At 34.1% G+C, this 116,238-nt stretch overlaps 10 protein-coding genes, 1 long non-coding RNA gene and 1 pseudogene across 14 annotated transcripts; 8 read left to right on the top strand and 4 right to left on the bottom strand.

Annotated features, from left to right (window-relative positions):
- Positions 1-11,986: 11,986 nt before the first annotated feature.
- On the bottom strand, positions 11,987-27,768 carry LOC110720708 (subtilisin-like protease SBT5.4). The gene is made up of 8 exons (XM_021899757.1): positions 27,450-27,768; positions 21,514-21,618; positions 21,046-21,142; positions 14,230-14,400; positions 13,790-13,898; positions 12,972-13,530; positions 12,418-12,518; positions 11,987-12,317 (listed from the first exon to the last, which is right to left on the bottom strand). The coding sequence occupies exons 1-8, from the start codon at positions 27,531-27,533 to the stop codon at positions 11,987-11,989; spliced, it is 1,557 nt and encodes a 518-aa protein (XP_021755449.1). The 5' UTR covers positions 27,534-27,768.
- A 3,317-nt stretch (positions 27,769-31,085) lies between these two features.
- On the bottom strand, positions 31,086-32,048 carry LOC110720937. The gene is made up of 3 exons (XR_002511374.1): positions 32,025-32,048; positions 31,700-31,815; positions 31,086-31,379 (listed from the first exon to the last, which is right to left on the bottom strand). It is a non-coding gene; the product is annotated as an uncharacterized LOC110720937 (long non-coding RNA).
- A 560-nt stretch (positions 32,049-32,608) lies between these two features.
- LOC110720707 lies at positions 32,609-37,386 on the bottom strand (annotated as a pseudogene).
- Positions 37,387-51,768: 14,382 nt separating this feature from the next.
- LOC110720935 lies at positions 51,769-59,266 on the top strand. The gene is made up of 14 exons (XM_021900033.1): positions 51,769-52,178; positions 52,376-52,455; positions 53,415-53,615; positions 54,280-54,368; positions 54,723-54,910; positions 55,034-55,215; positions 55,682-56,026; positions 56,099-56,163; positions 56,806-56,854; positions 56,969-57,125; positions 57,963-58,047; positions 58,127-58,196; positions 58,284-58,424; positions 58,790-59,266. Exons 1-14 carry the CDS (start codon positions 52,079-52,081, stop codon positions 59,114-59,116), a joined length of 2,079 nt encoding a protein of 692 aa, XP_021755725.1. The 5' UTR covers positions 51,769-52,078; the 3' UTR covers positions 59,117-59,266.
- A 59-nt stretch (positions 59,267-59,325) lies between these two features.
- Positions 59,326-60,334, bottom strand: LOC110720936. The gene is made up of 2 exons (XM_021900034.1): positions 60,020-60,334; positions 59,326-59,608 (listed from the first exon to the last, which is right to left on the bottom strand). The coding sequence occupies exons 1-2, from the start codon at positions 60,241-60,243 to the stop codon at positions 59,434-59,436; spliced, it is 399 nt and encodes a 132-aa protein (XP_021755726.1). The 5' UTR covers positions 60,244-60,334; the 3' UTR covers positions 59,326-59,433.
- Positions 60,335-67,290: 6,956 nt separating this feature from the next.
- On the top strand, positions 67,291-68,170 carry LOC110720754 (glycine-rich protein 23-like). The gene has a single exon (XM_021899797.1). It carries the CDS (start codon positions 67,486-67,488, stop codon positions 67,930-67,932), a length of 447 nt encoding a protein of 148 aa, XP_021755489.1. The 5' UTR covers positions 67,291-67,485; the 3' UTR covers positions 67,933-68,170.
- A 2,922-nt stretch (positions 68,171-71,092) lies between these two features.
- Positions 71,093-71,949, top strand: LOC110720753 (glycine-rich cell wall structural protein 1-like). The gene has a single exon (XM_021899796.1). It carries the CDS (start codon positions 71,163-71,165, stop codon positions 71,670-71,672), a length of 510 nt encoding a protein of 169 aa, XP_021755488.1. The 5' UTR covers positions 71,093-71,162; the 3' UTR covers positions 71,673-71,949.
- Positions 71,950-79,268: 7,319 nt separating this feature from the next.
- LOC110720933 lies at positions 79,269-91,763 on the top strand. 4 transcript variants are annotated; one of them, XM_021900030.1, is made up of 13 exons: positions 79,269-79,696; positions 79,859-79,882; positions 82,029-82,099; positions 86,508-86,573; positions 86,694-86,792; positions 86,866-86,994; positions 87,140-87,880; positions 88,762-89,003; positions 89,123-89,338; positions 89,450-89,542; positions 89,662-89,766; positions 89,856-90,296; positions 91,480-91,763. In XM_021900030.1, exons 6-13 carry the CDS (start codon positions 86,982-86,984, stop codon positions 91,528-91,530), a joined length of 1,902 nt encoding a protein of 633 aa, XP_021755722.1. In that variant the 5' UTR covers positions 79,269-79,696; positions 79,859-79,882; positions 82,029-82,099; positions 86,508-86,573; positions 86,694-86,792; positions 86,866-86,981; the 3' UTR covers positions 91,531-91,763. The 4 variants fall into 4 exon arrangements, with proteins under 4 accessions (XP_021755722.1, XP_021755720.1, XP_021755719.1 ...); XM_021900028.1 differs by lacking the exon at positions 79,269-79,696 and having other exon boundaries at positions 79,732-79,882; positions 86,921-86,994; XM_021900027.1 differs by lacking the exon at positions 79,269-79,696 and having other exon boundaries at positions 79,732-79,882.
- On the top strand, positions 82,609-84,654 carry LOC110720705. The gene is made up of 3 exons (XM_021899756.1): positions 82,609-82,732; positions 82,838-84,313; positions 84,419-84,654. The coding sequence occupies exons 1-3, from the start codon at positions 82,609-82,611 to the stop codon at positions 84,652-84,654; spliced, it is 1,836 nt and encodes a 611-aa protein (XP_021755448.1).
- LOC110720934 lies at positions 83,719-86,501 on the top strand. The gene is made up of 3 exons (XM_021900032.1): positions 83,719-84,982; positions 85,084-85,383; positions 85,460-86,501. The coding sequence occupies exons 1-3, from the start codon at positions 84,702-84,704 to the stop codon at positions 85,623-85,625; spliced, it is 747 nt and encodes a 248-aa protein (XP_021755724.1). The 5' UTR covers positions 83,719-84,701; the 3' UTR covers positions 85,626-86,501.
- A 3,928-nt stretch (positions 91,764-95,691) lies between the features above and the next one.
- Positions 95,692-96,821, top strand: LOC110720932 (glycine-rich protein 5-like). The gene has a single exon (XM_021900026.1). The coding sequence runs from the start codon at positions 95,900-95,902 to the stop codon at positions 96,608-96,610; it is 711 nt and encodes a 236-aa protein (XP_021755718.1). The 5' UTR covers positions 95,692-95,899; the 3' UTR covers positions 96,611-96,821.
- Positions 96,822-109,972: 13,151 nt separating this feature from the next.
- On the top strand, positions 109,973-110,584 carry LOC110720704 (glycine-rich cell wall structural protein-like). Its single transcript, XM_021899755.1, has one exon. The coding sequence runs from the start codon at positions 109,973-109,975 to the stop codon at positions 110,582-110,584; it is 612 nt and encodes a 203-aa protein (XP_021755447.1).
- Positions 110,585-116,238: the final 5,654 nt, after the last annotated feature.

Genomic DNA, 116,238 nt, shown 5'->3' with positions numbered 1-116,238 from the left:
GTTCCTAATTTGGGGAACTTGTTAACGGGTTTGAATCTTCACTTGTACAGAGTTTGATTACATAGTGGAAATTTAGAAAAGCCTATATCTTCTCTCGTCATTATTTCATTTAGTTAAATTCCGCAAAAAGTTTTTAGATTTCACCTCAAATACAATTCACCCCCCCTCTTGTATTAGCCAGTTAGACTTTCAGTTGGTATCAGAGCGGGAACTCAGAACACGCAGGCAACCCTGTTGAGTAAGTTCCTGGAAAATGGCTTACACAGAGGAAAAGGAATTCGGGAGTACATCCATTCAAAGGCCTCCATACTTCAATGGCAAATTTTATCCTTATTGGAAGGATAAGATGGAAATCTTTATCCAAGCAGAGAATTATCAGGTATGGCGGATTTTACAAGTAGGAGATTACGAAATTACGAAAACAAATGCTAACAATGAGGTAATCCCTAAACCTATGGATGAATATGAAAAAACTGATTTCGAAAAATTAGAAATGAATGCTACTGCCAAAAAGTTTCTAATTTGGGGACTTGGACCCGATGAACATACTCGTGTCAAAGGGTGCAAATCCGCAAAGGAAATTTGGGATCTTCTGGAAGTTACACATGAAGGAACGTCAGATGTTAAACGTTCCAAAATAGATATTCTTTTATCTCAGTATGAGCGCTTTGAAATGGGAAACAAAGAATCCATTAAAGACATGTTTACTCGATTTAAAAGTATTACTAACGAACTAACGTGTCTTGGTAAGATAATTCCTATAGATGAGCAGGTCAGAAAAGTCTTAAGAAGTCTTCCAGACAATGACAGATGGAGAGCAAAGGTTGCAGCAGTGCAGGAATCAAAAGACTTCACCAAGTTCAATCTGGAACAGCTTGCGGGTTCCCTCATTACTCACGAGATCCAGTCGAACAATCGGACTCAGGAGACTGTCAAAAGTCAAGGGCTAGCATTAAGAGCTAATGAAGAATCCGAAGAGAAGTCTGACATCGATGAAGAAGAAGCTGCAATGTTGGTGAGAAGGCTGAAAAAATTCTACCGTAACAACAAGTTTTTAGACAAGAAGAAAGGATACAGTAAAAGAAATCAGGAACCCAAAGCCAAGTCTTCTTGTCACAAATGTGGAAGCACCAACCACTTCATCAAAGAGTGTCCATTATGGGAATCTGAGAAAGGCAAGGGAAAAGAAGCTGATCAAAGCAGAAATTCCAAGCCTAACTTTTCTAAAACAAATTTCAGGAAAGCAATGATTTCCACGTGGGGAGAATCAAGTTCCGAAGAAGAGGAACAGGAACACACAGACGATGAAGTAGCCAATCTCTGTCTAATGGCAAAGCATGATGATGAGGTAGTCATTCAACCTAGTTATTTGAAATCTCTCTCAAAGGATAAATTAATCTCTTTATTGTTAGAAACCTTAGATGAATATAAAGAATTATGTGCAAAACTAAGGCAAGCCGAAAAGACAACTGGAATTTGTAGAGATCATGTTAAGTATCTGAATAGCTTAAGAAATGATGTTCAAGGCAGATTCTTTGAATTGTTAGATAAAAATATTATGCTAAAAGAATCCCTTGAAAGAGTCAAGAGTGAGAATATCATGCTGAATATTGAATTGACTCAATATAAAATGTTGTGTACTAACATTGATTCTTGCAGGTCTACTGAAGTTCCTTTAATCATGTTTAATAATGAACTAGAGCATGTTAAGAAAGAGATAAAGGAAACCAATGATAAAAATGAGAAACTAGAAAAGGACCTAGAAATTGCAAGAAAAAGTAAAAATACAGCAAGCACGGGTGTTCCCAAGTGGGTAAAGGAAGCTCAGACAAAAAGAACAGAAGGTCTAGGCTATGTTCATAAGAAGAAGTCCACTGGAAAGAAAAAGAAATATGTGAACTTACCTAGTGAGACCGTTTGTTCTTTTTGTGGTAAAAAGGAACATCGCAGTGAAGAATGTACTAAGAAAGCAAATCTGTACAATAAGAATGTGAACTATGTTTGGCAGAAGAAATCTGATTTAAATGTGTCAACACAGGAACCCATGAATGAAAGGGTTCCTGCTACTAACCCTTAATTTCTTTTGCAGGTCGCAGTGAGGGGGAACAACCAGTGGTACCTCGATAGCGGTTGTTCTAAGCACATGACAGGAGATGAATCCAGATTTCTCTCACTGACGGCCTATACAGGGGGAACAGTGACCTTTGGAGACAATAAGAAAGGCAACATTGTTGCTGTTGGCAAAGTAGGAAGGTCAAGTTCCCATGCAATTGACAATGTATTTTTTCGAGGGTTTGAAGCATAATCTACTCAGTATATCTCAGCTTTGTGATAAAGGAAACTCTGTAAGCTTTTCTTCTGAAAAATGCAAAATCATCAACAATAACACTGGAAAAATCGTTTTGGAAGGAACTCGTAAAGGGAACACGTATACCGTGGATCTTAACAAAGTTCCAAAATACAATCTATCCTGTTTAAGTGTTATTGAGGATGATCCACTTCTATGGCATAGACGTTTTGGACATGTTAGTCTTTCATTGCTTGACAAATTAAGGTCAAAGGACTTGGTAATCGGATTACCTTCTATCAAATTCCTAAATGACAAAATTTGTGAAGCTTGCATCAAAGGAAAGCATGTTCGATCATCATTTAAATCAAAGAAAATGGTAAGCACCACAAAACCATTGGAACTCATTCATATGGATTTGTGTGGCCCCGTTAGAATTCAAAGTAGAAGTGGAAAAATATATGTCTTAGTTCTTGTGGATGATTATTCTAGATTTACATGGGTCATATTCTTACATAGTAAAGATGAAACTTTTGATATGTTTATGACTTTCTTGAAAAAGGGCTTAATTAGGCTAGATTTTATTTCTACTGAATGTCAAATTGCTGATATATTAACTAAGCCTTTAAGCAGAGACAAGTTTGAAAAGATGCGTGTGGAATTGGGGATGCTACGGCTAAAGTGATTTTTGTTTGGAACCCCTAAGGTAAAATCGGATGTAACTAACAATGCTATGCTCAATCTTGTGTGCATAACACAGCTGAAATTACCCAGGGAAAAGATTTGTGAAGTATTGAAAAGTCACTTATACATACTTTTAATATGTTAAAAATATTGAGCCATGTTGTTTCAAGTTCCCTTTTCATCATTCTTTATTCTCTGTATTATGATCACGTAAATTATCATCATAATTTACAATCCATTTGCACTTACCATTTTTTTATATTGTTAATTTGTTTTCCTTCCTATTATTATCTTTTTTGCCTTCCTTATTTTTTTTATCTTTTATTCTTATCTTTTATTCATATTTTTATCTTTTTTTTCCTCCTTATTTTCCTTTGTTCAGTTCTGCTTTTATTTGTTACGTAAGATAAGAAGCATGTATATCAACTCCTTAACTTACGATTTTATTTTATCAACATTGAATTAGATGAGTGCAATTATTTCACCAAATTAAATCCTACTACCTCTAAAACTACTCCACTACCTCACCTTTTAAACCGTCATTTTTCTTTCTCACTCCTCCCAATTAAACTCTTCTTCTTCTTTTCACTCCACCTTCACCTATCAAATCAATTAAACTCCCCATAAACTCCCATAACCAGCCTCACTCTCTCTCCTCCCTATTCGCACTATTCATCTTCTCCTTCCTTTCAATTCATCCTCATAACCATGAAAACCAACCTAACCTCAACCCCGAAACAACCAAAAACCCGGAAGCCTTCCTCTGTTGGCGGCTCCCCTGAACCAGTCCCACTTGCCGTTGTTCACCCTCAAGCTTCGACAAAGAGAAAGGCTACAACCGTGAAAGGAGGTGACAGAAAGAGGCAAAGCTCTCAAAAGTCTCCATCTTGGAATTACACTCACGGTTATCACATCAATTATGACTGGTGTACGGCAAGTAAGTTCTCAGAATTCATCTCCTTAATTGATTATCAAGAATGGGTGCATTTGTTCCAAAATTGTTCTCACTATCCAATTTACCCTAAGCTTTTGTTTGAATTCAAAAATACTTTCAAACACAACAATGGTGTTTGCACGGCTACGGTCAAAGATACTCACATTCATTTTGATATTGCATATTTAGGGAACTTGTTTCAAGTCCCCACCTCTGGCTATAGTTCATACCTAAAACACAAGCAAATTGTGCAAATTGGGCATTATGATGAGAATAGGGTTATTAAATTTATCGGTGGAAACCCGAAAAGCAAGACTTCGCATCATAACATACTCACCCCTCTTCACAAATTATTGTTCAATTTCACATGGAGAGGCATTGTTCCTCGTTTGCAAAAACGTAGCACAGTATCCCTACTAGATGCAACCATCATCTTTTGTCTTGCTCGGAAAATAAAAATAAACTTTCCAAAGTTGATGATTGAACATTTGGCTTTCTATGCAAATAAATCTACTATTCCATATGGATCTCTCCTCACTGTGTTGTTTAAGTCTTTTGGGATTGATGTTGAAAGTGAGTCACCCACTTATATTAAACCTGAGAACATTCTCTCGGAGCAATCTTTGCTTCGCCTGAGCCTTAAACTTGAGAGTGGGACACTTACTTTCTTGACGAGAGGAAGTGAGGAGAAAAATCGTGGAAAAGGGAAAACACAGGTTGTAGAGGGAGATACAAGTGAGTCAGAAGAGGAGGAAAGTGAGTCTGAAAAAGAGGAAAATAAAGAAAAAGGAGAGGAAGAAAAAGGAGAGGAAGCAATTTCTGAGGGGGAACCTCAGGAGGCAGTTTCTGTGGAAGAAGAGGAGACTCAGAGTGAGGGGGAATCTAGCTCAGAAAGTGAGAGTCTCGACCTCCCTTATGCAGGAGGACTAAGGCGGAGTAAGAGGAAAATTGTCAAACCTGCTACTTCTACTCTAAAGCCTGTGATCATTGAAGACATTAGCTCTTCTGATCACTCAGACCCTGATTTCACCCCTACACAAGTTCCTTTTGCCTCCGAGCCATCTCCTGTTCCTGCCTCTCCCACAAACCAAGCTAAACCCTCTTCCCCTCCTGTTTCACCAAAACAGACTTCTCCCTCTCCCTCCCCAGCTTTTCCTACATCACAGCCTACAGGCTTTGCTGCCTTCTCTGGAACAAATGCTTCTGTTTTTGATATTCAACAGGGGAAAGCAGAAATGGAGAAGCTGGTAAAGATGGTGTGCACAAAGCTGGAGGACATGGCAAAGCAGCTGGCTTCTCTTCAACGCCAAGTGCAGGCTGTGGCAGATGCTCAGGCAACCAGTTTTACTGGGATGGAGAACAAAGTTGATGCTGCTGAGAAGAACATACTGCACAGCACTCAGGAGATATTGGAGACGATTAACAGGGTGGCTTTTGAAGAGGTGGAGGAAGCTTCCAATGACCCCAAAACCCCAGCTGATGAACCTACTTACTCACCATAATTGCAATTTCAAACTTGTCACTTTTACTTCTTTTGTTTTTGCTTGTTCCATTCGGATTTCAGTTTGTAACTCATAACTTTTGCTACTCTTTCCTGCTTTTGATTTTCGTCTATGGGAACTTGGCTCGTATTTTTCATATGATTGTGTGTGTTTGCTGATGATTTAGTACCTAACTTATTTTTGCCTTGCATTATTTGAGCTCACTATTCCCTACGTAGTCTAGTGGGAGTATAGCAAAATGTTTTTTTCAATCTTTTGATAATGCCAAAAGGGGGAAAAAGACAAACTTCATGGCGGCTAAGGTGTTTACCAAGGAACTCACACATCGAAGGTACAAACTTTTGCTAAGTTCAGTTTTTAAAGTCTTTGTTAATTTTTCTTTTGCTAAGTTTTTTTTAAAAAAAAAAAAAAAAAAAAAATAATAATAATAAAAAAAAAAAAAAAAAAAAATACTTTTTAATATTTTTCTAAGTTCTTTAATTGTTTTTTTGTTTTCATGCCTTACTTTAAATTTTTGTTGCATGCCTGGATGATTTTATTTACCTAAGTTTGTCAATGTTTGTCATCATCAAAAAGGGGGAATTTGTTGAGCCTTTTGGTTTTGATGGACAAATTGACAAACTCGACTAATGAATGTTTTGAGTCTTTGGTGAATAAAGGATTCAAGCAAAGTTCGTTCCGGAGTAGGAACTTGGATGCGGAGTAGCATTCTTTAAAAAGCCTCGTGCAAATCTCACGTTCTAGTTTTAATTGTGAGCACTCAATAATATAAAGTCGGAAAGGAACTCAATGACTTATGTTAAAGACTACTGGAATAAAAGTTAGTTTTAAAAGATAATTTCTTAAAGAAAAGATAATTTGTAAAAGTTTTAATAAAGATAATTATCGAAGATAATTATCTAGTTGTTTTAATAAATAATAAATTTATCTTTTCAAATAAAATCTTTTTAAACAAACTTTTGATAATCTTTTAAATAAAATATTTGATAAAGTTAGCAAGTGGTTTTTCTGTGAGAAAATCTTTTATACGGCTAATGGTTATCAAGTTGTTAGGATAGTGGTTTAATTAGATAAGGCTAGGAAACCTCTTCATGATCACAATCTGTCAAGATAACTCCACAAGTTGTTAGTGGGTTGTTGACATGTGGACGTGATTATGGTGGAGGTTAATGACTAAGCCTTCTCTATAAATACTCGTGCAAACTATCTCAGAAAAACATAACTCTTAAGCATAAAAATTCCAGTAGCCATCTAATAACATAAAGAGAGTTATTTTCCTTCATATATTCTTGAGTGCAATAGGTATTTGTAATCACAGATTGTATACAAGTACTTTGGGGTTGGGATTGTGAGTTTGTAAGGTGAGGTTAAGGAAGCTTCGTTGCTGAAGTCTTCTGTGAGAGTTGGGAACAAGTTCCTAATTTGGGGAACTTGTTAACGGGTTTGAATCTTCACTTGTACAGAGTTTGATTACATAGTGGAAATTTAGAAAAGCCTATATCTTCTCTCGTCATTATTTCATTTAGTTAAATTCCGCAAAAAGTTTTTAGATTTCACCTCAAATACAATTCACCCCCCCTCTTGTATTAGCCAGTTAGACTTTCAACATATGACAAAGTTGTAGTGAATCTTCACCAGGATATAATTTGTTATATCTAGAGGAGTGGAGGCCAAGATTGTATCTCGGCTTTATTGGTGCTCAGACTGTTCACCCTTTGAGTTGTTGACGGTCATAGATTATAATTCGTGATTGTTTGTTCCCCATTCGTAGAATCCATATTGGTTTTCATAATTTCATCCTTTTTTTTTTTTTGAAAAGTAAGAAAAATTAAACATTAAAGTATTGAGTTCCATACTTCTATATGCCTTTTCTCTCTAACTTAATATTCTTACCGTATTGTAAACTATTGAACTGTTAACTCTTTTATTATCGGGATTGCAACTCTTTGCATCAGAAAGGCAAGTACCAGCATTTTTTTTTTTTTTTTTTTTTTTTTGTCTTACGCGATAGATGGTTAGGTGCTAAAATGGAAGAATACAACGATGACAAAATCAGCAGTTATTATATTAAATACAGGTGAACAATTGATCTCATTACCATATAGCAAAATAATAACAACAACAAAAAGAAATTGCAATTGAGATGGAAGAAGTAAAGTAGAGCAAATTACCATATAGCTAAATAATTAGCAAATAGGCAGGCATCATCAGTGATATAATAATCTTTGATAGAAATGGGAGTGACAACTATGTCTTGACAATTATTGTGGTGGATTTTGACAAGATCTATTCTTTAACGCTTTCAGAGGAGGAGCTGACTTCCATCCTTCAACTTGATTGTTCAAACTTAAATACGGAGCTGACAAGATCAGTCCCGAATTGTACGCACAACCTGAAAATGTTACATTATCCCAATCGATTAAAAAGCAGAATCTTGACAATTCTAAAATGAATTCAAATGAATCTGGTCAAATTTAAAACAACTTACACTTGGTACTAATAATAAAAAATAGGAAAAATTACGAGTAAGGTTCTTTTAAGGAGTCGACCTTGTGAGAAGGTCCTTTTATGAACAAAGTGGTGAGGAAGGTCCTTTTATGACGTTTGGGTTGCGTGGAGGGTCCTTTGACCAAACTCTGGCATTGACTTCCGTTTTCCAGCCAAAAAAAAAGCACATGACCTCTTAAATCTGATTTTTTTAATTTTTTTTTTCCCTTTTCCCTCTTCTTCCACAATTTCCCCTTTTCCCTTTCAAAGACAAAAAGTTAACATTATTTACAAAAATGCTACAGTACAGTTTGTATTTGCAAACTTATACAAGATATAAGGATATGTACCAAGATTTCTCCATAAGAATAAGGATTTTTTTTACCATTATCACCTACAATTGTTGTTATTATAGGAATTACCGCCTACTGTTTTTTTTTTAATTGAAATTTACCACCTACATTTTTCCATAACACTAAAACTTCCCACCACTTTGACCAACCCCTCAAAGATGACGTCATCCTTGTTATTATTCTCCGTTTTCTTTCTTCTTCTCTCGATTCTCACTTCCCTTTTCTTCTATTTCCATATAAAATGAGGCATAGCTTGAAATTGAATTGCTAGAAACAAAATTTAGGTTTTAATAATAATTTCTCTTGCTTCACCACTCCAATGATTCCATGAAAAAAGGTATGTTTGCTTTAATTACTGGGTTTAGGTACTTATTTTGGGGGTTTTCAATTGAATTAAGGATTTAGGGTTTTCACTTTTAGAATTTAATTATCGATTTTGAAATTTGAAACCCTAATTTTTTATTTTAGCAATTGGATTTTAGTATTTGTGCAAAATTAAAAAGGAGATGAAGAAGAAAGACTGAATATCGATAGAGGAAGGAGGGAAAATGAGGGAAGATGAGGGGAAGACCGTTTTTGGGCCCCACTATAACGTCATCTTTCAAAATGGTGGGAAGTTTTAGCGTTTTGAAAAATTGTAGGTGGTAAATTTCAAAAAATAAAAAAATAAAATTGTAGGTGGTAATTTCTAAAACAACAACAATTATAGGTGGTAATTGTCAAAAAAATCCTAAGAATAAGCCATTAAAAAGTGAGATTCGAAAATCGCGGAAACTAGATTATTTGATCATGGTGCGCCATGCAGAGTATTGAAAACAAGCTAATATTCATATATATATGGATCGTGGGACGATATACATACATGATAGTGCAAAGAGGTGGAGCACTTATTCATGAATAATTTCTGAATCATGAGTCATGGCTGTTATGGAACCTCATTTAACTAATCTAAGCGATTAATGTGGTAATATTATAATCTTAGATTGATCGATCGCCGCTCCACATCAATTATTAATTATTCTATATTATACATTTTTCATTACTCAAAAAAAAATAAAAATAAAATAAAATAAAATAAAATCCTTAACTCTATAAATATGTCGATAGTCTGGTGAAGAACTCATCAACAAGAATTAAACTTGCAAATCTTGAGTAACGAGTTGTTCTTTGAGTAAGTACGTAGTGTTATAATTAATCAACTACGACTTTACTCATTTGGTAAAGCTTTTACTTTTTTTTTTCCCCTTTTCTTTCCATCATATCATGCATCTAAATTATCTCTTTTAGTACTCCCTTTTTTCACTACTCTTTCTAATTTTATTTTATTATTTTACAATAAACCACTTGTTATCATATTGATGATATATTGTAATCAAATGTAATTTTTATAAATCCTATTTTTTTTAATGCATATTTAAGCCCTACCCTATAAGACTTATTTTCCAGTTGTTCATCATAGTTATTCTAATTCAGCTTCATAATTCACTTTATTAACCGTTTTGTTTCATTTTGTTTGTCTCATTTACATTATTATTATTATTATTATTATTATTATTATTATTATTATTATTATTATTATTAGTTTTTATTGTTTTATTTTCTTTGATGAATTTTTGTTGTTGTTATTAATTATTTACTTATATAATTTAGTTTTTATTTTAATTCATAATAGTTTAATCTTGCAAAAGAACAAGCTACAACATACCTATATATTTGCTTTGTCTTTTTTTTTTTTTCCTTGCAACAATAATTCTCATTTCACATTTGTTAATGCATTATTTCAATCACTAAGATTTTTAATTACCAATACGTAAAACTTATTTCATAAAAAATGATATTATGTACGAAAGTTTATATAAATTGAGAAAAATGATATTATGTAGGAAAGTTTATATAAGTTGAGACGAATTTAACAAGAATCCACATGATTATATTTTTACTTTACAATGAAAGATCAAAGTCTTTTAATGAAGTCTTATTTGGTAGTTTCTTACAACATTTTTTTATTAGTTAGTTTCTCATAGATTCTGAGTTTTATTAGGTATTTTGTGACAAAAAATTCATTATCTGATAATCTGAAATATTTCAGGTAGACTTGACCCCAAATAAATCCGCTGTTGACTATGGAAACTACTGTGGACCAAAACTCAGCCACAATCTTGTCACTATGGCATTGCATATTCGCGGTTTCAGCAAACAAGGATGCGAAGAAAGGAGAGCCGCTGAAGCAGGAAAATGCGCAGGCATTGATAGACATCTACCCTCACATGAAAAATCTGCGTTTGGCGAATCACAGGATCGACAACCCGGCTTTGATTAGCATCCCTGAAATAGCAAAACCCTTCAATGCTATCTTCTCTGGAATGTCGAAAGAGAAATGGGTCGAAGAGTTTTGCTCGTTTATGCGAGAAGTAGTTACTATGCGAGATGAACTCAAGGGTCTTAAGGAGCGCCTTCATAGCATCGACTTAAGCAATCCTAGTACTTTGTTAAATGATAACAAACCCAAAGATATAATCACATTACTTACTCTTCACTATATTGATTACATACGGATATCGGGATATAATATTATGTTAAGCTCAGTACTCTCCACCTCATAAAAGTAATAGTCGTATTGAGTAAAGAAAAAAATATAAAAAATCCGTCACCTTATATAAATTATAATAAGTAAAATTAAATTAAGTTTAGTAAAATGATTTATTTTAACAAAAATAAATTCAATTCGATGAAAATCAGTTTGATCATTAGAAATTTGTAACTTTAAAGAACAAATATAATAATAAATTAGTAAAAATAAGTTTTAATAAAAGCAATTTTTTTTTTTGAAACAAATAACTTAAGTTAATTTAAATAATTAGGTGTATTATTAGAGAGAGGAAAAAAAAAAACAACAAAAAACTCTCGCCTCTCCTCTCCTCTAGGGTTTTTCCAAATTTTTGGCCGTTTAAGCCGGAAATAGTCAAATTTCTTTGGAAATTAGACTATATATTTCGGACCCTTTTCGTTCCCTTAATTTTCTTCAGTTTTGCAATTTAGGTTTCAATAAATCTACACGAGTAATGTAGATATTCGTCCGTCTCCCTATGGTAGAGTCGTTACTTTTTGTTAGTTTAGTTGTTTGTGTATGTTTAGGGTTTGTTTGTGTATTAGAGTTAATAAAAAAGGTAATCATCTTTTGACATATTATCAATTCGTTGGTAAAGAATTGTTCGGGATTGCAACGGTTGTCAAGTTTTCAAATGCGTTCAAGTGAATTAGATGAAAATCATCCTTACCGCTACAACAAATCGTTAGACCGTCTCTCCTGAAAGGTTGTATATTTCAGCGATGCGTGCGAGAGATGTACTACAATGCAAGATCTATTTAACGATCGTAGCTTTGATTAAGAAACTCTAATTTGATTCAATTTTATGTATTTGTTAATTTAAATTTCATTTGTAGATGTCGTATGACTTTTTATAAATGAATTCATTTGTTTCAAAAAAAAAAATATTTAAAATTTTCAGTAAAAATATGTACTATAAGTTTTGTAAATAAATATATTTAGTAAAAGCATGCAATACAAATTTAGCAAAACTAATTTTAGTCCAACAAAAATCAGGTAATAAACAAAATGAAGACAGGGCTAGTAATTATGAGCTAAACTATTGAACTTGATTAAAAATATGCACTTATATTCTCTTCCTATATTTAAATAAATATGCATATATATATTTGCTAGATATACCTAATATCATTAGTAAATTAGAACTCTACCCTTAGCATATTGTAATCCAATAATATTGATCAATAAAAAGCATAAATATACTTGCCTGGTAGAATTGATATAAGAAAAAAGAGTTACTCCATCATTATAGCTAATGGTCACGGTGGCGATTGAATGAGGTTGGCTAGCTCCAAATCCCTTGTTCTTATCATTTACCAGGACAAGTCCAACAGCTCCTGCTTTTTTAGCTTCCATGCTTCTTAAACTGTCCATATCTCCGGCTTCATTGAGTGAATTACGACATACTACGATCTTTCCCTTCACCTTCGCTGCATCTAGGGCTGCAACATGACATGCCGTACTAAACATAGATACAATAAGATAGCAATTAATATCAATGCATATGCTTTGCTTGGTTAATTATTTACCAAACTAAAATTAAGCTTTTTTATGTAACTCACGCATCTTTGATATTAGCGATAGTACTGCGAGCCTCTGCACCACTGATCAATGGATAGAGTTTATTAGGGTCATTTGTCTTTGAATCCATAAAGCGTACTCCCTGTAATCGTTTAAAACATACATTACTTGCTACAATAATCACTAGATTCATATGCACGCGAATAATCACTAAATTCATATGCACGCGATGCATGTGTTAGATTTTTAAATTTATGTACACCAGCCACTTTATTAGATTTTTATACTGTAAATCTATGTTACTCACTTATGTTTCTCACAGCGGCAGTTTCGTAAATAAAATGTACCACCGTGACTAAAGTGGTACAATTTTATCATCCATTTTTTATACCACCCTGAACAATTTCGCATCATCGTGACTAAAGTAGTACATTTTATTTACGAAACTGTCACTGTGAGAAACAAAAATGTTTCTCACAGTGAGTAATGGGGCGCACATTTTTATATGCATGCTTTAGATTCTAAAATAATATGCATTTTCTCAACTAAAAGTTACTTGTTACATGGAAAAAAACAAATGAATTAGTTAACGAACCTTGATCTTCTGATTGTTACCGAGTTTGACATAAGCCGAAAACTCTCTATCCATAGTACTAGCAGCAACAGTCAACAACCAAGGGGCTACATTTTGAACAGACCCAGATTTAGGTCCATTATTTCCAGCACTAGCAACCGTGATGATTCCTTTCTTCATAGCATGGAAGGCTGCAACAGCAATAGCATTGCTAGCTAAATAATCATCATCATTATCCTGACTCATCGATACATTAATGACATCTACATCGTCGTCAATGGCAGATTCAAAAGCGGCTAGTAAATCCATTGAGTTGCCTTGGAATGGAAAAGTTTCAGTAGCATGCCAAGCATTTTTGTACGCAACCACGCGTGCCCTTGGTGCCACGCCTTTCGCAGTCCCATTTGCTAATCCGTTGCAGCTTGCTCCAGGGACAATATTACCTCCGGCTGTAGATAGAGTGTGTGTGCCATGCCCTTCATTGTGATCTCGAGGGCTCAATGTATCATTGAAGATATAGTTATTTAACTTGCCTTGTTCCATAATTCCTTTGTAAAAATATCTTGCTCCTATAAGCTTCCTATAATTATTACCCATTAGTTAGCTTCCTATAATTAATTACCTATTAGTTAGTCTTATTTGCCTTTTATATCCTTCATTTTTTGCGAGTGCATTAGTTAACAAAAGGGTATTATTTGAAGACATAAAAAATTTCTACTCAAAATAACATGGTCTTATATTATACATTGACAAGCTGAAACAATAGCATGTAAACATTATTATTTCGAAGCAACAAAAGTATTATTTCATTAATAGACTAGAAATAGTATATTAACAACCTGTTGCACTTAAATGTTGGATCATTTTCATTTGCACATGCCCCTTTGAATTTTTTCGGAACAAGGCCAAAGCCTTGATCTGAAAAGCTCTGGCTCTCTGGCCACGCACCTGTTACACATTACTATTGAGTTTAATCATTCTGGGATAATCAAAAGCTTGTTATTTTTAAAAGACTGGATAATATAGGTGGCATTATACATGATAATTTATCTATTAGATGTTCGTAAATAATGAATTGTAGTAAAGGTGTTAAGTAGGAACTTTCAAACGGGTATTAATAATGTTGAAGGGGTAACAATAGTTACTCCGCATAAATAATTTTGTTATCCCCTAATATAGTGTAATTAGAATTATAGAATGACCTTATATTAGTTAATTTTTGTTCTCAAATATCTAAATAGAGAAACATGCATGTAAGAGAAGTAAAACTTGTACTTGCCGGAATCCAAGTTTGCTATAATCATGCCATCTCCGAAGCTTGCTTTCACCCAAATGGACTCATCAGTTTTATAGTTGTTAAGTTGATTCGGAAATCCTAAGAAATCCACTGATCGAGTTGTTAACAACTTTAGTGGCTGGCTTTCCATTATTGATGCAACAGTAGGGTGCTCTGCAATAAAACGATAAGATAAGATACAATTAGGGTGAAGTGAACCGTATATAAGTTCTAACTATAGCTAAAGATTGTGTTAGAGCCTTTCGCTCTGGGTATGAAGGGCCCATATCATATCCACATTTCAAGTTCATGTGAGGGGGCGTGATAGAGTATACAACATATTTCTGGGCCTCTATCTTTAGCTTAAGCTTTTGGTTGTGTTGATCCTTTGACAGATTGTTTTTTACTATGTTATGTCATATGTTTTATTTGAAAAATAAAATACGTACAGTAAATGACAATATGATAGAACAATTAGGTTAACAATTTAATCATAAATTTGTTGCATAGAAAAATTAATATTTTTCCTTGTATAATTAAGATAAATCCAACTAATGAAGCTAAAAAAAAAAAAAAAAAAAAGACATGACTATGGACTGTTAGTTTTTCTTATTTTAATAGTATTTTATTTAATTTTTGAAAAAATAAAATAAGTTATGGAGTAAGATAAAATTACCTAAGAGAATAAATCAAGAAAAAATAAGTAAAAAAAAATGTTTAGGCAAAATAATTTTAGAAAAAGTTAAATCAATTAGTTCAAAATAAGTTTTTTTTTTTTTAGAAAAAAAAAATTCAAAAATAATTTTGACTGGATAATGACAAAATTACCTAAGAGATATATTCGAACAAAATAGTATTTATAAACTGTTACAAAATTAGTTGTTCGATAAAAGATGTACATTTGTTATAAACTTGCCTTAAAATGAGCAAAAGTTATCCTTGAAATAAAATAATAGTTACCCTAGAATAATGAATAAAATTCCCTCGAAAGAGAGGGTTAGGTTCTCTTTACTAGTGTAGGGTTTTGTTGCCGCTTCTTGACGGTTGCGCTACCATTCTTGGCCTTAGGACTAGGAGATGGCGGATGAAATTACTTCGAGATATGCTAATCTCAGCCTTGACGAGGATGAGGGAGGCGTGGTGGACTTAGGTGTTGTTCCTTCAAAACGAGTAACATATTGTCAAAGCACCATGGTCGGCCGCTCAAAACCTTCTCCTTATCCCTCCAATGGAAGAATTGGAAAGCGTACAAATTAGGGCCAAGAACCCTAATTATCAGATTCTTCGACAGAGCCCAGACTTTTATCATCATATTTTTGAAAGCCTCTATGTTATACGGTCGTTCAGTGACAACCCTTCCAATAAGCATAAGGTTATATTAATCATTCAATTGTGTCGATTGAACAACACCTAAGTCCACCACGGCTCCCTCATCCTCGTCAAGGCTGAGATTAGCATATCTTCAAGCAATTTCATCCGCCATCTTCTAGTCCTAAGGCCAAGAACGGTAGCACAATTGTAGGTCCGATGATGATGTGGAGGAGCTTGTGGCATAGAGCCGGACCATGTTTCTCTATATCACTCGCCCTTTTGGATGAGAATAAAACATCTACCCTTCAATTGTAGGTCTGATGATGATGTGGAGGAGCTTATGGCAAATATTGGAGAGGTTGTCAAAATTGAGGAAGATTTATTAGGTCTCGATCAATTTTGGATAGTTAAAGTTATGATTAATGTTACGAAACCCTTGCGAAGATTTCAGAGAATTCGTGACAAATCTGGCAAGGAGGTGTGTGTTGAATTCATGCACTTATGAGCGTCTTCCTTATTTCTGCTTTGCTTGTGGTGTGATTGGACACGCGGAGCGTGACTGTGACATAGTTTCTGAAGAGAGTAAGAAAAATAAGTTAGGATGGGGAAGGTGATTGCGTTCCTTGCCTAGAGAAGGGAGGGCGAAGGAGATGGAGGAGCTTACGTCTGTGTTGGCTTATCAAAAACAATTATTTGAAACTCGAGAATCGGAGAGGGAGGAGTAATTAGAAGAGGGTGAGAAAGATAGCGAGGTAGTTGGGATTGAGCAGCCTGATCAGGGGGTGTTAGAGGTGAACAAATCTGTAGAGTAGGGGGTTGCGAACGAAGATAGTGAAGAGTTATTAGTGCTGCCTGAACCTATGCAAAGTAAGGGGTTAGATGCGGGGCGTGGGGAGTTGTGCAGGGGGCTGTATCATCTTCAATTTCAGCATTAGAATTTGTGATGGGGGTGAGTGGTAAGAGTTCAAAAGGGGCAAGGAAAAAAGTGAGGAAAAATTGCTCAGAGAGGGTTGGTGATAGATGCTTTATGGAGGTTGAGGCTAGCCCGAGTTTGGGGAAGAGGGTTAAAAAAGAGAGTGGTGATGAGATGGTAGGATTGTAGTCGAATATAAAGAAACAAGCGGTTCCTGTCACTTTATCTGGATTGCGGGAGGCGGAGGCTGTCGATGAGCACGCCGCCGAGCTCCATGAGTATTTTGAGCTTCAACTATAGAGGGTTGGGCAATCCCTCTTCAGTTTTTGGACTCCGAGATATCATCCGGAGGGAGGCCCTGTCTATGGTGTTTCTATCAGAGACGAAGCTTAGTGGTGTTGAGTTCTGTAGAGTTAAGGATAGTGTTGGAGATTTTGATGGTCTTACATACGGTGGATTTGATGGGTAGGTCAGGGGGTCTTGCTTTGCTTTGGAGGAAGGGATTAGCCATTCATTTGCGCACGATGTCTGTTCATCACATTGATGTTGACGTTTGAGGAAGGGTTGGTGATGAATGGTGGATGTTGACGGGGTTTTATGGGTGGCCAGAAGTGGGTAACAGACATTTATCTTGGAGTTGCTTCAATTGTTAGCCACACAGTCCCATCTTCCCTGGATGTGTATAGGTGACTTTAATGAGATTATGTTCCCTTCCGAGAAGCTTGGTGGCAATGACAGGGCGGAGTGGTAGATGGTGAATTTTAAGGAGGCTGTGAATAATTGTGGGCTTTGAAATTTTCCGTTTACAGGATATGAGTTTACATATGATAATGGTAGAGATGGTATTGAGAACACTCAAACCAGGCTTGATCGGGCATTGGCTACAGATGGTTGGATAGATGTAATTATTTCCAGATGCTCACTTGGTTCATCTCGATAGGGAATGGTCGGATCATGCTCTGATAAAATTAATTTTATGGAGTAAAAATTCGGATGGTGGTGACAAACCGTTCCAGTTTGAGCAATTTTGGTAGTCGGATGGGTCTTGTGAAGGGGTAATAGAAGGTGCGTGGTTGGGTGGCTTGTCTTTGGAGTCAAAACTTACTCTTTGTGCGGAGAATTAGAAGCCTTGGAGTTCGAATAAATTTGGTGAGACCTTCAGAGAGTTACGAAAAAAAATAAAAAAAAAAGCTTAGTAAAGGGGGGCTCATGGCTGATCAGGTGCAGCAAAGGAAAAGCCTGTTCGTGAAATAGCGGGGCTAATACAGCATGAAGAAGTGTACTGGAGACAGCGCTCTCGGGTTCTTTGGTTGACTGAAGGTGATAAGAATACGATGTTCTTCCACTAGCGAGCTTCAAGCAGAAAGCGTAGGAACTCCATTCGAAGAATTACGGATGATGAGGGGGTAGTCCACGGTGGTGATGAGTGTGTAGGTGCTGTAGTAGTTGCTTATTTTCGGAGCTTATTCACATCATCGAATCCTTCGATGATTGAGCAGGTCTTGAGTACTTTTCAAAGTAGAGTTACTGATGAGATGAATGCAAGCCTGAGAGCGGAGTATACGGCTGATGAGGTCAAGATGGATTTGAGTCAAATGCATCAGGCTCCGGGCCCTGATTGTATGTGTCCTGTATTTTTTCAGTCGTATTGGCATATTGTTGGTCTGTCGGTCACTAGTTTTGTTTTAGCTACATTGCGTGGTGCCTTAATTCCAGCTTTTTTGAATAAAACTTTTATAGCCTTGATTCCGAAGAAAGATAATGTTGATCATATGTTAGATTTGAGACCGATTTCATTGTGTAATGTGGTCTATAAATTGGTGTCGAAAGTTTTGGCTAATAAATTGAAGATATTTTTTAATAGTATATTTCTGAAAATTAGAGTGTCTTTACCCCAGGACATCTGATTACTGATAATATTCTGGTAGCTTTTGAAATGTTCCATCATATGAAAAATTCGACGTCGAAAAATGGTAGTATGGCCTTGAAATTGGATATGTCAAAGGCGTATGATAGGATCGAGTAGTACTTTCTGGAAGCAGTGCTTGATAAATTTGGCTTTGATAGTGCTTCGAGCGGTCGGGTGATGGAGTGTGTTCGACCGGTTTCGTTTTCAATGTTGATTAATGGCTGGCCTATTGAGGAGTTCTCTCCGGGTCGAGGGTTAAGGCAAGGGGACCCAATTTCACCGTACTTATTTATTTTGTGTGCTATAATTTTTTCTCATCTTCTGCGTAGTGCTGAGGAGGTGGGAAGTCTACGTGGTATTCGGGTTGCTCCTACATACGGCTCCGGCTATTAGCCATCTTTTATTTGCCGATGACTGTATTATTCTTTTTAGAGCAGCCGAGAAAGATATTGAGGTAATTCAGGGAGTGCTTGAGGATTATGAGTTGTCTTTCGGGCAAAAAATAAATTTTGATTAGACAACGGTTTCTTTCAGTAAAAGAGTTGTGAATGCGAAGAGGGTTGAGTTGGCTGCTAAGATGGGTGTTCAACAGGTTGATGTTCATGATAGGTACCTTGGTTTGCCTACGTTACGGTGGTAGGGAGGTCAAAAAAAGTGATCACCAAAGGCATCAAGGAGAAGTTATGGAAGAAACTCCAAGGATGAAAGGGGATGTGCTTTCTAAGGCGGGTAGGGAGGTCATGATAAAGGCGGTGGCCTAATCTCTTCCTACCTATGCGATGAGTGTTTTTAAATTTCCATCGTCTTTTTGTTATGAGTTAAGATCCTTGGTTGCTCAATTTTGGTGGGGTAAAAAACAGGGCGATAGGAAAATCCATTGGTTAGCTTGGAGGAAGTTGTGTCGATTGAACAAGGATGGGAGGGTTGGGGTTTAGGGATTTTAAATTGTTTAATTGGGCGTTACTCGGGAAGCAAGCTTGGAGGTTAATTATACAGCCGGGTAGTCTGATTGAGCGTGTCTTTCGTGGTAAATACTATCCCAACTCGAATTTTTTAGAAGCTCGGTTAGGGGCTTTGCCGAGTGTAACTCGGAGTGGGATATTTGAGGCAAAGTGGGTTGTTAATAGAGGTTTGAGATGGCGTGTGGGAAATGGTGATAGTATTAAGGTGTGGGCGGATCCTTGGATTCCGAGCACACAAACCCGAAAGGTTATCTCTCGCCGTGGCAATATTGATGAAAATATGAGAGTTGCAGAGCTTATCGACATAAATTCTAGAAGTTGGGATGCCTAAGCTTGTTGACCAGATTTTTCTCCCGTTTGAGCGTGAACGAGTTTTGAGCATACCTATCAGTCATAGATTTCCTGTTGATGAAGTTTGTTGGGATTTAGAGAAGGATGGTTATTACTCGGTTGGATCGGCTTATAGAGCTATATCTGATGATGGTTGGAGGAGGGAAGAAGAGGCACCTTCAGGGAGGAGGTACTTATGGAATAAAATATGGAGCTTGAATATTCTGCCTAGGGTCAAGATCTTTGCTTGGAGGGCTTGCCAAGATGCCCTTCCAACTCGTAGTGGCATCAATCGGAGGGTTCGGGATTATGTTCCTACTTGTAGTATCTGCCAATGTGAGGATGAGACGGTTATTCATGCTTTGGTTAACTGCAAGCTTGCTCGCGCCAGCTGGAATTCGAGGAAGTTTCAGAATCTTGACTTGCACAATTTTCATTCAATTGTGGATTGGTGGGAATATTGTTTTGGCGAGGTTGGTGAGGAAGAGATGGAGGATTTGATTACTCTCTGCTAGGCGATTTGGGGGGCTCGAAATAAGTATGTCATGAAGGATGTGAGGCTGAACCCTGAAGGGACTGCTAGCTATGTGCTACAGACAAGCTGTGAAGCTAGGGATGAAGGTGAGAAGGCTCATAAGGGGGGGGGGGGGTTCGTTTGATGGGTCTGCTCATCCTACTACTTGGCAGCCTCCACCTGCTGAGTATTATAAGATAAATGTCGATGCAGGGGAGCTTGGTGCAGGGGGATCAGGGCTTGGGGCTGTTGTGAGAAATAGCGTGGGTGAGGTGATTGCTTGCGCGACAGTGCATGGGGCAGAGAGGTGGGATCCGATCGTTGCTAAGGCAAAGGCAATGTATTGAGGAATGCAGCTAGCTAGAGATGAAGGATTGAGAAGAATTGTGGTGGAAGGTGATTGTTTACCTGTGATTGAGGCATTGTGTGGGCGAACGAGAGGCTCCAATGCTTTTCATTTAATTATTGATGATATTTTAGATTTTTGTTCTAGTTTTGAGAATTGTTCTTGGTCTTTTGTTAAACGAAGTGGGAATAAAGTGGCACATGATTTGGCCCATTTCCAACCATGGGAAGTCGGTTGGAGAGTGTGGAATGATGTGATCCCAGAGTTTGGATGTAGTTTCGAATGATCTATTAATATAAGCCTTTCGTTGGTTTGTTTAAAAAAAAAATAAAAAAAAATAAAAAATATAGTAACCCTAAATCAATTTTTTTAAAAGAAGTTACCGCTAAATTGTCTAAAAGTTGCTCTAATAATAATAATGTCTTATATACAAACTCTTATATAATTTAAGTTACGTTCAATAATACATTATTAGACAAAATCAGACGAGACATACGTATATGATATATCTTAAATTCTTAATTATAGTCTTACTTGCGAGTTCGGTGGCCTCCTCTTCATGAAGGTTTGCAGCAAAGGCATTGAATATTTTATTATATGAATAAACAATCCTTTCTGAAGGGTTGAAATCACTATTCAATTTAAGAATATATATTAAAAAAAAAGTGGGCAAAATAATGTGAGGATTTTAAATAAATGAGGAATAAAGCCGCCCCGCCCCAGCAGGCGGGTTGGTTCCTCTGTCGTCACCGGGGAGCTCTTGGCGAGGAGACCTTAGGATAGGTTGCTAAAATAAAACAAACGGGAGGATTTTGGTGGCCGCTGATTCGCACGAAGCTGGTCCCTCTGGGGAAAAGGCGTGTATTCAAAGTTTCGTGTCCAGTCCGCTCTGTACCTGCTAATGTTCCTGGCAAAATACATGTCGAAATCTTTACTTTAGGTTGATTACAAGCTGTGGTGCTCCGTCTTTTGGTTCGTTGTTGGCTCAGGTTTGGTTCAAACTAAAAAGAATGAAAGGTGCAATTCATGATGTGAGTTCGTAATAGTCTCTGGGCTCGCTGACAAACGAGGTTCTGCATGGTGAGATCCTAAATGGATAACGTAGTGCTGCATTTGCGTGAAAACAATGACATGCATTAGATTTTTCATATACTTACCTCCATTTTATTAGTAACACATATTCCTTTTTAGTAAGTTTATTTTTAGTTGATATGTTTTCTTTTTGTGTAAGTTTTATACCTTGCTTTTCTAGTGTACCCCACTTACTTTATCATTCTCTCTCATTCTCTCTCCTCTCTTTACTATGTGTGCCTAAATTAAACGCGTCAAACTAAATATAAACGGAGGGAGTACATGGTAGTCATCCGTAGTGATAGTATATAAAACATATTTCTGGGCCTCAACCATAAGCTTGAGTATGATAGAGTATAAAACATATTCCTGGGCCTCAACCATAAGTTTAAGCTTTTGGTTAAGATGGTCCGTAAACATGGTATCAAGAGCCACATGACACAAATTAAAGGTCACGGGTCCGAATCTCATCCACCCCTCCTTTCAAAGTGGAATTAACAGGGTATGAGGAGAGTCCATGCTGCATCCACACTTCAAGCCCAACGGGCTCTCGTGTGAGAGGGCGTGATAGAGTATAAAACATATTCCTAAGTCTCAACCATAAGCTTAAGCTTTTGGTTGAGTTGGTCCTTTAACACGTAAAAAAATTTATATACACTCGGGTGTACCGTACACCTAGGGTCATTTGCTCATTTAATCAACAAATAAGCAAATGACCCCAGGTGTACAGAACAGGCTCTCAAAAATCAAAAATCAAAAATAAATCAAAAATCAGCCAATAAAAAATTGGTATAATGGTAGTCATTTTAGGGATGACTACCATAGAATTTTCACATATCTTATGTAAAACAAAGCTAGTGGAAAGAAATCTATTTCGTAGTAAATTTGTTGTCAATTTTCCAACTCATATTTAGTACTTATTATTGTGTTTTTTCAATTAAATGTCTTTGAAAATGCGAGTTCAAAAGATAATGTATCGTCAAATATTGTATGAGTGTTCCTTTTTTTCCATCGTTTGTTATGTACACATTTTTAGCCATTAAGATTTTTCTCTTTAAGTTTCTTTTTTTTTTTTTTTTTTTTTTTTTTTTTTTTTTTTTGCATAAAAATTTATAGAGTTATTTAATATGTATATGTAACTGTTTCAAACTATGCACTCTTTTGTAAAAATTCCATTTTTTTTAAAAAATTATATTTCCAAATTATGATAATTTGTTTCCATTTACATCTCATAAATCATAAGTCTTACTCATGTAGTAAGTAGTAACCAATACCAATTATTTTTAGAGAAAGAGTAACATAAGCCATAGGGAATTACTAGTTATTAAGTATCTAAGAGAGCATAAAGCATTAAGAAAGATAAACATATGGTATCGGATCTTAGATATCCCATCCGATTCAAAATAGCAACATAAATAAGAAACGAATGGAGTACTAGATTAAAATAGCTTTTGGAAAAAAATAAACGACGAAGCACATTAAAGACTTGCCTTAGGGGCAGCAAAGGCAGGAACTTGCCACAATGACAAAAGAAGAATTGTTAGGACGAAGTCATGTGAATGCATTGAAATCTGCATTGTTTGATAGAGTATGAAGCTTTTTTTTTTTTTTTTTTTTTTCTAGTTTTCTTTTTCCTTTGTACTAGATCAAATTTGAGAATGCATGGAAATCAATTTGTTGTTTTCTCTTTGAAACTCGAATTTCTCTATTTGTTGATTAGCAAAAATATTCGTTATAATAATTTGCTTTGCCTTAATTACATAATGTTTATTAGATGGTTGATTAATTAGCAAATTTTATATGAATTCTTACAAGTGGATGATTCTTATACTGCAAAGACATTTTAACCTATTCTTCACTTTATTATTATTTTTTTTAAATTCAAACAATTTTCCTAACATAGTTACATATTTAGTTGGTATTAAATAAATGTGAATGTTATTTATTGTTATAAATGGCTATAGAGCTAGCTATATATAGAGTTTGTTATGGGAGAATACTAGCTAGTGCATCGAATGGGCCAAAAGACTAGTTATTTCTCATAGATTATTTTTCTTGAGGTGTGTTTTTTAGAAAATGAAACACATCGGTTATTTTTTTTTTTTTGACAAAATAAAACACCTCATTTTGTTACTTAAATTATGCAAGTTATGGAATGCGTAGAGTCTTTAACCGTTTAACATTATATAATCTATATTAAGTTAGTGGAACTGCAAAAGAAATAATGTTAATTACATGTAATGAATCAACTTTATTGACGATTTTAATATAAATGTATTATAAAAAAAATGAAAAAAAAAATAAAAAAGTTTAATGATGAGTGTGACATAATGTGGCGCTATTGGTTTATGTGATGGTTTGTGTTATTATATACTTCATCCGTTTTTAAATACTTGCAACACAACATTGTGATACGCACTTTGAGGTCGAGATTATATAATGTAAGTGACCATATCAATCAAAATGATTTTTACACATGATATCTAACAAACCCTTCTCTAATCCTAGTGTTAAAATAATTTTGAAAAAAAAATCGCTCATTTACTTTTACTAGTCGTCGCCTAAAAATGCGTGCCTAAAAGTTATGTTGCGAGTAAAAGAAAATAAAGGAAGTACTGTAGTAAGTATAGAATATAGAAATACGGAGTAGATAGGTTAGGTCCCGTGCCATGCACGGTACGTTATTTTAATTACTTTTGAACAAAATTGTTTAATATCTTGAACAAAATTGAAGTAACATGGAATATTTGATCAAGATCATATTCATAAAAAAATATTCTACCAAAAATACATCTTCTTGAAAAAGATTATATATTTCCTTATTATTCCGTGATTAATTGAGTATCAACATAAAAATGGTAAATATTATTGCTTATTTATATAGTTGACAAAAACAGACTTTTTTTTTAAAAAAAAAATAACTTCCTTAAATAAAATTTAGTAATTAATTATTTAAAAAATATACTAAGAACACATCAGAAATCGACACGTGTCATTGCTGGTGTGTCTTTTAGTATATATTCATTGATGTTAAATCTAATTATGTCATCCACTAAAGAATTTCAATAAACAACGGACCGGGCCCACACTAAGATGGGTTTGATTAGGATTTAAGTTACAAGCGTACATGATGCTGTGTCTGCATTTATTTATACACATCAAATTATCAAAGCGTATCCAATTTTCCATGCATGCCATGCAACTTTATTTAACCAAATTTGTAACTAAATGTACATTGATGACAATTACATTGAAACGTTTGGGGCCTATACACGGATGCGCTATATATAAGGAAGCTTCAATTCAGATTTTAGAAACACAAAAGATAGTTAAATTTCAACCAAGACATACTCAACCAATATTATTCTTCAACAATTGGATCATGGCTCGCAGAATAATTCAACATTTTTTGGTTTTTTCTGAGTGAAACCACAATGTGTACTCCCATTCGTACTCATGCTCCTACTCCTACTTCTATTATCAGTAATCGTTCGATAAATATCAGACATCAATATGATGCTCAGCTAGCCTGAAAACGAGTTGAAGTTGTATAAGTATAACGCTTATATCTTAATTGATCAGTGATCTTATACATGTATTAGTGCATGATCGAAGATTGTTCTCACTATAAATGTGAAAAAAAAAAAAAAGTACTTGCATACATAGTTTGTATTTGTTCCCACGCACAATTTCATTTGATATAGAAATCATAGAATCTATTGTATGGGATTGACGATGTTTATGTACATGTAGCTATATTATGATATACAAGATATATATACAACATATGCCAAATGTACCAATTCTCCTTTTGCTAGACCTTCGTATAATATAAACTTTTTATCACCGAAGAGGTCAAGAGAATTTTACCTACTTTCTTGTTCTTTCACAAATAATAAATATATAAGAGTAACAACATTCGTTGCAATATAAATATTTTTGGTATCTTATTTCAGCCCTAGGCATGATTTGTGGTTGCGTGCCTATACATAATACATCTATCAAACATGCAGCAAAACCATCATCCAGCTTGCGCTGATTAAGAATAATTGGACTAATGCAATCTAACTCATGGTCCAATAACTAGTAATTAGCGTTCCTAATTAGCAATGAAAGTACATAAAATAAGAAGTGTACATCCTGCGTTCCTCTCATACAAAAGCAATGGAGGAGTAATAAATTATACTCCGTAAAACAAAATTTGGTACTTTCTCTAGCTTCATTTGGCCTTGATCACAATAGGGCTTCTTACAACATGTTTAGCGTCAGACCAAACCAAACTTCCGAATTTGTAAGAATGGTGTTTGCTATATGCCTTCTGTTGGTAGATTAATTCAAACTTAGTTGGAGTATTTTTAGGAATACTGTTTTTAGTGTTTCGGTTAAGTATGCAGTGGAGTATTTAGTTGTTGTTAGTGGGTCAAATTATAGTTGCATGAAAATAGGATATGGTGGATTATGCTTCCATCATTTTAGCTTAGTTGTTTATCAATTATTCTCTATTTAAGTAGTGCAGTACGTTTGTTTGTGGTTGTGCAGTGAATAAAATCAGTTTTGTTTCTCCATTAATATTATTCTTCTGCTGTAGTATTGGTTTCAACACCTTCATCATGGTTGTACTGTTATGAGAACGCGAGCAAATGAAGTTCAAGTGAATAAAATCAGTTTTGTATTATGCCTTGAAAAACAGAATTCTTCATGAACTTGATACATTATGCTATTCTAGAATAATAAAACTCATTGCCTAAACTGAATTTAATTTACAATTGTTCGAATTTACTATTAATTAGAACATAAATATATTAATATTTCAAACAATAATATGTTTATACCAGGGCACTATACTACATGGTCTTTTAGTGGAGGAGCAAGTCCAGACTATTGGGCAAAACTTCAGGCTTGGTGTACTTTTGGAGAAACAACTGCAATTCGACGAATCTGTCCTGCAACCGGTGAAACTGGCTGAGCCTGAGTTCAAAGAAATATCAACAATTGCAGCAGCTCATTTCTTGGATGAAATATGTGGTATGATAAATTAATATCAACAATCGGCTTCAATGGAGAACTCTGAGTGCGCTTCAATGGAGAACTCTGAGTGCGCTTCAATGGGGAACTCTGATTGCGCTTCAATGGAGAAGAGAGAAAGGTGGGCGAAATAACAGAGGAGAAGAGAGAGAAAATGGAAGTGAGAGCTAACCCTTAACCATTATTATTGAGTTTTTTATTTTAATTCTTAAATTATTGGGCTTTAATTGAAACTCTATAAAAGCCCTGTCCATTAAAAAACTAAAGGGTCAAAACCTTTAGTATTAGGCCCGACCATTTTGCCATTAGGTAGCCCTACCCAATAACCACCCCTAGCTGCAGTACTCCAATTAGGGTGTAACTTTTTAATAAGAGCTGCAATGCCAATGACATGAGGAGATGACATCGATGTTCTGGATCTCATAATGTATGGAGCATTCGCAATATTCGGAGGAGAAGCACCCAGAATATCTACGGTTTTACTTACCAAAAACCATCGCAAATCAACAAGGGTTAAAAAAACCGTCATAAATTATAGAAAACCGTCGTAGAATTCAAATATTGCGACGGTTTAAATAACCATAGTAGAAAAGCCATTGTAATTTGACTGCTTCTTAGTAGTGTAAGAGCTTACAATGTATTAGAAACAGGATCTAGAAAGAGTAACTTATGGGATCGAAGTACCTTGGTTCCCCCCAAATTCTAAATAAGGACATCAAACATAAACGGAAAGAGTACTAACTTAATAAAATAAAAAAATAAAAATAAAATAAAAATAAAAAAAACCAAATTTCTCATAAAGGAATTGAAGGATGTAGCAGGTTGAAAAGAAGACGAGTTGCCTTAGGGGCAGCAAAGGTAGGTACTTGCCACAATGAAAAGAGAAGAATTGATAGGAAACCATGTAAAATCATTGGAATCTGCATTTTTTTTAATCGAGTATTACAGCTCTTTCGTTCTTCTCTTCTAGCCTCCTTCCTTTTGTACTCGATCAAATTTGAGAATGCATGATATTAATTTGTTATTTTCTTTTTAAAACTCAAACTTGTTTAGGGCTTTTTTTTTCTTTTTTTTTTTTTTTTTTTTTTTTTTTTTTTGAAAGATCAAACTTGTTTAGATGGTTTATTCACAAAAACTTATTTTATTTTAATTTATCTAACATAATATTTAAATCATTAGTTAGAAAAAAAAACTTAATAAATTATTACAAGCGGATGTTTCTAAGACTGCAAAAACGTTGTCAACTTTATTTTAACTTTCCTTTATTTTAATCCAAATAAAATTCATAACCTAGTTCCATCTTCCATATTTAGTTGGTACTTAATTAATGTGATTATTAATAATTGATATGAATAGCTATAGTACTATTTAGGTTCGTGTTGGATGTTAAATTCACTCAAATGAATGTCTCTCCTCGAAAATCTCTATGTTGCACACTTGCATGAGTCGAAGGCATAGAATAAGGGATTTGTTAAACATCGCCCGCAAATTACTACATAAAGCCCACAAAATTAATATGATTTGACAGTTTTGCCCCTTTGTCAATTTTCTCTGAAAACGAAAATTTCACTCACCGGAAAATGTGGAGTCGTACGGGGACGCCGGGGGAGGCCGGAGATCCGGGGGACGACGAATGTCATCGGAAAAGATGGTTGGCGTCCGGAGGAGCCGCCACCACTGTGGCAACGGCGCCTGGCCGGGACGCCGCCACCATGGCGGTGGCGCCTAGCCAGGACGCCTAACCATGGTTGAAGCTCCAGGCGCCATGACCATGGTACTGGCGTCCCGGCTAGGCGCCACCACCATGGTCTCGGCGTCCCGGCCAGGCGCCGGTTCCAGGGTGGTGGTCTGGCCATTTTTTTTTATTTATTTACATTTAACTTGCTTAAAATTCAAAATAAAAAATTTTCCCAGTTACCAACAAAAAAAAACAAAATATTAAAAAAAAAAAGAAATTTTTTTTTCTCAATTTCCAACAAAAAAAAACACAATATTACCCCAAAAAAAAGAAAACAAAAAATTATCAATTTCCAACAAAAAAAACATGATATTACACAAAAATAGAAAAAAAAAATCTCAATTTCCAAAAAAAAAAAATTTATACAAAAAAACAAAAAAAAATTAAAAAAAAAAATAACAAAACAACCACGACAAAGTGGTGGGGCGCCTGGCCAGGACGGCTGATGGCTGCTGGTGGCGCCAGGTCCGGCAGCCACGTCCACCGGCTGGGCGTCCTGCCCAGACGCCAAGCCGGTGGACGTGGCTGCCGGACCTGGCGCCACCACCACCTTGCCGCCACGAGCCACCACCACCTTGCCGCCACGAGCCACCACCACCTTGCCGCCACGAGCCAACCACCTTGCCGCCACGAGCCTCGACATCCCCGTACTTTGATTTTTATTGATGTTTTTTTTTTTAAGGTCAAGGGCAATATTGTAACTTCAATATAAGTTTGCGGGCTTTATGTGGAGATTTGCGGGCGATGTTTAGCAATCCACTAGAATTATTATCCTTCAAATTATAAAGTTATGTCAAAAAAAAATCATAAAATATTAGCCATCAGATGTTTTGTAATAATGACAGGCAAATGAAGTAAAAAAAAAATACATTGCAAATTAATACTTGTATCTTTAATAATGAATTTTACAAAAATTATTAAAAGTGTAGATTACAGACGATTCCAAATATCATTCGAATCACATAACTATAATTTTGTATATATTAAAGATAATCTTTGTTCAAGTTTATAAAGTTTTTAAAATTTGACTATAAAACCTAAAATGAGCATTATATTATGGGACGAAGGGAGTAAAAGCATTCTTTGCAAGCCTAATTAATTCTGCTAAACCAGTCATCATTAATAAGGGGTCATTTGGTTCGCAAAGGGAAAAGGGAATGACTAAAAGAAAGGGAAAGAAGGAGAATGGAAAGTAACTCCCTCATTTATCATAGGTTGTTTGTTTTACTTCAAAAGAATTGAATCAATTTTATGAGTACCAACTGCATAGCCAACAACCAACTCCAGCCCCCCTCTCCTCTAGCGACGCCGAGCTCCCCCACTCCCCTTTGTCGGCCTCCACCGTACCCTCCTTGCCGGCGACCTACTCCCCAGCCTTCTCTGCAACACCGCCGCCCCTCCCTCGTCTACCCGCCGTACCGACTCCATTGCTATATGTCGATGTCCTCCCTCTTCTCTCTCTTTTTTAAGTAATCTTTTGGTAGATCTAGTAGGTTGTTTGTTAATAGAGTGTTACGTATTATTTTTTTGGGTGTCTAGGGATTGTTTATGCGATGGTTCGTTATGGGTTATTTTATTAGATGGTCAAGGTTTTTTGGTGGTTTTGTGATGGTTTTTGTGGTGGTTGTGATGATTTCGTGGGTAAAGGGTGGTGAACGTGGTAGGTGAGAGTTATATCGAGTGGAGTTGGGTAGTTTGGGGGAAGATGGTTTGTTTTCCGGTGCATTTGGGTGGTTTTGGGTAGTTTCGGTGGTGGCTGGGTGGTGGCGTCAGTGTGTCGGCGATTTTTTGGTGGCTAGGCGGTGGTTCTAGTTGTGGTTGGGCGGTGGTGCGGTGGGCAGTTGTTTCGAGGGTGGTCAAGATAGTTAAAAAGTTGGTCAAGGTAGTTGGGTGAAGAGGAGTTTAGGGGTTAGGGTGATTCCCATGGGGGGAGGGGGGTGGGGAATGAAAATAGAGGAAAATGGAGTAATGGAAGGGGTAAAGAGAATGATTGAATTTGTCTATCAAACATCAACAAAGAGAATCATGGCAGTTGATTCTCTTTCCCCCAACCAAACGGCCCCTAAATATATTGGACGACAAAACCCTTCTATTCTCTAGTTATCTCGATGATCGTTTATATTTTTTTTCCTATAAATTTCAGAAGTAGCACGTGTTACCCTAGACCCCAACTTAGGTCTCCCTATGTGCAACTACAATAGCCTAAACGAAAGGGATGGCCAGAAAGAATTTTTTCCCTCCAAATTTGTTGGTCTAAATCCAGCTCAAAATATTATATGGATGGTAAACACTATGATTACAAGGTTCCGCCAAATCTTTTGCAAGGCAAGTATGAGTAAATGGTAAGAAAATTTTGAGCTCAGGATTTTGCAAGGGGCTAAAAGGAATGAATTAGAATCATCCACAGCATAGAATAAACATATCCCGCAGCATCTCCATGAAAAATAACTACTCAGTTAGTTCCAGACTCTCACCTTCAAGCTCAAGTCTTCGTGTGACCCTACTACAATTAGGCTATGCAGGCCGGCAGCAAAACATAGGCCTGTACGCTGCGTATAAACATAAGAGCAACAGACAATATAGCTATAACAACTAGTGAGTGACCGATGCGTATTTAAAAGTTGCAGTGTTTAGCCACAATCTATCAAAATTTTCCTTTATTGATTATTGGACACTCATCAATAATATACCCATTGAATTTGATTTATAGAACAATAAAAAGGCAGTATCTCTCGAACCATTTCCATTTAATTATTGAATATCGATACAATACTTACTGCATCTGAATGAAAAGTGCTACAGAGTGCAGATGTTGCTGACAAGTTTCATGTGTCCATTCATATAACCTAAAGCCCTAAAGGTATAAAATTACTAGCAAACGGAATTTAAAAAGTGTAGCAAAGGCCTAGTCTTACCTTCGGGCTGTAAATTTTTGACGGTATTGACGTCCGGCCTAAGCACGGAATATAGCTTCAAAAAAGAGGTCGAGGTTGCCATTTCTAGCATCAAACGCCAATAGTTTCTCAAGCGCTTCCTGCATATATAGCATTGTAGTTAACCAAAGTCATGTACTGATACTCTTTGCCACAATTTTAATCTATAGCCACTACACCATTATTCAGTTCCTCACCAACACAAAGCTATAAACTGTGTTAAAAGACTCTAATACTCGTGTCTAACATGGGTGCATGACCAAGGGTTGAACGTTGAACTAGCCTACCTTATCAAAATATCTATGATTTCAGTCGAAAATGACAAGTCAAACATTCATAATCTTGCCAGCATATCAAGGATCAAGGGTATTAAAGATGAAATGAAGAGTCCAAATGACATAATACTGATGAAAAGCAAAACCTGATATTGTTGATCTTGTGCCTGTATATTCACATCAGAGAGTCTCTCAACATGGTTACCCTTCCCAGTTGCATCCAGTATCTCAGCTGCTCTTTTTACAACATCATCAGAAATACCTGTGTGATGTTAACAGATACCAGGTGACTAAAAAGTGAAAATTTCACTCCCTGAACCCACGCAGATCACCGCAAGAAAGCAGGAAAATGTACAACCACAGAAATAGTGAAAGAGTATACAATGCATCTATTGTTGTGACAAACCAACTCTTGTAGAAAAAATGGAAGGGTAAACCTACTTCACCATGGAAATAAAAACTAAAACATACCGGCGAGCATTGCACAATGTAAACCTGCAAAAATAGAAGTTGTTTGAATTAGAAACCTTTTATATCGTACATACTCATTCAAGTTATTATAAATTAAAGAGTACTTACCATAACTCAAGTGTGCCTGCCCTGGAACTAATCTGTCATTGCATATTGAGGAAAGAATCAGTTAATACATCATCTTATGGCAAATGGAAATTAGGGTGATAAATCTTGCAATCTTCTCATCACTGAATATCTTTCAGAGGGATAATTAGAAATGATTGCAAGGGATACTAACTCTTCAGACATCTTTTGAATCGCATAACTAAAATAGATTAAAGAAAAGATTCTGAACAGCTATAAATCCGTTTCATGATAAGACTTCATACAAACAAGTATCGTAGATAAAGACAATGGAAAGGAAATGACCAGTATGTTACGAAATGGTACCTATACAGGAACACAATGTCTTCTGAAGGCATACTGCTTTCTTCAGGTCTCAGCACACTCATAGTATAGAAGTTGATTTTTTCAGACTACACAAAGTTCAAATAAGTATCATTATTCCATTAGGTTGCCGAGAATCCATGATTCGGTTTTTACTAAGAGATTGGCAAAGAGAAAACCTTCGGCAGCAAATTCTCGTGAAATATTTCAGTCAAGTGTGTGCAAACAAAAACCTGCAAATCAAAGTCAGTGTCATGAGCTGAAACTCAAACTCCTGGCAATATTTAACATTCTCTTAACATACCAAGTCTACTTTAAAACAAAGGTGGCTTTGAACATCAAGAGTTTGTTATATATGTACAGTAATACAGAAGAACAGATCAAGACCTTCTACAAGCACAGATGGAATAGAGAAATTCATAGTTGAATCAGTGCATACGGTTAGTCAGATAATTACATTGCAGAGATAAAAAGGCAGTAACATATGTCTCAAAATTTGCTTAAATGATCAACTGTCAACAGGTTATTGATGTCATTCAGTCTGTAACCTCCTTTTCTTATCAACAGCAGGACTGATAACTTGGGTTTAAAAGTTCAACCTCTAACCTTTGGAGTATCATCATTACCAGCAAAATAGTTCACAGTTCCACCAAGAAGACCAACGCCATCTGAAACACAAAAGAAGCATTATTTATTGGAGTAGAGAGTACGCAAAAAAGCATCAATAACGTCTTAAAGCATAATATCTGGAAGAGAAAGAGATACAATTTTGAAAGAAGCTATTAAGGTTTACCTTCTGTAAGTGTGCCTTTACCGAATTCATCCAAGAGGCATAAAGATCGTGATGTAGCTTGCCTATAAAAGTATAAATTTAGATCAGAATTCCAAAGTGTACACTAGTGTAATTGTTTTTCATGATGAAGCAAAGAAGTTTAATATTTAATGGATACTTCGTATTAAAGAAAGATATTTCACCCCAAGCTTCAATTTTTATAAAAACACAGATATGATGACCAATTGACCAGTAGAGTTGCCAAAAATTGACTAGCAGTATCCAAGAAAACAATGACTATATTAGCAAGCACAAACATTACTATCAACAATTTCTCACTACTGTATACCTCAACATCAAGCCTACTTGCTGTAGATCAATCATAAATGTAGACTGTTCCGCAGCCATGAGCTTGCTTCCCATTGCACAAAATATCCTGTCAAAGAGCATAATGTAAGCTATTACAATTTACAGCCATGACAATATGCAATCATCACATAGAGGCATGTGACCATTATAAACATACCTATCAGTTAATCCTACCACAGCAGCATCTGCAGGTACAAAACTCCCAATGTGAGCGAGGAAAACAATCAAGGCAACCTGGGGAAAAGAAAACATATGAGAGATAACTATTTTGTACAATCTATCACGCGTCTTGTGGCAGTAGAAAGTTTCCATATCCATATACATTTAGGTTGAATATGTATTTTGAATATTCTTTTTCTATACACTTCAATGAAACGTAGAAAACATACATAATACTTCATATATTCCAAATTCAGATGATTTTTACAGATAGCAAGGGTCCAAATCATATTACTTATATCTGGTAAAGTTGAAAAGGAAAAAATTACTCCACAGTACATTACAACAGTAATTGTGATCCATATGTGGCCAAACCAGTTTTAAGGTCAAAGCCAAGCCTTTAAATACTAGTTTGCATCTTAAATAAATATTCCGATTTTAATTTGGCCCTTCAATAAAAGCCAATAATAATATACACTTGCATAGTAGTACAACAACTCTTGGAAAACACAATTTACAGCAATATGAATTTCTGTTTTTTAATCAAGCCAGTCTCAAAAATCTCTTCACAACTGTGACCTTCGATAAGTATTGTTAAATTAAAATATATTACAAAAATCAAAAACAAGAAAGTGGCTAATAAAAAATCAAAAACAGAAAAGTGATAATAAAGTAACAAGATAAAGGCAAAGTTCTAATTTTCAATAGGAGAGCTTTTCGTATGTACAGATTTTGCCCGTTTTTCCACTTTAAAAATGCAATTTTCTAAGATGTGCATCTTCCTTAAAAAGTGTAAATTTAAAATCTAAGATTCAACCAAATGGCCACTTAGATTTAATCAGGAGAAGGTCTAATAAAAACAACTATAGCAACAACAACCTTATACAACTTTCCTCAAGGTTAGATTTAAGGAGGTCGAATGGTATGCAGCCTTACCCCAAGCTATTCAAAGACTAAATAGGTTTTTCAAAGAATCACACAAAGGGAGGAAGATATAAGAGTCAATTAAAAGATACATAGCAGACCTGTTTTATATAGATGCTTTTCCCAGAATAGTTTGGGCCAGTTATGATATTGATTTTTCCTGAGAAATTTGAAACCCACAATTTCAGAAATTATCCAAAATGATGACTGATGAGATAATGATTCTGATTCAGGTCAGATGAATATCAACAAAGAAAAATGACAAGAAAGCTTGGTGAAATTTGAATATTCGTGCCTTCATCAAGTAACTTAGTGTCATTTGGGATAAATGTGTCCACCGTCATTTCCTGCAAAACATGTCTGGAGAAAAGGTATTCTAATCATACACGTGTTTGTATAAATTCCTTGCGAGAATTCTTTTATAAAGAATAAATAAATCAAGATCATAAGAAGCAGGAGTATATTAGTAACCTTCCATTTTGTATATTCAGTATGGCATCAGTAGTCAAATTTGGCCTTACATACTTGTTTTGTTGAGCAACCAATGCCAAAGACAAGAAGCTAACACATGAAAACAAGAATTTGAGGTAAGAAAATTTGCCAGTGAACCAGACCGCAAAAATAACAAATTCAAAGATAAAGCTTAATGAGAGTTACCAGTCAAGTTCAGCTGCAAAGTTCATAGCTTTAAGCAAATGCGTTGAGAATAAGAGAACATGTGATATCAGGTCCCTTGTAATCACCCTCTCCATGTCTAACAAAATAAACAAAGAAAACAAATATGAAATATCCTAGAGAACATTCGCAATGAGACAGTAATGCTCTCTGTCTCATCAAATGTAATTCAAGCTGTCATTAGACTACACCATGAAAACAAGTATAGTAGAAAGTACCCAGAATTTTGTGATATATGTCCCCAAGAAGGTTATCCAACTCCCGTGTCTTTGAGGTGCGATAAAAAAAACCTTTTTGGCTCATTTTCACCATCTGAAAACTGCATTAGAGCTGACACCTCAGTCACTATAGTACTTTTGCTTAATTTTTGTAGTAACATTTTCAGTGAGATCCACTACTCTTACAGCAAATTCAAGATCTTCCAGCGTCTGTAGAGTACAATCATCAAATTTTTCATCATATTTGCACAGCAAGTATCCTGGAAAAACACACAAAGTTGTATGGCTATAAGATACTTGGAATCTCAAAGGACCAGGGAATAATATGATTGGATAGAAAAAAACATGAATATCTGGATCAGCTCCATGAAAAAGAATAAATGTCAACCTGGGATGGAATCACATCTAGCAACAAAAGCCAGCCAAAGCATTTTCTCGCAATGACACAAATATGGCAAAATATTGGAAAACAAGAAACTTTATACGGATCTCTCATTCTTTTGCTGGACAGTGGTAACAGGCTGATTTGATCAATCTTGTCCACAAATTATTTTAAAGCAAGGAAGCATATGCACTAGGTATCTAATATCTAAAATTGTAAGATATAGATGTCTCATGCATGATGTACAACCTATTTGATGTCTTAAGGAATTTAAAAGACATAATTAACCCCAGGCACGAGAGCGAAGATTGTAAACCTACCTATCTGATGTATGTAAACTATAGAGGGAACACGCTCATCATGTTGCAAATTAGGCAGTCGTGCAAGCTCCAATGATGACACCTACACATTTGAACAATTGCTTTAAAGTCGTACATGAATGTGAAAACTGCTCTGTTTGATGACTTGTTTTACAGCTACCTCTTCCAGAAGTTCAGGCAGCTCCTCGTATATTTGTCTCAGTTCATCCAACTATGAAAGAAGACGTAAATATTGATTATAAGCATCAGTTCATGGATATCACAATAAATAAAGGAATTGTTTGCTTCAATCATAAAGAAAAAGCTCTGTAGAAAAGAAAAATGCACATGAGTCCAAAGACATGGAAGTAAAATTGAAAGATCCAATAAGGAGTAAGAAGGGTAATAACACAGGCAATGCAGCAAATCAGAGATAAAGCCAATACATAGCATTCAGCATAGAAGTGAACCGCTAGAAATCTAACCTCTTCACAGAAACCCTCTTTGACAATTGTTCCATAACCTTTCTCTTTTTCTCTAGTGACATCAATGATGCCAACAACCTGCATAATCAATATTATCTTGTTCATAGACATAAAGTACACAACATCACAGAAGATTCTCTCTCTCGGGATGGACTGGGTAATTGATAAGCAGGAGTATTGAAAGGAATTAAAGAGTATTACCAGTTCATATATATAAGAGAGCTCTGTTGTAACACATGAGGCTGCCTGAAACGTAGATAAAGACAATAAACTTGCCACATCTGTTTAACGTTTAATGCATAGTAGAAATTGACAGTATCATCATCAATTGTTACCTTCTCGGCAATATCCAGATAAAATTGATTGGCATGCCCCCTTAAACTTTCAGAAATACCAACTTCGAATATCTTGTTCAGGTGAAGGAGTGAAGAAAGGCTCTAGAACAGAAGGTTAATATCATAAACTGTAGGCTTTTAAAAAAGTACAAGATCTAGCAAACAACGGGTCAAGAAGGGAACAAAAGAAACCCAAGTGTGTTACATAGACAAATTTAAGTTTAATGTCAAACAACCTACTAATCAGTAATTATGGAGCACTATATATCACTGCATACCTTTATAAAGACATACAGACAGAGATATGTAACTCATACTACAGAGACCAGAGCACTAGCAAACAAGAAATTTTGACATGACAAGCTAATGCAACTATATGTCAATAATAGCCTACTCAGCACACAAACGCTATAAATTGTGTTGCATGACAAGTAGAAAAACATGTAGTCAAACTTAGAAATTCAGAAAATATCAGCCTCTAAGTGATGACAGTTATATAATATAACAGATGCACCAAAAACCCAAACATAACTACATAACGGACCAGGTCTGCGATATACTTCCTCCGTTTTTTTTTAGTGGACACCGTTTGACTTCTACACTATTCACAAGCTACACTTTGACTAGCTTTTGTGATTTATAGCTACGATAATTCACAATCAAGTGGGATCTTGTTTGAATCGTCTCAATGTATATTTTATTAATATCCACTTTTTATAATTTTACAATGTCGAGAATTAAAGATATTAATTGTTAAAAAAAAGTGAGTTGGCAAGCGTGATAATAGAATGGAGTCAACTAAATAAAAACGGAGGTAGTATTATTTTTCCATGGTTTTATAAAAACTTTCTGAAATATTTCACATTTCAGAGTACAAAAAAATAGAAGAATGATAGAAATTTAGAAGATAAAATTAAACTGACCTTAAGAAAAGCTGCCCAATCACTGGTTGTGCATACAGAGCTTGGGGAATTGAATTTCTTCCATCAAAAAAAAAAAAAAAATGGTGACCAGCTTTTGGAAATTAGAAAATGCACTTTCAGTATATTTGCATCTATAATCAAAAGGAAAGATTTCTAAGGGTAACACATGCATAAATGCTATTCTTATGTAATAAATAATGATGTCAAAATAAAAGCACCAATTTAAAAAGTCACATATGCTCTTACTGCAATAGCTGAAAGATGCATACACAAATGATCAAATATACTCGTAAAAATAATAACACCCAATCACTCGAGGCTAAAAAACTTGAAAGAAAAAAAAGTATTGACGAAAAATCAGAGGAAAAGACAATAGTACCTTCAGTATGTAGGGAACATCTTTTATGGATTTAAGTGTTCCTCGTACAGATGTCATAAGCTCTTCCGAACATAAGAAAAATGATATCTTCGCAGCATTAAGGAATGCAAAATATCTGTCGTGCTGATACAATTTAATCATATAAATTGCTGTTCTCAGGTGCCTTTTAAATTAAGATAAGGCTGTTGGGTAAACCTATGTCCAGCAGTGGCAGATGTTATTCTGTATAAATAGTTCTCTTGTACAGCCCCAACATCTGAAGCATAAATTTAAGATCACAATTCAAATTATACATGTGATTCAGCTATTTTCAAAGCAGACTAGAGAAAGGAAGCAAGTCTGCCTTTTGCTCTTTGTACCTAGCTCATTGCCTCATACTAATCAGAGCAAATTAAAATAAAAACTGCAGCCATGTAAATCATTTCAGAGCAACAAACAGATTCACCCATGAAAGGTACTGTTCATTCTAGCAAATATGTCAAAAAGGATACGGATTTAAGAAAATGAAGCAACTACAACAAAAAAAGATATATACCTCCAGTGCTTCATTCAACAGTTTCTCAAAAACCATGAAAAATATGGAGCATTACAACAGCTTGTCTCTTATGACATAGACCATAAAAGAGGATATGAGATTAGCATGGTTTAAAACACTCAAAAGTGCCTTCTAAAGTCAGGTAAGAAAAGGATACAGCATCGAGCCGGCTGTATAAAATTTCAAGGTCGAGTATGGGTCGGAGGAACCAGTTTCTGCACATGTATACCCCATTAGCGAGAGTATTTCAGTAAAAATCTTGTAGTTGCTTGGCAGGTCACAGCATTATCATTTTAGTTTACCTCAGGAGACGTCGACCCATTGGTGTAACACACTGAGAACAAGTAGTAATGAATCAGACCACATAGCAAATTACCCTTGTCAATAAAAAAATATCAATGTTGAGATACTGCACCTTGTTCATCATTCCAAAGACAGAGAACCTACAATCAGAAAAATAATACTTGAAAACTTCAAAAGGCAAAAAGAACAACAAAATGATGCAACTTACCCTTCTTTAGCTCGACCAATTCCCATATGGCTTGGATGTTTGTCTATCTGGAAAATTTGCAATGCTTCATGAGCTGCTACGTCAAGTTTGAGGAAATTATTTCTATCCTGGTTAAGTCAAACTCTGGGTAAACAACTCTAGAATAAGTGTGCAACACATTATCCTCTAAGTTACAACATAAACAAGTGATCAGCTCCAAGAATTCCACATCTTAGACACATGATGTAGGATACAGTGAAACCTCTGTTAGACAATCAATAGCAATTGATGCATCGCCATAATCCTTTGGTTCAAGGGTATCCAAAATTCTTTCATTCTCCAATATTGCAAGAAGGCCCCCACTAGCACGAACTTGAACATCACTTGCAATATCCATCATAGAATTAAGCTGAAGTAGAGTCAAATATGAACTATTCAATAAGAATGAATTATGACTATGTCTAAACAAATTAGCTTTCATACTCTACATAAAATTATAAAGGATACACAGCTTTAAAAAAGAGCCCAAATTTTAAGAATAATCCAGCACAAAGGTTTTGAATATTTACAGATTGAGTAATTAAGCCATATAGCAAAAATATACTCCGTATATTTTTATTTTTTTTTAAAAAAAATTGAAATATACAAAAGAAATTGAACAGAAAGGAATCTGTGTAATTAGCGGAGAGAATACAATTTTAGAGCATGAGAAGGCAGATTCTCAAAAAGATTCAGCTGATAATTTTTCCTGTAATGATAGATGCGTTATTTGTGGAAAGGGAAGTTACATCAGGCCAAATATTATTCCACAAAGTTTCCCACGTTCCCAGTATATGAATACTTTGATGTTTAATATTTTCTACATGCATACAAGTCACTACAACAAGGGGGCTTACAAAGGCAATCCTCTCTTTGACATTTAAACCATCATCCATTCCCGAAACTCTGAGATATATCAATCTGCATTTCACATAAGATGGATCAAGAAGAATGGAAAGAGAGGGAGGAAAAGAATGCACTTATTAGTGGAAGGACCTTATCGAATTCTAAATTTCAATAGTAAACCACTAAACATAAGAATAAGCATTGTCAAGTTCTTGAAATTCAAGCTGCTATAACAGAAAAAATCATCTTTGCCTAATTCCTCTGCCAAGCATCTCAACTTAATTCCTCATACCTCAAACACATCTCTTCATAATGCCATCCAGATAAACAGTAGCAGTAGATTCCATCCAACAGTACAATACACCAATAGTGCTTGAACTATCAATTGGTATGTCATACCCATCTCAGATTTGCAGCTATAAACTCATGGGAAGTGCATGAAGTCAAAAGGGGCACAACCCTGAAAGTTTAAGGATGATGGAAAAAGCGGAAATGGCATATTGAAAGTAAATAAACGCAATTAAAAACCAGTATCTCGAAAGATTTGTGGATCACAGTTTTCCTTCTTTTCCCTTTTTCATAGCCCGTTAATCTCTTTACATGTAAAGTAAACAAGTCCCACAACCATTTCAATGCTGAGAACCAAGACAATTTATTGGTCAGGTCATGCATGATAGAATTAAACAATTCTATGGTCAGACACAAATATCCACATTTCACTCGCTGCTTTTCACATCAAGTTTTAGCAACAATCCAACAAGGACAAGAGTCACTGAAGCAAAGATTTACTCATCCCTTCAATATCATCAGCAGCTAATTATGCTCATGGTGATCTCTTACTCCAAAAGTTCCTTTTAAATTCAACTAACATAAATGTATCCCAAGAAACATGCGACTGAATAGAGAGAAAATACACACCTGTGCCAAGCTTGTTCATAGCTAAATATTGAACTTTTCATAAGTTTCACAGTGGGAGCAAAGTTTAAACCATCTGCACTATTTCAAAGATGAAATGAGATCAAACCCTTAATTTCTTTGAGTAAATTATAGAGTAATGTACATACTACTTCTTTGTAAAGCCAATAAGAATGATTCTTCAACTTTGGTGCTGGTGTAAATGATCAAAGGCTGTGCCTGATATTTCACTGAAAATATAGTATAAGTCAAAAACAAAAAATTAGAATTACATTGAACTGAAAAGGCAGCAAGAATATAAAAAAGAGCAATTGGCACTGATTTATTTACATAGCTCCAACCCACAGTACATCAGTACTTCAAAAATCCCTTTACTAGATCATATATTACAAAACATATGAAAATAATTAACACTGAAAATGAAATTCATACCCAAATCAATCAATGAATAATCTGCACCATCCTCCCAAACTTCTAGCACACTAAGTTGTCGAATACTGGAATCATAATAGGAAACTCCAACTCTGTCATATGACAACACAAAAGATTCAACAAATATTGAAAAATTATAGCTCATATTTCAAGGTCTTATTCGCTATTTATCAAAAACAACATATTCAGCCATTTAAAAGAGACATATAGTATCTATATACAAGCTACAAAGCCTTAGCAAAGGCATATTTCTTTACACTAAGCATCAAATACCTAAGCCGCAAGCAGAAAATACAACTGTAAATAATTAACCTCCAAGGTTTTTACCAGATAACACATTGGTATAAAAAAAAATTACCTACGACCATGCATGACACATGCCATGTAAACCTGCATATCAGATTGATTTGAGTCAGAACATAACAAATTAGAGCAGAATCAAAAGATTAGATATACAGCTCCCCAAGACAAATCTGAATGGTCCATTGGTTTCTTCAAGTATGTTCTCTGATATCATTTCTAAATTCAGTTACATAACTGAAATCTTTATAAAAAAAAAAACAAAGATTTGCAAGGTTTCTTTTGATTACTTAAATACTTAAAAATAGAAAGCAGGAGAAAAACAAAAATTCAACTCTCTCCATCACATAATAACAGGCTACAATTACCTTTTGTGGATCAAAAACTATGAATACTAGCCATTTTCCAGTGAATGTAATCTCAACATGAATCAAGCATGAGCATCTTCGCAAAATAAATCCACATACTTCTTTTAAAATTTATAATCGAAGTTAAAAAATTTTGAGATTTATTTACTCCAAAAGTCATATGTGGTTATTAGTTTGGGAAGTGTAAAAGTTTGTACGAAGTATATTGCAGCTTCCTCGGCATCATCATAAACACATATAATTGCTTAGGAAATGAACTCCAAGCTTATCGTATTCTGTCCTCCACTTTTTCCTACATAAAACTCACAATCCATAAAAACCTCAATTCCTCCACACATCATCAACCAGCATCCTTCCTCAAATTCTCTAACCTTCATGTTTTAACCTAATTTTCGTCGAAACATCTGATCAAACCTGACCTAGATGATCCTATATACTCAACTTCCAATACAATACTTTGCCGCATATTCACTCCATCCAAATAAACGCCAAATCATAACACACACTGAAAAAATAGGCCAAATACATAAAAATGTAACACAAATTGCGGTCGCCACTTCGTACATCAAATTACTTTTCGCGTAAATTAATCAAAGAACTGCAATGTATATAAACAGATCAAAAATTCCTGAAAAAAAAAAATCAGCTAAATTCACTTTTCTTTTCCAAATTCGAAGTAAATTAGCAATTCTACTTCAAAATTTTGACGCATATTAGTATCAATTAGGGCAAATGAAAGTAGAAAATTCGCCATTCAATTTGTGGAGGACATTATGAATTGCAATTTTCATCATATACTACATTAATCAATCAATTAATTAAAAAGAAATTATAAGTTGAAATTGAAGCGAGAAATCAAAACCTGAGATTGAAATTCAGTTTCGTCGACCTCTTCCTCCATTGTTGAGTCCATTTACTGATAAATGAAGCAGACGAGCACGAAATGTGTGTTTGTGAGTGAGAGAGAAAAAGAGAGAGGAGAAGGAAGAGTATTGAATGTACGTTTCGCCTTATTTATACGTTTTCGTTTATAACAGCTTGCCCCCAAAAATGAATTAACCGATTAAAGGCTTGACATGAAATCTATATACTTTATATACTAAAACAGAGGACACTACGTGCAAAAGCTCTACATCTCACTCTACTATTAAAATTTTCCCGCTCATTTACCCAATTCTATATAAATGAGTTGTCAAAATATATATACTTAATACTTTGTATATTGTTGAAATTTTTTATTGCCTACAAAAACTCTTATGAATATTTTTTATCTTAAATTATTGTCTATAAAAAATCTTACGAATATCAATGATTGAATGTGACAAAATTCCAAAATATTTTCATCTAAAATTATTGTCCACCATAAAGTATACGAATGTTTTTTATCTTATGTGACAAAATTGCATTATACATAATAAAATAAGGGCGTCGTTTAAACAAAACATAGAATACACGCGAGAATATGTTTGTCCATGCATGTTTAAATGCGGGCGTTACGTGATAAAATAAGGGCGTCGTTTAATAATCCCCTACTACATCAAATCTTACGAGTATTTTTTATCATTTGTTACACAATTATTGCATAATATTTTGAAAATTTTAGAAAATAACATCACAAAAAAAAAAAAAAAAAAAAAACCCTCAAAAAATTAATTTCACCACCCGTTATTAAAGCCATCCAAAAAATCGTTAGTGGGCGCCACATTATACACGTGTCAGTTATCTCCTGGATTAAAAAAGAAAAATAAAAAAAAACCCTAAAATCTTAACCCAGCCACCATCTTCACCACCGACGCCGGTTCCCCTTGGCCCACCGTCGTTACCCCAACCCGCGCTGCCGACTCCCCTGAGCCGACCGACGAAACCAAGCCAGCCTAGCCGACCACCAGAACAATGCACCACACGTACCCAGCCTCAGCCCTGATTCGACTTGGTTTGGGTTCAGGTGAGGGTGACGGTGACAGTGACGGTGACGGTGACAGTGAAGGTGAAGGTGAGAGATGTAAAGCGGTATTTGGGTTTGGGTTTGGGTTGGGGTTTCGGCGACAGATCTGGGTAAGGGATGGGAGTTCGATGATGTTGCTGAGGTAGGTGGTGGTGGCGTGATGTTGCGGTGGTAGGAGACTGACGGTGGAGTTCTAACAGCGTGGTTGGGTTTGCGCGCGTGGGGGTGGTTTTCAGGGAGTGGGAAGGCAAGAATGGGTGGTGGGGCTGATTTTCAATTCGTCGATTTTGGGTGGGGGCAGGGGATGCCAACAACATAGGTTAGGGTGTCGGCGGTTGGGGCAGGTGGCTCCGGTAATGGGGCTAGCTGGGTTAAGGAATAGATTTTTTTTTAAAAAAAAATTCTTTTTTTATTTTAATTTTTTAAACCAATAGAATATTGACACGTATTAATTATGGCCCCCTGGTTATTTTGGATGGAAAAGTTAAGTGGTGATAAAATCAATTTTTTAATTTTTTTTTTTAGTTGTGTTATAATAATTTTTTTTTTTTTTTTGTGGTGTTATAATCGAAATTTGGGTTTTTTTATGGTGTAATTTTCTAAAATTTTCCTAATATTTTTTTTTATCTTAACTTATAGAATAATACTTCGTATATGACAAATAATTTCGTATGTATTAAATCATAGTTATTATAAAAGCGAATTAGGAATGACACGTGTTATATCTTGATTGTAAATTTTCCCGCTTTTTTTACCAGGCCACAGGTATTCATAATTAGAGATATTTTATTCCCGATCCCTATAATATTTTTCTTCCAGCTTTACCATTATTATTATTCTTTCATATACAAATCAAATAAAGTAATATTTTAAATATTCCTTATAAACATATATTATGGGAAACTTTCTATCCATTTTTTTTTTACAAATCTTCTTATAAGATATATAATCTACTATTATATTTTTTTCCCCTATATTACCATTGTCCCTCTTTATATACTTAGTATATATTTAATTAAAATATTGTTTCAAATCTTTATTGTCTTTTATATTAAGAAAAACTAATTTACATGCAATAATGCAATTATTCTTATCCAAATTCAATAAAAAATTATAACGGGGACAAAATTATGGGATTTTTTTTACATTGGCTAATTGATGTATAAAGTTGCATTTAGCTACAACTATATTAAGACAAATAAAGTTGCATTTAGCTACAACTATATTAAGACAAAGGACGTTTAACCTAGAACTTAATTGACACATGTCTCTCTATGGTTAATAATTTTCCCGCTCATTTTTCCACCCATAAATATATTAACTAAAATTTATTGTGATATTGTACTTCACTATACATATGTATATTCATATAACTGAAATCATATTCATATACTAATAAGATCAATTAGTGTATAAAAATATAGTACAATATGTATTGATTGCACAAAATATAGTATAGTTTCAATCATTGTTTACACAAATATTTTTTTGATAATTATTCCTATAATACTAGTGCAATAATATCATTGTATATATATACTAAAGAATATTATTGAATAATATTGTATATGATATTTTAATTTCGTTCAAAAAACAAAATATTGTATACGATATTAAATTGAAGATACCCCCTCCGTTTTTTAAATAGATATTCATACGTAACTTTTATTTATATATACTACGTTAACTTTTATTTATATTGGTGTAATTTTTTATCATTTTAGGATAAAGGGGTCCCTATTTTGTACACCCGGGTGTACCTTTCTTTAGGTACACCTAGAACCGAGGCACTTTCGTAAATTTGCACATTATAATTGCATGTGCCTGACGCATGATACTCCATATTTGATCTCTTTCTTCTTCCTTTATGTGATAATCAAATCGATCAAATTTATCTGCTCTGTTCTAGCATCAATGGCGGAATTGACTTTAACTCCAATACAGACAATCATTGATCATCCTCAGCAGCAACAACAAGTTATCGAATTCTTGGTTTATTTGTTATTAATTTTGAGCAACTTAATCAATATAATTTGAGCAAATTCATGCGTATTATTTGAGCATCAATGGATCATGATTAAGTTGATCCTGATTATTCATTAAAATTGATACTGATTATTCATTATCAAAATTGATCCTGATTAGCAAAAAGCAAACTACGGTAATTAATGAACATAATTTGATTGCTGATTATTAAACAAATTTTGATTGTAATGCAATTGAGCAAACGGAGGTAATTAATGAACATAATCTGATGATTGAGCATATTTAATGTAGCATATAATAACACTTTAATTGATCAATTGAATTTCAGCTTATCATTTTAATTGCTCATTTTGCTAATGATAAAATCATTTTAATTGCTAATTTTAATTAGGTTTTTTTTTACTTTTACCACAAAAAAAAAACAAAAAATTGTTTTTACCACCAAAACTTCTAAAACTTTTATTTTACCAACAAAAAAAAAAAAAAAAAAAAAAAATTGTTTTCTACCACATGCCGTTTAAAAATCTGGTAAACTTAACGGAATTTTTTAAAATTTTCGATTTTCATGCCAAAAGCATGCTCTTTAGGGTTTTGGGGGGCATATTAGCTCTTTGGGTCCAATTTGAGGTCAAAATTGAAAAAAAATATTTGTAAATGGCTCGTTTTTCCTACTAAAAGGTACCTCGATTTGCGTTGAACACGCAAAACGAGGCATTTCTAATTTTTTTTTGTCAATTCTGACCTCAAATTGGATCCAAAGAGCCAAAATGCCCCCCTAAACCAATAAAAAAAAACATGTTTTGCGAACGGAAATTGAAGAATTTTTTTTTTAACACTGTTAGATTTAACGGTTTTCTTGACGGTAGGTGGTAAAAAACAATTTTTAAATTTTTTTTTTAGTGGTAAAATAAAATTTTTAGAAGTTTTGGTGGTAAAAAACAATTTTTTGTTTTTTTGGGTGGTAAAAGTCAAAAAATCCTTTTAATTACTCATTTTAATTGTTCATTTTTCTAAGTTTTCTATACAAAGCTTCTGATATTTTAGATACTGGATTTCATTCGACATAAATCATGTTGAAAAAAAATGAGCAAATTGAAATATATGAGCAAACCTAAATGAACAAATTTAATGAGATTTTTATTTTTTTTTATTTTTTTTATGGTTAGAGGCTTTATTATACTGACACGTTACACATATACTTTAAGTTGTTAGAGATGCTTTTTATTATCTTAGTATAGATCATAGGACAAAATATTCAAACTCATTAGAGATAGCAATTACAACCAACTTGCTTGTGACTTTCGCATAAGAATATGTTGTGCAATTGTGCATGCTAACCAACCCCATTTATGCTACAAATCTCAACTATGCATGTAATTGCTACTAGTGGTGTATGACTAAATTATTAAAGACCTGTTCAAAATATTTTGTTAATGTATCACTTGAAGTATCTAGTAATGTCAAAGCCAATATTTAATGCCTTGACCTTTTCTTCACCGTTTCTTGTGAATTTGTCTTTCTGATAATAAGAGGAGAGGGAGTCCAATACCAACGAATAATTATAATGTATAAATAGAAGTTAATCCATGTTAAGGGGCGATAATGAGGGTTTGCTACCAACTTTTGTACCTTTCTCAACGTAAGATATTGGCAATTAACAACTATAGTTTTAGATTTGTGTAAGCGACGTAAGTTGTACATATACTCGATCAATCAAGATAAGATGAGATGACATTTAATTAATTTTATAATATACTTCAATTAAATGTTGGGTATCGTCAACGTAAAAGTAAATGTTTGAAGGTAATTAGTAATGTAAAAAACATACAAAATGTAAACTAAAAGTATTTAATTATAAAATTCGACTTTTTACACGTTTCGACAATGAACAACCCTCTTGAAAATGGAAACATATGACATAATCAAAGTAAGATAATTGTATACTTTGTATTAATATACATGCATGTATTGATCTGATAAGATCAAACACATGTCTTTAATCAAAGTCATTCTTCTATTTTGATTTTTGGGTAAAAAAAACTGGTTGAACAAACTTGGGTAACATCTAGTCAACCGCTACTTTATCGAACAATCATATCTAAATTATTTATCTTTACCGTTAACAGCTACCTACACAGCTAACCGCTACCTTCATAACTATAATTTGCAGAGCACGACCATAGTATAGTTATTTTATTTTATTTTTCTAAAACTTAAAGGTTTTCTTGTTCGTTGTCAGTTTGTCACTATTGATGCATATCAGGAAGATACGTAGAATAATCATTTAATGTATATCTTTTGGGTGGTTATTATAGATAATATTTAATTGTTATTTATCTTCTATTTTAATAGATTTAGTTTATTTACAGATTAGTTTATCTTTTGTTTTTACAATATCCTAGAGTTAGTTTTGCCTATATAAAGGGCTTTAGGTTGTAATGTTTTCGGGAGAGAAGTTTTGAGTTATAATTAATCAATTCGTATGCAAGAGAATTACATATGATATTTTGCTGAGAAAGCTACCAATTTAGTTGTTATTTAGTCTTGGTTAGATTAAATAGCTTCATATCCCCGAATTTCCTAAATAGCCCATAAAAATACGCATCAACTATATAATAGTGTAAGACCATATAGCTGAGAAACATTTACTAACTACAAAGCAAGCTTGGTCTAGTTGAATATCAGGGTCGTCCCAAAGTATACGGAGGCCCTGTACGATTAAAAATAAATAGGGTCCTCGTTCAATTTATAGTACTCCGTATAAAATCGAATGTAACTTTTCAACAACCATCACTAGCAAATTGTGGATGATATATCTAGTTTGTTAAAGTTTGTAAGGGTTGATATCCAAAGAATAAGATCAAACCCTTCCCCTCTCTATCTCTCTCTTTTTTTTTTTCTTTTTTTTTTTTTTTTGGATCTCATTAGTCTAGCAAATAGGATTATGTGCTTTTTTTTTTTTTCTTAAGATTTCCTTATTTATACCTTTGTTGATATGTTTTCTTTGATTTTGATTCAATGTATTTGTTAGATGTGTATGATTTTGGAGTGTTGCTTATTGGTGATGAGATAGTAGGATGAAATTTTTTTACTGCTAATAAATATTGTGTTATTTGTGGATAAGTAAACCAAGCGTACCACCCACCAAAGAAAAAACTAATAAATAAATAAAATAGTGAAGCTTACGAACATTGAACCTTGAACCTTCAATCTGCCTGAAGGTATGCTCCAGCATCTAACCATTAAGCTACACCCAGAGATACTCAAAAACAATGCTATTTAATTAATTATATTCTTAAATTAGTTTGAGGCCCTATTAACCTTTGGACCCTGTGCAGTTGTTCACCCTACACATGCTAAGGCCGGGCCTATTGAATATAAATATATACTCTGTACATATCATTTGTAAGATAAGCTTGAGGCCATGAGATTCCACTGATGATCATAGATGCTATTTGAAGTTAGCATAATAGCATTCGTATAACCAAATATAATTGCAACTCTTGCAATTTAGACAATTAGACAGATAATTGACAGGATTTGTATAACGGTGCTCCGCGTTAATTTGTGTTTAGTCTTTAACTCAACACTCACACGGTCACACCAATTAACAAGGCAACAAATCACACTCATCAGTCATCACTTTTTAATTGCGATCCCCCCTAAACCTTTTAACACTTTAATCCCAATTATTCAACCAATGCCATTATTATCCAGCTCCTTCCCAAAATAATGTTGGGAAAAACTCCAATTCTTTAAATACATCTTCTTTTCCTTTTATTCCCTAAATACTGTCCACGTAAGCAAGTTAAAAAAACCCAATTTTTTTTTTACCGGTTCAGAAAGAAACTGTTACTTGAAGTGGCGGTTTTCAAAACTAAAGACCGCTACTTCAAGTAGCGGTTTTTAGAAGTGAAAACCGCTACTTGCTGCTATAATTTTTTTTAAAAAAATAAATATAAAGCTAGCAACATAATCTTTCAACAAACAAATAATCAAAATACAAAAACAAAATTTACATAATTATAATACTCCAAGATTGATAGTAATACTTAAAAAAAAAAAAAACAGAGCCAATTATGATTGATAAACTCCAAATCAAACAAAAACAAAACTTACAAAGATAAATAAATTAAAACTTACTATGTATAGATCTGGATTACACAATTACAAAAATTGAATAAATTGAATAAATTAACAAGTGAATTGAAAAAATAGAAATGAAATTAGGCCTAAATTAACAATTGAATTGACAAAATAAAAACGAAATTAGGCATAAACTATACTAACCCTCCATTATCCCTGATTTAAACATCAACCATCTCTAGCGTCAAGCGTCGCTTCGATGGCAGAATCAGGTGGGTTGAATAATTTTTCTCCATGTTTGAGCCGTGTGAGAAGTCTGAGAATGAATGTCATTGTTGAGGAATTTTTTTTTTACTTTTACTGGAAGCCAAAAGTGAGAAGGTGAGAGAGAATAAAGTTTAACATTTTTTTTTAATTTTTTTTATTTAATACTCAAAGCCATAAAACCGCCACTTGAAGTGGCGGTTTACTAAGATAAAACCCCTACTTCAAGTAACGGTTTATCTTTGTAAACCGACTTCAAGTAGCGGTTTTCACATTAAACCGTAAAAATTAAAAAATGACTTGAACTGGTGACGTGGACGGTATTGTGGGAATTTGTAAAAAAAGTGACTGTATTTATGGAATTGAGTTTTTTGGTAGCATTATTTAGGAAAAGGGCTCATTATTATCCGTTTAAATAATAAATAAGGTAGTTAAAGCTAAAGCTTAAACAAACTAAACTTTTCACTCTTTCTCAATTCCCAAGTAGATATAACCTATATAAGTATATCAGTATCGCTCTTGTAGTTCATTCGCACAAAGGAAAAAAAAATCCATATAGATAGCTTAAATTGTTAAAGTCTTAAGAACCTTGAAAGCATATATTAAAGATGTTCAAGAACCGAGAATAACTCATGTGCCTTAAGAGTTACATATCTTACATTACCATTTTCCTCAAAAAAAGAAAAAAAAAAAAACATATCTTACAGTACTAAGGTTCTGTATACGATAGGTCACAAGTTTAATCCCTCAATCCTTAATTATTTTTTTTTTAACTTGTATGACCCTTATGGCTCGTTCGTTAAAAAAAAAAAAAAAAAAAAAAAAAAAAAAAAAACTTAGAATGCAAATCAAGAGACAAACTTATAAAAAAATCGCTCACTGTAGTATTGTTCATTGGTTTTTTTTTGGTTGGTAAGGACAAGGACCCTATCGGGTCGGAACCTCTCATAGGTCCCCTCCCGACCGGGGTTACTGGGATAGACACTTTGAAAGTGGGGGAGAAGGCTAAGGGATCCCCACTCCAAAGTGTCTCTAGTGGGATTTGATACTTAGATCCCACAACCTCATGATTATGAGATGCAAACCTTACCACTAGATCAAGCTATACTTGCATTCATTGGATGGTTAGCGATTTTACCCAAAGATATACAACTCGACTCTTAATTCACGTATTTATCTATCAAGAAGATAAATTGAAGTTTGATCATACAATAATGTTCCATAATTTTCATAATCGAGAATGAATCCAACCATATAGTTACGACTCTCTCAACGCAAAAGAAAATTAAATCAAATCCAAAGAACAAAGAAATCAAAAAATATTACATTTATTTCCCTTTCTCTGACTACTGTACTGTAACCCATCTTCTTCCTTCCTCGTTTGCTCCTGTCATCAAATTTTTTTCCAACTATAAAAATGAACCCAAAAATGGGCGAAAAAATCGGAGAAATCATCGGAAATTGAAAAATTGAGGAGAGAGAAAAAAACAAAAACAAAAATGGAGGGAGGATCGCTTGTTTCAAAGGCAAGGACTGCCTTTCATTCCGCTGCTGCTAAAGCGGAGAGAGTTCTCATTGATTTGAAATCCGATCTTAAAGGTTCCCCTTTTTTATCTTTTTACCCACCATTTTTTAACCTCCATTTTCGCCCTCTATATTTTCTCCTCGTATTTACAGCAATAATTTAGCTGGATTTTATTTTTAATTGGGTTGTTTTAATTAAAAGAAGTTAAATTTATCAAAAAAAAAAAAAAAAAAAGAGGTTTGATTTTTTTTTGAATTTTGGTGGTTTTTAGATTCAGATGAGCAGTTGAGTAAGAAGAGTTCAGGTTGTCAATTTGAAGAAGTTTTGTCATCTTCTGAGGTTGTAAAAAAGGTTAGTCTTTTTGATTTGTCATTTATGAATTTTGATTAAAAATTTGATTTTTGGAGTTTTTGAATTTTGATTGAAAATTGGGTTTTTGGAGTTTTTGAATTTTGATTGATTGGGGTTATTGGTGGTGAATGTGGTCAATTTGCATTTGGTTGAATGTGTTATGCTTTTGATCTGAATTGTGAATTTCTTGTTGAAATTTTCAAGTTTTGTTTTGGTGTTGATGGCTGTAAATGTAAGGCATTTGTGTTAAATTAGGTTGAATTTGGATTACCAAAACAATGTGGTGTAAGAATTGAGTAGTTTGAATTAAAGCTCTAAACTGCTTGATCAAAGTCAGCAGTTTCTTGTGCTTGATGTGATCCAATCTCGAAATGAGGCGATAGTTTCTTGGCTGTTGCGTGGAGGATTGAACTGTTATAACAGTATAAATCGACGTAATTCGGTATTTCGTTTGAGTATATTTGAGCAATTTTAGGATGAACTTTGATTGGAAGGACATTGGTTTTGTTACACTTTATCTGTACTTTTTGCTTTGCTATTGGGCTGCTGCATTATTGGAGGAAGCAGGTTTAATACGGATTTCTTTGAAGATTACTGGCCATTTTTGCTCTAGCATACTTGAATTCTGCTTTCAGGATAGGACTAGTGTTTTCTTGCTGGTAGAGTTGCACTCATCTCGTAAACAAAGTTATAAAGGTGTAAAGTTCAGCTTCCGAAAGCTTGTTTAAGAGCATAATTGAAACTGAAGACTTCTTTTATAATTTACGAGAAGTTGTGTGTTCGTGGATTTTGAAGAACATGCAATGATTGACAGAATTCCTTCCATAGCATACATACCAATTTGCTACCTAAATCTGTGCTTATCTTCTAATTTATTATATAGTTTTATAACGCTCTGTGCTATACATGAAATCACTTCTGCTCTGGAAAAATTTATGTTCTGATCACTGTCTCTATAGGGTTTCAACGAGCCAAAGCAATCCCGGTGGAAGCCACCTAGTATAGGGACAAAACAGGATTGGCATGAGAGACTAAGGAATATCAGAAGAGGTAGAAAGGGAACTGAAGACACAGAGAACATTGAGAATACAAAGATGTCCTTTCCAATTTTTGATGAAAATATTTATGTGTATAATGAAAAAGTTGCTTTGGAAGCAAAGGTGAAATACTTTACCTTTATGTTAAATATTGCATTCTATGACAAGTTTTCTTCTTGCACTTCTACTTTATACCTGATTAAATCTTATGAAAATTGAGTTTTAGTTTTATGCTACTGTCTGGCCACATATTGGTGTTCATTCCCATTTTCTCTATATCTGTAATGGCAATCCTGAGCTTAGAAAACAACCTTTTACTCTGTTTATTGCTACGTTGATGCCACTGATTACAGAAAGATAATTCCTAAAGATCTCATTTTTGTTATTTTTGGCTATGTGAGACCGCCAAAACAATGACCTAAAACTGCATAAATGACTAGTACTGATGATGGACAATATCGGAGTAAATATGGGCACTGTATTGACCCCCATGGCTTGTACTTTTATCATTTGGATGAAGAAAGTAAAATATCTGTTGAATTGTGGGTTTGCAAACACAAATAATTACTTGAATCAATTAACTTCATATAATTTTCACCTATCCTTTGGGATGTCATGTGGAAGAAGACTAACGGACTAAGGAGAGGTAATGAGGAAGGTAGTATAGTACAACCAACTTTACATATCTATTAGGTCCTCATCCTAGTCTCTTTTACCCCGACTCTGTTTGATTTGATTTTATAATTCTGATTTAGCTTATTTATGGAGAATTTTTTGATGTGTACAGGGGTTGGAGACATCTTCAGATAGTTATGATGGCAACAGAGATATAATCCCACCTTCACTTGTGTTGAAACAACTGGCTGTTGCCATTGAGTAAGCTCACTATTCACTACTTTCAACCTATGAATAACTTCATTTTGTTCTTGTTTATTGGCCTTATCAATGTACAAAAATGTAATATAAGCAAACTCATGCCTGTACATCAGGTGAAATTAACATATATTGCTTGTTTCATGTCAATTAATTCCTTACCATACTGGCGGATAAACTCTGTACCCGTTTAAGGTTGAGGTTGTTGTTAATAAGCTCTCTGTGTTTTTGGTAGTTCAACAAATCCATCTCATCCTGCAGCTATCCTGCACTTTTTTTTGAATCTTGTTGAAACAAGTTATTACTTTATTATCAATAGTCATTTCTGAAATCTAATTCAGTTTTGGTACTGGACAGATCAGAAAAGAACTACAGGTCAGTGAAAGATTTTCTCACATCATCTGCAAGTTCTTCCCCAGTTCGAGAAAGGGCGAGTATGGGCATCTCTGCAGTGAAGTCAATGCTCCGTGGGAAGGAAGAGAAATTTACTTCTGAGTTCAGCGACGATGAAGCTTGGGCTTTAATTCAATCTATACTTGATGCTGGTCAGTACATAGTTGCTTATGTGGTCAAGTATATATAACATAGAATAACTTTTAAACTAAAAATTGGTCAATTATACATTAGTGATCTTCACTTCCATTGTAATATCTACAAGATGTTCGCAGAGGGACTTTCTCCTGGTAGGAAAGTCGGCTTTTTGGTTGAAACTCTGCCTAGCACAATGGCATTACCAAGAGATATCCATGGTGCACCACCACAAAGCTTAATTGTTAAAGTCTCTGAAGTCATGGGAAGCTTTAAGACATTACGGAAAATGGCATTATTTTGGTGCAGGATTGTCAGTGAAGTAAGTCATGCACATAATTTAAAGTATTTATAAAATTCCTGTGGTGAAGACATTTGAATAGCATTATTAACCTCCACCCCCCCCCCTTCTAAAATTAATTTCTCTATTCTAAAAATCATAAAACAGTAGAAAAAAGGGGGGGGGGGGGAAATATAGATTCGAGTGAAACTCTGATTTACCATATACATCAGAAAGTGTTATATTCTTTTGAAAACTTCTTTAAATAATGTTTTCTTAAAGCCTTGTGTCCAACTGTCCATAACTAAGTTCTAATGCATTAAAGTGTTCCTTTGTTTAATGCCTGTATCCACTTGTAGCTAAATCGCCTAATGCAATTTCCCGATTCTCTCTGTGGCTTACTATTTTTTTTCATTAGATTTAAACTACAATGTTGTACTTCCTATTGCATCATAAGATAAATTAAGACCTTGTTAATTTTTTAAAATTAATTTTTCCAAATGTGCAGCTCAGAAGACTTTGGATGGAAGAGCTGTATATACCTGGAATTCCTCTGAATGAAGTACCAGATTTAAGTTTATGTTTGCTCTATCAGCAAATGCAACTTATGAATTGTTGTCTTTCTAGAAAAAAACGTCGTGCTATTGCTACTGACTCATTGGAGTCATTAATCAATGAAGCTGGTTGTGATACTGATGGAGTGCCTTCCTCGGTCAAAAGAATAACTTCAGGTTCCTTTTTGTATGCCAAAACAAACACTGGGGATCTTATTGTACGGTTGGGAGTCAGTCATCAGGCTGAAAATTTGACATTGTTGGAAACTGGAGAACCTGTGTATGCTCCTTTGACGCAGGTTTGTTCAGTATACTGTGTATATGATGTTCCCTTCTTGTTTCTGTTGCTGAGTTATTATGTGCATCTGCAGGAAGGACCATTGCTAACAGAGGATCTTGCCCGAGAAGCTGAAGAGTTTGTTCTCCGAACAGGGAGGTTAGCATTACTAACCTTTTCCAGTTATATTGTGGAATTGTAATCTCTATCTTGCTGTCAACCTTGAAGGCCATATTCTGTTTTTTTTACATAGGAAAATTGTTGCAAAGTTAGGTAAAAAATATAAAATAAAATAAAAATCTAAAATCTACAGTAGCAATTCACGCAAAGTTGTCATGCTCTACTGAAGCCTGGCTCAGAATTTGGGTCCTCAATGAAACAGGAGCTTTGCCAAGCCTTCCTCATAACCATGGTTCATTAAAGTCTCCCACCTATGTGTATACCTTTATTCAGGGTTTCTGCAATCCCATAATTTTAGTTGATAAAACTAGGATTAGTCTACTATCTCTAGTTGATAAATTGTAACAGTGTTAATAAGCATCTCAGGTCACAAAACTTAAGCACCGTTGCAATTCACCTTATTGAATGGGATAAAACTTTAATTGGGTCACCTTAACATGAAACCGTCATTGGGCTTCAGTCATCACAGATATGGCAGTAAGCTAGTTTGGATCATAATATTTTTTTTGGGGCCTTGGGCATTATGACATCATCAATATGACCTATACCTGTAACTGTTATAATATGATTTGGTTTGCGTTGTATCAGTTTCATGATAGCTTGTTTATTGCTGATTTGCAGTGTTGGTGCTGGTTGTTCCCAGCTTTTGTCTGATATGCAAGCTTTCAAGGTGTGTCCAGTGCTTGAGAAAAAGACGACATATCCTGTTTTTTCTTATCATTTGTCAGGGTTAATAGTCTCTGTTTATAACAGCTGCTAAATTCTGCTACTAAACCTTTGTCAGGCTGCAAATCCTGGATGTATTCTTGAGGACTTTGTAAGGTGGCACTCTCCTCCTGATTGGACAGAAAATGAGTCTGGCAATGATTCTGATGCAAGTACGTGTGGAGGTGATTCAACGTCATCCAGAGGTCGATTAAGTAGACGTATGCAGAAAGAAGGTTAGCTTGTCACCTGGATATATTATCCTCTCTTTTGTTAGCACTGTGGACAGCTATTAAGTGTGTTAGTATAATTGAAATTTAGGCTTGTCAAATATGGGTAAATACACATATATTATCCCAAAGGACAATGAAATGAGATTAGTCAAAGAACAAGTATCACTCTGAGACCGAGGGAGTAAATGCTTCTAACCATGTGATGACCATTTGGCCCATGCTGAATTAGCTCCCATCCTTGAATTTGCCACCATATTTTGAATAATAACACTTGTTTTTTCCCTAGTATGTTGTGCTTTTTACTTGTATTATGGGAGTGATCCTGGATGTATGTTCAGGAACACTTGGAAGGCTCCAGATGTGCTGTCTAACCAACAGGTCTTTGGCTGCTCAGCGTTTATATTAGAATGTCTTTTAAAAAGACCATTATACATGAAGTTTTGGGTGATAAGGTCGCCTACTAGGGTTTGCTGTGGAGATCACTGTATAAGGCTATTTGATGCAGCCCTATCTGGCTAGTTGCACTTTATGGAGTTGTTAGTGGATGAAGCTGTTAATCCTTTTGTTTTAGAGTTCTCTGCCAGAGGTCATAATGCAATGATGTTTTCTCTTCATTACCATTATATTATTCAATCTGTGTAATGTCAGAATTGAGATGGCACTCAGTTTTGGCGCTTGTTGGCTTTCTTTTGGGGGGTGGGGGGAGGAGGAGAGTGTTCTTGTATTTTGGCACTGTTATAGTGTTAATTGACAATTCTAAAAGAATTGATGCTAGAAGTTGTTCTGTAGCTGTTAAAAATCATTTTTGTGGAAAGCCTTTTTGATCCCTTGTTTTTTTAGGTAATTTATGGCTAGAACTTTGGGAAGCTGCCAAGTCAGTGCCTGCGGTTAGACAAGCACCGTTATTTGATGAGGATTTGGCAGTGTAAGTTTGAAGAATAATACATCAGATGCTGCTTATGACTTTGCCTAATACTAAACTTGAACATGTGGGTATTCTGTAGGGAAGGTGTGCTGAGTGTATTGGAGAACATTACTCCATCTGAGCTATTTGGCCAGTTATTTCGGTCGTTGGTAAGTTCTATGACTACTTTATGTTCTATTTATCTCCATTCACTAAGTTGTGGACAATATTTCACCTGTGTTTTACTTTGGTTTCAGCTTGGTTTAGGATTTGTGCTTGCTGAGGCTAAGCTTTCGACAGATGAAAATGTAGCAAAACTGTTCTCTGAGTGTAAAGAATTTGTAGTTGCTTCATTTCAGGGCGATGCTTGGATGGAGAAAATTGACGATATTTGCCAGGTAAATCTTCCAGTAAAGTCGATACAACGTATTATACGTCTTGAACTTGTCATTCATACCCAATTGCTGGTTCTGTACTTTCTTCAAATGCTGTCAGCCTGTCACTCTGTGTAGTAATAGTACTTCCATCTCTATTCAATAGGCATAGTTCATCAGGTTTTTATTTTCCCCCTAAAAATTGAATTGAAAATTTTGAAGTATTGTTCTCTATGTAAGTTTTTAAATCCTTACCGTGCAACAAATAGTATGTCATCTGAGCTGAAAGAGTTAAGGTGCATAAAGGTTAATATAACTGCATTATCTCATTTGTGCTTTACTATTCTGACATAAGCTAATATGTATTTTTATGTTCTTGCCTTGTGCAGGTTTACGAAACAGTTGAAGCAATGTTTCTTCGACCAGACGATGTCATGAAAGCTGTGAAGCAGTCCGAAGATACAAATGCCGCCCCAGAGGAACCAAAACCCCGGTTTAAGAAGTTAAGCCAGATTTTTGGCCGAAAAAACAGGTCAAAAAAATCATCCTCAGACGAGAATAATAGTGCGGAAGAGGCTCCAGCCCGCCAGCCATTTTCGAATTTTTTTGATAGTAAATCGACTCTGTTTTCAAAGAAGCCTCCTAAACCCGAAAACACACCACCCCCAGCCAACAACTCATCTGGTTCAGATGAAAATGATTGGACAGTTGTTTGAATATTTGCTAATATAAATTATAATCAAATTGTAAATTAGATATAGTTATCAGTCCATCCAAAATTCCATGGACAATATTGTAATTATTTTTTGTGTTCAGGTACAATCGTACAGAACACTATAGAAATGGAAAATAATTTTGTTATTCAAGAATTAGCCGCAATTTGTTTGTTCTTGCAATCATGCACTTATTCTGAATTACTTACTGTACTGTAACTGCTGTCACTGCCATACAATCTTAAATAATAACTTCCGAGTGAGTAACAGCGAAACGTACATGCTATTGCTTATAGATTAGAGCATGTAAAAGGATATGCTTATTTCGGTTTGGTGCTGTCAAAACCACGCTTCCTTGTTGAGCTCGTTTTTGCCTCATCCACAGAGTCCGAGCTGCTAGGCTTCTCGTCTTCATCAGCGTTGTCCTCAAAACTTTTGGTGATAAATTGTGGCACCACAAAATTGGCTAACAAGTAGAAAAATATCAGCACTGCACTGCAAATTGAATGAGCAACATTAAAACCTGAAAGCCACATATGCTACCAAATAGTAAGTTTGTACTCAAATTTGTTATTACAAAGCTCAAGTACCTTATACTATAAAATAGAGTAACATTAATACGAAATTACATATCACAAATGCTTTTCATTATCAACCATACTCAATCATTGAATAATAGGTGGTGATAAACGAGAGTAATAGTAATATAATCGCATGTAATTTATCAAACTTTTCATGCCAAATATCATTAGTATAAAACTTCGTTATCACTCACTTTTACATAAGATTGTCTTTTGAAATTACACAAATTTATTATTGCCAACCAAACGAGCCATAATACAACCATGGCTCACCAAATAATTTCCGAATTACAAATACACAATCAAATATGAAATAAAACCATACCTCGTTTTCAACAAAACTTCAGTATCAGCAGGTTTAGCAACAGCAAGGGTAAGAGAAGTAGGAAAAGCCTCAAAATTATCCGTAGAAAAAACACCAACTTTTAAAATATTAACATTGTAATGCCTTTTTGTTGAAATTTTTCCAAATAAGTTGGTAGGTATTTTAGCATTATGCTTTTGTTTTTGCAAATGAAAAGGTGGAGATGAACAATGAATGCAACTCATAGAGGAAGAATAACCACCTCAACTGTATTGTTTATTTTTTGTGATATATTTGTGGATAATGTTTTTAGGAATTAGATAATATTTTTCAGAGTAAATAAAGTCAACAACAAGGGCCGACTGAATTAATAGGCCCAATAATTTTATGTCGACAATTGGGCCCTCTTATGATTACTTTCCCACCAAGTAAGAGGTGAAAGGATTGGGTCAATAATGAGATGTTACTAGACTAGGCCCATTAAAAAAAATAAATTCAAATTCATTAATTGAGTGCTTTGCACCTCCTCCTTTTATTGTACTGGTGTTCTGAACTTCTGACTTTGGAGTCATTCGTATAATTAAGTTTGACTATATTTTTATTTAACTGTAATATACTTTTTGTTTTATTTGTTAGTTACATTTGGAATTTATAAGTCGAAAAAAAGTAAAACTTTAATTATACATTTATTATATGTAAGAAAAAACATATGCACATAAAAATCTTGTAAAATTTGTCTCGATATATAAATCTACTTTTTATAAAAAAATTTATAATGTGTACATAAAGATATTGATGCTTAAATTTATGCATCGAAAACTATACCAAAAGAATCAATTGGATGATGGTGCAGTGATGATTAGGTTTGCACTTGGTAGGAAGAATTGCGTGTTCAATTCCTCGTAACAATAATTGAGAAGGGACTAAAATCTAACCATCCGGAAATGAGCCCCGAATTCGGATTAGCCCAAAGGGTGAACCGGGTGGAAAAAGAAAAAAAAAACTATACAAAAAGAAAATAAAATTAACATAAAGAGACAAACAGAGTTATGGTTTTTTGGTGTATATGATTGTTTGATTTTATCTTAATATAAAATCTAAATAAAATTGTAATTTGAGCTAAACCCCCTAGATTATAAGTCGTCTTACTATGGGAAAATGGACAACATACATCACCCATAATCCAGTATATAAAACTCTTGGCGCATAGCTGCTATTTACTTGCCATTTAAAGTGGTGGATGAGTTGTAAATATGAAGATTGGTCTAAAGTACCATTAAATAGATAAATAGTACCATTAAATATTGTATCACTGTTACATATAAATAGTACTACTAAGACAAGCTATACTCTAATAGTATAAAATACATGTATAATAGTACATTATAAAAATACTAATGTAACCATAAAAAATTACAAAAATTATTTAATGTCATGTGAATTTACCAATTAGCCCTCCTATATGCATCCTAAATAAATAGCTGCTATGCGCCAGTTGCACAATCCATTCCATCCTTCAAATTTGTCCTCTTCAACTTATTCATTCAAATTTATTGCTTGTCGTTATTATTCTTATTGGAACTGACCAAAATATTCTAATTGGACTAAAACTACTAATATTTCGTTTTAATTAGATATATTTGATTGAGTTTTAATAAAACAAAAATTTGAGAATTACATATTGTGAATGTTTACATTGAGATGAATTATAGCACAAGATGTCACTTGATGATTTTACTTCTTATACATTAGTGTAAAAATACGATCAATTCTTAGTCAAACTAGGCCATATTAAATTATAATAATTTATCAAAAAGAAAAAAGTTTGGATCCCTATTTTCTCTTCTAATAATTCTTGCCTTACAACCTCTTTTATGCCATAAGATGTATAAATAATTCGACCATTGAAAAGCCTATCTTGTTATTAAGGGGGTGTTTGGTCGATATGACTAATGGAATTGGAGTGAAAAGGAAATAAATAAGTGAGAGGAAATGAATCATTTAATTCTTACCTTTCCATTTGTTTGGTTTAATCACTTAAACTTGTCTTCCTTTATTTTTGTTTGAGGAGAGCGAGTAAGGATAATTGTTACCTTAGGTTTTAGAGAGGTAACAAATGGGTGGAAACCATTACCCTTAGATAATGATAATTGTTATTACCCAAACCTTCCAACCAAACACTTGATAACGATAATGGTTTATTTGAATACGTTTTCAATAAAAAAACACTCCAATTAAACATGCTCTAAAAGTGAGAAATGTCGCATTAAATGCATCAGGATTAGATGTGTCCACCGTGCGGGTTATGCGAGCTGGATTTGGGTTAGGTAGGTCGCGGGTTGGGGTTTCATGACACATGACACGACCCATGTAGGGTAGGGTGTAGGTCGGGTCGTGTGTTGAGATAGAGAAATTGAACACACCATGGTTGGATTCGTGGGTTAGATGGGACGTGGGTGGGTCGAGCTGGGTTCGTGGGTTAGGCGAGTCGTGGGTGGGTCGAGCTGGGTTCGTGGGTTAGGTGGATTGGAGGGTAGGTCGAGATGAGTCGAGCTGGGTTTGTGAGTTGGGTGGGTTAGGGTCGGGTGGGTTCGTGGGTTAGGGTCGGGTGGGCCAAATGGCTAAGTGGGTTGTGTGGGTCAAATATCCAAGTATGTATTTTTAAATAGTTTTGAACTTTTATTTTGAAATAATATTTTGCACATTTATTTTTAAGGTTGTTTAATTTTTACAAAATTAATAATTTGATGGCTTGCTCTTAATTAAGATGCCTACGTATCCTTATATCACAAAATAAGGAATCAAAGCCAACGTAATTCTTATAATTCTAAAAGATTTTTCAAACCTTCGGCTTTGACATTGGGGTTAAGAATAGCAGCGATTCCATAAATGATTGGGAATTCACTAAAATAAGTATGCCACTTACATTTCATGCTATTAAGAACGGGACAAAGTCCATCAATTTTCATATGCTCTTCGATGGTGTGAACAACTTTAACACACTCCAATATGACTAAATGGATGTTAGGCTCATAGATATAAGAGAAAATATGAGTTGCATTATCAAAAGCATTTAAAACATCACGAACAAAAGAGGCATTAGTCCAATGACTTTCGGTTATTAACTCACTAGAATCAACACGGGTCTCATTGTAAAGTTGGGTCAAAACGTCACGATACTTTATAGCATCATTCAACTAACAAATTGAAAGTAGAATTATATTCCAACGGGTAGGGGTATCAATAGATCATTGTCTCTTCTTAAGACTTCTCTCTTTACTCATAGGCATGTACTTCCATCTAACTGAGGAAGTAATCCTAATTCATTTTATAACAGTTCGATCTAATTGAGTTAGCAATGGTTGCAACTCACCGAGACCCTCTTAAATAGAAATTCAAAATATGTGCACAACATCTAACGTGTAAGAGATTACCACCCAACAACAAATTCAACTTAGAATCATTTTTCAAATGGTCAATACACATTGTTACACATTGTGATTGCAGTTATATATATTATCAAGAGACAAAGAAAAAACTTTACCATTCAAGTGAAATTCTCTTAAACAATCCATAATACGAATTTTGATGTTAAATCCGGTATGCCTTTCTTCCATAGCTTGAAAACAAAGTATACGTTTTTTAATAAATCAATCATCATCCACCCAATGAGCAGTAATGCAAAGAAAAGATTCGCCAAAACAAGAAGTCCATGTATCACTTGTAAAATTAACACGACCATCAAAAGTACAAAATAATTCAATCAAACCACTCCTATACTTATAATAAGAAGTTTGTGTGGGCCGTGCAGGTTGGGTGGGTGGGCCATGTGGGTTAGGTGGGTCGTGCGTGCGGGGTGGGCTGAGTCGTGGGTCGTGCGGGGGCGTGCAAGGTGGGCTGGGTTGTGCGAGCTGGTTCGGGTTGGGTAGGTTCACGGGCTAGGTGTGTCGAATTTAATGGATCAAAACGGGTTGTGCGAGTTGGGCCGAATCAAATGGGTTAAAGCGAGCTGAGTTGAAATGAATTGTGTCGAAAATTTTGGACCCACGACACAACCCGGGCAAAACCCGGGCTGTACTGGGTTGGTACCGAGTCGGGCTGTGCGGGTCAGGGTGGGCTGGGTCCAACCCGGCCCACTGGCCACCTCTAATCAGGATAGGTTAAAAGTTTTCCAAAATCTAGAAGTTTGCTTGATGAAAATTCACAAAGTTTCACCTTCGATACAGGCCACCATGGTCTAACGTTTAAATGATTATGCCTATCACATAATTTTACTTTTTCCCTTGTTACATAATTGCACATATATGTATGGAAATATATAATATTTGATAGAATATGTTTCGGTATCATAGAATGTAAAATAATTCAAAATTTATAATTTTAATACACATTTAAAAAAAAAAAAAAAAAAGGCAGTAAGGTGAAAGAAAGCAAATTCACTTAAATAACTATCTCCGATTTTATTTTTATATTCTAAAGTTTAGAACTTTATTGCTCATATTATTGCTATGACTTCTAATGAGAATTAAAATTGTATATTCTTTCAAAAAAAAAAAAAAGAATTAAAATTGTATAGGTCTAATCAGTTTATGCGAATTTTTTTTTTAGGCGAACTTATATAGTTTTTTTTTAACGTTTAAACATATATATGATCAAAAGTGTGTTCAATTAAGCTAGAGACGATGAAAAAACAATAAGCCTAGAAAAGTAGAAAGTGGAAACCACATTATTCAACTAGTGGACCTATAAAATACAAGTACTACTCGTAGTATTTGGTAAAACTATTTAACCTATCAAATTCAACTCTCATCAATTGTATGCCTTTTCAATATTTATGGAGAAGCCTTTTTTTTTTTTTTTTTTTTGAAGGGAATTTATGGAGAAGTTGAATTTACCATTTATGGCATTAAATAAGTGTACTCTGTCTGATTTATGTTCTACCTAGCGCCATCAAAGTCGGCCAAAGTAGGAGGAAACTCAAAATTAAAACTATCAATTAATCTTAATCATAATTATTGAATCCCCACTATAGAAACCATTGTTCTTGTAAAATATGAATGTTTAATTAGTACACTATTTCAATTAATTAGATTCCAATTTTAGTTGTGGTTGCTCAAAGTTTTACCATGATCTTAGTTGTCATTGCAACAAATGGAATAAGACTACATTATTATGTTTGATCAGCAATTATAGTATAAAGAATAATTATTATTCAAAAATTAAGTATGGTTTTATATATGTACTCCTCCATTCTCGTATATTATACTCAGTTACTATAGATATGCAATTTATGCAATTATTAAAGAATGTAGGTGGGTGTAATAAAATATCATAAGTAAGAGAGAGAATGTAAAAGGTGGGTTTATGTAAGAAAAAGTTGAATAAAGTAAAAGAGAGGGTAAGAAAGTGTAAGTATTGTGGATTTAAGGAGTAAAATGGTAAAAAGGTATGCCATAAATAGAATAAAGTAAAGTGAGAAGAATAAAAAAAAAAAAAGGCTTAACTCGGAAAGTAAGTAGAATGATAAAGAAAGGAGGGGGTATAACTCTATTTTAATAAGACATTATATTATTGCTTATTAAAAAAATGGAACACCTAAAAGACAAAATATATATATACAAAGAGGATATAATTAAACAATTTACGTGTGACTAATTACTTATACCAATGTTACTCAAGCTAAGCTACTACCTTAATTAGTTGGTTCAAGTGACATGTTTAATTGTTGAGAGCGAGATGATTTATATTTAATGAAAGGTAAATATTGACATAGCATGCTCTTTTGAAAATCCTTAATTATATATATTTTGTTTTAAATTTAGTGTGACACAAAAACAATCACACCATACCTATGCCTTCATCCAAGCACCAATTACAGTACACTTTACACCCTAGAATGGAATTAATAAACTACAATATTTTATTTTATTAAAGAAAATATAGCTCTAATAAGTTTGCTTTCGGGTGTCTCAAATCAAATGCAAATTATATAAGTAATAATTGACATTTCAGCAAAAAAGCAAGCAACTACTTGCCTGGATGTTAGGTTTGTCTGTTAGACTGTTACTGAACCAATTTAACTAAAAGCTTAAACTAATAATTGAAGCCTAGGATAGATTTAGATATAAATTATTTATCGCATGAACCCGTGATCTTTTCCTCACATTGGCTCTTATATATGTCATGTTAAAGGATCGATTCAACCCAAATTCTAAGTTGATAGTTGAAACTCGTGATTGATTTATACACTTATCATACTCCCTCCATTTTTAAATACTTGCTCTATTTCCTTATTTGGAAAGCTTTTATAATATTTAATTCATTTCTCTCACCTAGTTGACCCAACATAAATCATATTTTATTAATTTCATATTATCTCTCCTCCAATTCTCTCAACTACTTTTGTTTTTTACAATTTTTTATTCTTCCACCTACCCAACTACCTCCATATTTTATTATTTTTTCCAATTTCTTCTAAAACTCTGTGCATGAAGCAATGGAGCAAGTATTAAAAAACAGAGGGAGTATCTTTTTCCGTACTCTTTCATTTTCAATAGCCACTTCATCCCTCATATATACCTATAAAGTTATTTTTTAATTTGTACACAAAGACGAAGTATTCTTTTTAAAGAAACAATGCATGTGCTTATTCCACTCCATGGTTTCTCTCAACCACACACATTAATCTCTCATTTCTTGCATTAAATTGTTTTCTTTTCATTTTATCAAATCAAAAAGAAAAAAAAGTTTATATGTACTACCACTGTTTCAAAATATTTAGCTGAATTAATATTCAGTAAGCCTATACCCCCCCCCCCAAAAAAAAAAAAAAAAAAAAAAAACTATTCACTTGATCAAAATAAAATAGAGTTCACTGTATTTTATAATTAATACTTTGGGAAAAAATTAGGTAGAATTGGTAGATTTGTCTTAATGTAATTTTAACTTTTTCATTATTTTCAGTTATACCTAGTTAAATATATCAATGATAAAAGATGTACGTAGAAATTGTGCAAAAGCAAATTAAATAAAGTGAGTTAAACATTAGGAATTTAGGCAGAATGAGCTTTATCGGTGATGAGAAAATAGCTTAGAACTCGGGCATCATATGAGCAATTAAATCTGTATATTGAAATGGACATGCAAAAGGTTATGATTATTAAAGGTGAAAGAAAAGTGTGGAAGAAAGATTAACATACCAAAAAAGTATGGTACAAGGATGATTAAATTCGTTAGCTTTTTCATCAAGTTTTTATGTCAAACAAAGCAGCTGAAAGCATTAAAGTTAAACTAACACGGTTATTATTAGATGACCATGTAAATTAATTATTGAGCTCTACAACCATTCCAATCTTTTGGCAACACAAATTGCGTAATCCCTATAGTCAAATCCATCACTATATAATCCCTTTAAGAAGTTCTCTATTTCTCATTCCAAGTCTTTTAAGATTCCATACTTAGATAAAGAAACCCTAATTAACACAAAGATGACTTGCTCTAAGGTTTTCCTATGTTTGTTTCTTGGTGCACTAGTTTACACTACTAGTGCTAGGAAGCTAGCTAACTCTCATTCTTATGATGATGAGAAGTTTTTTTTCGGGCACCAAAGTGGAGGCATAGGATTCGGTGGTGGAGGTGGAGGTGGTGCCTGTCTTAGGGGTGGTTTTGGATATGGTGGTGGTGCTGGTATTGGTGTTGGTGGAGCTGGTGGTGGACTTGGGGGTGGATTCGGCGGAGGGGGTGGTGTTGGTGGCGGTGCTGGGTTTGGAGCTGGAGGGGGAGCTGGAGCTGGTGGTGGATTAGGTGGAGGAGCAGGAGGTGGTGGAGGGTTTGGAGGTGATGGAGGCAATGGCCTCGGTAGTGGGCTTGGTGGTGGTGCGGGAGCTGGATTTGGTGGAGGTGCTGGTGGAGGACTTGGACATAAATATCCTTGAACACACTTCACCAATTAAATCACAAGCCAAGTAATACTAAGTAGGTTTTGTACTAGTAGTTTACTTTTTAATTATGTATGTCATGCATGGTTTCGTACGTAAGAGCAAATAGCATGTAATGTAACAGTCAACTGGTGCTTAAAGTGTTCCTAATTGCTGGTGGGTTGCTTTAGCTTTACTTGTAGTGATACACTTGAAAAGTGTTTAATAATAAATTTCATACCATTTAGAAGTGAAATAGCTCATCCGTTTTCTTTTTATTTGCACCACTTTCCTTTTATGGTTGTTTTATTTTTTTATTTGAATCACTTCTATATATAGTAACTTTATACTATATTTTATTAGTTAGTGAAATTCAATTTTTTTTTTTTTTTTTTTTTTTTTTTAAAAAAATAGAGTTTTCTTTTCGATTCACAAATTCTTATATGTGGTCAGCTACATGGTGTGACCACTTTACATTCATACCATTAACATAATATAATTAATTATATAATAAGGGTTAAAATGATGAACAAATGAGATTACCAAGAGATAAATGGTAGTTACTAGCTACAATGGAAAAATGAGGTTACTAATATAAACAAGTGCGTTTATTTTTTTAATAGTTAAAACAAAAAACAACAAATGAACAAATGATGAGATTATTAATTTATTAACTTTTCGTAATTATATATTGATGTTACTTGTATATTGAATTAAGGTTACTTGTATGGATAAAATAAATAAAGTTACCCTTGCAAATTAATGTATGCATGCATGGGTTTGACTACTCATCATATGAATGAATAAATATTACTCATATAAAAGTTACTCATATAAACAAATGTGGACATGTGGTCTTACTATCATGTGACTAGTCACATACAAAATTTAGCTTCCAATATTTTATACTTATAAAATAAATGATATAACTCTCAATAAATATCTTTTTAATATTTTATTTTTATATCATATTTAAAAAGTTTTTCAAACAAGATGCTTTATTTGTAGGTCCTAAATCTACTTAATAATGATGATTTTCATTCTATTTATAATTTTTAAGTGACCATTAATTCATAAATTAGATATCATCTTACAACATCGTTGTTTATCATACGTTAAAACTTCCTATATGCCTACTATAGAAAATTAGTTGTATCAATGATACATGTTAATATTTGTTCGTAAGAAAAAAATTAAAAAAAATAATGATATATGTTAATATTTGACATTTGGGCAAAAAAGTTTATCCTAAAATTCAATTAACAACTTGGGGCATTACTTGAGCACAAAACTAGTAATTAACTAAAATATTGAAATTAAATTATATTTACATAGCTAGCTTGAATTATTTTGCTGATTAAATTATTTACTTGAGACTAGTATTACTTATACAGTTATACCAATAACATTCAGCTACTAGCTTTATAGTTGGTTTAAGTGAAAATGTTATATTATTGAGAGCATAAGTGATTTATAATTAATGAAGGGTAAATATTGACATATTGCATGTTCTTTTGAAAGTATATACTTGTATATTTGTTTTGTAAATTTAGAGTGACACAAAGCAATCACTATACCTGCTGCCTGGGGAAGTCTTCGAGCCACAAACTCGCACAATAGTACCAAGCAATCACATTTTTGTATCAAAATTAATTTATTTTTTTTCGTACCAAAATATGTGATTTTTGTATCAAATTTTTTGTACCAATATATGTGATTTTGTACCAAAATGGTACTACTATGTGATTTTGTACCCTAAAATGAAATTTGTACACAAATCATGCAAACAGATTCGAAACCCAATAAATCCGATCTTTGGACGGAATTTTGGTCTGAGTTCCGAATAGATTATACAAGATTTTGGGGTGGTTAATTTAAGATCATGAATGAAGAACAATAATGAATTTATTTTCTAAATTTTAATTATAATTTACTTTTCAAAAATGATTTTAAAAAGATAAAAATAGATTTTAAAATACTATAATTACGTATTCTTTGAAAAAATACATGTATTTACAATTATACACACATGTATAGTACATTTAAGCTTTTAAAAATAAATCAAAAATTGACCAAACATAACATGACACATCATCATGTTATGGTGCCTTTTTTTTTTTTTTTGAAAAATGACACAGTAAACCTCCCCACTACTGTGTCGCTGCAACTTACTCACCTATGCCTTCATCCAGGAACCAATTACACATTTACACCATATAATGGAATTAATAATAAATTGTTACCATTTCTCCTCTTTCTCAAAGGTGTGACACTCAAAAATGGAGTTTAATGAGTTTCTAATAGTGTGTACAACTCAATTACTATTCACGTGCTTGGTCAAAATAAAATAGGTTTGATTGTATGTATTTTATTAATTATATTTTCACTGTTTTTTTTTTTTTTTTTTTTTTTTTTATTTTTTTTAACAACACACTTATTTGGTACGTTATATGAGGAAGTATATAAACTAGGTAAATAGAAAAATTAAGCTAGAAAATTTAAACTGTTGTTACTTATCACTTTCATCTTGACGATGATAAAATTTTGTCAATTGGTTTGTTTGTTTACATAGTCTAATATCTCCCTTAAAGTGTGTGGCAAGGTGATGTGTTACAAGTAAATAAAAATAGAGGAAGTATATGGGAAAAAAATAAATTAGAATGAGTAGATTCATCTTATCTTGGTGTAATTTTAGATTTTTTTTTTTTTTTTTTTTTTTTTTTTTTTTTTTTTTTTTTGTAATTTTCAATTATACGTGATTTAAAATATCAATAGTAGAAGATGTGCATATACTTATTGCAAAATCGAAGTGAATAACCCATTATCAAGCGGAGGGAGCTTGTATCTGTCATGAGAAAATAGCTTGGAACTTAGGCATCATATGAGACAAATATTAATGTTGAAATGGACATGCAAAAAATAATGATTATTAAAGGTGAAAGAAAAGTGTGGAAGATCAACATACTAAAAATTTATGGTCGTCCAAAGATTAAATTTGCTAGCTTTTTTCATCAAGTTTTTATATCAAATAAAGTAGATGAAAGCATTAAAGTTGACCTAACACGGTTATTATATGAACATGTACATTAATGATTGAGAACTTTCTCAACCGTTCCAACCTTTTTGCAACACAACTTGCGCAGTTTCTTTAGTCAAATCTATCGCTATATAATCCCCTTTGGCAGCTCTCCACTTCTCATTGCAAGTCATCAAACATTCTATTTAGAAAATAAACCCTAATACAAAAGATGACTTGTTCCAAGGTTTTCCTGTGTTTGTTTCTTGGTGCACTAGTTTACACAGCTAGTGCTAGGAAGCTAGCTACCACTCACTCCTATGATGATGAGAAGTTTCTTTTCGGGCATCATGGTGGAGGCTTAGGAGGTGGAGGTGGTGGAGGATTTGGTGGTGGAGGCGGAGGTGGACTTGGTGGCGGTGCCGGTCTTGGAGGTGGTTCTGGATTTGGAGGTGGTGCTGGTGCTGGTGGAGGAGCTGGTGGTGGACTTGGAGGTGGAGGTGGTGGAGGATTTGGCGGAGGTGGTGGAGGTGGTCTAGGTGGTGGTTCTGGTGGCGGTGCTGGGTTTGGAGCCGGAGGAGGAGCTGGAGCTGGTGGTGGATTGGGTGGAGGAGCAGGTGGTGGTGGAGGGTTTGGAGGTGGTGGAGGCGGTGGGCTCGGTAGCGGGCTTGGTGGTGGTGCCGGAGCTGGATTTGGTGGAGGTGCTGGTGCTGGTGGAGGACTTGGACATGGATTTCCTTGAACACATTCCACCAAAATTAAAAATCACAAGGCCTACATACAATACTACGCTTATTACTAAGTAATACCCTAGTATTCGTACTAATAATTTACTTATTGATCATGTCTTATATCGTCATGTACTTAAGAATGAATTGCATGTAATGTAACTGTCAACAAGTGCTTTAAGCGTTCCTGATTGGTGCTTTGCTTTAGCTTTGTAGTGATACACTTGAAAAGTGTTAGTGTATGTTCAATTGTTCATCAATATAATCTCCCATTTATTATTGTTACATTTCTTATACTTGAATTGAATGTAATCTGTAATTCCATGCAATTAGCCAATTAGGTAGTTCTATCCTCGTTATCCGAATATCAGCACATGACGCCGTCTATATATAGTCTATTCTTCTAATTGATACATCTTACAATCTAACACAACTTAATACCCTAATACAATAAGTTCAGTTGGTTCAATATCTAAGGATTTTAATTTGTAAGAACATAGTCATACACTTATACACAATCTTGTCTATATACTTCGTACATCTTAAAGATGTACTCCGTTATTGGAAATTTACAAAATTAATACAAGTAAAAGAAACGAAAGGTGCAAACAGCTAAAAGAAATACTTCTACTAGTATAAGGAGTTATACAAATGGATGTTGTTTGCATATCATGTCATTGTCTAATTTAAGGCAACTTAAGAAGAGAACCTACCGTAGCTTAAAAAATTGGCCTCATCTCCAACTTCCACCAGGTCAACGCGCACAGTCTATGGGCCGGGAACATATCATCTAATTTTATTTTTGTAATTTTTTTTTTAATTTTTTTAATTTTTTTTTATGAAAAATGATATAGAAGCTATAAAAGTAACTATTAAGAATAGCTAAGTTTTAATTACACCGATCTAACGTGTAATTTTATTGTGAACTTTCAACTTTGTACTCCATTCCTTTTTCTTTTTTAAATTTGGTATTATGTACAGTGATAAAAGAAAAATTAAATTGAATAAGATTCTAGTTCGTATACTTTAATTATTATTTAACAAAAAGTAGATACTATAGCACACATCAATCACCAATTAGACAATAAATGTCTTTTGAAATTGCAAATTGGTTGTGGAAAGGAGAAAGGAGTTTTACGGATAGAAGAAATAAATATGTGGCTTGAATTCAAAGCACAAAGTAAAAGAGAAAAACAAAGCGAATAAAATAAATATATAATTAATAGGGCCACAAATGCACAATTGCATAAAAAAAAAAAAAAAAAAAAATAGGGGCACAAGTTTTGTGGAAAAATAAGGTAATAATTGTAATATAAAAGTAAATCTTTTAAACAAAAAGAATAAAAGAGAAAACCTAAAATGAACAGTGAAAAAAAAAAAGGAATGCGGGAGTACTCTGTATAATTTTGCGTTAAATGCTTACTAGCACTATATGTACGCGATGCGTGTATTAGTATAATTTAACTATTTATTATGATTTTTTCACACATAATGAAAAGAATATTAAAGATAAAAAAAAAAAACGAAAGTTGGATTTGATACCCGACTAACAATCTAATTATATATAAACGAAAGTTTATATAATGAAAAGAATGTTAAAGATAAAAAAACGAAAGTTGGATTTAGTACCCGAATAACAATCTAATTATGAGCTTGATTATGTTGTCAGGTTTTCGTTGTCGATATATGATCATCAATCAATACTAATGTGGAGTATATAACAATATCAAATTTACTAATATATAATCATAATTAAGTTAATAATTTAGGGAATATGATTTTATTAATTGTATAAATTAATTAATTGATTTAAAATTTAGAATTATGTATTAACTGATTATATAGACATAAAATGATGAATAATGTAATACATATATTTATTGTTGGACTTAATTCATTATTGATTGATTAATTTTTCCTTTTTACTTAGCTGATTGATTTTTTTTATTTTTTTTATTTTTTTTTTCAAATTAACATTATTCCAATTTTAAAAGAAGAGGGGTGTTGTAGTAGTCTTTTTAAGCGAACACCATAGCCTCTCTTTCACTTATATAATAGAGACATGTAGCCTTAAGGATTCAATATATATCTCCATCATTAAATTACAAAAGGATGCATATGGATTGTTATATGATTTAATTTAACAAATTTATTTGGTGGTTTTTTTTTTTTTTTTTTTCCTTTTTTTTTGGTTGAAGATTGGATATAAGAATATTAAAAACAGTGATATGAATTCTTATTAGACTTTGATTTAATTAGATGTTGTTTTACATGATAGAACTTAAAGGTAGACTAGCTCCAAGATATATATGACTAATTGATTACTGATTAGTGTGGAGGAAATCTTAAATTAATAAAGATATTCTATTGAGAAGAAATTAAGAGGACTTACAAACATTGTACCAATAATGAACCAATTAATATTCTGCCATAAAAAAAAAATTAATAATAATAATGAATCAATAGATGTGCATATGCTGTAGACAATTGCGAGGATCATAGAAATCAGCGAAGGCTTCAGAAGGTGTAATCTCATCCTTCTCATTATAACACCCTTATTTACACACACATATATATATATATATATATATATAGAGGAAGGCTCATGTAAGAACCCTCCTCTATATAAGAACTCAATCTTATATAAGAACCAATCTCAACCATTTATTAGTTTTGATCCAACCATCTAAAACCATCCTTTAGTAATGACATTTCTGTAATTCTTTTTTTATGTTCTAAATTTTTTTGCCTACTCTTATGTTCTAAATCTAGTCTACCTATTTTCTAATTTTTTTTTTCTATGTTCCAAATTTAGTCTACTTATATACTAAAGTTTTTTTTTTTTTTTTTTTTTTTTTTTTTCTTCCTATGTTCTAAATTTTTCCAACCTATGTTCTAAAGTTTTTTTTCTTCTTCTTATGTTCTAAATATTCTTTTACCTATGTTCTAAATTCTTTTGCCTATGATCTAAATTCAGTCTACTTATGTTCTAAAGTTTTTTTTTCCTAAGTTCTAAATTTTTACTACCTATGTTCTAAAGTTTCTTTAGTAATGGCATTTCTGTAATTCTTTTTTTATGTTCTAAATTTTTTTGCCTACTCCTATGTTCTAAATTTAGTCTATTTATGTTCTAATTTTTTTTCCCTATGTTATAAATTTAGTCTACTTATGTTCTAAAGTTTTGTTTTCTACGTTCTAAATTTTTTCTACCTATGTTCTAAAGTTTTTTTTCCTATGTTCTAAATATTCTTTTACCTTTTGCCTATGTTCTAAATTCAGTCTACTTATGTTCTAAAGTTTGTTTTTTCCTATGTTCTAAATTTTTACTACCTATGTTCTAAAGTTTTTTTTTTTTCTTATGTTCTAAATATTCTTTTACCTATGTTCTAAATTTGTTTTTTCCTATGTTCTAAATTTAGTCTACTTATGTTCTAAAGTTTTTTTTTTCCTATGTTCAAAATTTAGTCTACTTATTTTCTGCTCATATAACTTAGTGCTAATTTAATTTGTTTTATTGGATTTTTTTTTTAAAAAAAAACATTTGAAGTTTTTTTTAGTTATTTATAAAGATAACCTATGAAGGAATTGAACCTACATCCTCTATGCATTTGCATAATGCTCTTCCAATTGAACTAATAGGTTTTATCATATGTTCTAAATATTATTTGCATATGTTTTAAAATTTATTGCTTAAGCTCTAAATTTTTCAATCTAAGCTCTAAATATATGTATGTTCTAAACTATTTTCCTATGTTCTACATTTTATTGTTTATGTTCTGAAGTTTTCTGTCCATGTTCTAAATATATATCTTATATTCAAATTTTTTTGTCTATGTTCTAAATTTATTTCGTATGTTCTAAATTTTTTTCATATGCTCTAAATTTTTTCTGTATGCTCTAAATTTTATCCTATGTTCAAAATTTTTTCTACCTATTTTCTATTTTTTTTCCGTACGTTCTAAATTTTTTCTATCTATGTTCTAAACTTTATCATATGTTCTAAATTTTTACCTTATGTTCTAATTTTTTTCACCGTATGTTCTAAATTTTTAGTATATGTTCTAAACTTATTTTCTATGCTCTTTTTTTTTTTCCCAATATTCTAAATTTCCAATTTTTTTTCCTATGATCTTTTTTTTTTCCCAATGTTCTATATTCCTATGTTCTAAATTTTTACTATGTTGCAAATCATTTTCTTATGTTCCAAATTTTTCCTATGTTCTAAAGTTGTTCGTATATTCTACACCTATGTTCTAAAGTTTTTTCTACCTATGTTCTAAAGTTTTTTTTTTTCCTATGTTCTAAATATTCTTTTACCTATGTTCTAAATTCTTTTGCCTATATTCTAAATTTAGTCTACTTATGTTCTAAAGTTGTTTTTCTTTTCTATGTTCTAAATTTTTACTAACTATGTTCTAAAGTTTTATTAGTAACAATGTCAATAATTTGTGCAAAATTTGGGATAGTAGAATGTAACGAGTAAGTAACGGCACTCAATGTAGGAATTAGGTGTATTTGAATCAAAGGTTAGCCGTGAATTAACCTTTCCCTAATATGAGACAATGCTCCAATCGTGTCATTACCGTTACATAATCTAGGTTTAGTTAAGCATAATTAAACATGCCGCTCCTGAATGAGCATAATCCCTGCAACACACAACTGAAAGTTTAATTGACAGTTCATTGTGTTTACTGACCCAAGACGGGAAGTCATCACCTTAACCATTGGAATTCCAATAAGAGGCTCAGACTTTCGAATGCACCAGCTTATTGTCCTACCAAAACAAGACAGTTGAATGCGAAGAATATCGACGACACAAAAATGAAGGCTAAAGCAGTCCCATAATATAGAATGAACTATACTCTTTATTATTGCCAGAAATGGGGAACAAAAGAAAAGGCCAAAGATAAAATAACAAATAGAAACCAAAACACCAACGCCTAGAAACTGCCAAAAAAAACCCGAACAAAAACAGGAAACAGCAATAACAGCAAGCAGAAACAGCAGCAGCAAGTGGAACCAGCAGCACCAACCTACAACAGCAGCAGCAACAAGAAACAGACCTCAGCAGACCAGCTGCACCACCAAACGGACAACAGCAACAACCCGAGCCCAGAAGGCCAGCTGCAGCACCAGACAGCAACACAGCACAAAGAAACAGCAGCTAGCAGGAGACTAGGCTGCTAACACCAAGAACAGCACCCGCAGCACCAGGAAATAGCTAGCAACACACAGCAAGGCAGGCATCACAGCCTGAACCAGCACCACAAACAGCAGCCTGAAACAGAGAAAGCCAGCCTGCACACCAAGCAACAGCTGCACATAACAGCACAAAGCAGGAAAGCTGGAGCAGGACACAGATAGGAGCAAGAAACAGAAAAGAGCAAACCCAGCTAGGCAACAACAGTCAACACCAAATCATTATAGTTCACAAAAGAGAAGAGGACCAGTCTAGACCAGAATGGAAGAGCACCACATGTAGCTTCAAAACTTCCCATAAAACAAAATGGAGAATAACCAGAAGTGTTGAACGAATAATGCTGGTTACTTCATATATTTCCACAATGATCAACACCATGTTCTAAAAGAGTTTAGAACATGCTTAAAAAGAGTTTAGAACATGCTAAGCTATGTCAGTTGCTTGCGTATCTTAAAAGTGTATTTTAGATCATAACATTGACATTCTATAAACATATCGACAAGAACAACGTGGAAAGATCAACACCATGTTCTAAATTATTTCAACCTATGTTCTAATTTTTTTCTATGTTCCAAATTTTTTCTACCTATGTTCTAAAGTTTATTTTCAGCCCTGCAATCACAAGTTCACAACCAACAACCCCTAACCAATTAGCTGCTGTTGCATAAATCAACCACCACACCACAACCCCTACAAGCAGGGGCAATCGCACCAACATCACCAATTTCGAAATCAAAATTCGAAAAAATCAGCAAAAATTGAACCCTAAATTCGAACTATAGATCCGCAAAAATAAGAAAAAATAGAACATAGATAATAAGCCAGATTTGTTTTTAGACATGACGAATTGATGCAAGCAGAACAAGTAATGCCAAGTTGTTCAAGCTATGCTTGCTCATTAATCGAGTTTAAAAGTTTTGTTTAGCCTGAATTGTTTACTTAACAAACAATTTTTAACAGAACTTATTCTTATTCTTGAGTGTATCGAGGTAGGCATTATACACAAGTAGTTGTTACACCATAATTTGGATGACTACTGCTATGAACTGAACTAATGACCAACAAAAAAAGGAAAAAAATAAATGTTTTTCAATTTTAATAACACGAGTTTAATTACCCAAAACCTGATATATTTAATCAATGAATCAAAATTGATACAGAACATTACAGCAATGAATATAAGCAGGGAAAAATGGCTGCAAAGCCACTAATATAATCATTGTGCTATACACACTATTGCACAAAAAAGAGAGAAAACAAGCGGTTTGTTGTGTGTTGAATCCTAAATCCTAAATTTGAATACCCTAAATTAGAATCCTAAATCCGCAAAAAAAGAACCCTAAATTCGAACGCGAAATTTGAAAAAATCGAACTCAAAAAAATCAAACTCCATGCGAAATTCATTAAAATCAAAACAGAAAAACGCAAATATCAAATCACAAAATCGCAAAATCAAATCAAAAAATCGGAAACATAAAATCGCAAAAATCAAATCAAAAAATCGCAAAATCTATGAACATCATGCTAAGTTCATGGAAATTTGAACAAAATCGAAAAAAAAAACAAACCTGAGTCGAAAATCCTTCATATGCAATTTCTATGGAGATTTTTGGGGTTTGCAGAGAGAGAATGTGATGAACACGAAGAGAGAGAAAGTTAGAGGAGAGAGAAAATTTTGATCGGTTGGTAGAGGGTATAAGGAAAAATACGTGTTTTAATCTTAACCGTCTAAATTACCTTAATCCTACGGCTGAGATTGGTTCTTATATAACTAGGGTTCTTATATAAGGAGGGGTTCTTACCGGATCCCTCCCCTATATATATATATATATATATATATATATATATATATATATATATATATATATATATATATATATATATATAAAGTCACTTATTAGGGGAATTGTAGCGAGTTTAGTTATTTTTAGCTTGGGAAAATGAATTTTGGATTTGTTTTGAAAGGTGAGTTTTGATAAATAAAAAGGTTTAGGTAATTAGGTATATTAAATTAGGGTAGATATATATAAATATATAAAAGGTCATCCAAGTCATGTTTAGAAATTTCGGATACGTACAAGTGAAGAATCATAAGTAACTTAATGCTCACTAGTTATGTTTAGAAATTTCAGATAAGTGAAAATTAGATCAATAAAATACACCTTTTGTGTTTTAGCACCTATTGTTTAATTTATATAAAATTATGTATAAATGAACACAATGCGTCAATAAAAAAAGTCTTCTACGTATGATGAAAATCTATATAAATATGCGCACACAAATAAATCAAGAGATTGTTAGCATACAAACAAATTAAGGTAAATAAAGCACCTCATAATCTTAATCATATAAACTAGTGTTTAGCCTGGACCATGTCCCGGGTCAATACGTTAATAAATATTAATGTATTATACTTTCACTACTACAAATCCCTTAGTTTCTGGACGCTATGTGCTCGACGCCATGTATCAAGCGTTAGCCAAAAAAATTATTTCCGTGTTTTTTCGACGCTTTTAAGCGTCACCATTAGATCTCGACACATAAAAGCGTCGAAAAAAATACATGTGATATGCACGTGACTGTCTATATCCCGGGACTTCAAATTTCAGAGGAAAAAAAGCGGGCTAATTAAATGAAACCAAAAAAAAAAATAATAAAAAATAAAAAATAAACCGCCATTCATACGCAGTTAGCAGTCAGAAGAAATAAAAAAAAACCCTTTAGCTCCCAACAACGAACCCTATGCTTGCTCACGCACAATCACTCTCATCTAATCTCTAAAACCACTCGAAATTGTTGAATTTTCGTTGCTCTCTTCAATATTTTCTTCAATTTTCGGTAATCCTCTCGCTCTTGTCATCAATTTTCCGTAGGTTTTGGTTGATATATCAATTTCGTAGGTTTTGGTTATCAATTTCGTTGCTTATGCTGAATTTTTGTTTATTCGTTGCATGTATGGGAATTCTTTTTGCTAATGGGATTTCGAAACCACCCACGCAGAGAAGTGAAGAATTTATATCACAGGTCATGGTCTAATTTTTTTTTTTAAATAATACTTTTTATTATTGATTGGTATTTTTTTGGTTGATTATGTTTATTGAATTGTTGATTTTTTGTATTAATTTTGTCAAATTTTAATTTTATTTGGGGTTTCTGGGATCGTCACCTACTGCATACAGAGTCATCGTGCTCTACCATTTTGCAGTTTCTGCTTCAGTGTCAACTATCTGTATTTTCTCCACATTCAACATCTTTTGTACCAATATGTCCATTAAAAACGCTTGTTCTGTAACGTGACCAGTAACACTGTCTGAGATAGAGAATTCTTAGTAGCTATATTATCATCTTTTTGCAAATATCTAAAATGGTTTTGATCAAAATAATGCTAACGACATTTAATTGGGAAATGCTGTTTCTGACAAGGCCTCCTGTCATTAGCCACCGTTATAGGCTTCTCAATATTTGTTGTGTCTGTGTGTTACTGCCTCACTTTGTTTCCGTTTATTTACATACATTTAGCTAATTATCTTTACGGCCTATATAAGCATCTTGTTGCCTTTGTCTGTTGCTAAGCCTGTGTTGCCAGAGCTTCCTTTTTATGGAAAAGATGTCGAATGGGCCCAGGTCTTCTCTGCCCATGCTTTGTCTTTCCTATGGCTGTCTGGTGAGCTCTGTCTTTCATGCGCTGCCCTAGACAGGAGATGTGTTGCCCTGGTTATTGACCTTGTCAGCGTGTCAGTTATCTCTCCACTTAATCTCTATGTATCTCTTTCTCTATAGTAGACAAGTGGAGTTTCTAGTTATTGGGATGAAGGCACAACTTCAGAGTCTTGAGCCAAAGGGGGAGCCGAATTCTTATTTTGTTTGTTATACCCTTGCTTGGTCAGATATAGGAAGATAGTCTCAAATTTACCTTTGGATATTAAAAAAGATTCAGATAGATGTGTGATTTACAGTAGTGTTATATGTTGATGAATGTGTGATTGTGACTGGATTGTAAGAATTAAGAAGCAATTAGTAGTTTAGTACTGTGCTTTTGTGTCCCATCACATGCTATGTGAGTGCAGGAGTGGAGTGTCAATGATTATTTATCATTCCTAGCCTGTGGAATTGAATCATTGTCAGCTCCCTTCTATGTCCTTTGTTAAGATTATTTATCAAGGGTGCAAGAGATTGTGTGTATTGATGTATGTACAACTTCATGGAAGCTTGTAGTTTTTTTTCCCTTTGTTAGTATGATTCCGTTGAATGTGTACTTAACTTTGATAGCTAGCATAAGTGCTAAAGATTTGCGTTGGCTTATATGTTCATCCTACTACCTCACACAACCCTGTCCTTCCTCTTTTGTTTCCTTTGTAATCCTTGATGTAAGGAAGGGTGGGAATGTGGGATAGCCTATTCTTCTAGTTAATGTTTTCGAAAGTGTTTTGGTACTTTAAACTTGGCTCCCCATAAATTAGCAGATTTGGTCCGCACAGAATCTAGTAGGATAATGTATATATATTTTAGCCATTTGAAATCTATAGAGGTTCCTGCACCTATTTTTATGCCTAACAAGATAATCTTTTATTAAATTATGGTTGATATACATAGAAAACTTTTATTAAATTATGGTTACTTGTCATACGCACAAAGAAAATTTTGTTTAATGTTATTTGGCAGCAACTTGATGCTCTCTCTTAGCAATTGTCAAAAAAAGGGAAAAAAAAAACTTATTGCTGCCTTAATTCTTATCTCACTGATTTCGTCATGGCCCCTTGCAGTAAGTTGCATTTTATAATTGGATTCTATAACATTTTATATGCTGATATGTGTACAGAAAATAAATCTTAGTTGAGTTCTATTACTCTGAAATAGGCAGATTGTTCATAACTTTTGAAGGAAGGCAGATTGAGAAAGGTCTTATGCTAGGTACAATTGTCCATGTACTTGTGAATTATTGCCAATTGTTGGCTACTTTTGTGAAGTGACTGGTTGCACTGTCGTAGTTAGGCTTATGATACCGAGTTTATTTTTGGAAATACAATGTTAGTAGGACTACTTCAAAGGTAGTCTTAGATTGTTGTTTACACTAGTGTGTGAAAATCTATACAATTTGCGACTAATGGGTGGTTTTAGTGGTGTTTATGACATATCTTAAAATTTGAAGTTGTGTTTTTGTGTTTAATAGGTGACAGAGGAGGAGCTTATCTAAAAATTGTTCTAATTGTGATAGTTGCTGCACTTAGCGAGTTGGCCGAGGTAACTACCCAAATTCCTAAATTATCTTATATGTCATATAATTGTATATTATATTTTTGTGTCATATGTATGGTAGATAGCCCTCCCAAAATAGTTTTAGCTCAATTTATGATATTGACCATATATGAAAAATGTAAGTAATTAAGTTGTAGATCTGTAGTGAGGTATTATATTATATATAATTCATTATGTCTTATCTATGTGCTTATTAATTATATTAAATTAATACGTATATGTATCTATTTTTTTGTGAATGCTTCCATGTATTATTATGTTTGATCACTTTGATTGCATTTTGTCTCCAACCACAATGATAACAGCATATAAAAGCTATAGAAGGGGAAACCTTGGTAAAGTATTGCTAAAATTAACCTAAGTGATGGAATATGTTGTTACACTCTTCTTAATTATAACATTTATAATATTTATTACCAAATTATTGACAACTTATTATTGATACTTATTAATAATTATTAAATATTAAATTTTATTATGAATTCATTGTAGATATGGATACTAGTTGGATTGATTTACCAAAAGGAAAATCTGCCTATTATGAGGGTTGCATGAAATTCTTAGAGATTGCTAAGGAGACTCTTATTGATGGAAAAACCAAATGCCCATGTAATAAGTGTAAGTTAAATAAATGACATCTTTTAGAAGAAGTAGGAGGCCATATTTTATTTAACGGCTTTTATAAGAATTATAGAAAATGGATTTTCCATTGTGAGGGTGAAGGGAGTAAAACCTTAAAGCCCCCTAGTGATCATGGGAAGGAAGTAGATCGAGATGATATGGATGGGCTACTAAGAGCGGCTTTCGGGGTTCACATTCCACAATCCACTAATGAATTCCAAGCCCCATCATCCAATGAAACGAATTTTGATGAGGAAGGTTCATATGACATGCATGAAGAGAGTGATTTTCATTGTGAGGTAGATGATGAAATGCCTTCAAGTAACACTAATGAAGAAATGGAAAAGTATAAACGTCTCATGGAAGCTTCTAACGAGGGTTTATATGAGGGTTGTACTACTTTCTCAAAGTTATCATTTCTCTTACATCTGTTTCACCTTAAGTGTATGTTTCATTGGTCTGCTGAGTCATTTAATAAATTGATTGAACTTCTAAATGACGCATTCCCTCATATTCAAGAGTTTCCATCATCTTACTATGAAGGGATGAAAATAATCAAAGACTTGGGATTAGGATATGAAAAAATCCATGCATGTCCAAATGATTGCATGTTATATTGGGGGGAATTTGCTGATGAAATTGAGTGTCATATTTGTCATACATCAAGGTGGAAAACTATGAAAGGAAAGAAGGGTGACAAAATTGAAAAAGGGAATGAATCAGTTAAGAAAGGTGAGCCAGCTAAAGTTATGCGATATTTTCCTCTCATACCTAGACTAAAGAGGCTTTACATGTCTTCTAAAACAGCAGAGGATATGAGATGGCATTTTAACCGTGAGGATGATAAGATCCTAAGGCACCCTGCAGATGGTGTTGCTTGGAAAAAATTTGATGAAAAATATAACGAATTTTTTGCCGACCCTCGCAGTGTTAGATTGGGATTAGCTAGTGATGGTTTTAATCCATATCGTTTAATGAATACCAATTACAGTACATGGCCAGTGGTTTTAATTCCTTACAATCTTCCACCATGGTTCTGCATGAAGTCATCATCTTTCATTTTGTCCTTGATTATTCCCGGTAAATATGGTCCTGGTATTGATATTGATGTATACTTGCAACCATTAATACATGACTTGAAATTGTTGTGGAAAGGTGTAAATGCTTTTGATGCTTACAGTGGAAAATCTTTTAACATGCGAGCGGCCTTACACTCCACAATAAATGACTTCCCTGCATATGCTATGTTGTCGGGACGGAGTACCAAAGGTTATAAAGCTTGCCCTTCTTGTGCTGATTCCACTAATTCATATAGATTTGGTGGTAAAATTGTCTTCCCTGGACATCGAAAATGGTTGCCAATTGATCATCCTTATCGTTCTGAAGCTCAATTATTTGATGGGAAAGAAGAGTACGGTCTTGCTCCAATCCCTTTAAGTGGGACCGATGTTTTGAAGCAGCAAGAAAAGGTTAAGTATGTTTACGGAACCTCGAAAAAAGCTTCTAACAAAAGGAAAAATAGAGGAACAACAGATATTGATGATGATTATCAAGCTGATGCCGATGATGTTATATGGCGTAAGCAAAGTGCATTTTTTGAATTGGAATATTGGGAACATAATCTTCTTTGACATAATTTAGATGTAATGCACATTGAGAAGAATGTGTGTGACAATCTATTAGGAACTCTATTAGATATGGATAAAAGTATAGATGATCCAGAAGCTAGAAAGGCTCTTGAGAAGAAAAACATTAAACCTCATCTTTGGCTTCAATCTCATCCTAATCAGGCTAAAAAATATATGCCTCCAGCTGCATACACCATGTCTAATGAAGAGAAGGAACGATTTCTAAGAGTGTTAAAAGACATAAAGTTCCTGATGGATATGGGTCTAATTTACAGAGATGTGTCCATTTGAAGCAGCGAAAACTTATTAATTTGAAAAGCCATGACATCCATATCCTTATGCAAGATATCCTTCCAGTTGCTTTAAGAGCATCAAATGCCACAAAAGCCATTGACTTGCTTGAGGAGTTGTCGTACTTTTTCAAGAAGATATGTTCACCCGCTATTGACATTGAAGAACTAGGTTCCATTCAAAACAAGCTTGTGTTAACTCTTTGTAAAATGGAGATAGAGTTTCTACCAACATTTTTCACCATCATGGTTCATTTGCTCATTCATCTAGTGGATGAGGTAAAACTCGGCGGACCAGTTCATTATAGATGGATGTATCCCATTGAAAGGTTAATATCTATATATCTCAATATTCACTCTTATATAAGAAAACTTAACACACATTATTTTTTTTTTTAATATCATTAACATATATAACTTTTGTTTTAAGGTATTTAGCCTTTTTGAAATCTCATGTAAGCAATAAAGCACAACCTGAAGGATCTATAGCAGAAGGGTACCTTTTATGGGAAACAATTACATTTTGCTCAAGATATTTAGAAAGTGTTGAAACGATATTTAGCAGACCGAAAAGGAATGAGGATGGTGTTCCAAACTTTTATACTTATTTATACAATTCTGGTGGTCGTGTACTTGGAAAGAAAGATAATGTTCGTCTTGATGACGAAAGTTTAAAGCAAGCGCATCGCTATGTTTTGCTTCATTCAGATGAGATAAAGCCAGTGCTTGAGTAAGTAGTACTATAAGCAATTTTAGAGTATAATTACTTTTAACTATGTAGTAACACAATTGTCCACTTTTAAAAGTGAGTTCATAGAACAAAAATGGCAACAAGAGAATCAAGTCGGAAGAAGGCAGTTGAATAAGAGTATTGAAAGCCAGTGGATAATCAATGAGTTCGTTGATTGGTTGCAAAACCAGGTTATATGCTTTAAAACGGGGAAAATTTATCTTATTTATTTTTATAACTAATCTATGTGTAACTTTTTTTTTTGAATTATAGGTCAATAATCTAGATGATAGCACAACAGAAGGAAAAATGAGAAAGTCCTTAGCCGGTGGTTTAAGTAACCGGGTAAAAAGGATGAAAAGTGTGGTGATCAATGGTTACAAATTTGATACTATGGATCGTGAGAGATTCCGAAAGACACAAAATTCTGGAATCATGGTAGAAGCCGAAGGCCAAGAGTATTATGGAAAAATCAAGGAAATATTGGAATTTGACTATTATGGTTCTTTTAAGGGTATAATGTTTCGTTGTGAATGGGTTGATGTACAGAGGGGTGTTCAAAACATACCCAAATGGTGGTGTTTGTGTCAATTTTTCAAAGTTGATGCACACTGGTCGAAATTTACATGACGATCCATTTATTTTCTCATCACAAACCAAGCAAGTTCTTTACATTGAAGATGAGATTAAAAAAGGATGGCTTCATGTTATTAAGACTAAGCCTAGGGACTTGTTTGATATACCAAGTGATGAAGAGCTTTTAGAATAACATTGTATTATTTGATTCTTTAGTTTACATGATACATTTGATCATATGAGTATGATATTTGCTTTTGGATTTATGTTCTAGCCATACTCGCTTGATGTGCCCTAGATCTTATAATAGGGACTTAACAATTATTACCTTAATGTTTAAGTTGTCGGGATTACGAGCTCAGTAAAATAAGAAGTCAAAATGACAATGTAGTATAACCTTTATGGTTAGTTTTATGATCATGGCATGAGCTATTTATTACTTAGTATTATGTTGTGTGTGATTTGTGAAAAAGGAAGAGAATGAACTGTGTGATGTTGATAGCCCGTTTTGTTATCGAATTACTAAGTTACATTTTTAATTTCTGCAGAGTACAGAACAGTCTAGAACAGTCTCAGGAGTTGCAGGACCACTAGTTATTCTGGAGAAGGTTAAGGTAAGTCTGGTGTCTTTCATATTATTTTTCTTGTCCCAATTAATATATATCTGGATCAATTTTACTTTTTTTTACTGTTAAATTTACATTTCGTATGAATTGTGTGCCTATTTCTGACAGGGACCTAGATTTCAAGAAATCGTGAATAGTTGTTTAGGAGACGAATCAACTCGTAGAGGTCAAGTTTTGGAAGTTGATGGTGAGAAGGCTGTAGTTCAGGTACTTAAAGTTTATATCTTGAATTGTTTGTTTATCTTTTACATTTTGTGACACTAGTTTTGTTTGAACTTAGTGTACTATAGATTTGGGTATTGGTGGTCTTAAATTCTGCTAAGTTTAAAACGTAGTGCTCAGGAAGATCCAGTTCAAGCCTATTATTCTGCCCGAAAGTCTGAAACCGAGGTCCTTATGGTGCTTCATAGTAAGATATTCTAAGAATTTATTGAATCAAGAATGTATTGTTTGATTCTGTAAATGTGCTGGAAACATTTGTATCCTGTGAAATCTACAAATCAGAAATATAAAATACTTAGTAGCTGTTATGTTCTTATCCTGTGGTCATGTAGGTATGACTTATCGATTAAAAAGAGAAAGGGCTGCATCTACTGCCCCTCGTGCATATATGAGTGGAGATGCAACACATGATTCACAACCAACCAAAAAACAAGCTAATGAGCGAACGTCCCAAGTCCCAACGACAACTGTTAAATGGGGACCGTTTTCTCCACCAGCTGCCACTAAAGTAAAGGTTGTACCTCCATCTTTGAATACATCAACAAGTGCACAAATGCCTATGAAAGATAACAAAGTTGGAGCTATATGGAAAAACCCACCAACTGGAACATCAAGCTCACAAAAAGCACCAGCATCAACTTACAACTCACATAAGGCACCTTCACCTAATGTACCAACAACATCAAACGCACCCCCATCAAACGCACCTGGCAATCTTAAGACTCCAACTTTAAGTTCTCATAAGGTGGCTGAAGAACCATCAGGTTTTGGTAAAGAAACTCCACCCACACTTTCATCCATGAGCTTACCTAACATCCCACCTTCTATTACATCAAAGTCACTAAAATATCCTTCTAAATCTTCTTTCAATTCTGATCAGCCCTCCTCCTTAAACTTACTCAATTCAAATGAGAAAAGCAGAAAAGAAGATGTTAATATTGAAACAGAGGAAAAGAATTGTGAGGAAACAAAAAAAAGCTCAAAACTATTAAAGTCTCTACGATCAAAGTCACATCCTGATTGGCCTATGACTGTAGATGATTTTGATGACAAAGAAGAGGTCTTGACAGTAGGTATGTTTACTTTTTGAATTTTTTTTTTACATATTCTTAATTCTTTTTTTTGGTTGATAGTTTTGACGTATTAATGAATATATTATTGACTTGTTTATGGTCAATGTAAATCTGCTTATTATATAATTTCAGTATGTAGATAGATGTGTGTATTTTGAAGTATATTATGCTTCTTGTCACATCAATGCTTTAGCAAGCAGACCATTATTTCTGTGAATGATTTATTATGAATTTTAGTAAAGTATCATGCTTTTTTTTTTTTTTTTTTTGTATATTGCTTCTATGATGTAGCATCAAGACTATATCTCACCACATGGAAATGCTTGTAAGAGTTGTGTATTAAATAGTTGCATTGTGTGTTTTGTATGCTGATTGCCTTTTCATTATTGATTGCATGTTTCTGCACTAGAAAATAAATTAGGAATTTCTATTTTTTGCTGATAGCATTTCTCATTTGGTGAGTCGCTACTGCAATGCTGTATTGCTGTGGCATGCTTATGGTGACTGCAATGTATTAGAAAAAGTTGAGAAAGAAAATAGAGAGAGAAGTTTGGGGAAAGAATTCCAGGCACACAAAAGTCAGATACTAACAGAGTAACAGCATACGCAGTAGGTCATCAAAAGTGGAACTGGCATTGAGGAACTGAATAGCCTGGCGAAAGTACATAATATATCCTTACTGTAAAACGAATTCTACTTTATGAAATGTTTTGTACTTTATTGCTAAAATTGTTTTGACATATTAGCAATTAGCTTACAGGTTTTCCAAATGTTACTTTGTCAGAAACTCGGAATTTTTTAGACATGTTCTATTTCATTTTCTTGTTTATATATTTTCCAAATGTTACTTTGTCAGTACTCCTCATTTTTTATTTGTGCAGATGCCAATGGTAACGTTGTATACTTGAGTGGTTCTATTCAGCCTATTGATGTTTGGAGTAATAACGGTGTCAGATTTTATGTCGAATTTAATGAGCTGTACCAACCCATCCGAAAAGGTGGGCATATTTTAATCCGATTCCTTGGTAACATTGCGAAGATAGAGACGTATTGTCCACTTGGAGAAGAGGATTGGCATGCTATTGATGAGCATTTTAAAAAGATGATAATTAATGAGATGAGAGTATGTATCTCCTTTTTTATATTACTTTTCATAAGAAACTTTTTTTTCATTCATGAATTAATTTATTTTTACTAACCTATAAATACTGTTACTAAAGTAACTTGTTTTTCATGTATAAGGATCGCTTTGTGATTCCCATAGGTGAACTATATAACAAAGCAGCCCTCAAGCGTGTTAATAAAAGTTGGAGGCAATATAAGTTTAATCTTAAGAAGGATTACTACAAACCAACAGAGAAAACTTTAGAAGAGATGTGTAGTGCTACACCACCGCATGGGATTAGTAGTCAAAATTGGGTAAAGCTACTTAAGTATTGGGATTCGGAGAAAGGGAAAGTAAGTACATTTCTTCCTATTTGAAATATCAGACATCATGTTTTCTAATTAGAGTTAATTTTGGTCTTAATGCAAATATAATTTTATATATGACTTTGAATATGAGTGCAGTCACTAGCAACATGTGGTAAAGCAGCACGGGCCTCCCTAAATCAATTACATAGATGCGGTTCTAACAGTTTTGCGAACAAACAAGCTGACCATGTATTAACCATTCTTATTAATGATCTGCATACGTTACAAACATATATTGTAACTACTATATTCTGAACTTATCTTGTTCTTATTTTCACTTATGCTTCTTGCATTAATAATATATATAGGAAGATGAGCATGGAGAAAAGATGAGCTTATTAGCTCTCTGGATAAAAGCTCATACAGGCAAGGATGGAAGTTTTCTTCCGGGCACAGTGACGGAAGATTTTGTGGTAAAAGATCTAAATGTGTTTTAAAGCTTGTCATTTTATGCGGAAATGAGTCGATCTTTCACTATATTATTATTTGATGTTTTTTATAGGATGATGCGAAAGCTAAAGTTGAACAATTGAGGTTGATAAACCCTTCTAAGTCCCAACAAGAACTTGAAGATGAAGCCTTTGAGCTGACCATGCATGGTGGAGAGATCCCTGATCGTCCTACAGGTTACGGACTTGGGGTTCGAAAGAGCGACATTTACGGGGTGCATGCTTTGCTAAGGAAGGACGGGTCTAGAAGAATTAAACAAAGGACCGTGGTAATGGATAGTAATGTGAAAGAGGAAATGTCTGCTTTGCACAAAAAAAATGAAGTACTTGAGAAGGAAAATGAAAAGTTAAAAGACCAAGTACAAGAGAATAATATTCTTCTTAAAACCCTTATCGGACAGTTTTCCCAAATTGTTGGTGGAGTTAATGATGGAAAGGGTTCAACAGAACTTCTTAATTGTGCCAAATCAGTCTTGGGAGTGACAAACCAACAGGTCATTTTCTATCTATTCTGATAAAATTTAAGAATAACCATCATTTTCATAAATTAATGCTGTCAATATGTTTTGTTATTGCTGGTAGTTATGCTTTTGCTGTTGAGTGATGTTGTGCATTGCTGTCAATATGTGTGTGTTAATTCTTTGAGTTAGATTGGTAAAAATCATTTAGCTTTTACAGCTCATATTTAAAAACTTTAGCTTCAGCAGGCCCAACATATGATATTATGATGCATAAGCTTTGATGAAAAATCGTTTTCATTTTGTTTGTTCTGCATCTGGTATGAACTCACATCCCAAAGGAACTTCGGTGCAAGATCCTTAATTCTTGAAATGATTAGTTCTTCATCGCTGATAATTATAAATCCCTGCATAAAAAACATTACACTTCAGGACTTGAGTTGGTAACAGAATCTAAAGGATGTTTGTATAGTTATGCTTTCTTTCCATCATCTATATTCTTTTCCCTTAATGACATATTAAACCCTTAACGCCTTACAAATTGTCTACCCACGAGAATGGACACATGAGCATAGTTTGGCATGAAATAAGCTAACTAACTGTACTCAAGACCAGCCTATTTCTGTACATACAAAACACATTACTATATAGAAGCGCATAAACAAGGAGTGTAAAAGAACTCGGTTCAATGTGGAAGGTGAGAGGATGTTTTCAATAGACCACCTACAAGATATAAGAACAATCAACAGATGATATTACGTGTTAGTTGACTGGAGTATTTAGAATGATAATCCAATGCCAAGCAGGACATGCTCGAATATTTGACAAGTCTGTGTGCTTTTGGTTAGGAAGGGTTTGGTTTGTGAGTTCTCCTTTTTTCGGAATCATAAAGGATCCCCATCTTCTCTAATATGTCTGGTAACCAAACAATTGAAATGAAGGTCGAAAGCAGATCTTATTGAGTTGAAATCTAATTTTCAGAGAAAACAAAAATGTCATCCTCCAACCCAAACACTGGCTGGGGTGTTCTGTTCTCTGTGTCTTGCTGCTACCTGCATCTTCCTTGTTTTGTTGCTGTTCTCTGTGTCTTGTTGTTGCCTGCATCTTCCTTGTTTTGTTGTTGTTCTCTGTGTCTTGCTGCTGCCTGCATCTTCATTGAGTTGTATTTCTTTAACAATCAAAATATTATATTATACTTATATTATATTTTTTTTTGAAGGTTATGAATGCAACCGGAGAACAAGGAAAATCTACTAAAGATGGAAATTAACCTACTATGCAAATTTTTTTTTTAATTTTATAGTTAGTATTTAACTTAGGTAGGCGTCAATCTAACTTTTTAATTAGTTGGTAGTTGATATATGTAATAATAATGATGATATTTTGGACATGATATATATTGATCATTATATATATTTAATTGAAAAAACTTATTGTATGTTTTATGATTAACGTGCTGAACATGCTCTGCGCTGTTTATTGGTGTTTGTAATTTTTTGGTGTTAGATCATTGGTGTTTGTAATTTTTTTTGCAGCTTTGCAGCCCTCTTGATAATAGAATATTATTGGTAATATATAAAAAAAACAGTATAAAAAAATCTAGACGCTTTTTGTTGTCAAGATATTTTACTTAAACCATTTTTAAATTTCCCGCCACTATTTCTGTGTGGACATAAAAAAGCGTCTCAATTGATTTTGAGACAGAAAACAACGTCCAAAATGTAGACGGGAAAAAGCGTCTAGAAATTTGGCGATTGCACTTTTATACAGAATTTCTCGACTGTTAGTATATTTTATAAGACGTTAATAAGCGTCGATATTTCAGACACAAAAAAGCGTCACAAAATATTGGGACGTATAAAAGCGTCGAGATTTGTGACACAAAAAAGCGTCGCAAATTTCTCGACTTACTTTTTTTCGACGCTTTTGTAAAGCGTCGAGAAAAAAAATAGCGACGCTTTTCCACGTCGTAAATAATGGAAAAAAGCGTCTCAAAAGAGCGGGATTTGTAGTAGTGTTTTCATGTATTATATTTTATGCAGACGGAATTCTACTTTTAATATTTTGTATGTACATAATATGTTAAATACTTTTATTTTAGATTTAGTTTAAGAAAAAATTTGTCATGTAAAAGTACAAAGAAAAACACTCTCATGGTTTACATTAAATATATTTAAGAACAATAAATTGACTAAATTATTAGATAGCAAAGTTGGTATGATTTCTTATTCATTTCCCATGAACCCAAGTTCGAAACAAAAACATTTTTCAATTGACACGTGGCATTCACATTTCTAATTGGTGTAGCTTTTAATTTACTTGCGCGCATATATTTTTACATAGGCTTTAGGAATTTTTATAAATTTATTGAATATGAACTTAACATAATAGCGTTGAAGTATAATAGTGTGTTGGCCGGCAATCAACATTCCTTTTTTCCTTTTTTATTTTTTTATTTTTTATTTTATTTGTTCCTACTTGGGCCGCAGTTGAAGTAGAAGCCTTAGCATAAAGATATTAAAGTTGATCCAACATGGTTGTTAGATGAACATATCGCACAACATTTAATCACTCTCTCTAGCAACTGTTACAAGCTTTCGACACTAAACTTGCGCATTTCCTTTACTATACAATCCCCTCTTACAGTTAAACTTGTACTTCTGATCTATCTCAAATCATCTAAGAAAAAGATAGGCTCTATGCTTTATGTATCTACTTGTACTTCTAATCTATTTCTTCTACTTGGTATTTCTTACAGACTCATCTTATTCGATTCAATAAAATGTGTTGAACAGATACAACTAATAATTGGCGGCATTTGCTACGTTTTAATTTCCTTCATGTATCCTAGATTTACAAATAAAACAAAAATAAATAAGATGTATATAATTATATTTCGATGAATGCGATTTCATTTGATTTTTGTAAAAAGCATTGATTTGAATATAATGAACACTTTTTTTTTTTTTTTTTTTTTTTTTTTCCGAAAATGCTAATCAATAAGCATATATGCGTTTTAGGCAACTCAAAAGTGAGAAAATATTCTGACCCATTTTTAATTTTTGTTGACTTTAGGGTCCAAGCCCAATCCACAACGGACTTTAGAGTCAATAAAGCCCAAAATATAAGAGAATCATGCAATCCAAACTAAAGAAGACTACCGGAGAAATGAGGCCCGACTAAAAAAGATGCTAGCGATAACCATCACAAGAGCGTGGGAAGTGACTGCAATGCATAACTGCAAGGGACATTAGAATAAAGGACATCGATCAAACAATCAACATTGCAATTTACATGTCTTTAGGCTTCAATTCATTTTTGTTTTTTTTGAAAAATTAGGCTTCAATTCGTAGTTCTTAGTTCTATAGTATTCTAGGCTTAGTAGCCTAGATTAGTTTAATAATAGCGATAGCATTAGTATGTTATAATCTCTTGAAAAAGTTGCTCATTTCTGATTGTGATTAATCATAGAGATATAGTAACTCTTCCTCCTTGCATCTAATTCAATTGTACGTAAACTAAATAGATCAAGTTTTTCAAACTTTTAATAAGCGGCACAATGCGAAAGCTAACTAAGATGATTTTTTTTTTTTTTTTTTTTTCAACGAAGACAGTTAGACATAAAGTCATAGTACATTAATACTAATTGAAGTGCACGTTCCGAACTTCCAAGATGATTGTTGATGATTAAACAAATGCACATGCAGTACGAGTAGTAGTAATATTGCATGAAGTTGCATCTAAAATCCTCTCAACGAACCTTACTTTTGACTTTTGATCGATAATGTACCGTACAGATTGCACACAACTTAATTATGCAGTCTCTTAGTCATAGTTTAAGTCTCTTTCAATTCTTTAATATGACAATTGATCTCATATATCCCTTTTCATCCAAGCAATTGCTAATTACTACGAAAATGACTTGTAACTTTTAGTTGTGAGTTTGAGATTACGGGATCCGCTGGCTAATCTATTAACGCGTGATTTAATAGATTCAGTTCAATCAATTCAAATTTGAGGTAACAAGACACTCAATCTAATATAGATTATTTAAAAAAATTTACAATGGCTACAATAATTTTGTAGCAAGTATAATCTTGTAACCATAATCCTAATTTGTTTATGTTAAAGTAACATTATTGTTTATTACTTAAGTTGACAAACATAATTTATTGATAATTAATCTAAAATAATTGTTTATTTTACGGATTTTTTAAAGAAAATTTGTTCATTTTACAATTATAAAAAATGAAATGATTGATCAATGGTAGATAATTTTAGAATGATGCCGCAAAATAAATAAGCGTGAAAATAGTAACAATTACAGAGTAATTAGAATTGCACATTACAATTTATAACTACAACTTGTATATACAACGTGACTGTTAGACGATCAACTCAACTAAAAGGTTAAGTTGATGGCTGAGGCCCAGGAATATGCATGTTTTATACTCTATCACGCCCTCTCACATGAGAGTCCATTGAAATTGAAGTGTGGATGTAGCATGAGCCTTCTTCATACCCAGCGCTTAATATATCCATTGAAAGTGGGGGTGAATTGAATGATATTTGAACCCGTAACCTTTATGTCACGCTGGCTCTGATACCATGTTAGAGGATCAACTCAACCAAAATCTTAAGCTGATGGTTGAGGCCAAGGAATATAGTTTAATTTTATACTCTATTAGTGACGATGTGTATAAATTATAATGCGTTTTTTTTCATCATTTTAAAGACTTGTATAATGATTTTTTTTTAATTAAAATATGTGTCTTATATAATGATGAATTGATGATGAGTATACATATGCTATATATTTACTATAGACATTTTTCCAAGGTTTGCTACAAGCCCACTAGATCATAGAATTAACACAATATGATGCTACACGTATTTATACCATAATATTTGCACAACATAAGTGTGCGTCTATTAAAAAAAAAAAAAAAAAAGTGGTACGACTTACACACTTTTCTCAATCATGCGCGAATCATAATTATCATTTAACTGCTGGCGTTCGTAATAACCAGGCCAGGAGCAGCTTTTAGCATTATGCTTGAGAGTGCATATAAATATCTAATATAATATACAAAGATCATTGTACAATATATTGTAACACTGGCTACTATTATAGCTAGAGTATCGTAGTTTAACCATTTAGGCATTTACCCACAAGTTGAAGCAAATAAACGTACTGGCGTACTGCTCATCATCATATTTACCAAAGTAGTAATAAAGCAATGGCCAAGGAAGGACATTCAAGGTTCAGTGAAATTAAAGTTGGTCGAAATATAGAATAATAATAATTAATATTCCATAAAAGTATGGTCTAAAAACTCTAACATTCGAACACTAATATTAATATGAAGTGATAATTGAACACAACGCTAGCCAGCTTTCCAGGTTATATTTTCAACCTAGGCAGTTGAAGGCAATTAAAGTGTTCCAACACGGTTTCTTGACGAGCACATGCAGTTTGTACTACATTAATTATAATCTTTCTCAACCGTTCCAAGCTTTCTGTAATACAATCAACTTGTGCATTATCACTTGATCAAGGCATTGCTATATATAATCTTCTTACTTTGGCTTCAATTTCTCATCAATACTCATATAATCAAATAATTATTACTACAAAGATGGCTTGTACCAAAGTTTTCGTATTTTTAGTCCTTGGTGTCCTAGTATGCACTACTAGTGCTAGGATGCTAGTGAGCACCTCGAATGAGTTCGAGGATGAGAAACTCTTTGGCCACGGTGGAGGCCTAGGTGGAGGTGGTGGATATGGTGGCGGAGCTGGTGGTGGTCTTGGAGGTGGTGCAGGTGCTGGAGGAGGTGCTGGCTATGGAGGTGGTGCTGGAGCTGGAGGAGGAGCAGGTGGTGGTCTTGGAGGTGGAGGCGGTGGAGGACTTGGTGGTGGTGGAGGTGGAGGATTAGGTGGTGGTGGTGGTGCCGGTGGAGGTGCCGGTGGTGGTGCTGGGTATGGCGGTGGAGCTGGAGCTGGAGCTGGTGGTGGACTAGGTGGAGGAGCTGGTGGTGGTAAAGGATTTGGTGGTGGTGGTGGACTAGGTGGTGGTGGTGGTGCAGGTGGAGGAGTTGGTGGTGGGAAAGGTTTTGGTGGTGGTGCAGGTGGAGGAGCAGGCGGTGGAGCTGGGTATGGAGCAGGAGGTGGAGCTGGTGCTGGTGGTGGACTAGGTGGAGGAGCTGGTGGTGGTAAAGGGTTTGGTGGTGGTGGAGGGCTTGGTGGTGGTGGAGGAGCCAGTGGCGGTGGTGGCCTTGGTGGTGGTGCTGGTGCTGGATATGGTGGAGGTGCTGGTGCTGGAGGTGGTGCTGGTGGTGGATATCATTGAGCACACACTTTTGTAGTTTACATGCATACTACAAACCCTAGATACCAAATTACGCATGTTTTAGTATGGGAGCAATAGCTTCCATAATGGGCTCGATTTGTACTTGTTTTGCGATATTGTGCGGGGAACTCTAAGTTCATTCTATACTTTTCAATTCATAATTCCATAAATTAATGATTGAAGAATAATATTTTCCTTCTTGATTACTTCATATTGTTCCATTATCTTCATAATATTACTTCATATTATTACATTATCTCGATTGCTACATATTTATTGCATGGTAGAATTATTGGTACCATGTATGTGCAATATATCACCAACGATTCAATGTCACCTATATTTCATATTGAACAAGTACTTAATTGGTCTGGGTGAAACTGCATACTATCTCATTGACCTCAAGTTCTCAACATCACCATGATTTGTAGAATCCTTCAACAGTGCTTAACATGCTAGGCACATGAAACACAACATTTATCAGATTCTATTTATTGTTAGAATTAATTATTATGTAATGAATCTGAATATAAATATATAATTTAATACCATGCATGCTATATAAATGGCAGCTGTATAATTTAGCTCATTGTTGGACGACCCATTTGATATGTGGAAGACCTCGTTGATGGACAGGGTAACTCAAAGGATATAGGTTTAGTTTCAAATTAAATGGATTTTTATTGAATATAACTTTAATGAACAAGCTTTTAATTGGTCAGAGTCAATATAAGGCAAAAATAATATAGACCTAATAAGAAAAGGTTGTATGATGCATAATTGCATAATTTTGTATTCGATTGTACTCACTTCTCATGTTCATCGCTCATGTTTTAGCTAGCTTGCTCACTATTGATGGCCTAACTCAGTCAATAATGACAGTTTAAAAGGTTACCCGACCCAATTATGCCCCAAACATGTTATTGACCCACACATATACCTTTAGATCGACCTGCCAAATAACCAACTCTAATTGGCAGTATGATATTAAATATTGTATACCATTAGTGAATTTAATTTATTTGCAATTCTACACATGTCTACTTGTCTATCCTCAAATTAGTATCTAGTATCTACTTTACAGGTGGTATTAAGTAGTTATTTAATTTAATCATATTTATGAGATGTTAGGGACTGGAGTTTCATTATTGTGAATAGTGACATGATAACATGAGAAGCACATTGTCAATAGTGACATGATAACTTGATAAGTCTAGTGAGAAAGTTAGAAACTCTACGATGCATAATTCCTCCGCTTCCACTTTGCAGCAATTTAACTTTATACCAATCTCAGATTAATGTTGAATTGACACATACTTTTGCAATTAAAATAAAATTAAATGGTACTTGCAATGTTGCAAATTACTAAGTATTGGTTTGTCTAGATAGATACTCCGTATTAATAAATAATTTTTTGGTTTACCATAATCCCCTACTCTATAAAAATATATACCACTGTAACATCTAATCTCAATATACGTGCCAAAGCATAAAAAGACAATCATTTGTGAAATATTTTATACACATCCGGGTGTACCACGCACCCAACTAAAATTAACCCAGAGTTAGTTTTTGCTCTTTATTTGATGATTAAATGAAAAACAATCATCAAAATGAGAACAAAATGCTCATGGATGTACCGTGCACCTGGTGTATATAGCAATCTCTCATAAATTGAGGATGGAGGAAGTACATTTAATGATCGAAAAAGTGCAAGATTTCATTTGCATTATATTGTTGATACAAAGATTCCAAAGATGCATGGCTAAAAAATGATCTTACATCCGATGGTTGCATGTAGTATTTCACCCAAAAAAAAAAAAAAAAAAAAAAAAAAAAAAAAAAAGGAATTGATGCATACATGCAATATTGAGTATACTACATAGTAGTATAGTACACATACTTTCTCCTAGAGCTGATCAAACATAACTTAGGTCATAAAATGGTGGGTTTCACACTTTTGGGCTTAGAATTGGAGCCAGAGGTACTTTATGGGAAAAAAATTCACTTGGGCATTAATTAATTTCAGGCCCATTTAGTTGGAAAAATTAACCCGCCTCAAGCCCAGGCCATTTTAAAGTTGTGAGCATGAATTTATTGGTCCAATCTTAAGTCTATCCCGATCTATGATAACCTCTACTTTTCCATTACAATATAGTTGCACCATTTTAACTTTCACGTTTTTCGTATTATGATAGTGTTCAAAAGTCAGTCATTATATAAGAGTATGTAATTAATTGAAAACTTTTATGTTGTGATTCACTTTTTTTTTTAAGACAAAGATAGTAGCTCATTTTATTAAAGGAGATCCAATTCCGCCAAAGTAATTAAGCTTTGGGGAAAGGAACTTAAGCATACATACTCTACATTATCTCCGGTATCCCACCTTGCTACAAGATGGAAAACCGTATTAAATTTGCGTTTCACATGAGTAAAAGTACATATGTCAAAGGCTAAGCTATCTTTCCTAATATCATAGAAAATAAAATGAATGGGAGACAAACCACCATCATCTTCTTTCGTAGCTTGCACCACATTTAGCGCATCTGATTCCACAAGAATTCTGGAATAACCAAGTCTGTTGGCAATTTGTAATGCAAAACGTATTGTCAGGGCTTCAGCGCATTGGGGAGATGTAGTATGTAACCTTCTAGTAGCGCCAGCAATAATACTTCCCATTTCATCTCTACATACTACCCCTAAACCAGCCATTCCCCCTGCAGGAACATAAGCGTTGATATTCACCTTGATATAACCACTCTGAGGACAAGTCCAGCCATTACTCACGCTAGTAGCAGTAGGCATACCAGCAGGCCTAAAGACTTTTCGAACATAGGAATTATAGTCCATAACCATCCGCAAGAACCCCACAGCATTTATCACCGGGTTTGGATATTCATTCTCGAAAATCGCTAGATTTCTACACCTCCAACTCGCCCACATAAGGGTAATCATTTGCCTAACAACATCTTCACTGAATTTTCTATTTAACCACAGCCAAAGCTCAGCAAATGACGAGAATAATGGAGCCCCACCAGACTACCGATGTGCTCATTGTGCGCCCAGATTTGACTAGCAGCCGAGCATTTAAGCAATGAGTGGATTATTGTTTCTCGTTCGGTCCCCCACACCTGACAAGTAGTATCCTGGGTAATATGTCTATAAGCTAACCTGTCTTTAACAACCAAATTCCCTTTGACAGCACTCCATATGAAATGTTGTAATTTAGGCGGGCCATTAACACACCATATAGAGCGCCACATTGCATCATTATTCACCTGCTGCTATTGTTCATCGCTTCCCAATTTTGCCAACCAGTAACCTGATCTAACAGAGTAAATACCCCTTTTGTCACAAGACCAGAACATTGAATCAGATCGTTGCCTATTCGAAAGAAGAATAGCTAATATACTCGCCCTAAAAGCCGGCTGAAACAAGCATCCCACCATATTTGCATTCCAATTCTGGTAACCATCTCAAAGGAGCTCACAAACCTTCATTACAAGAAAAAGGCCAGATTCCGACGGACACAAAATTCCGTTGGAAATCCTATATATTCCGGCAGATTTATATTCCGTCGGAAATTTCCGACGGATTTCCTACGGAATAAAATTCCGTCGGAATTTATGGGCTTTTCGACGGAATAATCCGTCGGAAAATCAATATTCTGACGGAAATAAAATCTGTCGCAAATTTCCGATGGAATATAATTAAATAATAAAAAAAACCCTTATATCTCCGAAATCTTCCTATATACGCCCCTTCAATTTCTCCCTCCTCCTCCTTCTCCTCCTCTCTCCTTCTACTGTATCTCTTTCCTCCTCCTCCTCCTTTCTCATTCCATCTTTTCTCTCTCCTCCTCTTCTCTTCCTCTCTCCTCTCCTTCTCTTCCTCTACGCCCCTTCTCTTCTTTTCTCTCCTTCTCCTTCTCTTTCTCTACGCCCTTCCTCCTCTCTCGTTGTTGTTCTCTTTCGGTCATTGTCGCCGACACCACCAACGCTTACCTCAGCAACAACAAACACCACCGTTTTCACGGTCATTTTCGCCATCAACAACAACAAACACCACCATTTTCGCCATCAACATCAACAACACAAGGTTTTCAAGTCAAATTCGACCATGAAAACCCTAGATCTAAGGCTATCATGGTCGAATTTGGCCTCGTAAATCCAATTCCGAGGTTTTGTGCGGTGGAATCAAGGTATGTTTTTTCGGTTTTTTTATTTTAATTAAATTTCTGTTTTTCGGTTTTTTTAATTTTAATTAAAGTGTTGTTTTTCGGTTTTTCATTTATTTTAAATATATTGCTGTTTTCCGGTTTATTTTTTTGAAAATTTATGGTGGTGGTGGTGGATGTTGGAGTTCGGATTGTGGTGGTTGTGGTCGGATCTTTTGATGTTTATTTGGTTGCGGTGTCGTGATGGTAGAGTGGGTGGGTGGGTTTTTTGGTGGTGGTTTTAGGTGGTTTCGGTGAAGCACGTGGGTGTGGTGGTGGGTGGGGTTGGTCTGGGTGGGTGTGCTGCTGGGTTTGGTTAGTGGGTCAAGTACGTGGGTTTTTTGGTGGTGATTTTGGGTGGTGGGTCAAGTACGTGGGTTCAGTTTAGGGGGGCTGGTGGTGGGGGCTTTTTTTTTATTGCTGTTTTCGACGAAAATTTCCGTCGGAAGGAAGCAGATTCCGACGGAATTTTCCGTGGGAAGTGGTATATTCCGACGGAATTTTCCGTCGGAAGTGGTATATTTCGACGGAATCTTTTCCGTCGGAAAATTACGACGGACTCCCGTTTAAAGTCAAATCCAACTTTGACAGAATAGATTCCTTCGGAAAGGTGGCTTCCGACGGAATTTCCCTCGGAAAACGTCCAATTTCCTACGAAGGTTTTTGCGACAGACCTGTTCCTTCGGAATTCCGTCGGAAGGCCCTTTTTCGACCGATTTTTCGATCTTTCAGACGGAAAAATTCCGTCGGAATCCAGCTGTTTTCTTGTTTTGCTTCATGTCTTTATCACACCCAACATGCCTATCAGGAAATTTGATCCGCCCCTCCACTACCAACTAGGGATCTTTCCAAACACTAATATTTCTACCATCGCCCACTCTTTACATCAAACCATCCTTAAGCAATCCTTTTGCCCCCCACACACTTCTCCAAGAGAAGCTCGGATCATATCCTCTAAGTGCCTCAAGCACCATCGAGTTTTAAAAATATTTTGCTTTAAGGACTTTATGAAGCAAAGACGACCCATTCGTATGTAGTCGCCATACTTGTTTTGCCAAGATTGCTTGGTTGAAACATTTGAGGTCCCGAAATCCCAAACCCCCTTTCGTCTTTGGAAGACACAATTTATCCCAATTCTGCCAATGGAGCTTCTTTGCATCCTCTCTCGAGCCCCACCAAAAACGACAAAGTAGTGAATGGATCTCATCAATAACCCCTTTCGGAATCTTGAAAATACTCATCATATAGGTAGAAATAGCTTGGGCAACCGCCTTGATCAAGACTTCCTTCCCCGGCATCGAAAGCAACCTCTCCTTCCACCCATTCAATTTTTTCCATATTCTCTCCTTCAAAACACTAAAGATGGCTTTTTTTTTTTTTTTTTTTTTTTTTTTTTTATCTCCCTATGATCATAGGAAAACCTAAATACTTCTCGTATCTTTCCACCTCCCTAACACCAAGAGTACTAATAATCGCAGTCCTCCGATCCACAGCAACACATTTACCGAAAGCAACTTCCGTCTTACCCAAATTAACTTTCTGACCAGATGTTCTCTCATACATACTGATAATATCAGCAATTGTCAAACATTCTTGCAGGGTTGCTCTCGCAAACAGAATATTGTCATCAGCAAAGAAAAGGTGTGACATTCTCGGAGTAGAATGGCAAATCTTTGCCCCCCTAAGTCTTCTCTCATGAGCAGCTTTCGATATCAGAGTGGATAAAACATCTGCACATTACAACAAATAATCGGCCTAAACTTTTTCATATACTTTGGCTCATTGCATTTTGGAATAAGCACAGTACAGGTTTAATTAATTTCAGAAATATTAACAAAACCCTTTCACCAATTTTTTACCAATCTAATAATATCAGAGCCGAGAATATGCCAGAATTTTTGAAAAAACAGAACATGCATACCATCAATCCTTGAAGCTTTATTAAGATGCATCTGTAAAAGGGCTTACTTGATCTCACCCTCACTCGGCTCCTCATCAAGAATAGCATTCATAGATCTGGAACCACCCTATCTAACCCGGCAATAGCTGCATCAAATTCAGTCGGCTCATAGAGGTAAAGAGTGTCGAAAAATACTCAACAACAACACCCCTAATCTAATCCTCCTCGTCCCTCCAGACCCTATTAGAGTCAAATAAACCGTCGATACAATTTTTTTTCTTTCTTTGGCTAGCTTTTCTATGGAAATACGCCGTGTTCTTATCACCAATATGATTCCTCACGTCTTCTAATTAAGCTCACCCTACTTGTCTACTAGTTTTTCACAGCCGCAATCATCGCAGCATCAACGTGCCCTCCTTGCGGCTCCCATAAGTCATTCTCAAGCCTACTGATTTTTTTCTTAGTGTCCCCGAAAGCCTTAGCCGCCCATTTCTTCAACTTGGTAGCACAATGAGCCAATCGATCATGAGCTTCCAGCTCCGCACTATCTCCCCAGGCTTTAGAAACCACAGCCTCATAATTTTCATTCGCCAGCCACATAGATTCAAACCTAAATAGCTTACCTTTTTTCCCCTATCATAATTATTCAACGTGTCCAGCATTATAGGGGAATGATCCGATTCTTCCCTTACTTGGTGTTGCGCTGAGAAATTCGGATGCAACTCACACCAAGCGTCATCCCCCAAGAATCTATCAAGTCTCTCTCTAATCAATGTGTCCGCCGAGTTTCCCCATTGCCAAATAAATTTATTGCCCTTAAAACCCAAATCCCTCAATCCACAAACATCAATCGCATCACAAAAAACATCCATCAAACTCTCATGTCTAACAACACCCCTTCCTTCTCCGACATGCTCACAATTCCCATGTCTTATGTTTGTTAGATCCCTCCGGCCAACAGTAAATGTCAATAGCTCTCCGTATAGGGGCACCATCACTATTACACACATTCGCCGCAAAATGATGGGAAGAATACGAGATTGTATTATAGTAACATCTCTCCACCAAAAACCCATACCGCCTGATCTACATGTACTACTCAAACACATACCATGCTTTAAACCATATCTCCTTTTTATTTTCACCAACACAACACCATCAATTTTAGTCTCCATAAAAAAAAAAAAAACCACATTCGGCCTCTCCCTCCAGCACAAATCCCGAAGGGTCCTCTCCGTCCAAGAGTTGCCAACCCCTCGGGCGTTCCAACTTAAAAGTTTCATTGCTCTTCGAGGGAATGGCCCCCGCCATTTCCCTCTACTTGATTTATACTGTCGCCAGTAGTAACACCCAAAAAAAACCTTCCTCCTTTGTTTTTTCCTGAGAATTCTAGCTTCTACCTCCATATCAGTTACTCTCTTCTTATTATTTCTCCCCCTTTTAAATATCCCCCTTTCATGACCCCACACCCACTATCTGCATAACCTTCATCCATCCTAGACACCCTCCTCCACTTCCCAACAATTTTACTATCTCTCTCTGGAAGCATATTAGGCAACACATCCTCACCGTACTACTATTAACCCCCTTAATAACTCTATCCTCACTCCCTTTTAATCCCTCCTCCCCCTCAACTACATTAAGCCATCCACCTGTATTATCATTCCCCCTCTTGCCCACAGCTCCATCAACATCAGCTCCCTTACTTCCCTCCGCAGCCATCTCCTTCTCCTTGACAGGTAGAATTTCACCAATTTTATCCTAACAACACTTTTTGGGCGTAGTACATTTTTGTTACTCTCGGAATCAAAGACAAGGGCAAGAGTGGCTTCGCGTACTTTTGGTTGGGAAACAATCTATTGCTCTTTTCGTGAAGCAAAATGCAGCTTTCTAGCAACACCAACCGGGGCAAGTTTGATTCGTTTAACAAAATTTGAGCTCGAACTCCCTTCACCACGAATAGAACCCAACTTGTCACCCCAAATTCTCTCCTTTTCTCTCACAGCGAAAGATTTTAAAGGCATTTTCATTGGAGAAGCCCTTAACCACGTGCCATACTGATAAACCACTGCACCCACCTGTTCACCCTCAATTTCTCTAACTTGGCATTCCTTATCAGTATGATTCAATCTCCCACAAAAGAAGCAAAAAATCTGCAGCCTTTCATACTTGATGTCCACCCACTTTGATTTTGAACCTCCACCCGCAACGAAGACTCCACGTCTGAGAGGCTTAGGAACATCAATTTCAACTTTCCATTTGCACAAACTCTCGTCATCCTAGAGGATTAGATTCATCTAGTTCCACAAAGCCCCCAATCGATTCTCCAATATCATACAGAAACGAAGAACACCTTTTATTGAAAGGAACATTAACTAACCGCACCCACATAGGTGAAGTATGGAATTCAATCTCCGACGGTTGCTCCCCTCCTTGTATCTCTTTCAGCAGCAATAGTTTCCCATCTAAAAAACCAAGGCCTTCCCTCCATAATTATCTCTTTATCCTCCTTGAAGAATTGAAAAACAAAGAGATTTGTGTCGACCGTATTAATGGCAATCTTGTCACTCAATCTCCATAGAAGATAGGGTTCGCTTCATGGCCTCGACACTGAACGTCTTAACCGTACACATCTTTCCTACAAGGGCAAGATGAATTTGATCATTCGTCGTGACCCCTTCATCGACACCCTCACCACAGCCTACCACCAATTCCTCCTCATCAGTGAGTCGAAATTTCTCCCAATCCACTCCATTATTCTAGAAAACTAGCGAAAAATGATTGATTGATTATGAAAACAGGGAATTGCACGATCACACTACAAAAGTTCGAGAAAAACCACGAGCCCTAGGCAAGGACTACTAAACCCTATGCAAGGGACTCTGATTTGGTCTTGGTGGGTAGACTATATTGTGATTCACTTTGTTTAATTAAACATGGAAAACAATTTATTAACTTAGTATGTTTATAGTTTTTATCTTAGCATAATAAGTCCATTCTTGATTAAAATTATACTTTTCGTGTATAAAATGATACACATGGAGTAGAGCCATACCAGGAGGGGGAAGGTGTTAGGGAATGGGAATCCCTTTTAGAATGAGTTCGGTTAGGTTTGATCTTATGTCCAGAAGTCAAAGATTAGAGCTAGGTAGTATTATTGGACGCAATTTTATCACATCGATTATTTTGTAGATATCGCTTATGTTAGAGATGATTTTATAATTCATGACCTAAAAAGGTGATAAAATTCCTTCTGACAAACTGATAAAATGCTTAAACAATTGATTTTTTTTTCTTTGATTAGGTCTAATAATCAATAATCAATCATCAATCGAAGCATACAAGTGATAATACTGTATTATTTATTTAAATACTACATTTCTCTATCCATATTTCTTTAAGAAAATGATGCAAAACAACTAAAGATCGAATAGAGAATAGAGTACGTAGTAATTAAGCTAAGTTGCTATATTGCATGAATAATACTTAAATGCCAACAAATTAAATTATACCACGTTGGTTTATTATTTTATGTGATATATAGATAAATATTATCATAAAAATAGAAAAAGTAATAAAAAAAATTATTTCATTGACGTGCAAAGTAAGGAAGTACTGTACTAAATTATAGCCGGTGAAACCAATGCATATTATGCATGCAAATTTGAGATAAACGAATAATTCAACAACAACAAGACATGCATGGCATGCAGGAAGCCACCGGTCACTGAAACCATAAATTCTTCATTAAGAGGCTGATGATAAGACTGAAATTCAGCTTCGTCTTCTCTTTTTCAAATTTCAATGGAGTGTGTTATGCATTTGTTTCTACCCTCAAACTACATTTAATATATACACCGCCTTATTTTATTGGAAAAAGATACATATACGTTGTACCTTTCATACTAGTTTTGGATCCGAGTAGTGTCTCAAATCATTACATGGTGTTATACATGTACATGTAATTCATGACAGTCTTCTTTGAATTAAATTATATTTTTCATATTGTCATTCACTATATTTTGAGCTTTTATTTTTGGATAAGGGTAATGCTATAGGACTGTATATAAGTATTTAATATACTTACTTTTATAGTATTAAGTTGGAAATTAATCGACAGATTATGAGTAAATCGGTGTAATAAATGTTTATTTATTGTCTATTCTTTCCACGACTGCATATATCATTTTCCTTTATTTTTAAAGAAATACTTCGTATGAAATATATAAGTTAGTAGTAATAAGACATCAGCTAGTATTAAATCATGAGACTGTATATAAAAATCTTGTATACGAAGTATATCATAATTATGATTTTTATCTTTAATATAATTTTGTTGATATGAGATGAGAAACAATGAATGGTAGTGATAATTTTTTTTTTTTTTTTTTTTAAGAATAATTAAGGTCTTTTAATATATAGTATATATTCCTAATTAATATTTGGCAGATACAAACAAATTTATATCAACTCAAAATTTGTAAATAATTGCACATTTTTTCTCTTAAATTTAGAGGGTGCTTGAATCTTCTCTTGATGAATCTTTAATTATGCTCTCCTTTTTTTGAACCATTTAACACCCTCTAAAATATACTCCTCTTGTGCTAGAGATCGAATTAAAATTTACAAAATACTTGAAAAATAAAACATAAAAAAGCTCATAGAAAAAATTTCCAAATATTAGTTCTTGCCGCTTCCAAATATTAACTCCGAGCTCCGACGCTATCCTTACAATTAGGTTTTACTAGATGAAAGCCCGTGCGATGCACGATTTTTCATACATATATCTCAAGAAAAGATATTTTCTATATACTCTAAGTTTTTTTTTTTTTTTTTTTTTTTTTTTATAATTATTTGATTTATTTTACAATTTAATAATTTCAGACAAAAAAAAAAAACCATATAATAATTTAATTAAAATATATTGCCAATTACAAAAGTATAATTTTTTTTAATGTAATTTATAATGCAACTTAATTTATTGTTGTTTTGTTATTTATTCATTGTTGTTAGTTATATGACAATAATATGATATCTTTCAAAAAAAAAATTTAATATGATATTTCGTTGATTACATATTAGGGTAAAATCTTTAATATGAAAAGATAATAGTTTTTTATTTTTAAAATAATTTAAATCCTAAATCATTATTCGTTGCTTTTTACACTTGAAATTAAACTCTCAAATCTATATATCATTTTGTATATTTCTTGTGATCTCTTGATATCTGACAAATTATCTGTCTTTTCAAATTTTTAGACATAAAATGTTTAAAGAAGGTAAAGTTTTTTATTGCGTTATAAGTTTTAAATTTTTTTTATGAAAAAAACATCTTATTAAACAGGTATTTAGATAAAACCATTAATTTCATAAGATAATTTTTTTTTTTAATAATTTAAATCCTAATATCCCATGGTTTTTTATAAATAAAATCTCATAAAAATAATTTTTGTAATTAGATCATACTCATAATATTTTTGAACATTAAAAATAATAGTTATTAGATGTAATATTTCGATGTAAAAAATTATTTTGATAGGATCACCAACTTTGTTCACACCGATAACTCTTCCATCTAATAAAAGTGGATAAATAGAACATGTTAGCAAAAATAAAATTTATATAAAATTAATCTTTATAGTCTTATAAAATAAATTAAAATATTTATCAGAAAGTGAATAATTGTTGGGAAATTAATCTGAAAATTGTAATTATACAAAATTAAATCTATGCATTGGAATTTTTTCATTGTTCCCAATTGCCTAAACAATAGTATTTTGGAAAATTGAATTATTATTTTATTTTCGCTGACAATGCGTGCGATATTGCTTCTTATTTGTATCTAATGGAGTAAATTTTTCCTTCAATCAATTTTGAACAAAATTGTAGAACAAAGTTGACTTTAATTGAAGCATGAACGTAATCACCCTGTAATTAAAAATTAAAAAATAAGTTAATTTTACGACTTAATTAAGTTGCCTAAATCACAAAAAAATTTGTTAAAAATTTTATTAAAAGATTAAATAAATGTAAACGATTTATAAAGATATAACACCTCCTCATCCAATGGGATCATCAGGCGAGAAACTCGTACTTTGATATTCCAAAGATTTTTGCTCGAATATAATTCTCTAATAAAATTAGATTTGCATGTAAAAACAAAATTCAGTGAACAAAACATAAACATATAATCATTAAGTATCCCAAATAAACACAATTTAAGCAATAATCACAAATATACATTTAAACATGGGTTTTAAAAATTAGGCTAAGAATTACCCAGCCATTGATGACCTAATAAAACTGACACAAAATTAATGACACAAAATTTTCTTGGTTTGGTTTTGTATTGATACAAAATTTTGTGGGTGTCATATGATGCGTCAATTTATAATGGTAAATATCACAAATTTCAATTTAATTATAATTAAGGAATAATTTTTATTTCTTATCATAAACACTATCAAAATTTATCTAATAATAGTAGGTATATAAATCCTATCTAAAGATGATTATTTTAAAAGATAATTTTTAGTTTTTTAAATAAATTAAATCCTAATAAATCAATATTCGTTGTTTTTACTTACGTGGCAAAATTATTAAATCTCATTCGTCACTTTTGTTTAGGTGGCAAACGAATTTTTTAATTCCAAAATAAAATAGAAATCTAATTTTTAATTGGACGAAATTATACCTTTGTTTATGTGGCACGCCGAATGCTCTCCAAAAATACTAATTAAGCTAATAAATCAAATTACACCAAGCAACTACCGTATAAAGTTTTTTTTTGATGTAATCAGATCAACGTATAATTTTGTCAAGCATTTCTAAATTTTTACCAATTTTAAAAATATAGAGTATTAAATACAAGTATGTATGTTTAAGAGTAGTGTACAACACTTTATCATTTCCTCCAACATTATACTAATAATAAATTAAAAAAAAAAAAAAAAAAATCTATCATTACACTCTTTATACTACACAGAGCCACAGAGGTTCAAATTTAATATTACATGCACATGCAAATTGCAAAACATATTATAGATGTTTAAACTGGCTGGTGGCCTTACCACATTTATAACCTTCTCAACCGTACTTATTTTCATGCAAATTTTGTCTTCTTCCACCATTCTTCTATATAAACCCCTCTTAAATCTTAATATAGTCAACTTTCACTTGCTTCTTATTTCTACTTACAAAAAATAAAAAGTTTGTAATTTTGATAGTTAAAATTTAAAGTATTAATATGAATTCTAAGCTTCTTATCTTTCTAGGGCTTATATACGTACTTGTTTGTGTTATTGGTGAAACTTATGCTATAAGAAATGATCGTTTCACCACTAAGGATTTAGGTGATATTGGTGTGTATGGTGGTGGTCCGGGAATGGGTGGCGGAATTCCCGGTATAGGCGGTCTTCCTCCTCCCGGTGTGATCGGAGGTGTACCACCGGGTGCACCACCGGGCGGTGTTGTTGGGGGTGGTCAAGGTGGCATAGGGGGCATGGTTCTAGGTGGTGGTTTAGGTCAAGGAGCGCCGGGTTTTGGTATGGGTCAAGGTGGGCCTGGTGGTGGCATGGGCATGGGTGGTGTTCCCGGAGGTGTTGTGGGCGGGCAACCGGGCTTTGGCATGGGCTCAGGTATTGGTGCTGGTATTGGTGCAGGTTCTAGGATGGGTGGTGGTGGTCTTGGTGGACCCATCGGGGGGTCCACCGGTATTGGAGCCGGAGTGGGTGCTGGAATGGGCGGGAACATGGGTGGTTTGCCTGGTATACCCGGTGTCGGTTCGAGTTCAGGTTTTGGCATTGGAGCTGGGGCTGGGGCTGGCTCTGGTGTTGGTCCTAACCCTGGAGGAAACTAGGACTACGTAGTACGTACTACACATGAACACGCACTATAAAAGAAATAAGGAATCCTTTAGTTTGTTATTATAAGTATGATTTTGTCAAGTTATTAGATAATTAGTAGGCACTATCTAAATATGTAGTGTTAATTAAGTTCTTTATATTGTCCAAACTGTTCTGTATTGCAGCTGTACGTGAGGTCTTTTAGTTTGTTGTTGTGTCTTAATACAATAAGAAGAAAGTTGATCTCATATTGAACACTAGTCACTCTAATACGTTTCCTCTCTTGATTTTAGCTAATTTAGCTGATAACTATTTATCTATTTACTTTATATACGAGTAACAGTGGCGTTTCAGGATTTTCAAATAGGATGTGCACAATATACTTATTATCAATCAATCGATCAATAACTATATACTAAAAACACACCACTAATGACACGTGTCATCATTTGGTGTGTCCTTAAATACATATATTTTTTATTTTCTTTTATTTCCTAGGAGAAATTATTCTTTTAAGTAAAGTTTAATGAGGTAAATAAAAGTTGTCTAAAATGTAAATAACCTTAATTGTAAAAAAATAATTATTATCTAGATCTTTAATTATAGAAAGAATAAAATACAATAACTTCTTTAGGAAAAATATCATATACGTAGTAGATTATCAACATAAGATTTTTATTACTTATTTTTGTTAAGTAAATTACCTTGATAACCAATATTTACGTAAGAACATCAATCAATAACTGTATAATTTATTGATTGATAACTATTAATTATTATATAAAATATTACCAAAATATAATTTAAAATATATTGATATCTAATTAGAGTTCGTATCAGGAGAAAAGTTGAATAAGAAATAATATGTTGTCGGAATGATATGTAATAATATTATATTAGGTTGCGCAGTTTTGGATGAAATAATAGAGTGATTTTAATAGTGTGTACAAAGAAAATTTATTCGCAAGGTTAGTACTTAGTACATAACTTTAAAATTTTACATCTAGTTAACAAGGAAAATAACACTTTAGCAATACCACACCGAAATACATAAAATAACCATATGCTCAAAGGCTTAACTTTAAAGTACATATTTAGCTAATCGATTTTTTCATGACTATGTTTCATTTTAGTAAATGTTTCGGTAGTTTAATTCACACTAATTTTGACAACTTTTTACATTGATTAAAATAGTTGTAAATTGATAATAACACTAAATATTACTGTGCATAGCACGAGACCTAAACTAGTAAATTATAATTCTTTTGACGAGCCTATATTTACTGTTCAAAACTTTGTTCTATTTTTTTTTATGTATCATTTATATTAAATAGTTAAGTATAGACTTTGATTCACTATGACTGCCGTGACCGGAAGTATAACACTCTAGAAGAAATCTAATCCAAAAGAATTAGAAATTAATATTATCAACTAAACAGAGATGAAAATAGATATAATTATATAAATGTAAATAACAAATATGGGGTTGAGGTCCCCCAATAATAAAAAAAATGGCAATAAGGCCAAATGCAGGAGAAAATCAAAATAGAGGGCTAACTTTTTAACAAGAGGTTTCGAACACAAAATCATCAACCCTTGTTTGCTATCTTGCATTTCCAGCCAGCGCCACTACACTAAACTTATAAAATAGCATCCTATTTGCATTAAATAATGGTTATATATCTTGCCAGGGGTGGGCAAGTGTCTACCCTAAGTGCATGGTAGATCCGCCCGGACAAGTAAGTGTGCCTATGCAATGAGTTTGAGCGATGTACGAAGAAATGAAATATAAAAGTATACTACCTCCGTTTCATATTACTCGTAATAAAGGGTATTATTTGTGAGACATAAAATATACCCTTGATGCAAGTAATATGAAACGGAGGTAGTATTTGTTTTTAAATACTTGTTCTATTCTTCCATCTACCCCATTACCTTCATAGTTTATTAATTTCTCCGATTTCTTCTAAAACTCTGCGTGTGAAGAAATGGAGCAAGTATTTAAAAACGGAGTCATTTTTCAATTTTTGGGGCTTAAGGGTTTTAGTGAAATTTACTTAGCCCTAAAATCATTAGGCCGAAGCATAAGAATACCCAATAAGTGGCCCAGTCACCTTGATAGCCAGATGTTCTGCCCCAAGGCCCCAACCATTGTCAAAGCGGTTACAAGTTTACAAGTCTTACAAGTAGAAGCATATCATCAACAACAAACATGAAGATTACTTCATCTTTTAGCATGATTATTAGCGTTAACCTTAACCTATAGGCTAGGTTTTAGGACTAGATTTATTTGTAGTTTCAGTTTTATACTTCAATATTGTATTAGAGGGTATACGAGACCCCGATTGCAATCACTAGGGTTGTTGGTATTGTATAATTCATCTCATTGTAACTGTCAAGCATGTTGAATATGTCAATAATTTCAAAATAGAGTGACAAATTTTGAAGAGTCAGTCATTCCTAGGAGCATATTTGCATTTTTACAACAAAAATAACACACACACGGACACACCACCCGCCCCCCCACCAAAATAAAAAAAAAAAAAAAAAAAAAAAAAAAAAAAAAAAAAAAAAAAAAACCAATGGCCTACAATTGTCCTATATACATCTTTTGTTACTTATATAGTTATATTATCAGAAAAAGAAACAAACAAGCGTTACTTTACATTGGCTTGGAGTATTACCTAGTCAAAATGGCATGGCAAAAGTCGTCTAGTCAGTCTACTGCATATGACTGTACCATTTTACTACAAATAGCCCTAAACGTATGGAAGCGAACACCCTGGCCTATATGAAAAAGGAGTTAAATAACCTTCCATCCATATATCCAATCAGTGGCGGACCCAGGAATTTCCGACTGGTGAGTCACAATCGATAATCAAATATGTAAAAAACTTTTTTTACCAAACAACCAAATAATAGTACTAAAAAATACATCTAAATATTCAAACAGTACAAAATACAACCAAATGTTCATATAATACTACAAAAGATAATTAAATAGTAATGCAAACTTATTACAATAGTTCTCGACGAGTTTTCATGTTTTGATATCGATTTATGATATCTTCCATGCTAACATTCAAAAACAAATCATTCTCCAAATAAGTAATTAAACAATCATTCAACATTTGATTTAAAATAATCACTCAGGCACTCAGCAAGTCAGCACTTCAGCATTATCATTATTATCATTATTACCCCTAAAACAAAAACTTAGAATTCAAACAATATAGATTTAAAATAATAATAATCATAATTGTGAAAACTAAATAATAGCAGAGACAAAGAAAAGCTTAAGTTTGATAAAATCTGGAAAATTATAATCTTACTCGTCCCACTTCGCTAGAAGATCGTCCGTAAACTTATCGAGGTTAGTGTTATCCCATGGATCTGCATCCCGAAACTCAGTTAGAGGAGGAATAGAACAAAAAAGACGAACAGGGATAGAGTCATCCATTTTTCTTTAAAGTTTTTTCTCAATTTCTATTGCTTCTCTTCGATTAGGGTTTTCTGGAAAATTTGAGAGGAAAGAGGTTTGCAATTCAGTAATCTAAACTGCAATTTTATAACCTGCAAGTATTTGGAGTCGTTTTTGGTTTTAATCTTTTTTCTAATATCAGGCCTCCTGTTTTTCTTTCCTTTTTCTTTCGAGCAATAAAAATCTCAGCCCTTCACTACCCTTTTCCTGTTATTGTCCACCGTCCACGATTCCACGGAGACGGAGCAGGCGAAGAGAACGGTGGCTGGGTGGAGAACTGGAGATGAAGCGAAGAGGCGAAGAGAACTAGAGAAGAAGGCTAGGGTTTGAACTTTGAGGAACAGAGGAAGACAGTAACTCGGGAAGCTAAAGAAAGTTTTTTTTTTTTTTTTAAATAACTTAAAATTTTTTTTGGGCCCTGGTGAGTCACTTGACCCACCAGACACAAGCCCAGGTCCGCCACTGTATCCAATCACCTATGCTTTAATAACCTTCCCCTTTATATTATTTCATTCAATTCATTTTATTATTTGAACTAACCCACTAAAATATATCTCCATTTTTCTACACTTTATGGAAAAAACACAAACACCCCCTAAGAAAAAGCCTTTCAACAACACCACCACACAAAACCACCACTCAAACACCAAAAAATGGGCTGATCTTCCAAAAGACGTCCTCCATCTCATCGCTTACCATCTTGATTTTAAGACGGATCTCCCCCGCATTCGCGGTGTCTGCCCCTCATGGAGATCCGCCCTACCTCTAGCCGATTTCCCCTTACGGGAAATCCACTTGGAGGTCCCACCCCTCGAATACAACAACAACAAAGCCTTAGTCCAACCCCTCCGATATGGTAATAAGTACAATAATAGACCTATTTATCTTCTCAAGACTAGATACTACCTATTTTACCCTTTGCCCGGGAGTCCTTGTCGGGGCGGGTGGATAGCTAGAATGGGTGAGCTTGGTTTAAACAAATGGCGACTTCTTAGCCCACTTAGTAGCAACTTTAATTTTAAGAGGTACTTGGACACTGACCCACCCATAATTGGAGAGATCAACCTGTTGGATTTTCGTGTTGTTGAGCTTGCTAGACCCATGTCTTTGGTTTATGATTTGAATTACAATGCAGATCCAATATCGAAGAAAGTTGTCCAAGGGGCTCGGGCCGTGTTAGTGTTAAGTGACGTGCTAGGATTAGGGGGTTGGTTGATGTTGTGGAGGTTCGGGGATCACCAATGGGTTAAAATTGAAGAACAACAACAAGATCATTATGTGTGGTTTGAAGATATTGAGTTTCACAATGGTAATTTTTATGCCTTTCGGATGACATCGTTTTCTCAGTTTCAAGTGCGGGTGATCAATCCAGGTATGGGCGAATCTCAATTTCTTTTATTTTTATTTATTTATTTATTTATTTTTAATCTAGTTGACAAAGAATCGCAAGTTAAAATAATGTAGATGAAATTTGATTCAAAGTCTTACATATTTTACTCTTATGACTTTAACTAGGGGTGAAACTAATGCGGTTTAAAATCGAATCAAACCGCAAATCAAACCGAATTAGAAATGTGGTGTGGTTTATTTTTCTAATATGGTTCGGTGCGGTTTGAGGAATCCCAAAACCTAATTAATATGGCCTGGTTTGGTTTCGGTTTTAAGATTTGATGAAAAACCGAAAACCGAAATCCAAACCGAATTATGGCCCTTATCCAAATTATAGCCTAACCAATACTAATTTCTACCCTACATACATAAAGTCAAAAAATAATTAAACTTGTGTTTTTTTATGTCTTAGAATGTCAACCAATGTGGGCGATGTTGGAGTAAATGACCAATTAGATGGAGCAAAAAGGAAGAGGGTGAAAAGTTTCAGTGTGGTTCGTTTTTTTTTCTTTTGAAAAACGAAATTTAAAACGGTGTGGTTTGGTTCGGTTTCAATAGTAATATGGTGCAGTGTAGTTTGAAAAATCCCAAAATCGAATTAATGTGGTTTGGTTCGTTTCGGTTTGGACTAAACACCACACTGCAAACCGAAATTTCACCCCTAACTTTAACCAATTATTCCGTAAAGATCCACTTTGTTCTTTTCACCATAAATAATTAAGTTTATCTGATTTGACTTTAATAAACTAAGATCTGTTCTAGTCTAATATGATATTTGCTGTATAAATTTGGCTAATT

Source organism: Chenopodium quinoa, unplaced genomic scaffold (assembly GCF_001683475.1).
Source record: "Chenopodium quinoa cultivar QQ74 unplaced genomic scaffold, ASM168347v1, whole genome shotgun sequence".
Classification (NCBI taxonomy): domain Eukaryota; kingdom Viridiplantae; phylum Streptophyta; class Magnoliopsida; order Caryophyllales; family Amaranthaceae; genus Chenopodium; species Chenopodium quinoa.
Note: the sequence above shows the minus strand (reverse complement) of the source record. Positions and strands in the feature narration are given on the sequence as shown.

Bases quoted from the DNA above. Each gene is read 5' to 3' on its own strand.
- LOC110720708 (XM_021899757.1), bottom strand. From the start codon at position 27,533: ATGCAGATTCCAATGATTTTACATGGTTTCCTATCAATTCTTCTCTTT. The intron at 21,143-21,513 runs GTTTGAACCAAA...AAATTGAATAGT, and splicing joins TGCACCTTTCATTCTTTTTA to GATTTCAACCCTTCAGAAAG. The intron at 12,318-12,417 runs GTGAGTTACATA...ATCTATGTTTAG, and splicing joins ATCGCTAATATCAAAGATGC to TACGGCATGTCATGTTGCAG.
- LOC110720935 (XM_021900033.1), top strand. From the start codon at position 52,079: ATGGAGGGAGGATCGCTTGTTTCAAAGGCAAGGACTGCCTTTCATTCC. The intron at 52,456-53,414 runs GTTAGTCTTTTT...CTGTCTCTATAG, and splicing joins CTTCTGAGGTTGTAAAAAAG to GGTTTCAACGAGCCAAAGCA. The intron at 56,855-56,968 runs GTGTGTCCAGTG...AACCTTTGTCAG, and splicing joins CTGATATGCAAGCTTTCAAG to GCTGCAAATCCTGGATGTAT.
- LOC110720936 (XM_021900034.1), bottom strand. From the start codon at position 60,243: ATGAGTTGCATTCATTGTTCATCTCCACCTTTTCATTTGCAAAAACAA. The intron at 59,609-60,019 runs GTATGGTTTTAT...TTCAATTTGCAG, and splicing joins GAAGTTTTGTTGAAAACGAG to TGCAGTGCTGATATTTTTCT.
- LOC110720754 (XM_021899797.1), top strand. From the start codon at position 67,486: ATGACTTGCTCTAAGGTTTTCCTATGTTTGTTTCTTGGTGCACTAGTT.
- LOC110720753 (XM_021899796.1), top strand. From the start codon at position 71,163: ATGACTTGTTCCAAGGTTTTCCTGTGTTTGTTTCTTGGTGCACTAGTT.
- LOC110720705 (XM_021899756.1), top strand. From the start codon at position 82,609: ATGGATACTAGTTGGATTGATTTACCAAAAGGAAAATCTGCCTATTAT. The intron at 82,733-82,837 runs GTAAGTTAAATA...GTGAGGGTGAAG, and splicing joins CAAATGCCCATGTAATAAGT to GGAGTAAAACCTTAAAGCCC. The intron at 84,314-84,418 runs GTAAGCAAAGTG...ACAATCTATTAG, and splicing joins TGCCGATGATGTTATATGGC to GAACTCTATTAGATATGGAT.
- LOC110720934 (XM_021900032.1), top strand. From the start codon at position 84,702: ATGCAAGATATCCTTCCAGTTGCTTTAAGAGCATCAAATGCCACAAAA. The intron at 84,983-85,083 runs GTTAATATCTAT...TTTTGTTTTAAG, and splicing joins TGGATGTATCCCATTGAAAG to GTATTTAGCCTTTTTGAAAT. The intron at 85,384-85,459 runs GTAAGTAGTACT...CACTTTTAAAAG, and splicing joins GAGATAAAGCCAGTGCTTGA to TGAGTTCATAGAACAAAAAT.
- LOC110720933 (XM_021900030.1), top strand. The intron at 87,881-88,761 runs GTATGTTTACTT...TTATTTGTGCAG, and splicing joins AGAAGAGGTCTTGACAGTAG to ATGCCAATGGTAACGTTGTA. The intron at 89,339-89,449 runs GTAAGTACATTT...ATATGAGTGCAG, and splicing joins GGGATTCGGAGAAAGGGAAA to TCACTAGCAACATGTGGTAA.
- LOC110720932 (XM_021900026.1), top strand. From the start codon at position 95,900: ATGGCTTGTACCAAAGTTTTCGTATTTTTAGTCCTTGGTGTCCTAGTA.
- LOC110720704 (XM_021899755.1), top strand. From the start codon at position 109,973: ATGAATTCTAAGCTTCTTATCTTTCTAGGGCTTATATACGTACTTGTT.